The following is a 144179-nucleotide window of genomic DNA, read 5'->3' as shown; positions in this document are numbered from 1 at the left end:
CACTGATTATTAAAACCACCATAGTTTTAACTGCCAGAGACATTTGATAACATCTAGGAGTTTGTCAATGAAAATTGCAAAAATTATCATGAAATGAACAAAATTGCATGATCTTCCCACCCCCGGTGGGTAGGACACTTCAACCCATCAAAGTGGAAATTAGCCAGTAGCTAGACTAGGGTTGGTGTACTGGGATGTTCTCATGCCATTCTCCATTATGGTGTTTGCATCACAGACTCAATTACTTTAACGTTATGATCTCTAACCTCAGGAACCTCACCACCTCTAACCAGGGTTGCCATATAGTATTTCAAAAAATTGAAATTCCTGACACCCGCAAAGTTGTTGAGCTTTTTTTTAGGAAGACCCCCAAAATTGTTGAGCTCCCAAATAGTGATTTTAAGCTTTTGGAGCTGTTCCCACTGCTTTTTCCATCACGTTGCCTGACATTTTGCCAATTCCCCCCACCCTGACACCGGTTTTGCACCCGAAAACCAGAACATGTCAGAAATTTTCTGATGTATGGCAAACCTACATCTAACTTCAGCTGTGCCCCAGCATCCTGGCTCTTAACAATGCCTTCCAAAAGCCCCAAGGTCATATGCAAGAGGCTAGCTCCTTGATACACCTACTTACAGCCTCCAGAATATAAGCTACTCTTTCCTTGACCGCCTTTCAAAATACCATACGGGACAAAAACCCAGAATCTTTTTTCTTATGCACCTTTGTCTTATAACAGCAATCATTTCAAACAACAATAAAGTACTGTACTTGTGTTCGGTCTTCATTTCTAACCCAGCGGGGAAGAAAACTGAATTGGCAGTACAGAGATAAAGCAAAAGTGAAGTACTTTACTGCTGACATTACTGAAGGAATAAACAATTACTGTTTCACAGGATAGATACGAATGAAAAAACAATTGGGGTTTTGAGAGTAGGAAGGAAGGGCCGTAGCCCAATGGTAGAGGACATGCTTTGGATGTTCAGCCCATGGCCTCTCTGGGTAGGGCTGGGACAGAACCAATGCCAGTCAATGTAGACAATACATTGGAAGAAGGTGGCTTCTTATGGTCCTGTGAGATCCTAGAAGTCACTGGAGCTTAATCTGAAGACGTGTTCATAGAGAGACCATAGTGAACATACAGCGGTGGCACCAGAAAAAGAAATTTAGGGGAAGGAGCACAGAAAGAACAAATTGATTTGGGGGGAAAGAACTAGAAGGGGGACAGTGGAGATTATGGGGAAGAGCCCCCATCCGCCTCTCACATTTTGTGCTGCTCATTTCACTATGTCATAGTTGAGGCACCTCCTAGGCTGCACACAGTGCAGAGGAACTGGTTGTGCTGCCCTAAATCTGCCTCTGGCTGACTGGCCAAAGACGGACAACATGCCAGCTTCGATTTCTCAGTTTTCCAGTGTTAAATTCGGTTTTCCACATCAGTTTGTGATTTTTTTAAAAAGAAAAGTCATTGTGAAAATTAATCAGCATTTTAGCATGCATCTCTCCTAAAATGCACTCTTTAAAAGCAATCTAAAGTTCCCAGGAAGACAGGAGTGCCTGGCGTGCTCTGGTCCATGGTGTCACAAAGAGTCGGACACAACTAAACGACTAAACAACAACAACAACGTTCCCAGGTTTAGAACCAAGTTTCCTAAGGAGGTGTATTTTTGTACTTTCCCCCAGAAGTGGGGGACTGGAGGTAGTGTGGGGAGAGGGGCATCACACTCAGTTGCATGCAAACAGGCAGTTGCCAATTGTTTAGAAGCCTCCAGTGTGGGCTGCTGATGTCATAGACTTGTAGACTTTGTAGACTTAAAATGAATGACAGGGATCAAAAGCCTTGATTACCAGCACCTCAAATTCCTCTCCAGGAAACTGAGCAACTGAGAACTCTGGAATCCCATCCCAGGACTTCAATAAAATACCTTGCCATTTTTGTGGGGCGAAAGAGCAGTGTATTTTACTGTTAGCAAAGGCATGTGAACAGTCCACAGGACACTGCCCTGAACAACAGCTGTGGAAGTGCCTCACTTTGTAGAAGTACCTCACCTTATACTGCTTACCTTTGTGAGCGGCCTACAGCTGACTTTGACCCCCTGCCTCCACAACCTCTCCTGACAACAGCCCACAGAGCAGTCCATTTCCCTTCACCCTTCGCACATGTCTTCCGTGTCTCCTGTGCCACCAGCGACGGTGTGTCAGAACAGCTAAAAGAGGAGCCAACATGGTAGCAATCAAGGCTGCAGGTTTGTTTGAATCTATTCATTCATATAAAGCTTCTGCCTTTAAAAAAGAGAGAGAGTAGGAACAAAAGTAACTAAAAAGAGAGAAATGTTAACTTGCATGGCTCGGTATGTATACAGCAGACAATGCACAGCTTGTTCTTCAACAATGGTTCTGAAAAGCAGGTGTCATAGCAGCTGTGCAAGGTTAAATCATAGGGACCATTATGTGCAAAATGGGTATTTATCCTGAGTCTGCTTCAGCTCTTAAGGATGTGCTTTCTTTTGTGCCGCTGTTTGCTGGTAGGCCTCCAACTGTACAATAGAGAAATCGCTCATTCACACTTTTCTCCCAACCTCCGTTCCACCATCCGAATCTATCGTTATGGATATAATACAGACCTCTGACATACAAGGTTCTTGTTGCCCTATACTTCTGAAACAAAAGCTATTGTGCGGCATGTTGAAAACCTTCCTGCTGCAGAATAAAGCAGCCTGGCAGCATGAATCCAGAGGAGGTATTTGTGAGCCTCTCTCTAAAGTTAAAAACCTAGGAGAATAATAATAATAATGGCGGGGGAAAACCCTCACCACAACAAAATGCTTCTAATTAAAAATGTCCCTTTGTGTTTTTGTCTTTTGTCCGTGCGTGTGCGCGCGTGTGTGTATCAGAACATTTCTTCCAAATGCATGTTTAAAAAGGCAAGTGACCTGTCCTTGCTTTCAGTCTTAGAAAGGAGTGTGTGGAGGGGAGAGAAAGAAGAGACATACAGAGAGAGGGCTGGAGGCAGGCGGGTGAGAGAAAGCCTAGGAAGGTTTAGAGAACTGGAGAAAGCAAAATCTCCCTTGTAATAAAAAGCAAGCAAGGGACAATAGTACTTTTTTCTTTTTGGGGGGCGGAAAGGGACAAATTACTAGAAGCTCTGGACTGAAATAAATGGCTGATAGAGAGCATAACCCTTAGTGAGAAGGATTCATGTTTCCGGAACTGTTTTTACTACCAATATTTCAGGTGATTGGTGCAATAGCTTTGGGAAGACTTTTTTTAAAAAAAAAAATGCATCCCATCCTCTAAAGAAATGAGGGGCAGGGAATGATCTTGCACTTTGTACACAATGATGAGGGGCAACTAAATTATTCAGGACTGCATAAAACTGACAAAAACCCCGCAATCCATCTTTTCTGCAATAATTGGAAGGTGCAGCATCTGCATGGCCGTGTTTCCTGACCGAAAACATCCCCATGAATCAACTGGTAAATGAACATCCAAAATTTATTGGAGAGACATTGTGCTGTAGTAGTTGGAACAAGGGTGGGAAACCATTGGCCCCGCTGATGTTGCTCAACTGCTTTCCCCCTCATTTTCAGCCACTGGCCATGCTGGCTGGGACTGATGGGAGTTGTAGTCCAACCGCACCCGGAGGGTCACAGAGCTGGGGAGAACCAGGTTGAAAGCCCCACTTGGTGTTTGAAGCTCATTGGATGACCCTTGGACCTGTTACAATCGCAACACCTAAACTGCAGTAGCACAATATTGTTGTGAGAATAACAAGGTAATTCTGAGGGTGAAACAGCAGCTGTTGATAGGAGGACAGGGCACACTTTGTTTCTTGCGCTGCTTTTACCTACCTTGGGAAGCAGAAAAGCTTGCCCTTGTTACTACTCTCCGCCATTATTGTCCATGCCTTTAAAAAGTTGCCAAATAGTAGGTTGTTGATCTTGAACAACTCCAATACAGCAACACAGAGCTCTGGAAACAATGCAGTGAGTGGCTGACAAGGCTTTGAGGGTAGCCATATAGGACAGAGCAGGAAGATATTTCTTTTTCATCTCCCCTTGTACGCAAGAGCAGCAAGCGCATTATGGGACCTGCCCTGCACTCAAAAACAACAATTGTAATAATATTTTATCACAGCTTATCCTACCAGCTGTAAAAGGACTTCGATCTAATTAAGCTTGTGGTGGGAAGGGGTTCTTAAATGCCAGATTTCATCTAAAGTACAGGTTTCCTCGTCAGCCAAAAACATCTGAAGAATACCTGAGGAAGCCAAAAGGGGTTCAAAGACCCCACGTTTTAAAAAATGGGATTGGATTTGTGTAGTTCTGGGGTGGGGGACCTCACAGCAGTGATGGCTGATAACATTTTGGGTCTGCAATTTGGATCTACAATTTAAACCTTGCCCTTTTCATCACAATAGGACAGGAATGTCCAGTCCGTTTCAGGGGCCTAATCCGGCCTGTCAGTCTTTTTAATCTGGCTCCTGTGGCAGTTCATTTCCTGGGGTAAAATCCTAGAAAAACCTCAACAACTTCAATCCTAAAAAATCCCAATAACTTTGGGGTAAAATCATAAAAAAGCTCAACAACTTACAACTTCTACAATCTTAAAAAAAGGTTAACAACTTTGGTCGGCCCTCACGGCCCTTCACTTCATTAAATCCGGCCCTCTCTGAAAAAAGTTTGGACACCACTGCAATAGGACTTGTACGACACTTCTTTAGGAAAGTCTGCCATTACAGATGTGCAGAGTGCCATTGACTGCTGACTACAAACCCAATTATTCTCTGCATATCTATGAACAGGGGGAGAACTTCCTTCCTTCCTTCCTTCCTTCCTTCCTTCCTTCCTTCCTTCCTTCCTTCAATTTGTATGCCACTTTTCCACACACAAAAATCATGCTCAAAGTCGCTTACACTAGGAAACAGGAAGGCATTTCAAACAAACACGACAAAAACAATTCCATAATAACACAACAGAGCAATAGCATAATAACAATTTCATAATAACATAGCAAAACTATAATATCATAACAATTTCATTATAACACAGCAAAACAATAGCAAACATATTAACATACAAAAAAACACATTTTGGTACTCTAACTATAACAAGATTACTGTACATAAACAACATGGAGCATCTCACTTTGTTCCTAGAAATACCTGTCCCATGATATTGTTCACAGTCCCTCTCCTGTAGTGGATGAGATTAACTCCATACCTGCTACTTAGAAATTAAGTCATATCACATGACTTAAGTTTTTTAATTCATGCATTGATTAGACTTACACATCCATTGCCAAAGAAACTAAACAAATACACAACTTTTTAAATGTGAGAAATGCTTGATTCCTGTTGCATGCAGCTCTCTCAAAAAAGTTTAACTTTTCGTTATTCAAAACACCTTTTCTCTAAATTGAAAGAACAAAGTATTCCAACCAACAGACAAAAATGATTGCTTAATTTGAGCCAGGGTACATCAGAGCACAGCAGAACACATTTGCAATGCATGGCTCAGTCCTGAAAAATCTGAACGAATGATTTCTGCTCATGTGCAGAGTGCATCACACCAGTGAGTAATCATAATCAGCCTGTTATGTCTGAGATTAGGAAGAGTATCTTCCAAGTTTGGGGAAGGATGCAGTGTCAGTCAGTGTGACATCCAGACAGGCACAGAGCCCAGACGTATCATTTTAGAAATTCAATGGCAAACTCACAAAAAAGCAAGGAAGAAACAATAGCAGCAACATCTCCCTCTTTTCAGCGTTCAAGATATTCTGATTGGAAGCTAGGTTGGAAGCAGATCCACACATCTTTTCTGGAAACACTCTGGAGAATACGCTGCTACACTGGGGCCCTTTGGGAGCAAGAGTGGGGCATAAAAATTAAATAAATAACATAAAGTACAGTACTGCAGAATGGCACATGGCTCAAATCAACCTGCCCTGCCCTACCCAGCAGGTATTGCAGATTTTAATGAGTGACTGCAGGGGCATAGTTAATACAAAATTTATTGGAACACATACACAAGCCATTGTTCACTATATACCCCAATCCACTAAGCAAACCAAAATGGTTACTTTTTTTTTTAAAGATACCTTTATTGCAGAAAGAGGATCACACTTTGTGCATTGTTGTGTGCTCTCTCTCTCTCTGTGTGTCTGTCAGGAAACATATACTAAGCAAACCAAAAATGGCAAAGCTACTCAAAAACTTCCTAGAATAACCTAAAAGTTGTAAGGAGATGTGGACTTCAAGGAGACAGCTCTGAGCAGCTCTGAGCCTGACTGGCTATCTATCAGAAGTCTGTGGGGCTGCCACAGGTTGAAGGAATGGGAACTTGCTCAACTGGAGCTAAGTAGCTGGCAGTCCTAGTAACATTCTCAGGGTTTTTTTCCTGTCCAGAGAAACATAAGTGGGAACACTTTGCCATAGCAATATTTTTGGGTTGGGATTGGCTAGTGGTGCATACAGCAAGCTATCTTCTTCTTCTTTTTAAAAAGAGAAAAAAAGTTATTAAAAAAATATTTTTTCAAAAATTAAGAAGTAATATCTTCTCTTCTGTAGTCTCCTCTGTCACCCCAACCTGCTCTCTTGGAGCGCTAGCTGCTGTGGAGTAGGCTCTGGTCAGGCCTGGGCTCGGCCACGTGTCCTTGCCCTCCTGGTGCTCTCCTACCTCTCCTCCTCAGCGGTGGTGGTGGCAGCGCGGCAAGCTTAGGGTTCTCCTCTTTTCTCTCCTTCCTCTTTGTCTCTCTTCCTTCTCCTTCTCCTGTCCTCCTTCTCCCTGTGTTGGCTCCGGGGGTTTTCCTGGCCCCAGAGCAGGCCCCTGGGCAGTCGGCTGGGTGGCTGGGCGCTCTCGCTCCCGGCTCAGTTTGGGTCGCAGGGTGTGTGCGTCAGCCATTCCTCCTGTTGATGCCCCAGGTGTCCCCAGTTCCCCTTCGGTAGTGGAGGTGGCAGCGGCAGACTCAGCAGCCCGAAGCCAGCCTGATAGCTTCAGGAGCTGCTCACTGCTGTGGCATCCTGCATGTTGCTTCGCCGGAAGTCCCCATATGATGGGTCTTGTCCCGTTGAACCAATCACGCAACATTCATTCCCTACTAATAATTCTACAACACTTAAAATATAAATCCGGGGACATTAAATGAAACCTGGGGACATTCTGGGGACGGATTTTGTCTGGGGACAGATTTGTAAATCCAGGGACTGTCCCTGGGAAACGGGGACGTCTGGTAACCATAGCATACAGATGATTGGCCAGAATACAGGAGATTAATAGAAATGTCTCTAGGAGCATCTCTAAGTTCAAATGGAAGTATAAAATGTGTGTGAGACAAGAAATACTGTGGGCTTTGGTATTTTTTGGGGGGCAGACATGTTTTTAAAAATTGCTTGACCTTTTCCTTGGCAGGTCTTTGCCCCAGTAGCCCTAGTGCAAGAGCCTCCAATGCCTCTCTGGCATGCATAAAAGTGTTTAAAAGAAGGGGGAAATAGTTAATAATAATCCAAGTAAATCTAAATAAAAGAGTTTGGGCACAACTAAGTTCAGGAGAGCCCAGGGCAAAGCATATGGTGTCGTGTTTTGAATAAAATGAGTCATTTTTTTGCATGAAAGTGCCACTCTCAGCACAAACTGTGTGAATACAAAAGCAAAATAGGCCATCCTTGTAGTGACACAACAGACAAGGCTGTTGCTGGTGGTGGTGAGGCTGATGCATAAATAAGGGCTCTTTGTTGAGTTGCTTAATATCTTTACACAGTAATATTGCTACTACAACACTTTTGTTTACATTACTGTGGAAGCAAATTTCAAAACAGACAAAAGAGCGAGACAGAAAGGGGAGAGTGTTATCAGTCAAAAGATGCTCTGAGATAAACTTCTCAATGCTGAGACAGAAACCTAAGCTTGTTCATATGGATGTCACAAAGGACCCCTTTTTGTCAAGCTAAAGTGGCATGATGAATATGAGAGATACCTGCATACTCAAATGGCAGAAAACACAATTCTGCATGAGGTCGCTTGAACAGCAATTCAATAGATGCACATAGGGTTGGACATTATTTTGGGCTCTTAAATTGCAGTTGAGCATTGACCAAGCAAGAAAGGAGGTAGAGAAAAGACGTCTGAGAAACTGAAAGATACACCAAAACATTTTGGGGGATGGGGCAAAAACCACTCAAATTTGAATTTATAACTCATAAAATCCTGAAATTCTAAATGCCAAAATTCAAGGCCACAAACTGAATCTATATCATCAAACTGTGAAGTGTATTTACTCTGATGCAAGTGTTTAATACGACTTATACTCAGGTATGTGGGGCTTATGTTTTAGAACATACCACACGGTGTTCTGGCGTCAAAACATGTATGCATCGCAGAGCATTATAAGGACCTCGTCTGGAGATTATATTCTGGCCTACAGAAGTAAATCTTGAAACCAACCCATACAGGCGTCTCCCCACATGCAGGGATTATGCTCTTGGATACCATGCGTATACATGAAATCACATGTAGTGGGGAACACCATCTAAGAAGCCTGTAAGCACCCTCTAAACCGCTGGGAACCCTCAAAAGTTTTTAGGGAAGTTTTTAATGTTTGATGCTGTATTGTTTTTAATATTCGGTTGGAAGCCACCCAAATGGGTGGGGTATAAATTATTATTATTATTATTATTATTATTATTATTATTATTATTATTTTGAAAATCCCTTTAGAAAACCAGCAGCACTTGCCAGACTCGCACGAATGGTGGCAATGGTGGCTCTGAGTCTTCCTCATCACTGGAGGACAATGCGGAAAGAACAAAAAAGGGGTTAGACTGGTACTCCAAAGTGCTTGAGTTTGCTAGCTGTTTTCTTGCTCTTTTCGTGCCATTTTTGCAGTTTTCCTGCTGTTTTGGGGTCATTTTATTGGCCCCTTTTTGCAGTTTAAAATGATTTAATTATTTCCCAGCACTTTGCATGTACAAGGTCACGCATAAGCCACATGTCCATAAGTGGGGAGACGCCTGTATATTTTCAAGACAAGAGAAAGAGCCTCTTCTTGCCAGACAGTGTAAATATGTCAAATATGTTCCGAAGAATTAGAATCCCAAGCTCATCTTGTCTCAATGAGTGTAAGGCTGGGTTCAAGCATGCAGTGTGCATAGGTGTGATCTGGCTTCAGACAGAAGCATTAATGAGTATGCCTGGAATGATCTGAGGTGATACAACATTGTCCAAAGTGTGTAATATGCAAGGGCTCTGTCCTAACTGCCAAATCATCAGCTGTTGCTGTGACTGAATGATGAACATGCTTTTGTGAATTACACTCATTTATCCTGTGGAAATATGGGAGGGAGCTTGCACTTTTTACATAAAAATTATCAAAGCTAGTTCTTGTCATGCATTAAGAAGGTATTTACAGGTGACTAGCATGGCAAAGTGAAAGGGGAAATGCATTTGAATGTGCGCCCCGTTGAATGAAATGCACTGTAGACAGAAGGCATCCATGTTTGGGTGTGCACTTGCCTTTTGAAGAAAGGACAGGATAGAAATTCAATAATAACGTGCATTTCGTTGCTCATTGATTTAGACCCACTGTACGTCATCCAGCAAGGGATATGTGTACGGAAGCTTGCTTCTATATGCATATCTCATTTGCTGAATTATGTAAAATGTGCCTTCCCATGCTGCCCACAGTCCCACCTGATATGGGTTACTGGCATACCTTTTCCTAAGTAAACACTTTAAGAGATGTCTTAATTCAGTAATCTGCATTCCTTATTAAGTAACTAGAATTTGCCAGTGTATTACTGGAACATAAGCTAGTAAAATGGAAGCAGTGTTATGCCAAAAGTGAAATGAGGTGATAAGAAGCTTACGAAATAGTTCAATGCTTAGAAGTTAGAACATGTTATGTTAATTTCCTCCCAGTTAAAAAGTGTATGAATAAAGAAACACATTGAAACCATGAAAATCATAGAAGCCATTAGATGCGCAAAGAAGCAAGTGGCAAAATTGCTTGATATATTGTATTTATTAATTGCAGTAAGCTGCTTTGTGAAGGGTTTATCTTAACAAGGTGGACTATAAATACATTTGTTCATTCCATCAATCAATCAATCAGTCAGTCAGTCAAAACCAGGCTTTGAGACTCCTCCCATCACTTTCCTCTCAATTGGCCACCTTGGAGCTGAGAATCACAGAAAAAGCAGAGTGTCCAATGGATTGCAGAAGGTGCGACTTGTTATTTCGGTTGGGTCATTATTTTCACTCTGGGGCTACAACCAGCCTAGCAGCCTAGCAGCCTCTGTCTGATTTGAACTGGAAAGCCCTCTGGCGTGCGTTTGCAGACCTGAGCATCTCTGTTCAAATAGCCATGCCATATCTGATTTGGCTCTTAATGGATTTCTTTTCCTACTTCCCTGAGAATCAGACACAAGGGTCAGGAATCAAGGGTCAGGACAACCAAGTCTTTATATTGAAACATTTGCTACTGCCAACCTATCTATTAATTACTGGGCTGTTTGGATTTGGATGGACATTTGTCAAAGATTCTCACCTCCATCTGCTTCTTTGGCTGGACCCACAGACATGTGTATTTACATGACGGAGCAGCTTGGGTGAAATGATGATGTGCTGCAAAATAGTAGTATCCATTTTGGAATTTCAGTTGTGGATAAGATAAACAAAGAAACTCTTCAGGGAGAAGTAGGCACGTGGTTTTCATTCTTTGTGCAAAGAATTCAAAATTTATGTTCATTCCAAGGGCACCATTTACCTTTCATACTAGCAGGAGTATAGCTCATTTATTACTATTTTCTATTTTTCCCCCTTCTCTATACGGACTGCATTGCAATTCTTATCACAGCTACCCTCACTATAATCCAGTTAAGTAAGTGTATACACCCACCCACACACCCACACACCAAGTCCAGGCCACTATCCACTGCAGCGCATTGGCTCAGAGGGAAAGTGATGGAGTATGCCACAAGCTTGGAGCAGAAAATTACATTAACAGCATCTACCTAGAATACACGGCAATGGAGAACATCCACCAAGTGATAAATTCAAATCTCACAGTCTTTAAGAGTCTCACTGGCATCCTTTGTAGATAAGCTCGGCAGGTAGCTCGTTGATCTTCTTTAATCCACAGAACACCAAGTTCATGACACAATGCTCTCCCAAAGGAACAATTTTCTGGGCATTCTTTGTACAAACTGCAGCAAACAATTAAAATACTTAAAACCTGACTCAAAACACTTAACTTTAAAATGGTTAGTTTAACTGACCCCTTTTTCTTTCTCCAAAGTATAGCAATGATCCTTCCACCCACTGAGAGCAATGAAGTGTACACAGATTCTGTTCTTTTGTGCTTGTGCATTTGTCAATTTGCCTGCTTGGTTGATTGGCTCTAGGGTTGGAACTAAGTAAAGTTGCTCTGTCCTGCAGAATGGCTTGGAATCCCTTTCTGCACAAGCATGTCCAATAGGTAGCAGTCTTCTTAAGAAACTAGTATCCTTCTTCAGCCTGGAAGGTAAAATATTTATTTGGGTTCTAATTCAACACTCCCTTTGTGTGAGCAGAACAGACTCCCATTTCTGCAAGGGGACTTTCCCTTTCCCTCATCCTTCCTGCAGTTCCTCTCACACTCTCAAAAACTATCCCTGATGGTTAGGAGACCCTCTGGGAGAAATTTTGGGGCCTCACAGTGGCTTCAGGTGGGAGAAGGGGATGTTGAAGTTGTGATGTACAAGCAGAAGTCCTCCTGTACAGCTCTGGATTCTGGCCTTAAATTCTTCAGTTCCCCTTCAGTTTTTAAATTCTACTTAGTTTGAATTACATGGAGAAAAGATATGGAAAGAAACAAATCTTGAAAATAATATAATATAATATAATATAATATAATATAATATAATATAATATAATATAATATAATATATAATATAATAATAATACTGTTTTGTATTCTTAACAGTATATAACTTGTTCCAATAAATAATAAATGGCTGCCTTTGTTCCAAACGTGGCAGGTGTCAATTTCTTACATTTTCCAATAATATATATACTAAATATGTAGTTTTAGGCATTATTATTAGCTTCTCCTTATCTATTCTTCTTCAGACAGAAGCTTTGTCTTTTTCAAGTATCCCCCCCCCTTGCTGTGTTATTAATGTCTTCCAGCCAAAGAAAAGTTTGCTATCTAAAAGAGAGGCCATCACCACATCTTATACCAAATAATTCCATAAGTTTCCAGGAGCTACACATTCAGTATTGCGGATCCAATTTTATGGAACGCCCTGTTGAAGTCAGCCAGATCCTCTCCCTATTGATAATCCAGCACCTACTGAATACCATTATTATTATTATTATTATTATTATTATTATTATTATTATTGGCATTTGAACTGAATTTTGCTTTATTATTTTAACTGGGTTAAAAAATCATTCCATTGAATTTTTTGTATGCTGTTTAGAGACGATTGCAATTAAGCAGTACATTAATTTACAAAACAAAAAACAAATACGTTAATTGTTTGAAGAAGCTCTTTCTTTTATTTCTCTTCCCTAATCAATTTAATTTGATGTTCCTCAGTTCTAATGTTCAGAGATAAAGCGAGAGAGAGAGAGAGATAGGACTTCTCTTTATTTTCATTCTTTACATCATGCATATTTTTATAAATTCTTTATTATATCCCTTTAGCTATCTCTTTTTTTCTAAACTAAAATGTCCCAATGTTACCATTTCCTGACAGGGAAGGTGCTCCAATTTCCTAATCATTTTGGGTGCCATTTTCTGCATGTGGTTTAGCTTTATGACAGTTTTTTTGAGATGCAGTTACTGGAACTGTAACCAGTAGTCCACATATAGATCACCATAAATTAAATTCATTTCACATTTAAAATGAATATACCTACTTCACACTTTCTGAAACCATGTTTGAATTGAAGCATAGCTGCCCTCTGAAATTGGAGCTTCCTCTTTTTGCATTGCAAAAGGTGCATTTTAGGCAGAATTACATACAAAGATGTTTATATTAGAAGAAATCTGCATTAAAGTGCTGCTGAATTTTCACCAAGATTTTTGTTTGTGTGTTTTAAACCGCAAACTGATACAGAAATGTGGAGAACTGAATTTAAGACTGGAAAAACAAGAAACTGCATGGGGGGGGGGAAATGACAGATCTCTAGTTCATTACGGATTTATATAGAGAACTCGCAATTGCTGTATTGGTTGTCTTATTCCTAATCCCTTTCCTAATAAAATCTAGCATGGAATTTGCCTTTTCTCTGCCACTGCAAACTGCACTGGTGTTTGTATTGATCTATCAACCATACTCTCAAGATCTCTTTACTAGTTAATTACTGCCAGTTCAGTATAGCTGAAATTTTTGCTCCAATATTCATTTCAATTGCTGTTAGTCCTTATTTGCCATTTTATTACTTATTCATAGTTTGGAGAGATCCTTCTGGAACTCTTAGTAGTTCACTTGGGTTTTCATAATCTTAAATAATTTGGTGTCATCTACAAATATCGTGACCTCACTACTCAACCTAGCCTGCATCTTTGGAAAGCCCCACTTTTGATGTGCCTCCATTGTGAGAACTGTCCACATACTCAGTCTCCTTTGATTTTTGTTGTTTAACTGGTTTCTCATCCATAACATAACCTGCTCCCTTATCCTGATAAGTTTATTCAGGAGCATTTGGCGAAGGTCTCTGGTGTGAGCTTTTTTGAAGTCCAAACATATAACATCTACTGGATCCATTTCTGCCTATATGCTTCTTCACAGAAGAGACCATGTAGATCCTCTCTCAGCAATGCTTTTCTTCTATGTGTGAAATGATTCTGCCTTCAATAACGATTTCTACCAAACTACCCAGAGCAATTATTACAGATCAGGTAATCTAACACCTATCTGGGGTAAATTAATGTGAAGCATTACAAAAAATTAGAGTGATAAGAGTCCTGGTTCTCCCCTGGATCCCTTAAAAATGGTATTATGTTAACTACTTCCCAGTCTATATTTGCAGACCTAGTTTGGATCACATGGTCAGGCAATCAGCAATTTTGCATACGAGTTCTTTAATAACTCTGGGTAGATGCCCCCTGGATCCAGTGATGTGCTGATTTGTAACTTTGTCATTTAGCTCTAGAACTTGGTTACCTTTATTTGACTCTGTTCTTCAGTTTCCATGCCTAGAAAAAATGGTTTAGGTGTACCTGTTCTGCTAAGGATACTAATGCAAATAATTAATTCATTTCCCCCTAAAATCTTCCAATTCTCTTTTAATAATCCATTTGCTTGTTTGACATCTTACCATCCCAGGGCCATTCCAAAACATTTTGCTGCCTGAGGCAGAAAATGAGTTGTGCCTCTGGCAGCTACTTCTAGACAAATGTTTAGTACTCATGACTGATTTGTACTTAAGCCAGAAAATCGCAGAAGCACTTCTGCCTCTGCTATGATAATAAAAGTGTTAATGTTGTTGTTGTTGTTGTTATAGCAATTAACAATGTTTGATCTTTCAAGACATTAAAAATCTGTTGCCTAATAGTAGGGCCAGGCCAGCAAACCATCTCTGTGACTGGTTTCCTGCCTCTGATGAGTTTCTAGTAATTTTGTTTATATCCGTCAGTTTCTTTAAAAATGATTTCAGTATGTTTGCATGGTAACCAAAATGCTTAAAATCTGCTTCTGCTATGTTATACCTCTAACACCCACCTTTTCAGGTTCCTGGGCACATCTGAAAATGAGAGAAACTGTGATGGGCACCACACACTACAACCAAACACACACAACAGAATACCGGTACCTGTTTCAAACCTAATTTCAGTGTGGGGAGGGGCTGAAGAGTGAACCCTCTCTGCAGGTACATGCAGTGTGTGTGTGTGTGTGTGTGTGTGTGTGTGTGTGTGTGTGTAAACCTGCACAATAGATTACAAACATTATCCTTTGAATTAAAAAATGAAATAATTCTTATAGCACATAGATATACAAGAGACTATTGTTCCTTTGAAAATAAAAATCTATTTCTCATTATTCTTTGTGCTGTTATTTGTAGACCATGACTCTTAAGCAACACCTTCTGATAAATAGGAGATATTTGTAGGGTTTTGTACCCCACTCCCCATCACAAAAAGATGTGCCAGTGAGCAGAAGAAATTAGAGAGTTCCGCATCTCTTTGTAACCGGTTCCTAACTCAAGGATAGTGGGGGTGGGGAAATTGCTTTACACTTTTTTTTTTATCATGCTTGCCTTTGAAAGTAGCAAAACCCTGTGCAGAAGGTCACTTCTATTCTACAAATAGAAAGCAGAGAGGCTTACTCAAGGCCACACAATGAAAAAGCTCAAGAGGATTATTGTAGGGTTCCAATTCAAAACCCATTGGGCGACCTGGATATAAGGATTGGTAGGAATATTTGTAGATTCATAGTCTTTAAGGGCGTGGGGGGGAAAGCCCATTGAGACCATCTCATGAAGCACCTGAAAAATCTGTTTGACAAAAGCTAAGATAAATCTCAGGGTTGTTGACTTGAGCTATTGTTGCTTCTCTTTTTGTTCACCTGCAACCATCCAGGTGTCAATGTTCTAACTATCGGTCATTCTACCTTTTAAGTGGCAGGGGGGGAATGTATTTTTCTTCAAATATACTGTAGTGTAGTAATAGTTGTAAAATTATGGTTCCATTTGTGAGCCTCACAAAAAGATACTTAGAATGGGTTGATATTTGTAAGGTGTGTAGTGTGTGTGCATTGTTGTGTTTGACGTCGTCTCAGGATCATATCTAGGCTCTGGTGCAGAAAAGAATCCTCTCATTTATTCAGCTGCCTATACAAGTTATAGCTACAGTGTCTCTTTTACATTAATACACAATTCTTCTTCAGTCACATCAACCCAGTGAGGTACTGTACATTGTGGGGGGGGGGTGCATCTGTTCCATTGGTGAGCCAAATAACAAGGTCAATTGGGGTTCCCCAGTGGCCTCCCCTCCTCCAATTCAAAATGCAATGTCAATACATGCCCTCCATCAGATCAAGGCCCCCATAAAACCTCATGCCACTCTGGTTCTGGATTTTTCCATACTGATAACATGATATTTCCTATATTATATCTATGTTTATCTAGCTCTGCAAAAAGTGAAATTGTCCATAATGTTGCCTGTGGAGCACTGAAGAGCTCTGGATTATTTTTCGTTAAAGCACAGCAGTGAAAGAGTTTGTTTTTTAAACACTTTATTTAAGTTTTTTTTTTATTTAAAGCCATCTGCTTTAACAAAACAAAAAGCAGAAAACAAAATACAGAGGTCTTCGGCTGTGTTCCAGTTAGCCTCGCACTGCAAATCCTGTTAGACACAATTATAACCTGTTTGGATTTGGAGACCTGCAAAATATATCAAAGGACACAAACAGCCACTAGAAACAAAGCCTGGTGTGAAGCTACAATGTTTTTAAAAACAACAACAAAAGTACAAGCAAGAATGCACACCACTCAGCCATCTCTTAATTATTTTAAGTAAGAAAGAGACAAACCCTCACTATTCCCCTCAAGGGATTAGGGGATCCTTTCTATTTATCCCACAAAAAGCCTCTGGACCCATTTGCCTGCAATTTGGCAGACGTTATCCATTCTGTAGGGACTCCTGTAAATTTCATCTGCCTTAGCCAAAAGAGGATAAAGTTACAGTTCTTTTTTAGAATCTGCATTATAGTGTGTGTGTTGGGAAGGGGCAGAGCAGCCCAGAACCTGAATTACAGATCGAAGCAGGGAGTGCAAAGAGTGACTCAGAAACAGTGCAGAAAATTTAAAACATACAGATACAATTCAAGGAATATCTTGAGGCCTATGCACAGCCCTAGAATGTTATGTTCAAAGACAGTGACTGACTGAAGATCTTCTGGTGCTTCATGGCTGAGTGGGGATCTGAACTTGGGTCCACACACTGCTAACCCAACACTGTAACATATATGATATTTTGACTCTTAACTGCTGGATTAAACATGAGAAATGGTTAAAACAGTCAAGATGCAGACCAGGACATTGACAAGTTAAGCCTTGCCATCTGCTGGTGGCAGGCAGCTGATCCATGGGATGTATTCTGCTTGGCCATTATCAATGGGCAGCATCCACTATGTCAATAAATGGGAGGGAATTCAAGGGAGAGCAACAAAACCTATGAAATGGGCTGGAAAGCTTGAATGCCTTAAGTATGTACAGCTTGACTAACCAGAAGCTAAACCAAGCTACATGTTGATGACTCAGCTATATAGATCCAGATGTTAGTTGCTTGCTGCATTAAAGGGATGAAATACAACATGGGTGTCTGCCTAGGCCCTTCTAATGTCTCCTCAAGCAGAAATTACAGACAGATTTGGGGATTGGCTTTCTTTTCCTAAGAAAACTACAGTATATAGCCCTAAAATTGATTCACAGGAAATTGCTAAATCAGCAGTTGGTTCACAGAGTTAATTCTGTGTCATAGGTGGTAGAGCAATGGCAGGTGTTTCTGGATTAAACTGATCTAGATCCTTTATAATCTGGGTTCAAAACAGGCTTCAGCCCTGAACCAGCATGGTTTCAAATCAAGCTTGAGCACTTTTACAAAAGTGGATGAAATTATTAGGTATAGCAGCCCTTCCGGAATAAAGGTAAAGGTAAAGGACCCCTAGATGATTAAGTCCAGTCAAAGGCGACTATGGCGTATGGCACTCATCTTGCTTTTCAGGCCAAGGGAGCCGGCATTTGTCCACAGACAGCTTTCCAGGTCATGAAGCCAGCAGGACTCAACTGCTTCTGGAACAATCGTGACAGAAGCCAGAGTGCATAGAAATGCTGGAGCAGTACCTATTTATCTACTTGCACTGGTATGCTTCCATACAGCAGCACCCACAGTAGCCCTTCCAGAATAGATTAAGTCTGCAAAACTGTAGGCAGATACATCTAGGGTGGGGTGTCATGTAGGTACCTTTAAAGTTTTATTCTTATAAACAAAGTAAAAAGTCTACAACTTTTTGATTTTCTCCCAGTATTGGATGAAATCTGCAAGCATGGTCCTTTCTGTAAGGGGGCAAGGCCTGCCTAATTTCAAAATGATTGCTGCAGTGGTTCTTCCATAAGCACATGCATTGCTGTTTGGGGGTGGGTACAATTGGAATCATGGGGTGGGCAGTGGTGGACCCCCAGGAAAGACTAGGGTGAGGAAAATGTCATCTGCTCAAGGGTTGTTTACAGAGGTGAGCTACTGCCCTCCACAGATTTTTGGCGATACAATGGAGGTCTTTCCAGTAACTTGCATAGGAGAAGGCATATATTCTCCTTCATTGTTTTAATGGTATTTTATCTCTTTTGCAAATTTTGTTGTACGCTGCCCTGATGTTTTGTATGAGGGGCAATTCATTTTAAAGAAATAAATAAATGTGAAAAACAAACAGCTTTTAATCCTTCCCTCAAGTCACTGTGTCTGGAGGGAAAATAATTTACCGTGATTGAAAACTAGACCTGTTCATCTTAATGAAAATTTTCACACCATAACCAATACAGCTGTTCCACACTCTCTGGGTGGCTTCAGGGTCAGCTAGGTTTTGTTTTCTTAGGAAAAAACAAATGGCTACCTGAGATTTTGGATAGCTGAGGTCACAGAGTGACTCAGAAGCTTATGGAGTTCCTCAACCAACTCAAGGAACAGGTCAGAACCCTGTTCTGACCCAGAAATGTGAGAACTTTCCTTGAATCACCCTGATTCACCTCGTTTGGCAAACTCACACAGCATACTCCTGGCAGTTAGGCAATTTTAGACCTTGGTTTTAGTAGCCTTTGGATGATAATGTGTAACACATGCTATTGGCAGGGTTGGAGTGGATAGATGACTATTCGAGGTCCCTTCAAACTCTGTGAATGTGGCCTGCTGCATTTGAACCCCCCCCCCCGCGCGCTCATTTTGCTGAGTGGGACCCTGGACTTCTGCCCCCAAAGTCCTGCCCTGATGGCACCACTGGCAAAACACAATTCATCATTTGTGAGAGGAACTGTAGGCTAGCGGAGCCACAATGCTCTCCTGCCTTGTGCTGCTGTGAACAATCCTGAATAGAGCAAGCTAGATTCATATAATATGCAGCAACCCAATGAACAAGGTGACCCAGCAGTTCTGCCTTTGCCTTCTGTTTCAGTGCTGCTGCTGGGACATTTCAGTCTCAGCTGAGGGTATTCAACACCTTCCATCAATTAACCCTCCGCCCTTTCACACAGAATCCCAGCGCATACTGCTTCCAAATGATAGGAGAGCGGCACACCACTGGGCACAGGGCAGGATGGTACTATTACACTCCTTTATCTGGGCTTTCTCTCCTTGAAATGTAAGAGATGACTGTTATCGTAAGGCCTCTGCACAGAGAGCTGCAGAAAATACTTCCAGACAATGAAATAGCTCAATTTGATGACTATAATAGAGAAAGTCCTCCCTAGCAGAAGCTGCTGGAAAAAAGGAGAAAGGAAGGATGGAGGCAAACATGGTGATATACTTAAGTTGTTGGTGCCATCTAGTGGGTTCAGTATAAGTTACAGTTCTTTAATCAAGTAAAAGATGCTGGGGGGGGGGGAGAATCCCTTCACAACACACACACACACACACACACATTTAGTTTAAAGTAAAACAATAAGTACTATCATTTCCATAGAACCTTGATGGTAATGTTAATATGCACATCAAATTCCTTTGCTGCCACTTACCTACTCTATACCCCACCTCAGTGCTTAATCTGTGCCCAGAACTTGTTTTCATGGCCAGGTCACAGCCTGAAACATATCTTGTGAAGGCACTTCTGACCATATACTTCTCATCACCACCACTTACTGTATTGACCGGGCATGGAGAACCTGTGGTCCTCTAGTTGTTGTTGGACTTCAGCTCCCAACAGCCCCAGCTAGTATTGCTAGTATGGTCAGGGATGATGCTAATCATACTCTTACAAACCACATGCCCAGTCACTGAGCAAGGGTACCTTCCTCAGTCATAGAATAGTATAATTTTCTTATAGTTATAATTTTCTTATAGTTAATCCTCAACGGAATGCATTTCTGCACAATCAAGCTTTTTTTTCTTTTCAAAATGGAAGTCAACAGCAAGGGAGGCTGGTGGCGTTCCTGCCCGGCTTGTGAGCATCTCGAAAAGGCTTGGGTGGCCACAGTAGGAAGCAGAATGTAGGCTAGATGGTTTGGGCTTTTCTTCTTTTTTTTTCAAAAGTGGCAGCTCAAAAAATGTCCTTTTACTTGTTCAACCTGCAGTCTTTCAATGACAATTCTCCAAAGTTTGAATCATTGGCAGGAACTGATGGATTGCTTTGATCAGGTGTTTCTGACACGCCTTGCAAATAACTGATATCAATATCAAAATGGAATTTTAAGAGATAAGGGAGTGCTGGACAGTTTATGGCCACCAGTGCAAGGCAATACCAAGACACACTTTCTTTTTCAGAGGAGCAGAGGGACCAAAGTAATTGTTCAGTACAAAGGCAACTATTGTAAGATCTCAGGAAAGCTTTCTTATTTGCAAACCCAGTTACTTGGTGCCAAAGCAATGAGTGGAAACAAAAGACTGGTGGCAGTTGAAAGTCTTAAGTAAAATTATGTTTGTGGCAACTGCCTTGACATTTTAGACAAGTTTTTGAGAAATCCTTAAATAGACAATGGTTAAACAGTGGAAATGAAAAATAATCCAAGTTAACACTAACCAGAACAGCACTGCTGTCTTATGGTGGCAATGAATGTGCTTTGACTGAAGCAGTTATGGAAGTGGGAGAAGCTATGGGAAAGGGCTGCAGCTTAGTGGCAGAGCATGTGCCTCACATGCAGAATATCCCAGTTTCAATCCCCAGCATCTCAAGGCAGGGCTGGGAATTCTCTCTGCCTGAAACCTTGGACAACAGCTGTCAGGTCAGGGTAGATACGGAACAAGATGGACCAATGATCTGTCTCTGCACATGACAGTATCCTATGCTCATATGCCCTCCAGCCTGAGCTGGAGAAGAACTTCTGGCTTAACCACTCACTTGCACCCCTGACACCAAATGACCACTGTCTGCCAAGACTTCCCTTGATTGTAGACAGCATTTGCATGGAGTTTTCAAAGCCCTCACTGTGCTCAGATATAAATTGTAGCTTCACGTGGATAGAAGCTCCTGTGACCTCTGCTAGCCTCACAAATCTGCCAAAAACTGGCAGGGAACAAAGGAAGACTGCAAGTTTATGTGATCCCTGGCTACTTCTGATAGGCCTCCTTCTGTATTTTGAGCACTGGGCTGCACCTCTCAAACTACCGAAGTCCCAGAACTCAGCTTTGCTCCTTTATTTAGCCCAACATAATGGAAACTCTCTCAAGAGTATGGAGAAGACACAGAGACGTAAGGTTCTAACACACAGTCCTATGAACATAGAGGGTGGCACAGGTCACAGGACAGAACACATATTCCAGTTTCAGTGAAAGCAAAACAACAAGCCTGTATTGCTTAGAAAACTGCCCCAACTGTGTTTCAACATGATGTTTCTCAACAAGGCAAGCCTTAAGCTCCAATTGGGCAGTGAGCCCTAACATCAATTTCCTGGATTTTGAGTCATGGGAAGTGTTCCTCTGCAATGCTTTATTAGCATATTGCTTGCATCTAATTATTTATTTAAGACATGGGAGGGAATCCAACGAAAGGCAACAAATATGATAAAGGGATTAGGGGGCATGACTCAGAAAGAGAGATTAAGAGATCTTGTCGCATCCAGCCTCAGAGAATAGATAATAAAAGAGTCATATAGAATATTATCCTGTATGGAAACCTTTGAAAGGAAATAGTCCCAAAGTTATCAAGGAATTATATAAAGTGGTACAAGAATAAATAATGACCTGATAATGGAAAAGGGGAAAGCGAACAGTGGGAGATTAAACATGATGTTCTTACAGGTGGATTAGTTGGAGAGCAGTGAATCACAAGGCCAAATCCATTCTGTGAAGCTGTGGCTCATTGAATGAATCAATGGAGTGATGGAATGACAAGACAAACCTTGGACTAGTGATGGGACCCAACTCCAAGCCAAGCACAGCAGATCTTTGCCTTTCCTATATGGCTCTGTTGTACCATGCACTGTGTACTGGGGAGGGGGTGAAGAAAGGGGACAAGCCTAGCAGGCACTCTTTGTCAAGCTGTCCATGTCTGTCTTGGTCATGATCTCCAGCTGGTACAACAGAACCTCTGGTTTCTTATGATCTTGGGAATAGATGCAGTTCAGTGCTAGGGAAACTGTGGCCTTTCAAACCTTGTTGTACTCCAGCTTCTATCACATGCAACCAGCCTGGCCAGTGGCGATGGGAGATGGGAGTTGCCACCCAGGAACATCTGGAGATCTACAGGTCCCTCACCCTTGATGTAGTTATCAACTCAGAATGGGGCTCAAGCTCCTACTCCTATCCCATTCTTTCATGATGCCCTGCCATTCGCTCTGCAAGTCTGTCTCACTTCTTTATTGTCAGTAATGCAATCTAGAGCAACCCTTTCCACCCCAGTGGAGGGAAATATATTATAGCTTTGTCCATTTTACCCATTCTGTATAGGTATCAGATAATAAGGGGCTCCAATGTCCAAGAAGTGCTCCTGATCTACTTTGGAACCCTCATATTTAATAATTACTAGAGAGATGGGACCAGTGGCAGAGCACGTGCTCTTCCTACTGTAGGTCCCATATTCAATCCTTGACAATCTCCAGTTAAAAGGGCTAAATGGTAGCAGATGATGGGAAAGAGATCCCAGAAAGTGGGTACCTCCCAGAGTTGTGGTTGGCTTTCGTCTGTCTCTGGCAACAATGGAAGAGTGTGCCTAGAGTTGTAGATAATACTGGGCTAGATGGACAAATAACCCCTGTGACGTCACTACTTGTTTTGCGCACTGATGCAGTGAATGGATGCACCACTGTCCACAGCTCGTACTTTTTTGAAAATTAGTATCTCAGTCTACATATGGTTGCTTGATTTATTTGCTCTGATTCAAAGCAGGTGGTGAACGAGCCATCGCAGAGCAACAAGCAGAAGGGAATAGTGGAGCTATGTGGAACTGCTGTCTGGTCGGTCAGTTGACATCTCTGATATTTGTATCTCTGAAGTTCTGCTGCACTGCAAGTACTGCAGCTGCTAGTGAAGCTGAGGAATGTAAACAGAAGTACTATTAGCATCCTATTTGGCTCTTAATGGTTAGAGGGGAATCCAAGACTCTTTTGGCAGAGTGGCCCTCTTTTAAAAAGGAGAAAGAAAGAAAAAGAAAGAAGTTTAATTGAAGCCTGCGATGTTGCAAAATAGAATATCTAAGTTTTAATTGAAAAATAATTATAACCACTTAATCATTTTAAATGAGGGCTGTAATTGCAGTCAGTTCATAATAGCCAAATACAGACACTTAGATTCCCGCAATAAAGCAGGGATGGTACAGCTTGATTTGCTAATAGCACTTCCACTTCTCTTTCCTTTTGTCTCAAAGATTAATTCAGGCAAGGGCTATTAGTGCTGTTAATTGGTTCTGCAATTTAGACCTTGTGTCTGTGAATGAGTGACTGATGCAGCCCTATCAGCCAATAATGTGAACACTCTGTCAAAGTGTTCTCCATTGTCCAGTTGGATATTACTCCTCCAGAAGCTCCCCTGTGCCACCCAGCCACACTTGATCCCAGGAGGGATCAGGAAGAAGGCAGTTTCTCTAGGCTAAGCAATTTGCCCAGCTTTAGATAGGTCACCAAGATGTCTTTGAAGTTACAGTTGGTTTGTGAATAATATTGTTACAAAAGCCTGGTGCCTGCCCCCTCTCTCTGCCAAGCAGTGGCCAGAGCGCATGGGGTCACAGGCACACATACAGGGTCTGTGTCCCTTCAGAGAACAGAAGGCACGGCGGAGGCTGCCGTGCTTTAAGAAATAGGGTTTATTTGTCTATTTATACCTTCCACCTGCATGGAGGGGGTCCAAATCTTATAGCATGGCCTAGAGCATTGCAGGCAGTCCTTCCTTCACCCTCACCAAGATGAATATCCCCTTTCTTCCACTTGCCCTCCCCCAGAGCAGTTACCCTGGCAACCTTCCAAATCTCCAGGCTCTGGTCACACCTGGGACAAGGAGTTGTTGAGGACCCTGAAGGATCTCTATTGTAATGCTAACAGCCCTGCTCTTCCCTCAGCCAGCCAGGCTGGTTTGCATAAGGGAGCCCAGGAATCCCCTTGCAGTTTATATTCTCCCTTCATATCACAAATAACCCCAAATCCTAGCATTTATTAATTTCTAGGGTTTAGCAGGATCCCCCCTATTTCTATAACAATAGAGTGGTACCTCAGGTTACAGACGCTTCAGGTTACAGACTCTGCTAACCCAGAAATAGTACCTCAGGTTAAGAACTTTGCTTCAGGATGAGAACAGAAATCGGGTGGCGGCAGTAGGAGGCCCCATTAGCTAAAGTGGTACCTCAGGTTAAGAACAGTTTCAGGTTAAGAACGGACCTCCGGTACGAATTAAGTTCTTAACCCAAGGTACCACTGTATGGCAAATCATTGAAAGGTATCATTGGCAACAGAGACAAACCCTCAACACAGGAGATTCCCCCTGCCCCCATTGTCGGGGAAGAAGGAGAAGTCATGAAAATTGCGATGAAGAAAGAAAAGCAAGATCAAGTAGCACAACAAAACGAAACAAAAATATGGCTATTGAACAGGATCCAGATTCAATTAATTCAGCTTTCCCCACTTGAAATCAATGGGCCTTGAATTATGGCTAACTTTTCCTTTTGATTCCAATGTGAACTTAAGTTCAGCTAACTTTGTCTGGATCAAACCCAAACCTGGTTCCAACAAGGTATAACATTTGTGTCATTTGCTTTAGCAAAGTAGAACACAAAGTTTGTGTCTAATGTTCGAAGATAGTAAATTAGATCTAGACTTGCAGCACAATCTTAACCATCTACTCAGTCCTACTGACTTCAGTGAGGTTTCCAGGTAAATGGAGTTAGAGTTGCAGCCTAAATCGTGCTTAAGAGTTAGCCCATTGAAGTCAATGGAACTTATGTTAGTCATGACTCAACCCAAGTTGGTACATCAAACCCAAGGTGCAGTTATCACAGACTGAAAAGGGAAGCCTTCAAGAGTTGTGTGTTCTCAGAACCAATCGGCAGACTCAGACAGCATGTTTGTAGCTATGATTAAGGCAATACCAGAAAACTATTCAGAGAGAACTTCATCCTGTGTTGACCGATACCAAGAGTGACTTCATCTAGAATACACATGATGCTACAGCTGCTGACTTTAGGCTGAGTTGCACCGTGTGATGTAGTTCTGATTTCAGACCTAGCCAAGTCAACATTGAGCTGCCTATTAACATTACTGAATTTCCCTGCCAGCAATTTCCTGTTATTCCCCCCCCCAAAAAAATCCCTAAGATTCCAGCCAGCAGGACTGATATGTAAGTAAATTCAGAGGCAATTAAAACAAATGTGCACATTTATATTATATTATCAATCCATAAATATGACACTTGGATGACAAGGCCTCTTGTAAGAATACACAACAGAAACACACAATATTGTATTACCTGAAAATCCTCAAAGTTTCAACACTTAATTGCTCTTTTTATGTTAGTAATAATACAAAGAAGCTTTCTTGCCACTACTGTCTAGCAGGTTTCCGTCCATATATCCCAGGGGTGGGGAAGGTCAGGCTCTGTTGTCAAATGCAGGCCTCCAAGTCTCTCTAGGACTTTGCCACACACACATATCTTTGGTCCTGCTCTGCACCCTCCTCTAGTGATTTTACCCAGCTGGGATGGGTCAATGAACTGTGGTAAGGCCTCTTGCTTGCTGGGATGAAAGATGGAGAGTGGTGTGGAGAGCTGTGGAGACACACTTCTTTCATATTCCTTCAAGCAGTGGCACAAGAAGGTAGGACAACCTCCCCTCCTCCACCAATGAACTGCCTTCCAGATGTTTTGGATGATGATGATGATAATTTATTATTTATAGTTCACCCATCTGGCCGGGTTTCCCCAGACACTCTGGACAGCTCCCAACAGAATATAAAACAGAATAAAACTTCAAACATTAAAAACTTCCCTAAACAGGGCTGCCTTCAGATGTCTTCTAAAAGTCAGGTAGTTGTTTATTTGGTATCTGATGGGAGGGTGTTCCACAGGGTGGGCGCCACCAACGAGAAGGCCCTCTGCCTGGTTCCCTGTAGCCTCACCTCTCACAGTGAGGGAACCGGCAGAAGGTCCTTGGTGCTGGACCTCAGTGTCCAGGATGAACGATGAGGGTGGAAATTTTAGCAAGGAGAAATAGTAAAAATGGGTTCAGCACAGAAGCTAACTCCAAAAAGCTAACACAACAGAACCTTTCTTAACTCCCTTTTCACTGTTCTCAAACCTTATTTTAAACTGTAACTTTATCCTTTCTGTTTTATCTCCTGCTTGCTCTACTCAAACTTCTGCCATTGCTTAAAACTGCCTCTTTCCTCTCCACCCTGGCTTTACTGAAGCTTTTGCTGTTGTTTAAAACAGCTACTTTCCTTTCAGTGTTTCTCCCTTCTTGCTATACTCAAACTTCTCTTTCATTCGTCAGCTGCCTCGTTTGAGAGAGATAAAAGACATGGAGCCCTCCAATAGCACTCAGAATACTCAAACCTCTGCTGTTGTTTAAGACCACTATTTCCCCTTCTGTCCCCTCCATCCCTACTTTCCCCAACGTTCTGCTGTTGTTTTAAATTACCACTTTACCACTCTCAGTGTCTCTCACTTTTTGCTCCCATGTCATGGCCACTGCTATTGTGCGACCTGCATCATCACCACCATCATCAATTACCGTATTTTTTGCACCATAACACTCACTTTTTTCCTCCTAAAAAGTAAGGGGAAATGTCTGTGCGTGTTATGGAGGGAATGCCTATGAGTGGCATGCCTACGGATTTTCCTCCTCTAAAAACTACATGCGTGTTATGGTCGCGTGCGTGTTATAGAGCGAAAAATACGGTATATTTCCCCAGCCACTCTGGGTGGCTTCCAACAGAATATAATTTTTTTTTCATTTATTTGGTCTGCTTTAGTTTAAATTTTAGTGATGTTTAGGATTATTGTTTTGTTTTATAGTTCTGCAGTTGACTGCCTTGATAGGAATGTCTTAATAAAAGAAGGATATAAATAAATATGCTTTTAATAAATAAATGTACACCCAGAATCCACACGCAGATAGACAGATGCAACATTACTTGCAGAAGAAAGGAGGTAATTGCTGGAATAATGGGTCAAACCCCATATGTATTGGTACATTTCCCTGATTTCTAATAGGTAGCGAGAGTAGTAAATTATATTCGAAACCTAAAGGGGAGGACATGTCAATGTTTTTATGCTAAATAACAACATTTTAATGACACAGCCAACTTCGCTCCTTGGTGTGTAAGCCCAACATTTCTGTAACAGAAAGGTGCCTGCAAGGCTTAACTAATGCCAACCCTTTTGAATTAGTCATGAAAACTATTCTCGAAAGGTAAATAGAGAGTGAGGCATTTGCAATATGGATAACAAATGGCTCCTGGTACCGACTGAGGCAAATAATCTAACTGAAACAGATAACAGGAGCAGGGCAAGTCTGTATGGCAGAGGCCAAATTTCCCTTCCTGTTAGTGACGTGTGCAGCCTCCTGTCAGTAAAAGCCCCATTTTGCTTGACAGGTACTCAGATGCGATCACAGAACCATCGGTACACCTTGCAGAGTCCTTTTCAAAGCAAGTCGCCATCATGTCTGTGACAATGTGCCAGTCCGTGGGCTTTGTGGTGTCAATGTTGGGGGTCGGTGGAGTTATTGCCTCTACTGTCATGGACCAATGGAGCACCCAAGACCTTTACAACAATCCGGTGACAGCCGTCTTTAATTACCAGGGTCTATGGCGCACTTGTGTCAGGGAGAGCTCTGGTTTCACCGAGTGCCGCTCCTATTTCACCATCCTTGGACTACCAGGTAGGGAATATGCTGTACTCTCAATAGTGTGATTCAAAAGAGCTGGTGGGATGAAGTGACTCAAGACTGCTGTAGGCCCCTGAGAGAACCAGATCCTCTCATTTGCTCTTGCTCCCTTCCTCATAACATTATTCTCATTTCCATAGACTTTGAGAAAGGGACAGGGGAAGAAATTTGGTTTGGTGGGCCTTTTAATGCAAGCCTACTTAATTTGCGCTGCCCAAAGCAGTATGATCTGGCACACACCTATCCTTCAAAATGTGCCCTTCCCTTAGTTTTGTGATGAAATAATGTTGATATGTATGTGTGTATTGAAATTCACATTTTAGTGAAAGTAATGTACAAAATTGCATTGTACTGGGGATAATTGCTTGCGTATGTTGGAGGAAATGCATACAAAAATGTGCATATTAGGAGAAATTTGCATAAATGCACTGACAAATTGCTGTGAGGACTTTTTTGCTTTAAAAAGTTGCAAACCGATGTGGAACTGTGGAGCACTGAACTTAAAGACTGGGAAAATGAGAAATGGAGAGAAGCCAAAATTGACAGATCTGTCTATTCCCTACCTAGAGGACAGCATTTTATATAGTGAAATGTTCTGCTGGAGATAGTCACATTTCCCCCCTCACACTGATGCCCATATCATCACCAACATTTGCCAGGCTGGCTGATGTGGGGGCAGAAGTGCAGAAACCTGGATGCAGAACTATCCAAAGGGATCAGGAGGTAGAAGGCAAATGACAAAAACCCCATATGACCTGAGTATTATTTCTAATGATGTGGGAAGAGGATGGTGGATTATATACGTGTGTGTGTGTGTTTGAAATTCAGAATTCAAAAGTATAATATTGCTTTTGTTCAAACTTTCCCCCACCATCCCAAGTCCACATGACCAATGTCATGTTGATTTTGGGAAAGAGATATTGTCTTCCTTTCTAAAGATACCTCTAAAGGAAGGGTTTTAAAAGTTAAGAATAAAATATATAAGATAGAAGTCATTTACAATCAATTAAATAAAAGCTACTTTCAGGAGACTAGATCTTTACCTCATGTTGTGCAAGGCCTTTAGGTTTTTCTTACCCCCACCACTTTCTTATTAAATAGTGTAACGTTTAGTCTTCAGATGATTTAATATCAGATTAGAATTTCTTTTCTTTTCTTTTTGGAAATATTTCTCTGGAAATATTTGTCCAGAGAAAAGGGGGAAATCAAACCTCATTGGGGTTGAAATAAAGCGCTTGACACCTGTCCCAAAGCGACATTCTGGAAAGTCTTTTGTGTGTGTTTTCTTTTCTTGACTGGAGCCATTGCAAAGGTATCCTCTTTGTTCTTGCTGCTCAGGCGATGCAGGAAACCCTCCACATTTATCATCCTCATGCCCTCCTTATCAACTGCTGAAGAGCAGCCTACAACTTAAGCCCTGTTGTTCTAAATCTTTAATGCCAGAAACAGATTCTTAATAATAATGGCATACATCTCCTGTAACATCAGTATGGTGACTCTTCTAGTATTCTGCTAGAAGTACAAAACTGGTAAACAATTCCAGCATATTTATAATGGGTTTTTAAGATTTATCTGTCCTTAATGACTTAGTTCTATTTGTTTTATATTGTGGTTTAGTTCCTCCAGGGGTAAAATGTTTAGTTAAGACTCTTCTGAACTTACCTATATAATGAGGGATACTGAATAGAAGCATCTGTCAAGTCAGTACCTAGTGTACTCCTCTTTTGCTGCTCTTTGTAGGTCTCTGGATGTGGGTGACCACCTCATAGGAACATATGAAGCAGCCTTATATTGAGTCAGACCTATGGTCAGTCTACAGTGATTGGCAGTGGATCTTCAGGGTTTCAGATCCTTTCCTAGCAGTGCCTAGAGATGGCAGTGCACAGAGCTATGGCCTTACCCTAAGAGTCTTCCTTCCTCTCAGATTCTAGCACGTAGGTATAGGAAGAAGAATGTTGGACAGAGCCTTTCTGGCATCTGCCTTAGATATTAGTGGTGGGGAAGATCCAGAAGTGGAAGACTGGCATCTCTGCCCTTATGCTTTACTGTTATTTTTATTACAATATTTGTAATTCCAACATATGTCTTTTTGCACAAGCAAGTAAACATATCGATATTCGATGGGGAGAGCCGAACAATAAAAAGTGACAAGCAAACTCGACATTCCAATTTCCCTGTATTGAGTTTAGGAAGGGATGCATTTATCAGTGTGTGCAAAGAGCAATGGGAATGAGTTTTCTGTCAAAAGTGTGCTGTGTGGGAGCAACCTAATCTGTGTGCTTGGGGTGTCAAAGGCACCTATGATACACTTACACATCATGGTCAGCTCATGTTTTCCTCTACAGCAATTATATCCATGGAGGAAAATAGCAATGTCTGAAGTGGCCCAAACGATTTCTTTGAAATCAACTGCCGACAGTGCCTCCTACAAATTTATCTGCAGGTAGTGGTGTGCTCACATTACTATTTTAAAACAGTAACACTACATTGTATTCATTATACAATATAGATAGATCTGACTAAAGAGTAAAGTTTGCTCTTGCTTTCACCATGTTAAAAACTGCATGTTATCATCCTACGAGGCAATAAATAAATATCAGCAAAGTAAATGTAAGACTAGCTGTTAGCAGTAGGAATGAGAGAGCTTCCAAACCTTATAAAGCTTGCTTCCTGTCTTGGCCGAAAACGTATCCAAGGTACCCTTTCCTTCAGTCTCTTTCTCTCTTTCTCAATACTGGAATCAACAAGGAACAGGAATCCAGAGAATTAGCCCAGGAAAAATTAATCTCACAGGCTCCCAGGTTTTGAGACATATGGAAGTAAGAATCCCCCCCCCCAATTGTACCTTAAAGCTTTTGGTTTATCTTGGTCTCCACAGATCTTTCTGTGCCATGTGGTGCCCTATAGTTGAGGACCTTTTGAACAGGAAATGCCAACAAATGACTTATTTGATTTATTCTTTAATATATGTCTAGACAGCCCTTCACCACTCAGAAAAAACTCCACAGCAGATTGCAAAGTGTTAAGTTAAAAACATTTACAATAAATCATAATTAGCCTGGAGCTAAACAAGCAAAAAGCAGATCAAAAATGCTAAAATTTGTTTTACACACATATTTTTAAAGCAATCATAACTTCATCTCTGGCCAACACAAGGCATTGGAGCCAATTACTAGGGACTGAGGGGTCTTTGTCGCCCCAATAAAATATTTGAGCCCCCCCCCCAATATGACGGATATTGCCTTTCAAACAGTGTGTGTGCACCATGCCATATGATCAATTATGTGGGGTGGGGTTCTCCTGCCCCCCAAATATTTTATTCCAGTTGGCACCCCTTACACAAGGGTTAATGCTTGACAAAGCATGACTCCTGGTAGCATGACCCCAGTGTGCAAAAGGCAGGGGCGCATTGTGGTGGGTGATGCAAATGGGTGTGTAGTATTCTGCATGTGGTACCGCTAGAAACTACCCTTCGTTGCTTAATAATGAAGAACATGGTTGGAAATGTAGGAAGTGAATCATATCTGATGGGGCAGAGTTGGGCAAGTCACACATCTCAGCCTCAGCCATTCCACTTTATAAGCAAAGAAAAACTATGCGTTGTAACAGTGCTGTTAAGATGGCAGCTTATGAGTCACTCCCCCAAAGAAGACATAGGTTCGCATAAGCTTTGCATGTGCTAATCAATAAGTAAATATGGGAATTTAGAAATAAATGCTGAAATAGAAATGTAATATAGTACATCTCACCTTAGGGGGGAAACTGTGGTCAAGTGACCCACATCCCTGCTCAGTCTGCCTCCCCACATGGTCAAGGGGCAACTGCAAGGCCCCTCCACTTCCTTCTTAGGGTTATTCATCTTTAAAGAAGGCTTGGCCAGGAACAGCCTTCAAACAGAGACCAGGTCCTCTGTAAGGTAAGACGCACATAGGATAAGTGCTGCTGTGAACAAAATGAAATAGCTCTTGTACACCATCTTCCACAGCCATGAGCCATTGTCCTTGAATGTGTGGGGGGTTTGTTTTGTTATTTTGGTAGCTGTTCAGTGGAGGTGGAGGTGGTGTGATTATTATTATTCTTTTAATGGCTCTGGGCACAATTGATCACTTGTCACACGGCGAGAGAAGAAGTCCATTTTCACCTCATGTGAAAAACAAAGCCGGCTGCAAGGCAAAATATGAAATATTCTACCTCACTTCCCCAGGCACTCGAAAGTAGAAAAAGAACCACTTGGGAATAGACCTTGTGCCGAGAGACAGAGGAGACAAAGCTATCGCAGCTCTGCTTGGCCAAAATAATATCAATCTGCAAGCGTGGAGTGGTTTTGTGTGTGATTCAGCACTGTGTACATGTTTTTAATTAACTTGTCATCCTAAAGTGCTAACAGACCAAATCAATTAGCATGTAAATTCCTCAGCCGCGGAGGAGGATTCTGGCACCCCCCCACCAGTATTTATTCTGTGAGTAAATGTAATATAAATGTACATACAAATATGTTTTACTCCAAAGTAGCTGGTAGTTGGTAATCATTATCAGCATAGTCTAATGAAGAAAGAAATGGCATACACCCCCCACCCCCCAACATAAAACTAAAGCAGCATGTCTTTTGTTAAGAAGAATAAAAGTAGAAACACTTTTCTCACTTATTGTATATTTTATGATTGTAATTGCTGGGAATATCCATACAAGAAGAGCCTTGCCAGTGAGGCAGGTCCGTGTTTTACTGGGGCGTTCTGGGTGTGATAGAGCTGTCTTTACACCATTTGCAATGAGTAATGGAGAACAATGTTTCAGGGAAAACAAGTAAATATAAATAATCAAATTGTAGCAATATGTCTTTCTCTAGGATGGAAAACTACGAGATTGAGGGATGAGTTTACTCTAAGCCCGCCCCACCCATTTTTACATTACAGCCACCTCACCCGCTTGGACATAGTTAATGGGGCTGCCAGTATTTCCATTATAAAGCCCTATTTATTATTATGACAATAGCAATTTATATTATGAACAATAGTGTCATAGTGAATAAAAACAGTAAGATTGGAGTGGAGCAGCCAGGCAACCCAAATGTATCACTGACATTTTGGTTTCAGTGTTTCTCCCCAACCCCCAAACCCACCCTGCCTTAATGCTCTCAAGTGCACCAAAAACAAAGAGTCCTTGGGATTTATTTTAGTTAAAGTTATTCTGTCCTTAGAAGTTTACTAAAATGAGAGAGTCTAGTACAAGATATTGCAAAAGGGAAGGTGTAATGACAATTGTGTCAGTCTTCAAGCCATTGGTACTAGAGTAGGCATAATGTCTTACCTAGCACTACTCCAGAGTAGCATCTGTGGCTGGTGAACTATATCCTCAATTTCTGTTTCAACTGATCACTTACAAAAATCTAATCAAGGTTTGATATACCATCAACAGTTATGCCGGCTAGGTCCTATTCTGTCTTCCATCACCTACCCCATTTTACCATCCTGGTCCAGATAGCATAATTTATCAAATTAGAGATGCCACAAAACGATCATATGACCATTTCCTTCCAGATTTGTGATATTTTCATGACTTCCACAATATTTTCCATGAATATATCTCGTATCCATGCTCATAACAGTCACAACTTTCAAAACTTCTCTTCCCTAGTCTGGTACTTCCCAGCGCTGGTGCTGCTTTGAAAGATAGCTAGAAAATGGTGTGGTACCTGCTTTATTTGTAAACCAAATGAAATATCATTGTATCTTGAACTCCAGCCTAGTTCATGCCATTTGTATTGATTGTAAGAAGATGACAATTGGGTGCTGGACAAGAATGGTGAATCATTTCATTTTTTATGGAGTCAACAGATCACCAACACCCCTAGATCCTTTTCTACAGTGTGTTGGCTGCATTTTTTTAATTGAATACACCAGTGAAGATAGAGGACCAATGCAGACTGAAGTCCCTGCCTTTATAACTCTGAGGATCAGATGTATTACATGAACATATCTGATATGCAAATTAATCACTGGGTGGGCCCCGAAAAAGGTGGATTGGCACTTGACATGGTAAATGAACAAAGGCAGCCCCAAGGCCTTCGGACTAAGAGTCTTTGTGTTTGGAGAGAAAACTCTAATTCATCCTGCAAAGCCATTCAGAGACTCCAATTACTGAAGTTTCACTCTTTGGGTTCAAGTCCACAGCATAAGAAGTATTGTACAGAAAAGGGTGGAGTTGCCTTAATTTCCCCCAGTTTTTCCAACTGGATGTCATTCTGTGGGAGTATGCTATATTTACCGAAAAAGAAAGTCAACATGAGTTTCGGGTAGTTTTGTAGGAGCAGCGATGATAACATTGAAATGTTCCAGTGGGTGCAGTGATCAAATACACATTTGTCTGAGGAAAGGGCAGATAAAAGGGGTGGGTGCTGCTGAAACTAGGAGCTAGGGTGTGACTCAGTGGCAAAGAATAAGTTGCATGAATCTGGTTGCCTGTACTATAACACAGCATGAGCCAAACAAGTGCAATACAATTCATGTCTGGGATGAGTAGTTCATAATGGCGACTCCTTGCCCCATCTTCCTGGCATAATCTCTTCACTGGATCATGGGATGAATAGGACTAGTAGATTGATGCTCGCTGGACAATCGAACAGATATTTTAATAGGCTAACATTGTTGTTAGCATGAGAGTAACATGCAGCCCTCTTCATGTTGCTGGACTCCAGTTCCCATCAGACACAGACAGAATGGTCAGTGGTCAGGGAAGATGTGAGATGTAGTCCAGCAGTGGTGGACCTTGGCGTCTAAGATTTCAGTGGCACCCTGTGCAATGCCAAAATCTGCCACCCCCCATATCCAACATTCTCTGTCTGCTAGCTTACACAACAACAACAAAAATCCAATGCAATTGCTGCACTTGTTGTTATTTAGTCATTTAGTCGTGTCCGACTCTTCGTGACCCCATGGACCAGAGCATGCCAGACACTCCTGTCTTCCACTGCCTCCCGCAGTTTGGTCAAACTCATGCTGGTAGCTTCGAGAACACTGTCCAACCCTCTTGTCCTCTGCCGTCCCCTTCTCCTTGTGCCCTCAACCTTTCCCAACATCAGGGTCTTTTCCAGGGAGTCTTCTCTTCTCATGAGGTGGTCAAAGTATTGAAGCCTCAGCTTCAGGATCTGTCCTTCCAGTGAGCACTCAGGGCTGATTTCCTTAGGAATGGATAGGTTTGCAGTCGATGGGACTAGTGCACTAGTGGAAGCTATTTCAGCAACAGCTGGTTCTTGTTGCACAACAGTAGATTCTTAGGCAATCTGCTGCACAACAATCTTTGGTAATGTACTTGTGTTTTGCCTTGTGAAATAACATTCCCCAGCACAATAACTACACTGGATGCAACCCAATGTTTATCTGCTCAGCTAGATGGTGTGGTTCTTTATCATGCATATAGTTAAACATCCAGCCTCTTAAATTTTATATATTACCGGGATGCCCAGCCCACCTAGGCAGTTATTACCGACATGTTTATATAATAGCCTATACATACTAAGCTCCCTGTAAATTATCCCTCCTAATGATAGTTTTCATTCAATTTACAATGAGAATATTGTATTGATTGTGTCTGTCGAAAATAAGAGTAGCATGACTGGGTAAAAGCTGGATTTGTTTCTAGGTCAGAGTTGAAGTAAATCAGTTGCAGGAGTGTATTAGATCAGAATTGATGAGCCCGGAGTCCAGAAGGCCTCTGTAACTCACTGCCGTGCATCTGGCAGAGCAGCTTGGCAAATTTATATCGCTCCCCAGAGCCATTTACCACAGTGGAGAAACGAAATTAATTTCCTAATTCTTACAGCCATTCTGCCTTTCCCAACAACCACCTATAAAACGGCTGTTCTCCCTTAGCTTGTATGAGGGCATTTCTAACCGAAACCACCATTGGTACGTTCATCCACAACTTGATAAACTATGATTCATAAAGCTCTAGAGAAGAGCCATGGCCATTCACTCCTTCCTCGTTTCTTCTCTTTCCTTCACTCCTCCCTATACTCACAGACTTTGGCACAGAGATTCCAGCTTACATTATGCCAGTGTTCTTTGTGATGTCTGAACCAGAGAACTCTGGATTGATGTTGGTTAACAAAACAGGATAATAACCAGGGGGAAGAGAGGGGAGTGCGCTTGATTAGGGCTGAGGTTCTGCTGTTATGGTCATCTGGGAAATAATGGAAGCAGGATTATGGATGGGTGACCTCTTTGTGTATGTCACTATTCCACTTGAACCAATAATTAAGTTGTGCCATCAAGTGTCACTTTAGGCTGATTTCTCAGTGAGCATAAGGATGCTAAAGTCTCCTCTCCTGTGTATTTATATGTTCCCCGCCTGTTAAAGTCATCCCTAGACATTTTTCAAACCCCAAACAGCTTTACCACATGTTCTGAGAGCAGGTCCTGGGTTCTACTGAAATATTGCAAGGTATCCTGGGACATGCTTTTGGACTGCCAGCTGCTTCACAGTGGCTTCTAAAAATGTTGCTGTCCAAAACAGTCACTTGGGTTGTTTGTATAGTCAGGCCATCCTTGTGTCTCTTGTACACAGAGGTTTATTGTGGTATTCTTTCAGTCCTCCTCCCAACTCTTCTAAACCTGAAAGAACCAAAATCAAACATGGCGTCCAGACCTCTACTGCATTTCCTCTTGTGTCAACACAGTACTAGATGAATGTAACAGATAAAGGGGTTGCACATTGGTAAAGATTAGGTTAAGGAAGCAATTTATTATTCTGGGGTGCAGCCCGAGACACCTTCCTCATTGTTAATTCGGTAGAATGATTCATGGTATCGGGTTGTGTAACAGCTTTATAGAAATGTGCAGGGCTTACCACCCCACCCCCAATTAACTTTTGGCGTTAATCACCAGTACAACCTCTCATCTCCTAAAATAGAGCAAAAGAACTGTTTTACCTTAGTCCAGCGGTCCTGTCTTCATCCCTGTTTCGTAATGGATGAACTCAACAGCAAGAGTACAAGAACAACACATAAATCATCAGAGCCATTTTATTCCAGCCCTACCATTAGGTAGCAGATGATGGGGGAAGAGATCAGAGACAAGGAATTACAGGACAGATCTGTGTGAGCCATTGAGTTTGCCTGATACCCTCTCAGCTAGCCTGCTATGTTCAAGCAAAGTAGACGGCCCTTTGAATAGCTTTCCCAAAGGGGGAGCGTTATCGCTTCTCCTATTCTGAAAACAGAGCAATTTAAGAGTGTTTGCAAGGAATGTGTTTTACACCTTTCCTGGTTCAAGAGAGAGATCTAATTCCAAGTAAGCAAGAAGCAAACAGTCACAAAATGCAATGTGATTTTAAAATATATTTTTAAAAAGTCCTACTTCACATAACAATCACTAAAAGTTTACAGTGGAGTACACTTTGATGATGCTGACGAGAGCAGGTCATTTTGGAAAGCACTGAAAATATAGCTTGTAATGCTGGTGTTGTCCTCAGTTCCTTTCGTCTCATTGGAATCAGCAACATGTCAGGTACATGGAATAAGCAAAGCTGAATAACAGGGGTAAGAATGAGGGGGGCTGATCATGTGCATTATGAACAGATTGTTCAATGCAGCTTGCAGGTTGACCTCCATTAGTCCAACAATGACTCTTTGGCCAACAAGGGCTTCTAAGGGACAAAGGCACCAGTCTTCACTCCCGCCAACCCCAAAGCACACACCAACCAACAGAACTGAAACTGTGCTATCTTGCAAAAACACATTGAGTCAACAAAGCCTGTTAATGGAAACCATCTGATAAGGGCAGCCACTGTTGGCTGGTACAGTGAATGGGACTTCGCTGCTTCCTTAAGCTTTGCCAGTGGTGTAGCAGCTTCTGATTGCAAAGGAGGTCTCATGTCCACTACAATTTGCCAAGTGTTGGGCTTTGTGGTTTCAACCCTGGGCTTCGCTGGCTGTATTGCGGCCACAGCGATGGATGCATGGAGTACGCAGGACTTATATGACAACCCGGTGACAGCTGTATTCCAGTACCAAGGCCTCTGGAGGAGCTGCATCAGTCAGAGTTCGGGTCTTACAGAGTGCCGGCCTTATTTCACAATCCTTGGGCTTCCAGGTACGGACCAGGGGCTGGCCAAGCGAGGCTACCCCAGAGATGTGACAAAAGCCAATGATTTTTAATAGGTTAGCAAGAAACAATATTTTAAACAGCTTGCTAATGTAAATGGAGACTAATATTGACTGCAGTGATGTAGTTATAAATGTAGAATCAATTGCTGTGAATAAAACTGTCACGCAGAGGATATTAAAGTGCACACATCATTTTAAAAGATCATATTTTATTGTTATGGGGAAAGGTGCCAGAAATCCAGAGTGAAAACTAACTAAACTTCTTTTCGGAGGAGAAGCAGCAGTTTCTACCCGCCAGACCAAGACTAACTCAGTGTGTATTTGGGCACTGTGTATTTATTTGAATGAACTGATTTGATATCATATCTTGGATATCGGTGTGCACACCCACCAATGAAAGAAACAATTTTCCCACATGACAGTAAATAGGTTTAATCCCTCCTTCCACCGCCCACTGGTAAGTAATATAGATACTTGGCCTGAACATGTTGGGAGGAGAAAATGTTCTTGTTTTTGTGAAGAACTATGCAGAAATTCTGGTTTTAGTATGCTGTTCGGACACAATAATAATAAACATTCAGGTATCATTCTGGCCTTGTACTATTTCTGAAGTTTTAGTGGAACTTTCTGTAGTCAAAGCAATGAGTGTATTTGGCAGGGTGTGTGCCTGTTGGAAAGTAGATAGGGGCAAAGTTCTGTTATCAAGAAAGGACGTGATTTTAACATCTGGGTCAGTGCAAATAGGCTGCAAATACAGTAAGTGCAACCATAAAATGACTTTGGAATAGACAGACATTCAAAAATATTAAATGAAACATATGTGGTATGTCATGAATTATATATATTTCACATTTTGAAAATCACATTTCTAACTTTTGAAATCAAGTTTTCAAGAGAGCAGGCTTTAGATGTCTAGGGTGAAACCATGGTAGTATGATTTTAAGTTGATATAATTTTATATTTTTGAATTGCTGAAACCTGCCCTGGGACCTTATGGTGAAGGTGGTCAAGCTATTTATTTAATTATTTATTTAACCACCTAATTATTCACATCACAAAGCAGTGTACATAAAACAAGGCCCAGGATTTCTTTCTATCATAAAGCCAAACACTACCTTTAAACGCCTGCTGGAGCAAAAAAGTCTTAGCCATATACTTGAAGTTCCACAAAGAGTGTGCATGTCTAATCTCAGTTGCAAGGGAGTTCCATAGGCTTGGGCCCATGATACTGAATGCACAGCAGCTAATAGCTATGTGCTGTACATCTAAGACACAGGGGACCACCAACAGCGACTCCCCCTAATATTGCAGTGATTGGGCTGGGGAATAAGGTGATTTAAGAATACAGAGTGGTCCTTGATATGCATAGGTGTTTTTGTTTTTTTTTAAAAAAGTAAAATTAAATGTAGTTACGGCCAAAATAATACGTTAGAACACCAGTCATTTTATTTTAAAAATAGCATTCAAACTTTCAAAATATGCCAATCTATTCTCATTATGTTTTTGGTTTTCATCTATTGTTCAGATGTGTTTTTAAGTTTCTGATCTTGGTAAAACAGGAGCCAGTGAAATGAATTTTGAGGAACTGAAAGTGGAACATAATACACAGCCAGATCATGCATTGCCTTTCTGTTTGCCTCCTTCTGTTCTGTACACAAAATATGCAGTGATCACCCTTTGGTACTGATAGCACTTGCCCAGGAACTCTTGTTTCCCTGTGTGAAGATCCCTAGTGTAGATCAGGCCTGAGCTGATGAATGGGGGTCTGAAAATGCCTGGATTGTTAATATTTGTGTTCATGCGTTGACTAATTAGACCACATCTCATGACTCATTTACCAGCTGCAGCAGATAGTATGGCAGTCGGTAACCGTTTGCAAAATGGACTTCTCATAACACAGGGTAATAGGGTCTTTAGATGGTATGGCAAATATCTTGTTAATCACTTCCTGTTCAGAAACCTTTGCCATGGAATTACTAAAATAGATTAAACAAAAAAACAAAAACAAAGTAAGTATCAGGTTTAAGGTGCTTGTTTTAACCTTTAAAGCCCTATATGGCCTAGGACCCTCGTACCTATGGGACCGCCTCTCCTGGTATGTCCCATGGAGGACCTTATGGTCTTCAAATATAAACATCTTGGAGATCGCGGGCCTCAGCGAGATTAGGCTGGCCTCAACCAGAGCCAGGGCTTTTTCGGCTGTGGCCCTGATCGGGTGGAACACTCTGTCACAAGAGACTAGGGCCCTGCAGGACTTGACATCTTTCTGCAGGGCCTGCAAGACAGAGCTGTTCCACCAGGCCTTTGGCCAAGGCACAGCCTTCTGTAATCCTCATAGAACTCTAGCCCAATGGTTGCCATTAATTTGACTCTGAATTGATTTTAGAATGTATTTCAATTAATTGATTGTGATTTTATGTAAACTGTGTTATTTTTACTGTTGTTAGCCGCTCTGAGCCTGGCTTTGGCTGGGGAGGGCGGGATATAAATAAATTATTATTATTATTATTATTATTATTATTATTATTATTATTATTATTATTCATATGCTGCCCATCTGACTGGGTTGCCTCAGCCACTAATGATTAAGACACAGTAAGACATCAAACATTAAAAGTGTCCCTAGATGTCTTCTAGAAGACCGATAGTTATTTATTTCCTTGACATCTGATGGGAGGTTGTTCCACAGGGCTGTCTCGACTACCGAGAAGGCCCTCTGCCTGGTTTCCTGTAACCTTCCTTCTTGCAGTATATATGTTTCTTGGAGGGAAAAGGGTTTGAAAGGTTGACTCGAGTCAGAATGGGCTAGCTTTCTACAAGGCAGGTGGGGGGGGAATGACAAAACACATGAGAGAGTAGATGTCACAGGCACATTATCTAAATGTCAAGGGCCATATCCACAGGGAACAAACTGAAGTCCTGTTCTGCTCAAAAAGAACATGTGTGCTTCTTGATGCTTGCTCAACAGACATTAAGCATGGAGAGCAGCTTTGGATGTGGATGTTTCTGAAAGGGACTTTCAATATTTATTTCACAAATCATCAGGCATTTCCCTTCTTTCTTATGAACAGCCTACATTAGCTCGAGCTCAAGAGGTTATGTTTAATTCTGCATTTAGTAACATGTTTTCCCCCCTGCCCTGAACGTTTTGCCAATGGTTCCTTTGTACCACAGCCCTTTGATAAGAGTTGATTTTGGTTGTATTAAGAATAGTGAGATTGCTACTCATTTAAATAATTCCTATTCTCCTTCCATGTGTTTTGCAGCGATGTTCCAGGCTGTGAGAGCTCTGATGATTGTGGGCATCGTGCTGGGTGCTTTTGGCCTCCTAGTGGCTATTTTTTCCCTGAAGTGTTTACGGGTCGGCAATATGGAGGACTCTGCCAAAGCAAACATGACTCTGACTGCTGGAATCATGTGCATTGTAGCTGGTGAGTGATGGTTCTTACTGGGGCTCCACAGTGCATTCTGTTCTGGAAGAGACAATTGAAATAAAGGGGCTGAAAGCATTTAACAAACTTACAACAAGGGACTAATAAAGTTTATAAGCAGGCATTGGAGTGCATTCAGATGGCACTTCATTCCATTTTCCAGACATTTCCTTACCTGTAATTTTTCACATTTTATGTAATATTTCACACAATGTAAAAGCCACTTCTGGAACTCTAGTGGAATCTAGTGGAAATTAAGCACTCATTTCTTGTTAATTGTTTCCAGAAAAAATAAATCAATGTGCAAATCTATTAACACAGAGAACCACACAAGTTTTGCATTGTAATTTTCCACAGTTTTCACATGACAATATCTGGGGCTGTATCTCAACATACAGCTCTTTCCTGCTGTTTAAAATTTAGTATGATGTGGTATATCAATTAAAAAACCCATATTTCAATAATGAAATGGGAAGTTGGGAAGGGGTAGTACCTCTCGTGGGGGGCATATCATGCCCCTTTGGGGTAGCTTGTCCACCTTTGTTCCCACCCTGCGCTCAGCTCTATCTGTGGCTCCTAGAAACTGTCAGGATGTGACAGCAGCCGCACCCAAGGAATGGTTTCGACTGGCCAGCTAAACCAGATGAGGGTAGTCAATGGGTCCTAAACCTTCCGTGAGTTAGGGATTTCCCTTGCATGTGGAGACAGGCTCCTGCAAATTGAGCAAATGAGGCCAATAGGGGATCCAGGGAAGTCACTTCAGAACTGCAAGCACAGCGGTTTGACTTCACCCCCGGAGGCGCACTCCATTGTCTCTTGAGATAGATGGATGCCAACAATTTCCACAATGCAGTAGGTGCAGTATGTAGTATAATGAGAATGTTAGAAACTGGAACAGAAGCACTAGCATCACAACCAGCAAAACAAACGTTATGTCTTGGACTCTCCTGAATTATAGTAGTGCAATAAACTGGGTGTTCTGTTGCTTAGGTGCAACACCAGCTTAATATTACCACTTTGATTCAAGGACACTTGCACCTGATCCTACTTTCTCTGGGTAACATAGTTTAAGATATTTAACTTGGTATAGATACACACCTGCAGTGAAAGGTAGCAGCATTCACACACCTGGGCATTGATGATATTATTCTATGGATTCCTGTTTCGTAAGTAAAATTAAGTTTAAAAATCTGGCCTTGACCACCTTGAATTCCATTCTGACAGCAAGTAATGATCTCTTCTCTCTGACAGGTCTCTGTGCTATCTGTGGGGTATCTGTTTTTGCCAACATGCTTGTTACAAACTTTTGGATGGCAACAGCTAATATGTATCAACCAGGAATGATGCAGACACTCCAGACAAGGTAATTCTGGGTCATGCACAGCATTCAGTGTTGGGGTGTGTGTGTGTGTGTGTGTGTGTGTGCAGCCACTTGTACGCTTCATTCATGACATGCCTAGCCATAATGATGAGACTTAAGGCATAACTACACAAGAGGAATGAACTCTTCACTCCTGGAAATTGTATTCATTGGGAGGGGCTATTTTCAACATCTTCACCAAGCTACAGTTTTCAGGATTCTATGGTTCAACACTATTAAACTGATACAAAACTGATGTGCTTTGTAGTCTAGACTGGCTTTATAAGTTAGTGTCATCTTCTTTGCCAAGCATTAACTAGATTCATTGGTAATATATTCAATGTATGCATGCCAAGTCAAGTGTATAAAAGAATGTCATGGATCACACAGTAACAGAGGGAACTACTTTATCCTGGGTCTCTAGCCCAGTTTTGTTCATATAGCCCAATATTATATATTCTGATTGGCCACAGTTTTATGAGGTGCTAGACAGAGGTGTTTTTCATCACCTGTTACCTTATCTTTTTTAAAAAATAATAATAATAATAATCTGGAGATACTGAAAACTAAAGGCAGATCTGTACCATACATTCAAAGCATACTAAATCCACATTTAAAGCATATGACCCCCCCCAATAATAATCATGAGAAGTGTAGTTTCCCCTTTACAGAGCTACAATCCACAGCTTCATCAACAAACAGCATTTCCCAGGATTCTCTGGAGGACGTCATGAGCTTTAAATGAGAATTGGATGTGTTGAAAAAGTCTGGTGTGAATATGCACTGAATTAGGGACCTCCTCCATATGCTCTATCACAGAGCGATATCCTCCCAGTAATGTGGGATAGCTAGGTCCACATCGTGTGGGTGTAAGGCACAGAATGAGTAGGCTGGGATTACAAAACATGGTGCAAAAGAAGCCAGTACATTGGTCAGATAGATCAGGAGAACAGGCAAGGGGGATAGAGGCAGGGCGATGACAGAGACATACTCTACTATAGACCATGGCTGCAATATGCCCCTCCCACTCCTTTTGAGCAAATGTATTTGCCAACCCTTGCACAAAACCCTTGTTTTAATTTAAATACCAGAGGTGATGCATTCCTTAATTGGAGGGATACAGGTTTCCCATACATGGCTTATCCCTTAACAAAACTTCATTTTAAATATCCTTTCTAAGAAGCAACATATTGACTTGAATAAGACACGTGGACTTGAGTAAACTAAGTACCATCACTCACTTTGTTTTCCAGATACACTTTTGGGGCTGCCCTGTTTGTGGGATGGGTTGCTGGAGGCTTGGCCTTGGTTGGAGGCATTATGATGTGCATCGCTTGCAGAGGACTGGTACCCGAAGAGACCCAGTGAGTGCCTATACATATTCATGGAACTGTTGTGATATGGAAGGGCAAGACAGATCCTTTTCTTCATTCTCCAACTTAAAAGGTGGCAGAGTGGCCACACTAAATCATAGGGATGGAGGAGACAATTGACTCAGTTTGCTTTTGAAAGTGAACTTACATAAACTGAACTTTCCAAAGCAATACATGAACTGGAACACAGTTCTCTAGCCAAGTAATGTATAGAAGAAACATGTGTATATTAGGAAAATGCACATAAATAACATAAAAATGCATTAATTTGGCAAAATTGCATTGAAAAATGTGTATACCAGGAGAACTTTGTACTAAAATGCTGGTAATTTTTCATGAGAACTTTTTATTCCCCCCCCCCCACGAATGTGGACAACTGTACATTAGACTGGAGAAATGAGAAAATAATAGAATAATAAAACTGTAGAATTGGAAGGGACCCTGAGGGTCATCTTGTCCAATCCCCTGCAATACAGGAATTTCAACTAAAGCATCCAAGACAGATGGCCATTCAACCACTGCTTAAAAACTTCCAATGAAGGAGAGCAGACCACCTTCTCAGAGAGTCTGTTCCACTGTTGAACAGCTCTTACCATCATACTTCCTGAGAGAACCTGAGAGAAACCAAATTTGTCAGATTCACCCATCCCTACCTACATGCATGATGAGAAAACCACTAAGCATTTCATAAAATGGTTTCTTTCATAATGATTGAGTCTGTTCTACATGTTACTGTAGTGAAATAGAAAATGGATATTTATGGAGCTTACCTAATTGTATTATATTCTTCACTAAGTAACAAGGAATAGAACAGATGATTCTGAGTAGTCAGTTACCTTAGACAGTTCCACAAAGTGACACCACTTTGTGTTTTATTTCTGTTTCAGTTACAAGGCCGTGTCCTACAAGAGCGCTGGATATAAGTCTGGAACTGGGTATGAAGCCAAGAAGGTCCCAGTAGTTGAAACCAATACTATCAAAAGTGATGACGGGAGACGTTCCTATCCTTCAAAATATGACTATGTATAATCCCTTCCTAAACCTATGGTTTTAGACCAAAGCAACAGCAAAGTCCTAACTTGAAGCCTTTCTCAAGTCTGTTTTCTTATTTTCTTTGGTTTGGCTTGCTGTTTATAAATGTTCTTTTAATATGACTGTGTATAGTTCCTGACATTATAAAGACTTCCATAAGAACTGTTCCCTTCCGCTACATTTGTTATAATAGAAGTTAAAGACAGCTGAAGAATTGGTTTACTAATGTACCTTTTGTTGTTTCTTTTAATAGAGGTAAGTAGATGTTTAAGACCAGAACATTACTGCAACGTACAGTGTTGAGTTCATGTAAAGTTCATGCATTGAGACTTCATTCAGTGTTTGGTTGCCCTTGATGACACAAAATGAAATACAAGGCTAAAACAACACCATTACACAGAGGCCAATTAAAAATTTTAAAATGTTAAAAACTTAATTTCATACAGTACGTAAAACTGATCTAATATAAATTTCTGAAATAACCACCACCTGCTTACAGAATTCCAGAGGAAACATAGTTACAATTTGCTTTCTTCCCCTTTCATTAAATTCATCCTCTCTTGAACAGCCATAGGAGCTTATACAGAAAATCCTCATATAGAATAGAAATATGTCAAATATTTCTTAGAGCAAACACTTCTTTTATATATTTGAATACACTATCTGTCATAAGAAAACCAGCGATATCCTTTCTGACTTTGTGGCAAAGCACAGAATTTACTGCCACTCTTACATTTCAGTCCTGATAATTTGTGCTGGCAAAACTGGCTTGTCACAATGGCACCATACCATATTTTTCATGAGATCACACTGCTATGCAATGCCTTAAGATAGTAACCAACAACCAGAGGAATCTGGGCCACATGACCTTGAGCAGAATCATGTCATGTCACCCAGAGATGAGGAACCTCCGGCTGTTGTTGGACTCCCAACTCCCATCAGTCTCAGCCAGCGTGACCAGTGATCAGGGATGATGGCCCACAGTCCAGAGTCTTACTGAAGAGTCACATTGCGCCCTGCTGTCATTCATTACTGCCAGGGTTAAAGAAAAGAAAATTGGCCTAAGAAACTTTTGTTTCTGTATTCTAATAAATATAATACACTGTTGCCCAACTCTCATTCTGTCATTGTTATTTCTAACAACATCCAAAGATGCACTGCTCTAATTCCAATATAATGGTTTCTTAATCCATTGAATAGTCATTACAAGTGATCCAGAACCCCAGTAGGATTACTGTGCAGGTGTCACTTGCCAGCCAGGTGAGTTTTCACCTTGGCATCCATTTAGCAGGTCAAGGTGCAAGAACTGAGAAAGTTTGATCACCACAGAAGTGGTACATAAATGACAGAATGGCAGCTACTACCAGCATCTGTGTTAAAATACTCGATTGGATGGAAGAAGCTATCTTGCACATCTCATGGGTAACCAAAATACAAGTTACGTTATAGCAGAAGTCTCATTAAGCATAGAAACATGTAATGTATACTGATCACCATTTAATATTCTTTTAGCCCAGCAATGCTAATAAATACTGGAAGGATTTATGTTAGTACCATTTGACATTTAGTTTTTAGGCATTTATGGCTTGTTGCATAGTCCTTAAGACTTTTTGCATGTATTTTTTCTTTTTTTTTTTTAAAAAAAACCCTGACGTGTGTATTTTTAATTTAATTAACTAGCTTTTCACAAAGCTGACCTATTGGTTGTATGCCTGTTTCACTTGTTTATAACACTGATTTATTTCTCATTAAAATAAAATACTTTAAGGGTTGCCATTCTTCTTCTTGTTGCTTGCTTGTCACTTGGGTCTTCAGTAATCTCTAGACTCGGTACAGTGGTGCTACCAAGGCAAGGCATTGGGGCAGAGGTCCAGGTCTGTACTCAGCAAAATGAGCCTGAGCTCCCCCCCCCCCCCGCCAAATGCAGGGCTGGTTTATCACATTTTGAAGTAGAATCAAAGAACGAGAGGGCACCTTTTTAGAGGAAGGGGTCATAGCTGAGTAGTACAGCATCTGCTTTGCATGCAGATGCTCACATTTCCTTGGCATCTTCAAGAAGGGCTGGGAGAGAACCCTGCCTAAAACTCTGGATAACCACCACCAGTCAGTATGGACAATACTGACATGGATGGACCAATGGTCTGACTTTCTATAAAGTAAGGCCCACTGTAAGACCATTAAGTCCAGAGTCTAAAATTATCCAACTGAGCTGCTGCTGCTGCTGCTGCTGCAGTACTGCACTGTAAGAGTTGCACAGTCATTTCAGGACAAAAGAAAGAAAATGGGGTTTTGCTCTTCACGTCGTTTGTGAAAGCACATTATTTTCCTCTTGGGAAAGTTCTTTACAGGTGCAGAGAATGGCACTCCAAATATTGGCACCCATTGCTTATGCAAAAAACACCCCTGGAAATATCAGTCAACAAACCAAGTGACCTTGATCCTACACAATACTAAGACAAATGTGATGATCCCAGCGGAAATGTAATTTTTGGAGGCCTTTGTTATCCCTTAGTATATTTGAAGAGGCTGGCACATGTTTGGGCTGAGCTTATATTGACATCTAAGAAAACAGAAAGAGCCGGTTGGGTCAGGCCAGTGGCCCATGTAGACCAACACACGGGAATGTAGAGGCACATGGGAAACCACAACGCAGGACCTGAGCATACCATGTCATACGTGTGGAGGAAAACCTTAAACATGTAGCAGAGTCCCCCCAAAATAGACCAGAGGCAATAGTACTTCATCCAGCAGAGCTTTATTTGTGCTGAAGGCAAATGAGTGTAATGGTCACTAATCCAAAACATTCAGTATTGACACAGTCCATAAAAATCCAGTTGCAGCACTCAAAATAAAATTTATAAACTTAACTCATAAGACTAAACCTTAGCACTAAGCATACTATGCACAGAACACCACACCAGAAGGAAGAGAGATAGAAAGAGAAAGTAAATCCCAGGCTCCCTCTGGTCTATATTTATAGTCAGCAAGACCTTAATTTGAAGAGATAAGAGAACCAGTTTAAGCCAGCTTCCCAGAAGGTGTAACCCAAACAATCATGACCTTTCTGCCTGCTTCTCTCACACAGAGAAACTTCTAGTAGCTTCTAGAATCCTCTTGTATTAATCAGAATAAGAAAGATCTCCATACATCAGATCAATACTTTGTGCACTAAGAAATACCCTCTGCCCATCTGGCTGGGTTTCTCCAGCCACTCTGGGTGGCTTCTAACAAAAATTAAAAATACATCAAAATGTCACACATTAAAAACTTTCCTGAACATACCACCATCCTACCCACTTGTGATTCCCAGCAGTGGAGACTGAACACCTAAGGACACCTGCTCTATCTTGACACAGAATGATATCCTGAACATATAACTGTTGCTAGGTTGTTTGCACATAACATGACAGTAAAACCAATAAAAATTTCCTGGCATTGGGAATCTCCCCATAGGGCAACTGGGGATAGATTCCTGGCTGTGTATGTGGGGGTGGGGGACAACCTTCGAGCCGAAGAAGATGCTGGGGTGATCTTTGCCTGCCTGTCTCTCCCCTGCAATCCTTCCCAGAGGGCAGCTGCTGATAGATGGTGGAAGAGGCTCCAAGGAGTCATTTGCTTGTCTGCCTGTCACAGAACTGCTGGACGCAGAGGAGTGGTGGGAGGCACCAGCTGGGAAACCCCCAGGGGAAGAAGGCTCAGAGCCAGGGGATTGGTGGTGGGATGATGATGCGTGGTCAAAGGGAAAAGAGGGAGTGGACTGGGAGGAGAGGTGTGTCAGAAGTTGTAGAGGCAACAGGGTTTGGTGAGCAGGGAGAGGCTGTGGCAGAGAGTAGTCCAGAATCAGAGGCAGAAGGGGGGGGGGAGACAGGAGACAGAGATGAGGCAGGTTGCTGAAGAATTCAGGGATCCTCCTCCCCCTCCTGCTGCAACCAGTTCTCCTCCCCCCGTTCTCCCATAACATGCAGGAGGTCAAAGGAATGAGAGAATAGCTGGAGCTTTAGGCTGCTGGGGAAGGAACAGGTGGGGGAGCCTTAGAGAGCAGTGGGAGGGCAGGGACTTTCAGTCCTCACAAATGCCTCATTGGGGCAAGACCTACTGGGAAGAGTTACTGGGATCACTAAGGTAAAGGTAAAGGTACCCCTGACCATTAGGTCCAGTTGTGGAGTTCCACCTCTGGAGTTCCACGCTCATCTTGCTCTATAGGACGAGGGAGCCAGCATTTGTCCGCAGACAGCTTCCGGGTCATGTGGCCAGCAGGACTAAGCCGCTTCTGGCGAAGCAGAGCAGAACACAGAAACACTGGGATCGCTAGTCTTACACTATTTTGGTTTCATTTGGTTTCATTGAATAGAGAGTTAACTTCTCTGACACTAGTGAAGTTAGTTTATTGCTGACCTACTCCTGACTCTGGCTCCTAACCAGAGCCGTAGCTTGCAGAACCACCCAGATTGCACCACCTAGCCATAGACAAATTAGCTCTTCGTTCTACCTCTCCTCCAACCCCACCCCCATTCAATTCACCCTCTATTTAAAACCATTTCTTTCGAGGCAATAATCAGTATTTATATTTATGAACATATTTTAGCCAATTTTGTGCCCCCCCCCATTATCTGGAACCCCTGGCGGGGGCCCACCTCACCACCCCCTAGCTACGGCCCTGTTCTAACACTGTTGCTCTCTCCTGCCCCACTTTTGGTGTATTTAACTCGCAGTGGTTGTGTCAAGGAGAAATATTGGTGGGGGAAGTCCAGGTTCACATTCGGTGCCTCCTCATGCAATCAGAATCAGAAAAGGAGGGGGACACCTGAATTACACCCTGAAAGTTCCAGTAGGAAATGTGGGATGTTTTGGTGGACTTACCCCTCTTATCATGGAAATGTGGTGATGCAGCTACTTCAGCAGCACGACCACAGGGCATCTCTTAGCACCAGGTTCTACAAAGAGACCTTAATGCAGCAGTCTTTTCTGTAGGGGACACAAACTTTTGAAGTATTTATTAAGTACGGGGCACTATAGACTGGCACTGACTTTGAGCAAAGAATTGTATCTGGAGTTACAAATTGGACTATAAGATAAGAGCTTTCCTGTAATCTCAGTGCAATTAAAAGCCTCTATCTCCCTTCCTGTAGTGACAAGGTTATTGCTCTTCTATAGCTGAGCAGAGATGAATGAGACACTGGGTTAATAGCCCTAAGATTTATGACATGGTTCTGGCCCAAATATTATGGGAGCAGAGCTCTCTTGGTGAGATATTCCAGCTGAACAAACTTGATAGCATTTCTCTTTTCCTTTATTTTTCATGGAGTGCATTATTTTGGCGAATTTTGTTCTGTTTCCAAGGGTAGGTGCTGGTGCCATTTGATTATTTAATTTCAGCTATCATTTATATTCTCTGCAAGGTTTTCATTGGTAGACCCAGCCTTTTCAAAAAGAGAGAGGTGCCAAGTGGGAAAACGAAATGCTCACACAAATATTTTTAAACAGTCAGGCGGATTCACACACTGACTGCAAATCAGCACAGCCTAATTAGCGTTGAATATCAACCAGTGCCAGTTCACAGAACTGTAGAACACACATGCAGAAGCCGGGCTCACAATATTTACAAACTAGGTCTGCCTAAATATACGGTGATGATTTAGCAGCGGCCATTTGGGACACTCCGTTGAACGGATTCATAAGTTGTTGCTAGGAGCGGTTCAAAATATTTTGCCAAAGGGGAAAATGGTACTCTCCATTTCACATTCAGAAATTGACCAGGGTGGCATTTGAATCTTATTTCAACAGCAGTGATAGGACAGCCTCCTCCATTACAAACAAGATTAGTGGATGAATGGCAGGCTGCACAGAACACACCATTCTATCCTCCCAGCTCCCCAACTCTGCCCCTCCACCATCTGCAGACTGAGGCAGCTGTCTCACTCTAGCTAATGGCTGGGTTGGCCCTAAGAACATAAGAAGAGCCTGCTGGGTTAAGCCAATGGCTCAATCCAGAAGCAGGATTTGGGCACAAGAGCACTCTTCTCTCTTGTGGTTTCCAGCAACTGGTATTCAGAAGCATTACTGCAGGCTTCCCCAGCCTCAGCCCTCCAGATGTTTTTGGCCTACAACTCCCATGATCCCTAGCTAGCAGGACCAGTGGTCAGGGATGATGGGAATTGTAGTTTCAAAACATCTGGAGGGCTGAGGTTGAGGAAGCCTGCATTACTGCCTCCAACTGTAAAAGCATAGCATAGCCACCATGACTAATAGCCTGCAGTGGCCTCCTCCTCCAGGAATTTGTTATTATTTTTTTTTTAAAAAAGCTATCTATGTTATTATTATTATTATTTATTGAATTTGTATGCTGCCCTATACCCGCAGGTCTCAGGGCGATTCACAACATAAATTCACAATACAGTAGTACCTCGGGTTAAGAACTTAATTCGTTCCGGAGGTCCATTCTTAACCTGAAACTGTTCTTAACCTGAGGCACCACTTTAGCTAATGGAGCCTCCTGCTGCCGCCACACGATTTCTGTTCTCAACCTGAAGCAAAGTTCTTAACCCGAGGTACTATTTCTGGGTTAGCGGAGTCTGTAACCTGAAGTGTCTGTACCCTGAAGCGTCTGTAACCGGAGGTACCACTGTATAAAAGCACAAAATGAAAACAGGAACATTCCAATAATCCCCACCATCCACAATATATTTTAAAAGGGTATTGGATGTCAATCAGCCAAAGGACTGGATAAAGTTGTAGTCAGTGTTGGAGTTACAGGTTTTTTTTTTCATACTGTAATAAGCTGCCTTGAGCATGTTTTAAACTGTGGAAAGGTGGCATATAAGTATAATGATGTATGTATGTCTTTCGTGAGGGGCTATGTCAAAAGCTTTTTGAAAATCCAAGCAAACAATGTTTACTACATTCCCCATGTCCACAGGGCTCTAGAAGGTGAGTGGGAGGGGACTTACTTTGCAGAAGTTGTGTTGATCCTGTGGCAGTCTTAGTGTGTTGCTCAGAGAAACATGACTGCCCCATATTTGAGTTTTCCATCTACCATTTGCATTTAGCCTTCCTCCCCCTGCTCCCCTCATCTTCTGGTCAGAAAGAGGAACAATGGACTAGGGGTGTGTGTGTGTGTGTGTGTGTGTGTTTTATTTTCATCATTTATGATTTTTGGGAGCTCTGCCAGATTACACCAGCTGTGGATCAGACCCAAAGATTTCAAAAGGCAGTTTCCTGCATTCTTGTTTTTGTTTTGGTGTGTTATTGAATGGAGAATATGCTACAAGTCACACCACATATTAACATCTTCAATTTGCATGAAATGCGTTTTCACACCGAGTGCTGGCCTACCCCAGTCCCAGTGGCATGTGCCGGTAATAGGATTTCATTGTCTTGTGGCTGTTTTGGAATCTCATCTTTGCAGAAAGAAGGAAATTCATTTTGGATTAAGCTTTTGTTCCTTTCTATTTCTCTTGTGGGAAAGCTAAATTTGTTTTCTAATGCCATTACAAACAAATCTTTGTGTAAAGGAATTATCAGGGCACCTGTTTCTCCATTTAAACTCGATTAAAAGTAAGTTCCCTCCCTTCAGTGTGCACTTTTTTGACATTGTCTTCTATGGATTTACACATTTCTTTTTCAGTTATTCTCTTGAATTCTGTAATCTCTTTGCTTCCCTTCCTTTTCTCTGATGTGTTATAAATGCAGAGTACATGAAGAACATGGAATAATTGTACAGTGTATTAATTCTAGCTTTTCATACAAGCAGTGGATCATAGGTAGTGTGCATTGAACTCAAATCCCAATTTTGCAACAAGGCAATTCAACTCATAAGAAAAACCAGATTCAGACACCAGAAGATATATAATACCAGGAGTAATCTTTTTACTGGGTGCTTCCAGACTGTTGCTATTTTCAGGTGAGATTCAGTCATATACTGGGAAATTCAGGTTGTGCAACTAAAGTAGATTTGGAGGTTTTGCATAAAAAAACTACTTCCCCCAAATATTGGACTTTTCAAGATAAGGAAAGTGACAGGATAATGCACAGGTAAGTGTGGAATGAACACTTGCTTGGTGGCCATTGTCTAACTTCCCTGTAAACAAATCTGAATTAATACTCAGTAAGGGACGCGGGTGGCACTGTGGGTAAAAGCCTCAGCGCCTAGGACTTGCCGATCGAAAGGTCGGCGGTTCGAATCCCCGCGGCGGGGTGCGCTCCCGTTGTTCGGTCCCAGCGCCTGCCAACCTAGCAGTTCGAAAGCACCCCCGGGTGCAAGTAGATAAATAGGTACCGCTTTATAGCGGGAAGGTAAACGGTGTTTCCGTGTGCTGCGCTGGTGCAGGCTTGCCAGAGCAGCGATGTCACGCTGGCCACGTGACCCGGAAGTGTCTCCGGACAGCGCTGGCCCCCGGCCTCTTGAGTGAGATGGGCGCAAAACCCCAGAGTCTGTCAAGACTGGCCCGTACGGGCAGGGGTACCTTTACCTTTACCTTACTAAGTAGAGAATATCAGCCAACAAGTCAGGATGACTTTTTAATAAACAGGACATTTGAAAGGGATCATAGTCTAGGGCTGCTGAATTGCAACCTGGAGATTCCTAGGATTCCCTGATGCAGTAGGAAATAAGGAACATAGATTTCATCCCAGAACTTCCCTTTCCTGTTTCTGTCGCCTTCTCCCTCTCTCACCTTAAATTTTTTATTCTTTATTGAAAGATAAAAAGTACATAATTACAAGTGGACAGAGTAAGATAAGGCACAAAAAAGAAGAAAAGAAACAATACTCATGTAGAAAACAAAACAGAACAACAAGAATTTTTTTTTGACAGAAATTGGGATCTAGGCATGCCATGCCTCAAAAAGGAAGAGTAGACAACTGGACTGAGGAAAGTACCAGTGGAAGGAGCCACGGATGCCCTGTTTTCCAGTTCATTGGGAAACCTTGAGGTACAACATAGTATTCTGGGTTGCAATGTGGTGATCTTATAGCCACTCTTTCCTCTTGTGCAAAGCCTTCTCTTTAGGTTTGCCAGCCATGACCATGATCATCTCTCAGGGTTTGCTAGCACCCCTAAAAGAGGCCCCCTGTGAGGGCAGGGGAGAGTTTGGGGAGCTGTGAGTTTGGAGAGCTGGCTGATGAGAAGCAGCCTTCGGAACCTGCAAGAGTTTCCTCTTGCTTTGGAGCAGGGGTGGGTGGGAGCATCTATACCACCTCCCTGCTTCCAGCTGCTCTGCTTCTACATCTGCAAATCAAGAGTATGATATAAAAGAAGCGTCAGTCGTCAGCACTCTCCTGTCACAAAGAAACTGATGTTGTCTGTCTTCACCTGGAACTTGGAACTCTGGGAAGTGAGGAGTGACAAACAATACACATCTTTAGGCTTGAGTGGACTCTTGTCTTGCAGACAAGCACATGGTGAAGAGATTTCAGGTAGCTTGCCTTAGTGCTCTTCAGCATTTGATGAGGTAACGGAGGAATTGACTTCAATCGTCATGAGCTGAAAAGCACTGTGGGGTAAAGGCTTCTCCTTGTGGAGCTTTGCAGAGGCAAAGGGTAGGAAGGGAAATAAGGAATGTAGGGTTAGAGCAGCCATCAGCGACGAAACTGGGTCGCGGAGCACTTTACAGAATAGCGCAGTGGCAAGAGATCTAATTGCTTCAGCACTGCTGCATGTGTGTTTTTTGCCTTGGCCCTCAGCATGTATGCTGCAGGAGGGTGAAAGGCTCAGACAGGCATGTTGCTGCCTTTATGTGAGAAAGGGAAGAAGCAGACAGGAAATACATGAGCAGTTGGCGGAGGGAAATCCTTTGGATTCCAGGAAGGTTCCCTTCCCTCTTGGAACCTGCTTCAGAAGGCTTGCTTGAAGATAGGTCGAAGAATGACACCATCTGGGTACTACTCATGGGGTGGTGGTGGTGAGGGTAGGAATTCAGTTTGATTTGGAATTTAAAGCAAATTTACTTAATTCACATTTCCCCAAACAATCTGCGAACCGAAACAAAGCTATTCTTCAAAATCTGCACTTGCCCGAATTTTGAGATGCTGTTCTCCAACCAAATGATCTGTTCAAAAACCCGCGTATTGGAGGAAAGTATGCATTCAAATGCTTATATCAGTGAAAACACCATAAAATAATGCATTTTATTAGGGGCAATGGCTTGCAAAAATGTGTATGTATCAGACACATTTCCAAACCACAATGTGTGCATTAGGAGAAAATTTGCACTAAAAGGCCTGCAAATTCCCCCTTTTAAAAAACAAGTTCATAAACTGATGTGAAAATGTTCAGAGTAGGTTAAGACTGGTGAAATATACTCGGAGTCGAGAGTGGATTTCAAGCTCTTTATTCAGCTCATAGTGGTGAGGAGGAATGAAAGTTCCCTCAAGATATCTGCTTTATATACATTTTTTACACAATGGGTTGCATGTGATTGGCTAATTCCAGGATTCTCCTGTAGGCCAATTAGGTTGTGGATTCACTTCCACCTGGAGCTGGATTGGGTGGTTCCTGTGGACCAATCATACTGTTGCATTGTTCTAGGACCAATCAGACTGGTGCATTCTGAATCCTATTGTTCTAGGACCAATCAGGCTGCTGCATTTTGGATCCTATTCAACTCAGTACATAACAACTGGAAAAATGAGGTGACAAGAGAAACGGAAGCTGACAGATTCACCAACGGCTAGGAGCTATAATGGCTATGTTCTCCCTCCACTGTCAGAGGCATTGTGCCTCAAATACCAGTTGCTGGGAATCTCTGGTGGACAGTGTGCTTGTCAGGAGTGCATGCAGGAGCCAGGCCCTGTGATCAACAGGACTTTGCAGGACTGGGGCCTTCCTAAGTTTGTTCTGAAGAGGCAAGGCCCAGGTGAGGCCGATTGGTAACTCACAACACCTGGTGGCAAGAGCTGGGAAGGGATATAAGGTCAGCATTTGCCTTCGGCTCTTTGCCACAGCAACACGCTTCCTGCCTTTGGTTTATTGCTTCCTTATCCTTGAACCTTGGCTTCTTGACGCCCTGCTTCTTGATCCTCGGACCCTTGACTTCTTGACTCCTTGCTTCTTGATCCTCGGACCCTTGACTTTGTGACCCCTTGCTTTCTGACCCTTGGCTTCTTGACTCCCAGCTCTCTGTCCCTCAGACTCTTGGCTTCCTGACTCTTGGCTTCTAGACCCCCGTTCCTGCTCCCACCCCACCATCTTGCCCCCGGTCCTGATGTTCCCTGCCAGGACTTTGATCACCCGTGAACTGGACCGTGACAGTGCTGTGGTGCTCATGACCAGCTCGCAGGTTTCCCACAGGCATCTGGTTGGCCACTGTGAAAACATGATGTTGAACTAGATGGGCCACCGGCCTGATCCATTAGGCTCCTCTTAGGTTCTTATATGAGTTGGACTGGGTCACATAACAGACTCAAGTGAGTTAAGCGAAAGTTTAGAGGAACATGGCACTTCTGAGGTAAATAGCATAGGAGCCTAGCAGGGAATGCCTGGTGATGCCTGGGATTTTTTTAGAAACCCAAAAGAAAAAAAGGAAAAGATTGTTAATTATACTGAAAGTGTAATTTGTTAGTTTGGACCCATTATGCCCAAAATTGGGTGAAGTCATGTTTCAGTCCACCATTTTGATTCAATAGGTTGCCTGGTGTTGAAGACTGCCACTCCCTCCCTCGGGAACACTCATGCTGAGTTTGGTGATGATCTCTCAAGCCAAATCTATGTAAAAAAATGTGCAAAGTCATGCCAAAGTGATGTTTTGGTCTGCCATACTGATTAAAAATGGCGCCTAGCATTGACACATCAACATAGACCCACTTCCCCACCTCAGGAATCTTTATGCCTAGTTTGGTGACAATATCTCAAGAGGCATCTGAACAAACAGAAAAACAGCCAGACAAACCACTTTCCAATATATATAGTAGATACAATTTTGCAGCTGTATTTTGATGCTGCACTTCAATAAACGTGTCAGTCTGACTATTTGCATTCATGCCTGTATTGTAGCTAACTATGAAACCCAGAAAGATTGATGCTTATTGAGTTGCATTCTTAGTCAAAACATATCTTGTTCATCAGCTGGCAGCAGAGATAGCCAGTGATAATATCTGGCTTTTTGCTCTAATCAACCATAGTGTAGCACGATCTCTTTAACATCTGTTATGTATTGTTTTCTGGCTTGGAAATTAGTGTTCGGAGGTGTCACGCTTATTTGTTTTGAGCTGAAGGGATGGATATTGCAACCCTTAGTGATGCTTAATTAATGCAGTACCACATTCCTTGGGAAATCTATACACCAAAGAGTGGCTTCTGGATGTAAAGGCAGCATCACTAACATTTGGGAGGTACATGCTATTTGTTGTATCAGATTCTCCCATTCGTGCCCTGGAAAATGGGCACATTATGCTTAAATATGGACTTTATTGTCTTCTGCTGTTTATCTAGGAACACAGTAGAAGCTGAGCTAATGGCTAATTAAACTTTATTCTTGATTAGGCCTGGGAGGCTGCACAGAGTAGAAACTATCTCCTCCAACCTGGCCACATCTTTGAGTCAGTTCTCCAAGAGCTAGCTGTTTCTCTGAAAGGGGCAACATGGCAGATATTTAGCTGATAATGCATATATTACAATGATGATTATGACCTCTACATTTATTTGTGAATCCCAGGTCATCCTGGTAAGGTACTAAACCTATCTGAAGAGAGATAAGTGATGCATCGAAGCAAAGAACAGAACATAAACAGATTTGTAGAAAAAGAGTGGCTTTGCCAATTCAAGCTTGTGGGCACGTTTAAAATACAGCTAGGTCATTTTTTTCTCAATTCTGACTGAAGCTGATTTCAGGAAAAAACCATATCAAAATGCAATATCCCATAAGAAATGAAAATATAGATACAGGGGGGATATGGCTTGTGCCTGACATTGTATGTGCACTGCTTTCCAAACCAGTGGTGGAAGAGCATTGAATGCATAGCAAACAGGGGTGTGTACACAGCCTTACTCTGAAACCAGATACAGTGGTACCTCAGGTTAAGAACTTAATTCATTCCGGAGGTCCGTTCTTAACCTGAAACTGTTCTTAACCTGAAGCACCACTTTAGCTAATGGGGTCTCCTGCTGCTGCTGCGCCGCTGGAGCAAGATTTCTGTTCTCATCCTGAAGCAAAGTTTTTAACCTGAGGTACTATTTCTGGGTTAGCGGAGTCTGTAACCTGAAGCATCTGTAACCTGAAGTGTCTGGTACCCGAGGTACCACTGTACATCCAAGAAATGAAGTAACTCAAGTAAAGGCAGGATGCAGACTTTGGGCTTTTAAATTTCAGTGGCACCCTTTGCGATGCCAAAATTTGACACGCACCCCCCCCTTCTCTCCTTCTGTCATTTGTCCTTGTTGCAACACCCGCTGTGGTCCCCTGGCAGCTCAGTGCAGGTGGACCGGTCGTGCTCTCCTACATCCACTTCTGGATTGACGTGAATGCTTCCTAGCCACTGGCTAAGCTACAGAGCTGTTTTGGAATATTAGGGCTTATCCACACTTCCTCTTGTACCACACTGCTTTCCCCTGGAGTGAACCACTCTTTAGCTCTCATTCGGAGCACATAGCAGCTCAGGTTTTCTCTTTAGTTTGCTCCTATTTAGCACTAAAGAGCAGGTTTTCCCTGGGAAAAGTGTGGGGCAAGGGGAAATCGACTCAGACGTGTGTTATCTAGGCACGGGACAAGCAGAAGTGTGAATGAGCCCTTAAAGAATGTTCAACCTGTTCAGAACTGGAAGTTTATAAATCCTGCTGACACACCAGTCCTTGGTATTGATGAGGCTCTGTTCTGTTGCTGGGAAAAAGATCAGCAGCACTGTTAACTTAATAATAATAATAATAATAATAATAATAATAATAATAATAATAATAATAAATTTTATTTATATCCCGCCCTCCCCAGCCGAAGCTGGGCTCAGGGCGGTTAACAACAATCAAAATAGTCCAACATTCTAAAACATTCATTATAAAATTAATTAAATCAAATTAAAATCAAATTAATGGCAACCATCAAGCAAAATTTTGTGCAGATTGCCAGAGGAGGGGGTCAGGCTGCGCCCTGACAAAAGGCCTGGTGGAACAGCTCTGTCTTGCAGGCCCTGTGGAAGGATGACAGGTCCTGCAGGGCCCTAGTCTCTTGTGACAGAGTGTTCCACTCTGTTAGACCGATTCTGACTGTGTATGACAATGGCATGCTTGAGTACTGTTGCTGTGAGTATTGCTCCCCCTCCTTTTTGTAAAAAATGAGGTGCCAGCACTCATACTTGATTAAGTGCCATGGATGCCAGCACAAAATGGCTGCCATGGACAGCAAAATAACAATAACAATAGCAATAATAATAATGTGAGGTGGCAGTATTCTGCACCACTGAGTACCACTACAAAAAGCACTGTTTGTAAGTAAATGTAAATGGGTGTGTATATATGGAAAGGGAAGTTTGGGAGATAGTGAAGGGAAAATGGACCCATGAGGCAATACACATAAATAAGGTATCTGTGTGCTGTATTTGGGTACAGATTTTTACATTAGGAACATAGGATGCTGCCGTATACTGAGCCAGACCATTTGTCCATCTGGTTCATTGTTGTTCACACTGATGGGCAGCAGATGCCAGGGACTGAACCTGAAACCTTCTTCATAGAAAGCACTGAACAATGTGGTCTATACCACTGAACAATGTGGTCCTTCCTTCCAGATTATTTTCTATTGCTTACCGTGTAGCACCTCCTCCATTGCCTCATCCACAGCTTCTCTTCAAGCCATATGTATCTTATTAACATGCTCCTCTTATTAACTGTGGGTCTTTCTGTTCACTGAAATAGCTATAAGCTCACACACATCCCTGGTGCGAAAGTTCTGCTAGAATGATATTGGAAATGGCCAAATACTTGTTACAGTTTCCTCCTGCATATATAAACTACACAGCCACATGGGCACATTGGACATGTTATATTACATTTTCTGTTGCACATCAAAATAGTTAAAAAGCACCACCATGTGGCTAAAGTTGAAAATGATGCCTTGTTTTTAATCCTGATAATATGTGGCAGTGTCACGAAGCCACCTTAGAAATACATATAGTGTAATACTATATAAAACTGTATAAAAGCCAGTCAGTTTGCATAGATGGATGGTATAAAATAGATCCAATGTTCTATATGGTGGGGTTTTTAGTATTCCTGTAAAGCTTTGTCACAGTTTTGATCTAAAGATGCTACAAATCAGGGATGTGGAACTTCAGGTTTGAAGAAGTGTGATAATGCCTATTCCATGTCTTGGAGGGAGGATTGAAATGGCTGTGTGGGATGGGTGTCGAAACCTAACCTACTGTATAGTGGTTTTTTATATTTGTTTCATTTGTTCACTTTTATTTATTTTATTTTTATTTACTTCATAAAATTTATAGAACGCTTGATTGTAAAAATACACGTACACAATCTGGCTCCACCCACCTCTGACCTGTGGCCCCTGTAAAGTTCTACAGAAGGGGATGTGGCCCTCAGCTTGTTGTTGTTTTAAAAAAGCTTCCAATGCCCAGCCATAAATGTGATTTTCAACTTTTAAAAAATGATCCTGTGCACAATCCTGACTGCCTCATAAAGGGATCTACTGGACTGCATAGTCTGAAGTGGACTATTGATCTGATCCAGATCATGATATGCCTAGATCAAGTCAGGCGAGTCCACTTTTGACTCTGAACAGGGCGACTCTTCCTCCATTCTAGAGCAGACCAGTTAAAATGAACAGACTTCGATTTCTTTGGGAGTACTTTGAGTATGACTTAGTTGGGTATCTCTCACAGTTGCACTTTCTTCTAGATAATATTAATTAATATACTATTTGTAATAGTGCTCCATATTCTGATATGATTCCGTATAGAATGGTAATTAAACATGACCTTGGGCTTGATCAGATTCACATTTAATTCATCTTAGTCTTTTCCATGCCACATCCATAATTAACTGTGTTTTTGGCACAGTACTCTTTCTGCAGTTGTGGCTGTGCTCACTGTACACCAGAAGGAAGAAAGAGTTTAAAACCTACGTGCATGCTTCCCCTGCCCATAGATTTAGCATCATACTAAAGAGGGCAAACCTTCTTGCAGTAACTAAACCTTCAGAAGGAGTGTATAATTGCCGAGGTTTCTCTGTTGTAGGTGATCAGTTATGAGACACACACCTTCTGCATATTTTCCAGTTCTTTGTTTAACCATTTGTTGAAAAATTCAAAATAGAGGTGAGCCTTTGTTTTACAAGAAATACTTGTATACTTTTCATTGCTCACATACACATTCATTCAGGGACTGACCTTCCTCTTTGCGTGGATTTGCAAAGATTTGGAATGTTTTTAAACAGCATTGTACATACATTCTGTAATACAGAAGAAAATAAATAAATATATTCATCCAGAGACTATTTCACCATGAAAACTGTAGAGATCATACCTTACTTTAGGATGCGTTCAGAATAAGAACATACCATACATGCAGTTGACTTCTGATTTTTCTTTAACTTTGCCATTTCCCTCTACTAAAAAATATTTCAAATTCAAATATTAAGCACACAAACATGCAACCAGAGTTTACATAACAAACACACAAATGTTGCATGAGAAACTTTTATTTCTGGAGATGCCCCTCCTTTTCTAAAATGAGAAAACCCAACCCTTAACATCCGAACTTATGAACATTCATATCTGTACTTCGAAGCTAAACATTTGTTGTTTAGGAGTCACTCACAAATCATGATTATTGTGCTGTTATACTTGTGCAAATATTATAGTTATACATACAGGCGATTCATTCATTCATGTAGAGTCAAATCACTTTGAGTGCTATGGCTGGTGGGACTGCCAAAGTATTTTTTCCACGGATGCCCACCTCCTTTCCACCCCTCCCTTTCTTTCTTTTTCTTTTAAATTGACAAATGCATAAAGCTGAATGTGCACAAGTTAAATGTACAGTATGTAAGTTGCAAGCTACCTCTATCTTAATGGTAAATTACTTTTACATTTTTAAAAAGTGTGGGGTCAGATGGATCCCACATACGATTTCTGTAGGTTTTGTACTTTACATTGAGGATTATTGCCAACCGCGATCATTTTTATGTAACTGCATTGTCTTACTGGAAAAAGGAAGATCTCAATAAATACTATCTTCAAGCTTGCAAATGTCGTCATGATGCTTAATAACTTTTGCCAGGTATTTTACACATCTGCCTTCTTGAGATACACACAGGGTGGTAACTTGCAAAGACAGCACATATGGTCACATATATCCTGAGAAATCTGGGAATGAGCAGATGGGACTTCTATAAAGCAAATGCTTCAAAATTATTTTTTTAATGAAAGGGTTTTTTAATATAAAAAGAAAGGGCAGAAGGGGATATGGACCCCTTATGATGACCCCTTATGATCACCCCCAGTTTTGCTCTTGTGTAATTTCTTTTGGGGCAGGTTCATAGCATGCCTCATTTTTACCTACTCCACTTGTTCTCCTGAATACTCTTTTTTATATATATATATAAAAATCATAAATCTACTCTCGTAACAAGTGCCATTTGCAGCATCTCAAAAAACAAAGCAAAAAACGTATGTTTCTTGAGTTGTGGTGCCATCAAGTGGTCAGCTCTATCCAGCAACTTTTTATTTAACGGTGTTTCTAGAACTCAACTATGTTAACTATGAGCCACACCAGATGAGGTACCTCACATCTCTTTAAATTCATATTAAAAACAGCTATTGGGAAAGGAGGGCAAATGAGATGGGAGGTGCCTTTACTCTTTCTCCAACATTGTCATCCCAATCTAAATTGCCATCCATAACTGTTATTTTCCTGTGCGGGGGGGGGGGGACATGTCTTTCCATTGGATCATGTTATCTCCGACAACTAGTCTAATCGGAACAAGTTTCTATAGAAAAATACCCCAAATAGAAAAATAGTCTTTAAAATTATGAAAGCGTTTTTAGTGTGAAAAGCATTCAATATAGATTTTAAAAAAAACTTATTTACACTCATATATTTTGTGCAAAAACACATGGGGTAAAGAGCAAGGAGAAATGTTGCTATGCATTTAGTGGACGTGTGGCCCTGGATGCCTTAGGTCTAGCTATACTTGAAGCGATAATGAAGCTCCTGTGCTGGGGTTATTGCACTTTAGAGACTACAGCTGGGGGCTCATATGACTGAATAGGAAAAAAGAGCAGGGAGCTTCCTCTTGTTGGTTCAGCTTCAAGTGGAGATGTGCTTCCTTCATCAGAAGGTGAACTTCACTGCTACCTGAGACTTCCAGTGAAAGAGTACTTTATCTCTCTCTCTCTCTCTTTTTTTTTACTAAGGAGGAAAACATTCAAGCAAAACAACTTCACACTTGAGTCCAAAGATATGATCCTGAGCATGGTAGTTATTCACATTCTCTCTCTCTGAAAGTTCAGAATCTTTTTCGTTGGCTTGCCCCAGGAACTGTTCCATCTCAAATGGAGCCTGTTGTCTCACACAGCTCAGCTCAATGCAAAGATTACCAGGCGCCAGCCCTTGTGCTGCCAGAACCCCAGAGGCTGGTGCCCCGAGAATCAGCTGAGTCCCCGCTGCTCCTTGTGGCTGGTGGCTTCTTCAGCTTGCTGTTGGTCTCCAGGTGTGGGGTGACTTCCTCTAAGGAAGAAATCTCCAAGTCACTGTCCTCCTCCTCAACGAACTGCAGCAAGGGAGAAGAGAAAACAGATAGGAGAGCAGGCAGCAGATGGCAAAGACCAGCCACACTCTCTTATTTTTGCAATGGCTCACATCCTCCTCCTTCAAAATCACCCTAAATCAGTGAAGAAGAAGATACTTCTCGGGGAATGCACACCGCACCTGGCCAAAGCAGGGCTCAGGGTGGCTAACACCAATAAATTCACAGTAAACAACATAATGGGGAAAAAAAACCCAATTTAAAATACTGGTTAAAATGCAATTTAAAGTGCAGCCTCATTTTAAAAGTAGCCTATAAATCAAGACCATAAGGGGAGGGAAACATAAGGGTCAGACTGAGTCCAAACCAAAGGCCAGGCAGAATACCTCTGCCTTGCAGGCCCTGCAGAAAGATGTCAAGTCGAGGGCCCTAGTCTCTTGTGACAGAGTGTTCCACCAAGTTGGGGCCAGTTCTGAAAAGGCCCTGGCCCTAAGTTGAGACCAATCTAGCCACCTTGCGACCTGGGACCTCCAAAATGTTGTCATTTGTGGACCTTAAGGTCCTCTGCAGGGCATACCAGGAGAGGCGGTCCTGTAGGTACATGGGTCCTAGGCCATGTAGTGGTTCCAGTGCTGGGAGACCAGGATTCAAGTCTCTGCTTGGCCATGACACTCCCTGGGTGGCCTAGGGCCAATCACAGTCTCTCAGCCTAACCTATTTCATGTACATCACCTTGAACTCATTGAAGGAAAGGTAGGATATAAATACAACAAATAAGTAAATAATTCTTAATTCAGAGCTGTAGATTCAAGTTTCCCATTCTATACCCAGTACCAGTTTTGCCACCTACTACCCATGAGTCAGTATACAACTGGTGGGTTTTCAAGTGGTTGGGTGCTTTGCACTGTCACAGTTAATGGGTGCTGCTCAAGAGCACCTCTTTCCATGTGTCTTGCGCAGGAGAACCACCTGATGGATCGCACCCTGTTAGTTGAATCCCTGACAGCTGCAATCCTAAACACGCTCATGAGCAAGACTCATAGAACACCGAGACATTTATGTTTGAGTAAATATGCATAGTATAATGTTATTGAGAAAGAACTGATGAATGAAAAGCAAAGGTAGCTGTGTTGGCCCAAAAGGAGGGGGAAATCTAAAATCCACAGTAGGACAATACAGAGGTACCTCGGGTTAAGTACTTAATTTGTTCCGGAGGTCTGTTCTTAACCTGAAACTGTTCTTAACCTGAAGCACCACTTTAGCTAATGGGGCCTCCCACTGCCGCCGTGCCGCAGAAGCTCGATTTCCGTTCTCATCCTGAAGCAAAGTTCTTAACCCGAGATACTATTTCTGGGTTAGCAGAGTCTGTAACCTGAAGCGTATGTAACCCAAGGTACCACTGTATTTTTATTAGGTCGTCAAGCATAAAATGATGTAAGGGTGAGCAAGCTTTCAAGCTCTCCAGATTTCTTCATCATGCTGAATTAATAGTCCGGAGCAAAAACTGGAATGATGTTTCTTATGGGTTAGAATTAGGCAGAGAAAGGGAGATACCACCTGTCTGATTTCCTAAACTAATGTGTATTGTATAGTACCTGGATTTTTTTAGTAGTTGGGCCAGGTTTAGGAGCTTCTTTGGTAGGGATGGGAAAGAGTTTAACTCCACCAGCAGGCTTTTTCCCAGATGCACTCAGTGTCCTCTCCAGATTTTTAGCCATTGACTGCACCACTGTTTCTACAAGAAGCAAAGAATTGTTGTTATTCATTAAACTTGCTAGTCATTCATTACTCAAGTTGTGCATTACTCAGAGGTCTCCAAGTGACTTGCAACACATCTAAAACATAAAGGGTGGTATTATACTAACAAGTTCCATCAGTGCAAGAATTTTCACTTGTGTAATGGGAGTATCCCCCTCTCCTCCCTTGCATGTGTCCTGCACCCTCCCCAAATCTATTCCAGGGGAAACCCTGATAACAGATTTAGTGGGTGCAAAGAAAGAGAAGGAGACGATGTTCTGATGAGCAAGCAAAACTCCCTGGGATGGTGGAATAGTTACCTTAGTGCTGTGCTGGATTCCACCCAAATATATTGCACCATTAACAAATTCAAACAAAAACCTACAATTCATATACATATTAAGAGTTAGGATCCGAGTCTAGACATCAGATTTAAAAAGCAAAGTTGTTCATAATAATAAATAGCTTCTTAGAAGGTTATGACTGACCTGAGAAATTGTATAATTCTAATGAAAGCTGTCAGAATGACAAAACTAAGAAATGAGCTGACGTGTGTCTGACTGGAGAGCTGGTCCAGGAAAACCTATGGCAATAAGTATCTAGCACACGAAGTCTTGCCACTGCATAACAAGAGCATTTGTGCACAGTGATAGCACAGCAGTTGTGCATCCTCTCAGGTCACAGATTGTTGGCATACAAATACTGCCCTTGAATGGGCTGCAGCACATAGAAAACGTTTTTTAAATGCTATGCCAGCCATGTGGAACAACTACATAGGTAAGAGCTTTCTAGCCTACCCTGTTGCATTATAACTAGAGAAGCCTGAAGAATTTGAGCCTCACAAATTCTTGTATGAAATGTCCTGATCTGCACTTATCAGATCAAACTGCATATCAAAACGACATAGCCAACACATTTTGCACTTCTTTCAATACTGCAACAAAATCCTGGTAGTTGAAAAGCACCAAATATGGATTTAAATGCACATTTTCTGAGAACATATGCATTTAAATAAGCATTAAAATACACAGTTCAATGCATATTAAGATGTGCATTAATATATATTAAAACATGCATGCACACACACCTGAACGAGTCTCTGCTGTTGTTGCAAGGACCCTTCCCATACTGCTTTTCCCCTCCGACAACTCTATGTCAGATGAATCCCAGTCACTCTCTTCATTCTGCGCTGCTCTGGGAGGGTCTGGTTCTGTCTTGCGGGGTGTAAACTTTGGAGATGTAAAGTTTGATTCCTCTTCAGACTCTTCTTCAGAGCTGAAAGGCGAAGTGCTGGAGAATGGAAACAGAGCAGAGTGGGAAACAGAAACAAAGGATGGAGGAGAATTTCATTTGGTGCATTTTTTAAGCATACTGATCTCATTCAGTACACTTCCAGGCTAATATATTTATCAGAATGTAATTCTGGACTTCTCCAAATTTTGGGATGCATTTCTCAGCTCAATGCACGCACGCACGGACACACACACACACAACCTCACCAAAATGTGTGTAAGAGTATGTATGTATTCTAGGATGAAATAAGGTTAGAAAAGCACACATTGAGGAAAAATGTATATTTTGTGATAAAAATACATACTGATGTACATATTTATACATGAATTTAAAATATGAATTTATTTATTTTTAAAAAAACATCTACACTACAGATTAATGCAGAATCGAGACAGGACAGGACAGATCTATGAACAAACACATGTGAAACTGACATGGGTAAGAAATGAAAATCCCCAACTCTGCCTACAGAGTTTTGGAGCAACATCCAACTGAGACACTTTTGAGAGATTCCCAGGGTATTTTGCAAATCTTAGCCAATTAACAAAGTCTGCTGGAAATAGCTGTTTTAGGACGAGTAACACTCTCCCACACAAAATTAAGATTAAAAGTTAAGCCGCACTTTTCTTCATGAAATTAAAAGCTTGAAAAAATGTTTGTAAAATGCCTAAAACATAATCACAACAGTTCAAATCACATCATCAGTTTTCATACACAGTAACCAAGACAATTCAGCATAAAAACAGGGAAATGGAAGTTTAACCCAGAACTATAACCCACCTGGGATGATGGGCAGCAGAGTATTGAAGAGATGGTGTGCTGCTCCTCACTTGCTTTGGAGAAGGCATCCTGGGGGTCTCCACTGAACTGGCCTTGGAGTTCACTTTGCTCCGAGGGGCTGGTTTGGGCATCTCTGAGGCATAAGGCTTGAATTCAACTTGTTGCATTCTGGGCTTAGAAGACACAACCTGAATTGGAGACTGTGGGCTCCTTTGGCTTTTACCTGAAAGAGATGATTGGAAACATCTGGAGGAAAACAAATTGACCAGTATCTGATCCAGGTAAATAATACACACACCCCAAATAAAATAAAAGCAATGCGCTGAAAATCACTATCCTAAATTAAGAATATCATAGGGAAACTTTAAGTAACGTTGCCTTCCAGATGTTTGGACTATGATTTTGGGCTGATAGGAGTTGTAGTCTGGAGGGCTTCAGGTTGACAAAGGCTGTCACAAAGCCTCTTACCTGAGGTTTCCGAGAGTGGCAGCGAGAGATCACTTTCATCCCTCTGACCCCTTCTGACTTTCCTTTTCACTTCTTGCTCAATTTTGTCTCTTAAGGCGAGGAGCTGTGGAAATTTTTTGGCCTTCTGCTGTTGTTGGGTTTTTATCACGTCTCTCAAATGTTTATAGGTTTGAGCAGGGATACCTTTTGAACCCTGAAAGAAAAACAATTATGAATAAGGCAGATTGCATCACTGCGTAATTCTGTTCTTGGGTGGTAGACGACAGCCCTTTTCATTCATAACTGATACATAGAACAAATACGTTTTGAGGGAGGGGTGGAGAGCCCTCCAGGTGTTGTTGGACTCTAAATCCCATCAGCACTGCCAGGCAACCTGGCCAGCAGTTGGGATTAATGGGAGTTAGAGTTCAACAACATCTGCAGGATCACAGATTTTCCATCTTTAGTTTACCAGCTATCGGGTAGGGATGGAGGAGAAATTCCATTAAGTTTGCACTCTATCAAATTCACACCTTACAAAGTCAAGTGAGAAACATCTTTGAAAACTGCGCTTTTCTGAATTGAAGTGTAGTTGCTCCAGCCAATGTTTACAAAAATGCATGTATTAGGTTAAAGGGTGCATTAAAATGACTATATCAGTGAAAATAATGCACTATATTAGGATAAATTGCTTGCAAAAATCTGTTCATTTGTCAAAACTACTTTAACATGTTTGCTTGGGAAAATGCATTCTAAAAAGCTGAAGTATCTTCATGAGAGTTTTTCTTCCTTCATTTTCGGTAGCCGCATTTCTAGAGCAATTTGTAAATTCTCATTTTTTCCAGTCTTAGAGAACTGAAACTCATAGATCCTTCTATCCCTATTGCCACATAAGCTTGCCAAGAGCTGCTAATAGAGAAACGGGCCGACCAGAGGACACAGAGGCCTAGACCTCCCTCAAACCTGGAGTGAGTCCTGACAGGCAAACACATTACGGTGCTGTCATAAAAATAACTGCAGGTGAACTGTGGGAAAGTATTTTTTGGACCCAAGATGGGAAATTTACAGAATTTCCATTAATAAGCTGATTATGAAAAGGAACACTTCCCCTGATATGGTCCCTTCTGCATGCCATTTTCCTCAGATGAAGATTCCTAGTGTTGATGAGCACCAGGGTGTCTATTTTCCTGACCAGGTATGAATGTCCACACATGCTGAGGCTGTGTTGGAGGAATTGCAATCCTCAGTTGGATATGGAAAAGGAATTCAACGTTGGGCAATTGACCACAAGGGGAAAAGCTCTCTGTATCTACTTTCCCTCTCTCATGGAACTTACCCGCTTCACTCCCATGCTCTCCAGTTTCTCTTCAAGGGTCTCTTCCAGTATCGGCCGGAACTGTTTCAGCAAGTTTGGATTCCTCCTCAGTGCTTCCAGAACCCTCTTCTTTCTGTCCAGAGTATCTTCCAGTTCTGTAGTGAAACCAATGGCAAGAACCAGAAAAAATCTTAAGAAATGGTGGCAAATCACCACCCCATCGGTCAGCTCTGGTCCCCAAGCAATCTTTCTTTGGGAAGGGGGACCAGTGGGCAGCATCACGGTGCTTTGCTGAATGGAGAGGAACTTCTCCACACACCTTGACAGAGAGGAAAACTATGTTCAGAGTGATCATCAGAACTGCTTATAGGATTCTGGCACCTTAGTATGCTTGTTGAATGGTTTTTCTTTAAATGTAAAGGTTCATCATTGTTCCACTCCATGTGTATGTCTTTAAGGGGCCGGAGCAAGGGCCAGAGCAAGATAACGAGACCCAGCTTTACAGCTGTGAAACATAGCAGGTGCTGCTGAGTTGTATTTGATTAAGGCGTGTCAGCATTTGGGTAGAGTATATAAGGAGCAGCACCTAGCTCTCCCATTACCCTGGGGGATGGGTTGGTGGTTGGGTCTGGTTTGGTTTGGTTTGTTAATGTATTTAGTGTAAATGGAGTTTTTGTTTTTCTTATTAAAACCTTTAAGTACTTTTTGAGTCCTTTCTTTTTAATGCATGATCTCCCCAGCAAGCTCTCTGCAGCGTTACCATACTGCAAAAAGCCAACATCTTTGGTTATGGGCCCAGCTGCTGAGTGGATGACTGCATATTTTTGGACTCTGAGAAAGGTTTGAAAACTCCTTCTCCTGTTAGCGTAGTTTTGTGGGTCTGGAAGAGTTCCAGAATGGTTGACCGGGTTCCTGAAGCTGAGAAGGCTCTGGTCTTCCCACAGCTAACAGATGAGAACTATAGTTTATGGTCTTTTCGGGTGGAGGCACTTTTGACCTCTAGAGAAGTATGGACCTATGTAACTGATGACCCTCCTGACCCTGTAACTAATGCTTGGTCGAAAGGAGATGCAAAAGCCAGGGCGATAATTAATTTGGCAGTCAGCGACCAGCAAGTAGTCTATATAAGAAATAAGAAAACTGCCAAAGAAATGTGGGACAGTCTTGCAGCAGTGCATGTTAGAAAAGAGTCAGCGTCTGCATTGACGTTTTTCAAGCAGTTGTACCAGTTGCAGCCTGGTGGTGATTTGGCAGCACACTTGAGACGTCTGGAGGCAATACGCGGCGAATTAATTCGAAGGGACATGGAGATACCTGATATTCAGTATGTTTTTATCATCCTTTGTTCCCTTAATGAGGACTTTGATGGTATAGCTAGCCAGATATCTGCCGTTCCACCAGCACAATTAACTGTGGAAGGGGTAACGGCAAGATTAATGGGCGAGTTGGATAGAAGGGAGGCTTGTGCCATAAGCACTCCTGTTTCCAGAAAGAATGAGGAACGCCATATGCAAACCTGTGGTGATACAACTGCATTTAAAGCTGCAAAGCGTTGTTGGTTCTGCAATAAGCAAGGACATTTTGCAAGGGACTGCAGATCCAAAGGAAAGCAAAGTACTCCCAAGTCTGTTTCTTTTCGTCAATCACGGTCGTCAGCCCAGCAGCCGACATCGTACCGTAAAGACAGAAACGAGCCGCGAGCTTTTCACGCTCGGACTAAAGATCGTAAAAGACCTAAAGGTGCCAAGTGGAAGTCTTTTGTTATCGACTCAGGTGCATCTCAGCACGTCTGCAATGATTGAAGCTTGTTTATTTCTTTCGAAGAGGAAATTGGTAATGTACATTTAGCCAATTCACAAGTCCTGCAGTCGCTTGGCAGGGGTACTGTTAAACTTGACTCTTTAAACATTACAATAGCGAACTGCATTTACTGCCCATCAGTGGACAATTTATTATCAGTAAGGTGTTTTGCTCGTCAAGGCATAACTGTGCGTTTCTTAAAGTCTATGTGTGAGTTTTTAGATGGGAACAAACGTCTGTTGTATGCCCGGGAATCTGATGGTTTATATAGACTGTATTTTCGCACCTACTCCCAATCGCCTATAAATTGCAGAGCAGCACAGTCAAGCCAGGGGTTGAGGAATGTAAGACCACATTCTGGGTGTGTCCACATGGCGCACAGAATTCTGGGACACCTGAATTTTGCTGATGTAATTAAGACAAAGAGTATTGTCAATGGCCTCAACTTAAAACCATGCAAATTCTTTATGCAATGTCTATCCTGTTGCAAGAATAAGATTAAGGTTGCACGCAAGGGTAGGTGCTCAGATAGGAAAGTAACTGAGCCATTTGAGCGTGTACATTGTGATTTAGTTGGGCCACTCCCACCATCATTAGGAGGTTCGAAGTACTGGCTTACCCTGATAGACCAGTATAGTAGATATTGTTGGACTTATGCAATAGCTGAGAAGTCCCAAGCATTTGAGAAGTACAAGGTTTTTTGCAACTGGGTAAAAACGCACTTTAACAAACCTATTAAGAACCTGTTTTCTGACCGGGGTGGGGAATTTGTTTCTGAGGATTTTGAGAAATTCCTGGAAGCGCAGGGGACCACTCATGAGTTATCTTGCCCCCGAAGTCCCTGGCAAAATGGGCTTGTTGAAGTTGTGCAGCGTGACTTGCAGGCAGGGGTTAAAACTTATCTGCACGATGCTAATCTGCCCAAAGCGTTTTGGGCTGAAGCACTCAATGCGTTTTGTTATGTGAGAAATCGCAGTTATCATTCTGGTTTAGATGTCACCCCCTATGAGAAGCTGTTTAAAAAACGCCCTAATCTGAAATACCTACGTATTTGGGGTTCAGATGTAATTATGCATTATCCTGCTAAGCAGAAATTGGGTGAGCGTAGTGTCCAGGGAAAATTAATGGGCTACCAGCAGGGGGCGTACAGAATTTACATACCAGCAACTGGCAAATTTCATATTACCAGAAGCATGATACAAACTGTAAATTGGAATGGAGTTGCTGTTTTCCAAGATACTGATGGTATAAATGATACTGAGGAAGAAGAGGAAGCAGCAGCAGCAGGAGAAAATGGTGCTTCTGAATTAATGGAAGAAGACAAAAAGCCTGTTGAATCTGATAATTTGTTTGATGATTTAAAGTCACAGGCACCTGAGGGGAGGTTAGATTCTCTTGAGTTTTCTGACCGTGAGCTTAGCCTACAGGCATCTCTTCAGTCTGACAATGATGATTTACAACCTGAAACTAGTAGTTCACTTAGTCCCATTAAGTCTGAGGAGTCTCACTCTCCTTCCGGACTGAGACGTTCAGATAGAAAGAGGCAGAAGCCACAACGATTTGCAGATGAACATTTTAATACTGTGTATGCCAATAAGGCGGTTTTTGAGCCAAAAAGCTACAATGACGTTCAGAATTTACCTAAGCACCAAGCTGTAAATTGGTATAAAGCTATGAACTCTGAGATAGCTTCTTTAAAAGAGCACAACACTTGGTCTCTTGTACCACAAACCCCAGATATGAGACTTATTGATTCAAAATGGGTTTATAGAGTTAAAATGAATGACAAAAATGAAGTTGTAAGGTACAAGGGAAGACTAGTTGCTAAGGGTTTTCAACAAATTCCAGGCGAAGATTATGATTTGTGCTATTCACCAAGTGTAAAATATGAAACAGTTAAGCTTTTGTTAAAAGATGCATCACAACGTGGACATTCTGTTTATCACCTAGACATAAAAACTGCATATTTGTTTGCAGATTTAAAAGAACAAATTTTTATGCGTGTCCCTGAAGGCATAGACGCTGCTGAAGGTTTGGTATGCAAATTAAATAAATCCCTTTATGGTCTGCACCAAAGTGGAAGGAATTGGCACCAAACTTTAGCAAAAGAATTGCTAGATATTGGTTTTTCACAAGGAAAGGCAGACAATTGTGTGTTTATAAAGGAAAGGGCAAACTCTGTAACAAAAATATGTGTGTATGTAGATGACGTGTTAATTTCTACAAAAACTAAACCGGAATATGAACAGGTAGTTTCACAGTTACAGAAGAAATTTGATGTGGTGGAATTAGGCATAGCTAAAAATTACTTATCCATGCAAATTGAGAAAGGCAAAAATGGATCTTTTCTGGTTCATCAAACTGCAAAAATTGATGATCTAGTTGAAATGCTATGTTTAGAAAATGCAAATGGGAAGGAAACGCCTATGGTGTGTGGTTTCACCTTTACAGGTGAAGATAAGCCATTTCCTAACAAAACTTTGTATCGTTCTGCTATAGGCAAGCTAAATTTCATTCAAAGAATCTCAAGACCAGATATAACTTATGCTTTTCACTTTCTGGCAAAATTTGTGGAAAAGCCCACTACACATTGTTTCTCTGCTCTTAAGAGAGTGGTGATGTACCTTAAACATACCAAACATTATAGGTTGCAGTTTACATCAAGTATTGACAAAGGTTTTGAAATTTTCTGTGATGCATCTCATGCAGTGGAGCAAAATAATTGCAGGGGTGTGTCTGGTATGGTGTTTTGTTACAACGGTTGTCCATTTGAATGGAAGTCCCAGACACAAACCATTATTTGTCTCTCCACAACAGAGAGTGAATTATGTGCATGCGTTCAGGCCACTCGTGATGTAGAATGGTATCTGCAGGTATTTGCAGACCTACAGATGCAAGTAACACTACCAGTAAAAGTTTACCTTGATTCCCAGAGTGGACTTGCTATCCTGTGTTCAGAGACCAATACGCAGCGCACTAGAGTCTTAAGATTACGTTTAGAATTTGTAAAGAAACTTATTGCTGATGAAATGGTTGTATTTAAATATGTTCCAGGTGACAATCAAATTGCGGACATTTTTACTAAAGCACTTCCAAAGGTTACACATGAAAAACATGTACAAAGTATGCTTTATGTTTTTGTTCCACAATGATGAACCGCAGGGGAAATGTTGAATGGTTTTTCTTTAAATGTAAAGGTTCATCATTGTTCCACTCCATGTGTATGTCTTTAAGGGGCCGGAGCAAGGGCCAGAGCAAGATAACGAGACCCAGCTTTACAGCTGTGAAACATAGCAGGTGCTGCTGAGTTGTATTTGATTAAGGCGTGTCAGCATTTGGGTAGAGTATATAAGGAGCAGCACCTAGCTCTCCCATTACCCTGGGGGATGGGTTGGTGGTTGGGTCTGGTTTGGTTTGGTTTGTTAATGTATTTAGTGTAAATGGAGTTTTTGTTTTTCTTATTAAAACCTTTAAGTACTTTTTGAGTCCTTTCTTTTTAATGCATGATCTCCCCAGCAAGCTCTCTGCAGCGTTACCATACTGCAAAAAGCCAACAATGCTGCCATTATTTTCATATCCCAGCATAAGGCTGACACCTAAACATTTGTTTTGGGCGATCAGAAATATGTAATAATTTTGTGAGCACAGGCAATAACATTGGGACCAGCGTCAGTCTTTGCTATACTGCCTGAATTAAAGGTAAAGGCAAAGGTACCCCTGCCCGTACGGTCCAGTCGTGACCGACTCTAGGGTTATGCGCTCATCTCACTTAAGAGGCCGGGAGCCGGCGCCGTCCGAGGACACTTCCGGGTCACGTGGCCAGCGTGACGAAGCTGCTCTGGCGAGCCTGCACCAGCGCAGCACACGGAAACACCGTTTACCTTCCCGCTATAAAGCGGTACCTATTTATCTACTTGCACTTAAGGGTGTTTTCGAACTGCTAGGTGGGCAGGAGCTGGGACCGAACGATGGGAGCTCACCCCACTGCGGGGATTCGAACCGCCGACCATACGATCGGCAAGTCCTAGGCACTGCGGTTTTACCCACAGCGCCACTCACGTCCCCACTGCCTGAATTATCAACTTCTAATTACAGTCGTACGTCAGAAGTCGAACGGAATCCGTTCCGGAAGTCCATTCAACTTCCAGATCATTCGGAAACCAAGGCCGACTTCCAACTGGTTACAGGAAGCTCCTGCAGCCAATCGGAAGCTGTGGAAGCAACGTTGGATGTTTGGGTTCCAGAGAATGTTTGCAAATTGGAACACCCACTTCTGGGTTTGCAGCATTCGGGAGCCAAAATGTTCGACTCGCAAGGCGTTCGGGATCCAAGGTACAACTGTATTCTGCCACTGAATGAGAGCTTCCAATACTTTATTCTTTTGCTATTTGAAGGGGGGGGGAATAGAGTTCTAAATATATAAAGTAGGCCTAAAACCCACCTGCATCCTATGGCAGCTTGACAGAATCCAATTAATAATTATTATAATCAGTAATATGATGCTTATCTGGAGGTGGCAAACTAAAGTTAAGAAACCGTCCATCAGTGAAGTGCAGTCCTGTGTAATTAGCCAGGGTGGGGTGGGCTATGGGGGGGGAGGTTGTTCCCTGTGCGAAGGGGTGTCTTGGTTTCCAGAGGTAATGGGCCAGTCATTGGCTTCTGGAGACCTATAAAGGTCCTCTGGTCAGGTTGGACTTTGGACAACAACGGTATCTAGCAGAAAATTGGAGAAGAGCAACTGAAAGGGATGAAAAATACCTTCTTCAGTAGATTCTTCTGATGTTTCTGCCTTAGGAACAGTTATTTCTGGAAATTAAAAACAGTAACTTGGGAAAAGGCACATTATTCAAATTCCAGTTGGTGGAACTCACAGTTCTTACACATTAGTATGGAACTTAAACTGTAGAGTTTCATTTATCCCAGAAAAAAAATGATTTGTAGTTTTGTCCTTATGGAATTTGGGAGCAAAGCACTCTTCTGGAGCTCTCAAGGATCAGCCAGAATCTCTCAGATTAGTTACTCTGCATGCCTATTTCACATCTCAAGATCGCACAAGTGCTTAAATCTACCGTATGCTTGCAGTACTGAAGTATACAAAATACACTGGGGGTTTTTTTGTACATGTGAATTTGTGTGCGTACATGTATGATCTAAATTGTATTTATAGTGCTCAGGATGATAAAACCACTCAGTTGTTATGGAGCACATTAAACATTTCAAAAGACCTCTAGGCATGAAATCACTGAAAAGTTGCTGGATGAGCATGGAATAGCTTTGATGAAAGTACTGGATTGCATATTTTGGTTAGAGGGTTAGAATTTTGAGAGTAATTTTTATTATTTGCAGTAATAAATCAGATTTTTCTGCTACTGTTGGACTGCATATTTCAGCACAAAGGAAAACCCTTCAATGCCGAGTTCCAAGCAACTTAATGATCATTCCAGAATCTTCTCATACTTCAGTTAAGTCCCATTAATTTTAACCAATTCAATTATGAACCGGGGAGGTTTAAATGTGATTATAAATCCTTCCTTCTCCAGGCCTATCAACTGATTTAAAGACCTGATGCAAGTGTACAGTACTTGAACACGTTCTCAAGTTCTACAGCAACTACATGTTACCAGTTCTAAGAATGTGTAAATGAAAAAAAATGCATTCTTTCTCTGTTAACCACTGCCTCCCCTCCCCTCCTATGTATCAAAGTTTAGACTAGAAGCTCCTTGGGGCACGAACCTGACCTCTTGTACTCTGCCAGATATCATGCACACTGAATCAACAACAATAACTGCAATTATTGTTCACTCTTCCTTTGTGGCTCTACAATTCAGTGATTAATTTGACTGCAGTATCTGTCACTCAGTGACAGTATACTGGACTCTTCCAACAAGTAGAAGAAAAGAGAGGTTGCTCTCATTCCAAAAACAAGAATTCTTATTGTCTGCTAAATCGCTAGAGACAAAGACTTCGGTCCCCTTAGCAGCATAATGGGGAAAAATTGACTGTAGTAACTCTCCCTCACAGATGTGCTCTAAGAAAAAATATTCTTTTAACTCTGCAAGTAGACTGCAACCTTAGAGCCACTATTAATCACTAATCCTTGATGTGCAGTTTGTACTGGGGCTGCAAGAAATCTTAGTTTCCAGAAAGCAATCTGTGGTTGTCACTATCTATAACAGCAAATAACTATGGAATCAATTGGGGCTTCCTTTGCTTCTGGGCCTCAGTTCCAATTTTAATTCCCACGGACACCAAAATCAGAGGTGAAATGTTCAGAATGACCTTAGAGAAAGAGCTGGATAATTAACTTCACTGTGAGCTTTTGAATCAATAGATATGGCTATTACAGAGTTTCCTTATCTGCCTGCCTAAACCTGCCCAGTTTCATACAGTTTGTCAAAAGAGAAAAAGAAGCATCTAGTGTTATCTATGGAAATTCATTCAGTCTAAATTTTGACCATTACCTTTAGGTTTGCTAGAAGACAAGAGCTTAATCTGCAAAACAAAAAACGTTATTAAAAGATCGGTTTTATTTACAGATTTAGGAACTGCTTACTTACTGTGATTGTCCACATAATCAGGAAAAAAGCAAAACAACAGAAAAAGGAGCCCCAAAGATGCACTGTATTCTTTAGGCAGGGCAGACATGGGGAACCATTGGTCATGCTGGGCTGGATGGGAGTTAGAGACTAACAGCTTTTGGAGGGGCACAGCTTCCCCATCCCTGTACCAGGATCTCATTCAAAGTGGTCCTCTGGTATAAGCCCTGCTATCATATGAAAGGTTCTCTTCATCAAAAGAACTTGAATAGAAGAATCACAGTGTAGAACAAGGGAGTTTAATATCAGGGGAACATTCAAACATGCAGATTGCCACCTGTTATTTGGCAAGAGCAGCAGCATGTAATTCTGCTTATTGTGCAGATTGAGTCTTAGAGCAGAAGCAACAGTCTGCTTCAGAACAGGACTCAAAACTCTTGTTGAACCTGAGCCCCAAGAGGTGAACAGAGTGCTTCTTACAGGACTGAAGGCAGGAGGCCATATTCAACTTACCGTTTTCTCCTGTGACTGGATGATCTTGACCTGTTCCCTGAGTTGTGCGCTGAGTGATGCTATTTGCTGCTTGCTGTGCTCGGCCATTTTCCATTGGTCAGAAGACAAGGAGGCCCGTAGTCTCTCATTCTCACCCTTCAGCTGAGGAGATAAGAACAAATTGTTTAGAGATTTGGGCATGAGGACCCACTGCATGAAGGTAGTGTTATTGTGTGTGCAGGCTCTGCCCTCAGCATCCAGCACAATGTATACACAGAGTCTAGGCATGTAATAGTTTGTTGCATTGTATATGCATAATCTCTGTTTGTGTATCAAACAGGTGTGGGCAGATTCTGTTCCTATTTGGACACTGACTTTACACCAGTACAATGTTTGAACTCTTAATGAGAGCGAAACATACATTCTTCAGCACACTCACCTCTTCCTTCTCTATCTGGTGTTCCTTCTGAAGATCCCTCAGTTTCCACTTCCATTCTGTTTTCTGATAAATTAAAAACAACAACAACCTCAGTCTTAGCCAAACTTATTTGTACTTGCCCAGCCCTATAAAAGAGGCTCCTCATGTTGGTTTCTGCTCTCTTCACTGTGCAGCAGAGTGCTTGTCACAAGACAATGTTTACATTCCACAGTCAGAGTACTGTTGGGTTTTCCCACGGGAATGGGAAGCTGGATGTGACGTACACTGGTTTCCTGTTTTTCACTGTTTCTCTCGGTGTTCGTTATTCCGAGGAGAAGAACGGTTTTGCTTCTCTGCTCCCGCAGAGGCAAGATGCATGTTTGTAATTTCTCAATACTGAACTGAGAATAAAGCAACTTTAAGCATGTGGCACGTACTATTCATCATTCCGTTGTGCACAGGACTCTGCAATATCAACATTTTGGTTATCGGGCCCAGAAAGACGTAAATCAAACTGAGAAGCTGAGTCGGAATGCCGGCAGAGGTACAGAGGAACGGATCGCGTTATCTGCTCTGCGCGTCAAGTTTGATTGATGAAGGTATGTGCTCATGCTGCCCGGAGCAGCCTGGCAGCCTGCCAGTTTCTAGTTTATGGTTTTATGGCTGGACTTTGAACTTTTAAAGCCGTTTTGCCGCGATACAGGCACAAGCTCACAGGCTTGGATGGCTGAGAAAGCGAAAGTACTTTTTAAAAGTGCTTTTGGAAGAAGGCTGCAGTACACAGACGCAGCTTGAATAAAGCAGCGATGATGGCTAATGCAAAGCTGGTTGATGCTTTTGGGATTCCTAAGCTCAATAAGAAAAATTACACGGAGTGGGTGCAGTATGCAGAGGCAATTCTGCGGAGAGAGGGTCTGTTTAATGTTATTACAGACAACCCCCCAGCTCCAATTACAGCTGAATGGACTGCTAAGGATTCCAAAGCACGGGGAACGCTAACGTTGATAGTATCCCCAGAAGAGCTCTGTTTGTTGCGTGGCAAGACCACAGCCAAAGAAATTTGGAACTCTTTAAGAGAGGCTCACTTGAGGACAGAAGCTGGTTCCTCAATGTACTACTATGCCAAGCTGCATGGTATGGCTCTTGCTGAAGGTGGAGATGTGCGTAAACATCTGATGGAGATGCAGAATCTGAGACACGAGCTGCAACAGAGAGGACTCAACTTTCCAGAGGCTGTGTATTCCTTTATGATACTACATTCTTTGGGTCCAAGTTGGGAGTCCGTTGCCACTCAGATTGCTGTTCAGCCAACTGCTCAGCTCACAGTAGCCTATGTTACTGCCGTGATCCAGAATGAAGCAGATCGCCGGGGTGCTAGCTGCATGGATATGGGGGAGTCTTCACAGACGTCATCCCAGAGTGCAGTGGAACCACCAGAGGGCGCCAAAGCTTTGAAGGCAGTGAAATGCTACTCGTGTGGACGTCTAGGCCATATGAAGAGGGAATGCAGATATCCCAAGGCCAAGACAGAGCAGCGCAGCGGAAGTTCATCGTGTGGAAAAGGCCAAAGCAAAGGCAAAGGTCCGGTGTCCAGGACAACGCAGCACAAGGCAATGGTCTCACGCTTCACTCCAAAGGTCGCAAAGGTCCAGAAGACGTCTAGATCTTTCTTCGTTGTTGATTCAGCAGCTACCCACCACATGTGCAACGACAAGAGACTGTTCGTGTCTTTTACACCGCAGGAAGGTGCGATTCACCAGGCGGATGACCACACGATCCCCAGTCAAGGCTACGGAACTGTTGTTCTTCACAGTTTGGACTTATCGATACAGGATGTACTTTATGTTCCAGATGCCACACACAATCTTCTAAGTGTGATGCAGCTGAATGAACGGAACATTGACGTTTCCTTCAAGAACAAGAAATGCACCATCACAAAGAAAGACGATTATGTATTGCATGCTGAATGTGTTGATCGTTTGTTTGTTTTGTATTATGATGATGTTGTGCAGAATGATACTTGTTGCATTGCAGGTTCTAACAAAAGTTTGCATGCAGGATGTATTCATGATTTTCACAGGAAATTTGGTCATTTGCATTTTGAGGCAGTATCTAAGATGCCTACCTTGGTTGAAGGTATGACTATTAAACCCTGCAGGTACCACATGAAGTGCAAGGCATGCGCAGCAAACAAGGTGAAAATGGCTGTGAAAGGTAAGGTGTCTAGTAGGCAAGCTACAGAACCATACCAGATTGTTCATGCTGATTTAGTTGGTCCACTATCGCCCTCTTTAGGTGACAATAGGTTCTTCATGGTTCTCATTGATGCATTTTCCAGGTATATTTATGTGTACAATCTCAAGCAGAAATCAGAGGCTTTTCCAAGGTTCAAGGAATTCTGTGCTTGGTTGGAAAATGTGCATGGTAAGAAGATAAAAATTCTTTTCACAGATCGCGGGGGAGAATTCACTTCTCAGCAGTTTGAAGCTTTTCTGACTGAGAAAGGAATTCAACACGATTTGTCCAGTCCTCGCTCGCCATGGCAGAATGGACTTTGCGAAAGGGCAAATCAAACATTGCTTCAAGGGTTAAAAACCTTGCTGCATGATGCTAATCTTCCAGAGAGTTATTGGGCCGAAGCTCTCTCGTGTTTTGTTTACAGTTACAATCGCAGGTTATCTTCAGCGATTGGTTGTACCCCCTATGAAAAGATGTTTGGCAAGAAACCATACATCAAACACATGAAAATTTTTGGTTCTGATATGTGGATTCACTCACCACAAAGCTCCAAATTAGGCAAGCGTGGATTGCATGGTATCTTTCTAGGTTATCAGAAAGGTTCTTACAGAATAATGATGACTGACTCTAAGACAATTAAGCTCACAAGAAGTGTTGAGTACAATGCCAAGTGGGGGGAGAATGTGGGAATTTTCCAATGTTATCCTGATGACAGTGATGAGACTGAGGATAAGAAACAGCAACCCACACCCACTGATGAAGGTTCTGATTCTGAGTCTGAAACTGAATCGGATAATTCAGAGGATTTCAAGAGTGCGAAAGCCTCTATGCGACCCTCTGAAAGCTCTGATCAGGAATTGGAAGAACCATTGTTTACAATAGGTCATTTTTCTCCTAAGAAGGAAGAGGAGAGTGTTGAAGACCAAAGGCTGATTCGCAGGTCACAAAGAGCCACAAAAGGCAGACCTCCAAAGAGATTTGCTGATGAATTTGCTAAGACAGCAGTAGCAGCTGTTAAAAGCTCCAAGAAGGTATTTGAACCTTCAAGTTTCCAAGAAATCCAGCATTTGGATTCTAAGGAAGCTGAGCCATGGTTAAATGCCATGAAGGCTGAGCTTGATTCCTTAGAAAGGAACAAAACTTGGGAGCTAGTTCCAGTAGTTCCAGGAATGAAACTGCTTGGAAGCAAATGGGTCTTCAAAGCGAAGACTGATCAGAATGGCAAGATAGTCAGACACAAAGCCAGATTGGTAGCCAGAGGTTTTGCACAGGTACCAGGTGAAGACTATCACGAGACCTACTCACCCACTGTGAGATATGAGAGCATTAGGCTTATGCTCAAGCTAGCTGCAGAGGAAAATCTACACATTAGTCACCATGATGTGAATACAGCATTTTTGTACGGATCTCTAGGTGAATCACTTTATATGCTTCCACCTGATGGCGTACAGGTAAAACAGGGATTTGTTTGTGCTCTGAAGAAGTCCCTTTATGGTCTCAAACAAAGTGCACGGTGTTGGCACACAAAACTCACTGAAGCATTGTTTTCTCTAGGTTTTCAGCAAGGGAAAGCTGATCCATGTGTGTTTGTCAAAGAGGAGGGGCAAAAGAAACTGTATTGTTTGTTTTATGTTGATGATATTTTATTCTTTTGGAAAGATGTCACAATGTACAATAACGCCCTAGCTCAACTGAAAGAGCACTTTGACATGAAAGATCTTGGTGAGGTAAACAACTACCTATCTCTGGAAATAGAGAGAGATCAAAGTGGTAACATTCTAGTACACCAGTCACGGAAAATTGCTGATGTGTTAAGCAAACTGAACCTGATGGATGCTAACCCTGTAGACACACCGATGACAACAGGTTATCAGGTAGAAGACACTGAAGAAGCATTTTCTGACACTACACTGTACAGAAGTGTGCTAGGCAAGCTAAACTTCATTGCCAGATGTTCAAGACCTGACATTGCTGTTAGCTGTAATTTGCTAAGCAGACAAGTTAACAATCCTACTGTTAAGGATTGGAAAGCTCTGAAACGCATAGCACGCTATTTGAAAGGCACTATGCATTACAGACTGAGATTTAACAATCAGAAGTCTGGTGGTCTTGAGATTTTTGCAGATGCAAGTTTTGGAAGTGACACTACAGACAGGAAAAGTACGTCTGGAGTTTGCTACATGTACAATCAGGGTCTATTTGATTGGTCATGCAAGAAGCAAACAACAATTAGCTTAAGTACTTGTGAAGCTGAACTGAATGCACTGTCTTATTCACTTAAGGATTGTGAGTGGTTGTTACAATTGTGCAAAGACATGAAAATTCCTGTCAAATGTCCAATCCAGGTTTACCAGGACAACAAAGCATGTTTGGCTTTGCTGAATTCGGAAGGTTGTAAGCAAAGCACGAAGCACTTGCAGTTGAAGGTGCAACATGCTAGGGAACATATTCAGAAGGGACTCGTAACGGTGTCCTATATGCCAGGTAATGAAATTCCTGCTGATGTATTGTCCAAGATTGTATCAAGGGATCAACACTGTACCTATGTACAGAAGTTGGGTTTGTACTGATATTGTACGAACACGCTGCCCAGTGATGTTCACGGAAAGGGGGAGGATGTTGGTTTCTGCTCTCTTCACTGTGCAGCAGAGTGCTTGTCACAAGACAATGTTTACATTCCACAGTCAGAGTACTGTTGGGTTTTCCCACGGGAATGGGAAGCTGGATGTGACGTACACTGGTTTCCTGTTTTTCACTGTTTCTCTCGGTGTTCGTTATTCCGAGGAGAAGAACGGTTTTGCTTCTCTGCTCCCGCAGAGGCAAGATGCATGTTTGTAATTTCTCAATACTGAACTGAGAATAAAGCAACTTTAAGCATGTGGCACGTACTATTCATCATTCCGTTGTGCACAGGACTCTGCAATATCAACACGGAGGACCATCACCCAGCTGTGGGGCGTGAAGGCTGCTCAACGGCCCCATCTTTTTGTGCCTGCCAAACAGCTGTGTCATGATTATGATGATATTTTAAATGTGCTTTTTATATTTGACTTCACCTACCAATGTCTTCTTTTGAAATGTTTTGCCTCCTATTGTTAAACCATGTTGTATTACTGTCACAGCACAATCTGCTGCCATCATTTCCCACTCCCCACAATAGTTATATAGCTTAGGTTTAATGGTTTGGCTCCTGGGGTGGGGCTTAGAATGTAATGGACTGCAAAAATAAGATTGTATTCTCAAGTGTCTTCCTCCTACCCTGTTATATTCTACAAGCAAGAGATGATATCTTGCAGAGCTCACAAGCACCACATCTATGCTCACGCACCTGTTGCTCAATCTTTGCCTTCATCCCCTGTAGTTCCCTCTGAGTCTTCTTCCATTGCTGCTGGTCAGGTGACTCATCATCCTGTAATGTCCCCAGATTAGAGACCACTGCACTCTTGCCTTGTAGTTCCTGCAGCTTCTGGAGGAGGAATAAGTGGTACATGTAAACACTTTGCTGGCAAAGAGCAGCAGCCAGAGCTATTAAGGCATCACTCAGGTACAGTAGGTTAGGTTTCTGTGCCATATCTGATGGAATATAAAAAGCAGAGTTGTCATGTAAGTTGGGACTTCCCTATGTAGGTATGAATACCTGTTGGGAGGAACACCAGCTTCACGCTTTGTGTTTTACTATCTTGATTGGGCAAGGACGACTAGCTAGAGTGTGGATATTCCCCACAAACAGGAGCATAACCAATCGCATGGCTCTCCACTTTCTGCATGGTGATGGAAATTCAGCTAAGTGAACAAGACCTTGCAAAATTATCCAGGCTATTTATAACCAGAAAAGTGCATTCTACTGAATAATCTCCAGAGAAGGATGGAAATTTTGGCAACACACAGGGCAACACATTACCAAGGTCCATCCATGCTCAAACAAAGTGATTTATCCTTCTCTAACATAGGGAATTTTATCAATCCTTGAAGAAAAGGCCCTGCTGTTCTTTTGTGGTAATATTTAAAAGCAGCATGCCAGTTTATTGAAGGCTGTGACTGCCCTGAATGTTCAAGGAAAGGAGAAAGTTGTGCATTCGCCTTACCCCCTCCAAGGCGGAATTCTTGCTGGCAATGTCCTTGAATTCAGTGAGGAACAGGTGCCGGAGGTCATCCATCTCCCTTTGAAACTTTACCCTCTCCTCCTCCTTCCATCTCTCAAATTTTCTTCTGCTTTCCTCTTCTCTTTGCCTCATGTGCTCTGCTTCCTATCAACAAAACAACAAGATCTGAAGTTGGAAATAAGCTGGTTAGAAAAGACAAAGAGTTGTGGCTATGGAATGATTTGACAGCAGTTTCCAGAAATCCCACTCGTTCAAACGGAAGTGGAAATACTCCAAGCAAAGGGCAGGGCGGTCCAATTCTTGCCCAGCTAGTTTAAGCTGGATATTCAACATGGCAACAACCAAAAGCTTGCAACAGTGGGAGGGGGATGAATGGAGTGGCAATGACCTGCGCAGACAAGTTGCCCTATCAAATATATTAAAAGTACAGTCTTATTATGTCTAGTCAAAGCTAAGTCCCACTGAGTTCAAGGTGTATGATTGTCGCACACAGGAACATAGGAAGCTATCTTATACTGAGGCAGATGGTCCATCTAGCTCAATAGACTCTGACTGGCCATGGTTTCAGGTAGAATATTTCCCTACCTGGAGACACTAGGGATCGGACCTGGGGTCTTCTGCTTGCAAGGCATATGCTCTGCCATTGACCTACAGCCATTCCCTGATATACGTGAGGCTCACAAGGAATTCCTTTACACTGGTTTATTGGCCACCCCACTGAACAGCAGATACCCAGGCCAAGAGATTATCTGAGATGACTGGCATTGTTCTGAAGGACTTCCATGTGCCTGCAAATGTTTGCCCTTCAGGGTCCCCTCACACCTTCATAGCGTGCATGTTTCTGCAATGGAGGCAACTCACCTTTGGATTTATTTTTACTGGAGCAGAAGAAATATTGTTGGATGGGTATTTTTTTAAAAAAAGGTTTTGTTCATTGGTGTTTTTAATATGATTTGAATGTCTTTGTTATTTTACTTTTTACTGTGTAAATCACTTTACTACTTTCAAAATGCAAAAATGGGACTCAAATATAACAAACAAACAAACAAACAAACAAACAAACAAACAACAAGCCTCTTCCCTTCCAGCTGCCGTGGTGCAAAAGTGCATTATCAAGAGTTTCGCATGCACTGCTTTCACTTTGGCTACAAACAGATTGTTGTAATTCAGCAAGCTATGAGGGCTTTGGCTTTTGTGAGTTCATACCTGAGCCCTGCTTTGGCTCTCAGCCTCCAGTTGGGCATGGGTTTCCTTCAGTTTGACCTTCAGTTCTTCAATCTCACTTTCCATTTGTACCACTTGTTTCTTCTTTTCCTGCTCTATAAAATTCATTCAGAAAAAGGCACAGTTAGTTATGGCGTCAATTGCAAACATTTTTAACTGTGGTACCCAGGAATGTAAGATGATGATGATGATCAGTGCTTTATTTTAAAAAAAAAAATGTTTAGAGGTACACTCATTTTCCTACTCATATTGAAATACTGCCCCTCAATGAGGCCAAACTTAGATTCACAAAATGTTTAGGGGTATGCGTACCCCCGCATTCCCCCAGAAAAAAAGCACTTATGATGATGGTAATGATAATAATAATAATAATAGTATTAGTAGTAGTAGTAGTAAGAATAATACTCTGCCCATCTGGCTTGGTTTTCCCAGCCTGAAACTCTATTTTTCTTTTATTTTTTACTTAAAACATTGCTTTGTATGTCAGGAAAATAATATTTGACACAAGTGCATTAACATGGGCCACATTTCAATCCAGTAGTAAATGTGTTTAGGCCTGTTGATTTCAAAGCACACCAGCACAGCTAGCGCTATAATGGATTGTCATCATAAATTATAGCAGGACCGCTGCCCTCTGCTGGACAAAACCATGCCCAGAGCTGAATTTCCTCTAGGTTTGTGGATTTTGTTTTCCTCTCATTTTGTGAACTTCCTTTGCCACCTCAATAGTATGTGTGTGGTATATTTTGCAGTTTTCTTAGGCTTCCTAGAAGAATTTTGTTCCCAGTCATAAATCCAAAGCTATACCTCAGAGAATCTCATGCATATTATTTGGTGAGGTAAATCAATTTGAACAAAATGTATTTGTCATGTTTTAATCTATATGCTTTATGGCTAACCTTATAATTATGTGAGTATGAAGTATACCCTTCTGAGGTGGGGCAGTTATAGTTGCATGATTGTATCCAGATTTGCAGAATGACATCTTAACATTTTTCAAAATGCTGGATGTAAGTACATTAATTTATGGTGTTGCCAGTATGGCTCAGAATCAGTTTATATGTGAAATCATTCAGAAAAAAAATGATAGCTACTGAGCCCCTGATTTGTAGATAATGGGCAAGCTAAACAGTTTGTTTCATTATAATGATCTTTTAATGTAAAAGGAAATCTCTCCAGATTTTCTACCCGTTGAGTTAAGGGAAAGAAAATGCCTGAATGCTTAATTAGTAACAAACTACTGGGTATCAACCTGTATATGGAGAGAGGCACTCAAAAATGAAATGTTTTTACAATTTGATTGATCCAATGGGCCCCTGATGGTCTCAAATAACACTTCAGATCAGGGGCAGTAACTGTGCTGTCCTGCAGATGAACTGTAACATCCATCACCCTTGATTACTGGCCATGCTAAATGGAGCTGATGTGTGTTTGAGCCCAGCAAAATAAATTTGGGCAGGGGCACTGCATTCACTACCCCTGCTCTAGGCAATCTGGAAAACAAAGGGTCTCTATGTGTTAGTTAGTTAGTTAGTTAATTAGTTATTAAATTTAACAAGGACAAGGAAAAGAGAATGGGAAAAAAATACTTGTTTCATCAGTGCAAAGATTTCTGTTTGTGCAACACAACTTTCCCCCCTTCTCTGTCAGTTTGCATTTCTTAGTACAGAAACTATTGATCTGATGTGTAGAGATCTTTCTTATTCTAATTAATTCAAGTGGTCTCTGGAAGCTTCTCTGTGTGAAAGAAACAAGCAGAAGGTTCATGATGTTTCGGTTATTCCTTCAGACGGTGCTTTTTTCGGGGGGGCAGGGGTACGAATACCCTTAAACATTTTGTGAATCTAAGTTTGGCCTCATTGAGGGGCAGTATTTCAATATGAGTAGGAAAATGAGAGTACCCCTAAACATTTAAAGAAAAAAAGTGCTGCCTTCAGAGAAACTGAGAACAGCTGGCTTAAATTGGTTCTGTTATCTCTTTTGTCAAGGTCATGAGGACTATAAAAATAAGGCCAGAAGGAGCCTGGGTCTCGCTTTCTCTTTCTATCTCTCTTTCTTCTGGTGTGGTGTTCTGTATATAGTATTAAGGTTTAGACTTATTACAGTGGTACCTCTAGTTGTGGACACGATCCGTTCCGGGCTGCCATTCACACCCCAAAAAGTCAGCAACTAGAGCGGCGCTTCTGCGCAAGCGCGGAGCATGATTGAGTGCTTCTGTGCATGTGTGAAGCACGCAAAACGCTTCTGCGCACACATGCACGGTGAAACCTGGAAGTATACACTTCTGGGTTTGCTGTGTTCGCAAGCCGAAAAGACGCAACATGAACCTAACGCAACATGAGGTATGACTGTATAAGTTATTGTAAGTTTAATTTAAGTCTGCTGCAACTGGATTTCTTATGGACGGTGCCAATCCTGAATGTGTTGGATTTGCAACCGTTATGCTCTTTTGTCTTCAGTAGCAGTAAAGCTCTGCTGCATGAACTATTAATTGCCTCTGGTTTATTTTTGGAGAATCCTGCAATGTGTTTAAGTTTTCACTCTGCTAACTATATGTTGGAATTCTGCTCTGGATCAATATTGAGTAGATTTTCTATGACATTCTCTTCATGTGTGTGCTCTGCACATTCCCCAAATGTGCTCTGGAGCATTGGGGAACTCCCAGAACAGATTTAGAGGGCACACAGGCCATCCTGTGGGGAGGGGAAGGGGGAAGTTCCACTGCACAGCTGAAAGTCCTTGTGCTGAAGGAACAAGCACACCGAATAACAATGCCCTCTGTATTTCGGATCGGCTATTAGTTATTATGGTCCCCATATGTTAATGCTTGTTTATACTGATGTTTTAAGACATATATACAGTGGTGCCCCGCAAGACGAATGCCTCGCAAGACGGAAAACTCGCTAGACGAAAGAGTTTTCTGTTTTGGAAGTGCTTCGCAAAACGAATCTCCTATGGGCTTGCTTCGCAAGACGACAATGTCTTGCGAGTTCCTGCTGGTTTTTTTTCCTTCCCCCCTTTTTTCTAAGCCACTAAACCGCTTATCAACTGATCCGATCAGCAGATAAGCCGCTAAAAGCCGCTAAAAGCCACTAATAGCGCTAATAGCGCTAATCCGTCAATGGGCTTGCTTCGCAAGACAAAAAAACCGCTAGACGAAGAGAATCACAGAACGGATTCTTTTTGTCTTGCGAGGCACCACTGTAATTCTTTTTTTCTAGGCTGCTAAAAAGGGGGGGGGGTATTGCTGGTTTCTTTTTGTATTTGTGATATTTTTAAGACACTGTAAACCAATTAGCAATTATTATTAGTCTTGAAATACGAAGCAGTACATAATGAAATAACCCTCTATGCTCACCTGCTGCAGTGACCTCTGGGTGTCTGCGCAGCATGTGGGCTTGAAGAAAGGAGTAGTTCATGAAGGTCTTGTCACAGAATTGGCACTGGAGAAAGACAAAGAAAAGGATAGATAGGTCACACGCTGGCCTGGTTGACACATCAAGGTAAGCCAGAAGGTGGCTCAACATGTCCGCATGAATGTGTTGGCTCCCAGCTAGGAACTCACACTGCTTTCCCTCTCCCCCGGGCTTTTAAGTTAGCCTGGGAGGACACCTAAGCCAGAGGTTTGCTTAGCCTGTCACTCAGACCAGGGATCAGGGTGAAGATGCCTCCTTCACGACCATGACCTGCAACTGCAGGACAAACTTTGGCAATAGGTCAAGGAGAAGAAAGCTGAATCACGATTCTGGATTTAGACCACATGCTAAGCCAAACAAACCAGGACCACATTCATACCACACATTGAAAGCACTATGACACCACTTTAAACATTCATGGCTTCCCCCAAAGAATTCAAGATGCTGTGGTTTACTAGGGGTGCTGAGAGTTGTTAGGAGATCCCTATTCCCCACACAATTCCCAGAGAGCCTTGGGAAGAGGGATTGACTGTAAAATCACCCTGAGAAACAGAAAACCACAGAGGTGAAATAGGGGTTCCCCAATAACTCTCAGCACCTTAACAAACGACAGCTCTCAGAATTCTTTGGGGGAAGCCATGCCTGTTTAAAGTCGTATCATGGTGCTTTAAAAGCATGGTGTGAGTTTGGCCTATGTGTCCATGAGTGTCCTTCTTTACAACCTTGGCAGCTATCACATAGATGAGGGTTAGGCAACCTAAGGCCTGGGGGCCAGATGTGGCCCAATCGCCTTCTCAAACCGGCCTGCGGACGGTCCAGGAATCAGCGTGTTTTTACATGAGTAGAATGTGTCCTTTTATTTAAAATGCATCTCTGGGTTATTTGTGGGACATAGGAATTGGTTCACTTTTCCCCTTCAAAATATAGTCCCCCCCCCAAGGTCTGAGGGATGGTGGACCAGCCCACGGCTGAAAAAGGTTGCTGACCCCTGACATAGACCTAAAAATCAGAGGAGGAGCAAAGCATTCCACTAGGCCAACTCCAAGCTTAATGCAGGACCAGATGCTCAAACTAAATCTGAATCATGGGCTGTTTGTGAATGGCTGCTGAAGTACTAACACCCAGACAGCTGTAACCTCCCCCCCCCAATGTTTGCTAATCTATGTTTGCTTCTGCAACCACAATCAGGCAGATGAGCTGGAAGAAAAACAAAGATCATTCACATTTCCTTGACAGGCTGCTGACTGAAAATCCACAGTGCATAATGCAGCTCCGTATGCTCCAGCTGTCCCTATTTACCAAGGACAGTCCTCAGAAAACAGAAGGTATTTAAGCAGGAACTGTCAGGGAAGCTGTAGTTGCATCCTGCATTGTAAATCCTGCACTGAACAGAGGGGTTGGATGAGATGACCTGTGGTACAACAGTGCTCAGGCGATCTCCAAATCCTCCACTGTGTTTGCGGGCACAGAAACTTGCAGGCTCATTTCACCAAATTTCTCCAGTATCTCCAGTACCTTATCTCCACCCACCATCTACAAAGTTTCCCCTTCTCCTTTTGATGCCACTGCAAATGTTAGCAGCAGCAGCAGCATTGGCAGAATGGGCACCATTTTACATCCTCATCAGTCCCCTGGATCTAACATCATCCTGGAGCATTGTGGGGCTAAGGGTGGCTACCAGAACAAAACAGAGGAGAATATCTGGAGAAAATTCTGCTGGGGAAAATTTTTTAATTAAAACTAAATCAGGCTGAGGGGATGGCAAAAAGAAAGATCTCAGGCATTTTTTCCTCAGGGAAATGTCATCTGAGAAGTTTGGGCTCAGCTCCACCTTCAAGGTCCTTTCCTACTTTCCACTCAATAAACCCACCCAAACAGCAAATAGGTGGAAGCTACCACCGGCAGTATCCCTGCTGGGAGCAGTCTGTGCATCCTCATGTAGGAGCACATTCTGGGAGAGAGGAGGGGGTAGAGGTGACCCTGTTGCTGTCAACTGATGGAAATTGGCCCAATCTGGGCCTGTCTGCTGCCCTAGTCTGGGAGCTGGTATAGCAAAAGTGCATTTTTGCCCCACCATCCACCCTTGCTGGCATGAGCAGCAGTGTTGCTGATGCAGCGGTGGCTGTGCCACTGTTATAATCAGCCACTGCTGGTGTGACACATGGCTTGTTCTGCCCATGTGCATATATAGGCACACAGAAAAGTCCACTAGCTTCCCTTCCATCCCACCTATAGCTGTCTATCCCAATAGTACACATATGCTCAAATACTTCCTACAGCATGCCATTGTGGTTAGGATGTGGTGGGGGGCAGGGGCGGGGGAGGCATACTCCAGCAATGATCCTTACTGAGAGAGCAAGGCTGTCCTAAGTACCCATGTGTGTCCCTATTTACAACTAGGGCTGGGTGATATACTGGTAAATTGTATGAAACTGGTATGGCGTTCTGATTGCATTACCGGTTTCAGACATTTTGAGCGGGTGATACATTGTGCTGGCCAGGGAGCCATGATGTATTCCCAGCTCAATTTGCCTGCAGACAGCAAAGGCACAGACAGGCAGACAGAGCCCAAAAGGGTTCTGGGCAAGCACTTTCTCCACCTCCATCTGCCTGTGCCTTTGAGGAAGCCCGCTTCTCCGGCTCACATGAGCCAGAGCAGTATGGGGGCTAGTTCAGCTGGAGGCAGGAGGCTTCCTGCCCCCAGCTGAACAGTTTAATGAAGCCCCTGCCCTTCTGGCTAACATAAGCCACAGAGGTATTGGGGCTTGCTCCCATCGTTCAGCCGGGACGCTGAGGTCCAGCTCCGAGGGCCTTCTGGAGGTTCCCTCACTAAGAGAAGTGAAGCTACAGGGAACCAGGCAGAGGGCCTTCTCGGTAGTGGTGCCCGCCCTGTGGAACAGCCTCCCATTGGATACCAAGGAAATAAACAACTATCTGACTTTTAGAAGACATCTGAAGGTCTCCCTGTTTAGGGAAGTTTTTAATGTTTGATGTTTTATTGTGTTTTTAATATTCCGTTGGGAGCTGCCCAGAGTGGCTGGGGAAACCCAGTCAGATGGGCAGGGTATAAATAAATTGTTGTTGTTGTTATTGTTGTTGTTGTTGTTAGGACTGGGTGATAGGAGGAAGAAGCATCCGAGTTACATTCCAGACATCATGATATATCAACATATCATGGTATTTAGCTGCTGATATACCACAATGTTGAATACTAGATATCAGCTAGCCCTGCTTACAATTATGAAAGCTGCACAGAAAGCATGCAGCCATATCACTCACCTTGTGGTAGTTATTGGCCCCAGCTTGCAAGAGCAATTGCTGCGTGGCAATCATCTTTTTACGCCTCCTGCTCTCTTCCTTGACACCCTTCAGCTCTTCTGCTTGCTTATCCCAGTCCTGCTTGACGCGTTTGAGGTCTTCCAGGGTCGCTTGGTGTTGCTCTTCCTGAAGGGCCAGGCTCATGCTTAAGTACTCCTGAGAGTGCAGCAGGTACTCGATGGTCAGCTGGGCCATCTTGAAGACTTTCAAGAGCACAGGGTCAACTGGCTGCTGACAGTAGGGGCATTTTTCTGCATCGAGGTTGCAAAAGGTGATGCTGTTGATGTTCTCCTGCAGAGTGGCAAGGTCCAGCTCGCGAGCCACCCGCTCCACATCGATGGCACTGAACCGCCTCCAGTCGATCGTGTCTCGCCGCAACTGGAATTTAAAGGCGGGGACCATGCTCGGACTGGCGAGCATGCTGCCCAAGAGATGGCTGCTGCTTGGGAAGTTCACAGGAAATGTGGAGCCTGGCATACCTGTCCAATAATGACGGTGTGCAGACAGTTGTGGTGGGTAGTAAATATTAGCAGCAAAAGGCTGGGCAATGAAAAGGATACAAGATGAATTAAGGCTGGAACAAAATGGGAGCTGTACTTGTGTACTTGAAGCAGACCCAAAACATATACGTAAGAGCCTGCTGAATCCGGCTAATGGCCCACCTAGTTCACATCCTATTCTCAGTGGCCAAACCGATCCCCATGGGAATGTCTCAAGCAGGACCTGAACACAAGAACCCTCTTCACTCCTGTGGTTCCCAGCAATAGCTATCCAGAAGCATTACTGCTTCTGACCCTGGAGGCAGAGCACAGCCATCATGGCTGATAGCAACTGCTAGTCTATGTCTAATGCTCTTTTAAAGCCATTCTAGTTGGTCGCCATCACTGCCTCCTGATGGAGGGACTTCCATAGTTTAACTATGTTCCGCATAAATAAGTTCTTCCTTTTATCCATCCCGAATTATCCAACATTCTGATTCATTAGATGTTTGTGAGTTCTAGCGTTATGATAGAAGAGGAAACGACCTTTTCTCTATCCACTTTCTCCATGCCATTGATTTCTATCATGTCACCTCTTCCCTGCCCTTCATCTAGACCAGTGGTTCTCAACCTGTGGGTCCCCAGATGTTGTTGGACTACAACTCCCTAGGAATGATGGGAGTTGTAGTCCAATAACATCTGGGGACCCACAGGTTGAGAACCGGTGGTCTAGACTAAAAAGTCCCAAAATAGGGCAACCTTTCCTGATAGGAAAGTTGCTCCATTCTCTTGATCATTTTGGCTGCCCTTTTCTGCGTAGCCTGCAAAACTGATTTCCTTTTATATTATTCTACTCGGTCCTCGGGCACATGGGAGAACTCAGTCAGTGGAGCAAGAGACCCTGAATCTCAGGGTCATGGATTCAAGCTCCATGTTGGACAAAAGATTCCTGCATTGGGGGTTGGACTAGATGACCCTCATGGTGCCCTCCAACTCTACAATTCTATGTTTCTATATCACTTTACTTATTACCATACTAGATCATTAAACAACCACAGATTAGAAACAACTACTAAGGTTTCAAATAAGTGAAGAAAATAGCAAGATGAATAGGTGAGCAAATCAAGGTGACTGCTGTTTCTAGCTGAAATGTTTGATTCATTCGCTATTAAATTCAAAGTTGGCTCTCAATATAGGCTTATCAAAAATACAGGCGAGGGTTCCAGCTTCCATATAAAAAACACTCCTGTACTCATGTACTCAAACAACTATAATTTGAGTTGTGTTGATTCCTACTCAAATAGAAAATGCACGAGAGTCACTGAGCTTTCAGCTCTGAGGACTGAAAAAATGAGGACATCTGATATGGTACTCTTATTATAACAATTTGCTTTCAACATTTAATTGCCACAATTACAAAACCGCTTACAATGTAATCCTAGACATGCTTATTCAAAAGAAAGTTCTATTATGCTCAATGGGATTTACTTCCAGGAATGTGTGCATAGGATAGTAGCCTCTAGGGGAAAGTACTGTAAAATGATACATACCATTTTTTCCAGTATAGAAATGCTGTTCTGATCTATCTGGACCCCTTGCTTATTCACAACAGAGAATTGTGTTGTGCAACGGTGTGTTACTAGGTGTGTCCTGGCATGATGGTAACAGGACTCCAAAGTTTCCCTCACAGTAGCACAAATATACCATAGCTAAGCAGCACGCTCCAAGTGGTTAAATATTCATTCTTGGCTTTGTATGTATTTGTTTGCAGCTCCAGTATGAGCAAACAAGGATCACAATGAACAACTAGGTGATAACATGTGTTCTCATCTGCCAGCAAAGCTGCTCTGCATTCTGCACAGGACAAACAGGCCAGTCTAAATATGAAAGACTAAATGGACACCAGTCTGACATTTGAAGTGGCAATATTAAAAAACCAGTGGTGGGACAGTTCAACCTACCAGAATACTCTGTAAATTACCTTAAAGTAGCCATCCTGCAGCAAGGGAAATTCAAAGGGAGATTGCAATATGAAACCACTGAATTGTATGAAAGGGTTCAGTGCTATCACTTGTGGGCTGAACCGAGACAAAGGACTTTAGCATATTAGAGATGTTAACTGCTTTACAAAGCATGGTGCCTGTGCCCTCAATAACTATTTGTGAAGTCCCACGGTTAAATATGGAATTATTACTCTCTGCACTTTTCCGCTTTTCATTTCCCTCTGACTTCACTTTTAACAGTTTCCCTCTACCTGCCCCACCCCCCATACCAAAACCTCAGGATAACACTTCATGCATCTGATGAAGTGGACTGTAGTTCACAAAAAGCAAGTGGCATAATAAATGTGTTAGTCTTTTAGGTGCCATAGGACTCCTGGGGTGTGTACAGCCTGCATAATAATGTGCATTCAGTGCTGGATGCAAGTGCCTTTTAGGGGTGCTGTACACACAATGTCCTCCCCATGCTGTCCCAGTGTCCCACACTATTTGCCCACCTGAAGCACATTCTGCTGCAATGGTTATAATCTGCTTTGTGCTGGGAGTGCACTTCTCAAGCACTTGCTGTTTACCTGCGCACAGAGAGAGCGCTTTCTCCTGTTGGGGCAGACCTACTGATGTTGCAGGGCTGTTATCACTCCCCTCACCATGTTTAACTTGCCTATGAATGAAAGGGGCAAAATGTACAGGTTGATGTAATTTTCAACCAGGCCCTTGGCTGATTAACATTCTAAAGCCTTTTAAATGTGTGTGGGGGAGGAGGGGGTTGTTGTTTTGTTGTTTCTGTTTCAACTATTTATTTGTGCTTTTATCTTGTATTTCTATGTTGTGAACAACCTTGAGATCTTTTGAGTGGTATAAAAATCTAATAAATATTAATAGACAAATAAATTTTCTTGCAGCTGCTGAAGTCCCAGGGGCCCTGTCAGAAGCAAGGCGGCAAGCCACATTGTAAAGCATCATTGGTGGTGCTTAAACAGAATTACAGGAAGCTGCTTAAACAGAATTACAGGAAGCTGCCTTATGCTGTCAGACTATCAGTCCATCTCACTCAGTATTGTCCGCATGAGTGTTTCTCAATCTTCAGTTCCCCATAAGTTGTGGGGTTACGGCTCCCATCGTCCCTGATTAAAAGGGTTGAGGGTCTCCAGTTGTTCTTGGACTACAACTCCCATCTTCCCTAGCTAGCAGGACCAGTGGTCGGGGATGATGGGAATTGTCGTTCAAAAACAGCTGGAGATCCAAGTTTGGGAAACACTGGTCTACACAGATTGGCGTGGGTTTCAGACAAGGGTCTTTTTTCAGCCCTTCCTGGAGATGGCAAAGATTGAACCTTCGGCTTTCTGCATGCAGTGCAGATGCCCTAACACTGAGTTTCTTCCCTCCCCCTACCTTTTCTCTCACACCATAGAAGAGAATGGCCTTAGTAACATGCCTCTCTTGACAACCCTCGACAACCTCTCTGGAAAACTGCCCCTGGATTTCCAAGTGCTAAGAAGCCCCAATGCCTCCGAAGAGAATGATCCACCGGGCCTTGCTGGCCGCGGAATGTCGAACTCCCCTCTCCCCCCCCCCGCAAATTTTGGCTAGCAATTTCTACTCAGGCAGTTTCAAAACTGAACAAGGAGCGATGCCTTTTCTCCTCCTCCTCCTCCTCTCCTTTTTTTTTTTTTTTGGTGGCAGGCTACTTTATAACCAGCATGCCCCAACTCAGCGCCCCTGCTTCCCTTCCCAGTAAACCAACTTCCCTTCCTGCCACGCAGCCCCCAAGTCCTCCCCTTAGCTGCTTCAGATTCTCCAGTAAAGTTTGCAAGGAATCGGCTTTTGGAGAAAAGTTTCCTAGGCAGGCTGCAGGCAGGAGTAGCTTGGTGGACAGCGAGGGAGGAGCTACTATGTAGATTTAGTTCGCTTGGTCAGCTCAGCTCCTTAAGTTTCCACTCTGGAGGTTCCTGCGAGTGTTTGCAATTTAACAAGCCACTTCATCCGCTGATGTTTTCCGGAGCGGTGGGAACATGCAAGAGGGAAAGAAGGCGAGCAGTGGCTTGAACAAAGCAGAGCTAGTTAGTCCCACCTCTCTGCATTCCTCCTCCTCCCCCTCTTCCCTCCCTCCTTCCCTCCTCCAACTCTTTTGCCACAGAGCTTCACGATGCAACGTTTCAGTTCTTTAGACTACCAAACAAAGCAAATCCTTACCTGTCCCCAGGGCGCATGTTTTGTGGCGTGGGGTTGGGAACTGGGCGCGTGCGAGAGAGAAAGAAAGAGAGAGATCTAAAGCAGCCTGGATTTGGAGGCGCAACTCTCTCCGAGCTGGAATCTTCCTTCTCTCCTCCCACCCAGGAAATTCAACACCATCCAGCAAAGCGCTGGTTCCCCACAGCGACGAATCGCCTCGGCCTAAATGCACAACATCAGGCTGAAGCGGGAGAAAGCAGCTCCAGGGCTTTGAGCGCAGAGAGCTGATCCCTCGAGGATGGGGGGGGGGGGATCGCTGCGAGGCCGTCCCCAAAGCCAAGCCGTTGCTGTAGTAACTTCTAATAACACCCTACCTGATTTCCCTTTCCCTTCTTGTTTGGTTTTGCTAACGCGGAAAGAGGGAGGATCAGGTAATAAAAGTGCATTAGAGCATCGATGCTCAGGGGGTTATTAAGCTGCTGTATGTTTGATAACAAAGCTGCCTCCCCGTGGCTATAATTGTACCCGAACATGTAACTGCAGGTGAAGAGGCTGGGCTCACGGTTGCAATTAAGGACGGGCAAATCTGTCAACATGGGTTTCTCTTAGTTACTCGTTTTTCCAGTCTTCAGTTCAGTTTGCCACTTTCCCACATCAGTTTGCAATGATTATTATTTTTAAAAGTCCTCAAGGTAATTGATCAGCATTTGGGCATGGATTTCTCCTGATAAGACACACTTTTCTATATGATTTTGCCTAATACAGTGGTACCTTGGGTTACATACGCTTCAGGTAACATACACTTCAGATTACAGACTCCGCTAACCCAGAAATAGTACCTCTGGTTAAGAACTTTGCTTCAGGATGAGAACAGAAATCGTGCTCTGGTGATGCAGCAGCAGGGGGAGGCCCCATTAGCTAAAGTGGTACCTCAGGTTAAGAACAGTTCCAAGTTAAGAACGGACCTGCAGAATGAATTAAGTACGTAACCAGAGGTACCACTGTATATAGATTTTTGCAAGCTAGTTTCCTCTAATGTAAAGCATTTTTCTATGTTATTTTCACTAATATGCGCATAAAAATGCAAGACTACAGCTACAGTTCTATCTCTGGGAGTAAGCCCCATTGATCTCAGTCATGGGACTGACCTTGGAATAGATATGTATTGGATTGTGCTGTAAGTTTTGGTGACATGAAATCAACCAACTTACTTGCATACGTAATACATTTTATCTGGGTTTCTTTTGCTCGGTTCCTCTGGCCATGTCATTTACCCTTGCCCAAACTGCAGTTTGCAAAACCAAACAGAACTTTGCATCTGATCCTTGATGAATTGGGGGCATTCTAGTCTGCTCAATTACTATAAATTGTCTCAAGAGGCAGTAGCTTAAATAGCAACTTGTTTTGTAGTAGGTAAAGCAGAATCATATGCCTGACAAGCAATGGCTTATCCACCTCCCCATCCTGTCCTTAAATGAGGCCAGCACAGGGTTTCATGATTCTCCATGAATCTTATGGACAAAACGAAATGGCTTTGTCCTTGTCCTTTCAGTGCCCCTTAATAAGTGGTGTATTGAGTACCTGTCAAAGCAAGGAAAGGCCTCTCCCCCCACAAAAAAAGTTACTAGTAAAGTTGAAGAGGATAATATATGTAGTTAAGTTCAGAAGTTAGTAGACACCTATTTCTGCATGCAATCAAATTGTCATATAAATATGGTATATAAATAAGTTACACCATACCAGACAGTTGACTGTAGCTTATCTATTAAAAAGGAGGCAGGAGGGTCAAATGAAGAACAATATATAAAAGAATAGCAGGACAAAGACCATCATTCATTATGTCAAGACCCAATATTCCTGCATACATACCGAAGGTTGAAATCCTGTATTATTTGGACATAAGCTCCATTGAATTCAACGGGGCTTACTTCTAAATCAGATATGTACAGGATTGCACTGGAAATCAGTCTTCTTTATTTGTTACAGCTTTATTTATTATATCAACCACAGCATAATGAAAAGCAGATGCAAACAGATGCACAACATAGTATCCATCACCACGACAAACACATAGCATTTTAGCATGATGTGTATCAACAGGGATGTAGACATTGTTTTTAACAAAAATCTGCCTGACTTCAGTGGCAGTAGCAAAAGATAGAATTATGTAGGAAATGGCAATTATTATTCCATCTATAGCCATTTATTTTATTATTTATTCAGCTATTATGGAGTTTCCCCCAGGTAGCATTGCTGCCAAACCATGGCATTCTAATCTCTCTCAAGTTATTTTCCCATTATGAGGAATGGATGAAGGAGTTGGGTATGCTTTGCTTGGATAAGAGGAGACTGAGAGGAAATATGATAGCCTTCTTCATACATCTTAAGGCCTATGACATGGAAGATGGAGCAAGTCCCCCCTCCCACCCGCTTTGGAGGGTAGGATTCAAACCAATGGGTTCAAGTTACAAGAAAGAAGATTCTACCTCAACTTGAAAAAGAACTTGTTGATGGTAAGAACTGTTCAACAGTGGAATGGACTCCCTCAGAGCAGTGGCAGAAGAACCCACTCTGGCACCTGGGGCGGGACGCCGAGGAGCGGGGCGAACTGCCCGGTGACACACGCACGATGTCCGTACAGAGTATGCATGTGCGGCATCCCGTATGGAGTGCGCACGTGCGGTGACCGTATGGGTTGCCGCACATGTGCACTCCATATGGGCTGCCACGTGCGTGCGGTGGCTGTACGGAGTGCCACGTGAGTGGAATCCTGTACTGAGTGCGCATGTGGGGCATCCCGTACAGACTGCACATGTGTGGCATTCTGTACAGAGTGCACATGCACAGCAGCCTGTACGGACGCCGCACGAGCGGAGTCCATACTGACTGCACACGCCCTCGGCCACTCTACAGCTGGGGGGAGGCAGGGGCCATCTTGTCACCCCCTCCAGAGTAGCATCCGGGGCGGTCCGCCCCCTCCACCCCCTACTTTGTACTCCCCTGCCTCAGAGAGTGGTGAACGCTACTTCTTTGGAGGTTTTTAAGCAGAGGTTGGATGGTCATTTGTCAGGGATGCTTTAGATGAAATTCTTTGAGATGCTTTTCATTCAGGGCCCTTTCCAAGTCTGCAATTCTCTGATTTCCATCCCCCCTGAGAATATTAAAAATCATCTTGCAGTGGAAGGTGATCTGCTTGGGAGTCCGAGGTTCCTAAATTATATGCCTAATAGGATAAGTATTGCATATGGTAACATATCCTCCTTTTGCTTTACCACAATGGGCTAGTTTTATTTTGAGACATCTGTTTGCTTCTTTGTGCAGCTTGAATAAGACTCTGGTAAGTAGTAGGGCAATGTGTTCTGAACAGGTTTTCCACCAGGAAATTGCTCCCAATGGTCACATTTCTCTTCTCTTTCCTGTTCATGAAGTTCCACAGGTGCAAAGCGTAGGACTCATTGAAGTCTGGCTTTGAATCCCACACTTCATAGTACTTATGCCACAGTGTGTAGGGGATGGGATAGAAGCGCTGGGGGTGCAAGAAGGAAATGTTGTGACATGTCTGATCCTCCACATTATTGAAATCTGTGAGGTTGCACAGCTTCTTTAGCATCCTTGTGATTAAGTGAGGTCCCTGATGTCCCCAGATGGCTCCATTGTAGTGCTGAACAAAATCTACCATGCAGTCCCAGAGGAACCAGTGATGACGCCGAAAACCAAGGATCCCATTGCTGGAGAACTGGGAAGACTGGGCTGCCAAGAAGTTGGCCACTGGGATGGGTCGGATGGAAATGACATCTGTGTCCATATAAGTCCCACCGTATTTCCACACCATTGCAAGCCTGATTGCATCAGAGATAATATAGACCCAGTTCTTCTCCTGTGTTGCATTCACCTGCAGGGTTAAAAATGGACACAGAATCAAGGGACAGCTCCTAGCTCCTAAGACATACTCCTTACTTCTTCCTTTCAATGCCTGCAATATTCCCACTACTGGAAGTTCAGGAATGCTTAGCCTTGTGGAGCAGCTCAGGTGTCACATGTATGTGATCCTAGGTTCAAATTCTGGATGTGACTTCCCACCAGAAAAGACCTCACCTCTATGCAGGCATCTCTGAGAAAGTGTAGGGCCTGAACGTATCAGTGGGTTCACTGCATCAATCAGTATCTCAGCTCCTACAGAGGCCGCTTAACCTGTGGGTGGGAGCAGAGCCCAGTGGTAGACCACAGACATCATGTTTTGCCTGTTGAACACCCCAGGTTTAATTCCCACTATCTCCAGTTCAAATGATCAGGTAGGTGATGAGCAAAACTTCTGACTGAGACCCTGGAGAACTGCTGCCAGTCAAACAATACTGAGCTGCACTGGCATATATTTAGTGTAAAAGGAAAACATCAGTTTTTAACATGCTGAATAGTACTACACTGGTACCTCTGGTTGCAAACTTAATTTGTTCCGGAGGTCTGTTCTTAACCTGAAACTGTTCTTAACCTGAGGTACCACTTTAGCTAATGGGGCCTCCCACTGCCGCTGCACCGCCACCACGCGATTTCTGTTCTCATCCTGAAGCAAAGTTCTTAACCTGAGGTACTATTTCTGGGTTAGCGAAGTCTGTAACCTGAAGCATCTGTAACCCGAAGTACCACTGTAGCCAGTTTATTCAGAATTTCTGGAAAATTGTGAATTTGAAACTCTGAAGCCCAATGCAAGTGTAACATATGATGGTGTGTTCTTTTTCATCATATTGACTCTCTCTTCTGAATTCTCCCCACTACCTGGGCTGATTGCCATGCATGGTGATTACTAATACTGTGCTGTATATGGTAAAATGATACCAAAGGATATAATAAAACATGCTTTGAAGTTGCATCTTCGCCAAACATTACTAAATTTAAGCATACAATGACATTTCAGTGTCTTGGTAGGAAAAGGCAGTTAACAATTTCTTTTCCTTTGCACTGATAAAGTCACCAGTAAACAGTCTGCATTTTTAAAAGGGGCATTGATATTTGTCACCAAAAATATTTTACAACTAACTTTGCAATTAATGCATCCCACCAGAAAACGATACCTCTTTCTCTCTCACCTGATGGTACCACCGGAACAGAGGTGTGTCCTGGAACAAAATGTCCATCTCCAGGGGGAAAAGGAAAACATTCTTCATAGCCGATAAGAAAGACAGCGAAGGGGAAGTCAACTTGAAATCTATCATTGTGCTATTGTTCAGCCCTTGCATAAAAAAAATGATGGGTCTGTCCGAATAGATTCTAGCAGCAGATTCCACAGAGCATAAAACCAGTGGTGGAGGCTGCAGATGATCAGTTGTCTCCAGAAAGATGATACTTCTCCCCTGGGAGAGGACATCTTGGGGTATCACAAGTTGTTTAGCAACAGGTTTGCAGGAAAAGAAGCAACCAGGTTCTAGGGAGAACTCATACAATATCCCAAATGCAAGCAAAAAGAAGATACATAGGTACATCTGGCTCTCCTTCAGCATGTTGACTGATTCTCCAACTTTTGATCTTAATAAAAACATAATAAATATTAGTCATACTCTTCTTTACACACACACACACACACACACACACACACACACTTGTTGCACTCTTGCTTTTCAAAACCTTAACAATAGGTGATCACCATCCTTCTTAGCAGAAGGTTGTGCCATATTAACAGATTCTGTAGGGTTGCAATGCAGATGTGGGATGAGGAGCCTTGTTTACAGCATGAATGAATTATTTCAGTCTCCTGGAAAAATATATGGTTAAAAAGAATGGTTCAAGCAGGGGTGTGAAAGCTGTGGCCCTCCAAATGTTGTTGGACTCTTGCCAGCCTCAGTCAAACATGGCCAATGGCCAGGAATGTTGGATGTTGTAATCCAGCAGCATCTGGATCAACCCTGGGTTAGTGGTTGACAATACAATCCTATATGTCTCATTATTTTCAGTGGAGCTTACTCCCAAGTAAGTGTATATAAGACTGCAGCTTGCATTTGGGGGGATTTTCGTTTCCTTTCCTTTCCCATCCCATCCCCTCCAATTTCTAAGGGTGCAAAGCCACTCACTATACATGCAGACCATGGCAAAAGATCTGAAATCCAGCAAAAATCCCGGAAAAGACCTGCAAATTCTTGGGAGATAATTAGCAGGATGCAGCAGCGTTATTCATGGTAAAATTCAAAAAATAAATATAGATGTCCTCTTACCACCATTTCCTAGATTCCCTTACCTGCCTAAGGGGATTCTTTTCCTGGGCCACTTAAAGAACCCTCCTCATGTTGCTGAGTAGACTCCATTGCTACTGCTGAATTCAGTGTTCCCAGTGGGGCTGCATTCAGAAAATGAACCAAAGTCTGAATTGATTCCCCTCCCAAGCACCAGGCTTTCTCTTCTGTTGCAGACAGGATGCTGATGGGATAAAATTATTTACGGGAGCTCTTTCTTCTCTATCGGTGATTAGTGTCTCTGTCCTAATATGGAAGCAGAAATGAGGTGAATAGGAAGCCCATGTCAGGTCTCTGCTGCAGCAATATCAGAGATGGATGGCAGGTGAATGAAATTATTTCATAATTGTTCAAAGTTAGAAAGAAAAACAAAATGCCGTCCTCCAATTTTGGGGAGGTAATACAGTTTTCAGGAGAAAATGAATGTCCCTTCTTCCCAAACTCTGATGTGCTGAGATTGTGTCAGCCAGCTTGCTTGTGCAGCTATTTTGAGACTGTCCTGAACGAGCCATAGATCATCATAAGCCCAATGTCTTCAACAGATGCCCTACAGTACTTTAGGCCAGCTGTGTCTGCAGGAGACTTCAGGAAAGCTGGGATTCATATAGGTTAGCATCTTGGGTGTTGCTCCATGTCTTCAGCCTCAGTTCCACAGAAACTCGAGACTTTATTGAATTCAGTTGCAATCTCTCCAAACATGTCTGACTGATTAAAAAAAATAAAATTCAAAAGGTAGCACTCTCTCTATGTTGGTACCTTGGAACACCCTCTAGTTTGCAAAAGACAAGGAATGGCTGTTCTGTCTTTCCCACAACATCCATCTTTTCCATCCAGAAGATCATTTTTGCCGTCAAAGGGGTTGGAACTGATTAAGCACTGCTCCTTCTGCAGAGAAGATCTATTTATCATTGCAAGACTAGTGGCTGAGTGGAGTTTGCAAAGCTCTCCTCAGCCAAGATGCTGATCTCAGTGCTGGCTGCTTAATAAATGTTATCCACTCCTTCTCGGCTTTGCCTTTCACAGTCGAAACTTTCAGCTGCAATGCTTCAGCCAACAACACTGGAGTCGTTTCAAGCGATGAGCTGTCGGAAGAAGGCTGCAGACTCTAAACAGCATGAATAATTTAATATTCGCGGAAGCATCTGATTGTCATTAAAGCATCATTTTGGGGAAGGAAAGGCCTGTTCAAAAGGTGTGTCAGGGTAATTTTGCAGATTAATCCCTTTTCAGTGAATATTCACTACTCTGCTATACTCAAAATCAGGATGCTAAAGAGAAGTGAGATAAATTATCATTTTCTTCCAGTGCATATTTGCATGTGCTTCTTTTACTCTCTTTTAGGGCGTGTGGAAAGTTGTCTTCAGGAAAACATGCTTGGAACCATCATTGCCAGCTTTTAGGTGCCTGGGTTTTTGCCCAGACTTTTGGTCATTCACTTGGAATGTAGTGTCATAAGGCTTTTGATCTGTTTCGTGGAGTTCATTATTATTATTATAATTATTGTTGATGGAGAGGATTTTGAAATATTGTTCTGTTATATTTCTTCTGTAGGTATGGTTTTTAAATGATTGCCAAACTGTGTGGTATTTTATGGATTCGTAAATCACTTTGAGACATTTTCTTGTGGAATATGATGCAGAAATGTAATATCAGGGATGTGAAACCTATGGTTTTCCAGATGTTGCTGGACTCAGACATTGACATGGATGCGACAGAAAAGGAACTTATTTTCATTTATGGTGGGAGTGCTCACACTTATAAGCATTTTGGATAGCGAGACATACAGAAATGGGGGAAGAATACTGCAAAAATCAAATCATTGTACTCCAGAACTTTTTTGGGGGGGGGGAAGGGGAAATCAAGGATTAAACAAGGATATTTTATCTGTTAACATTTTTATTAATTGCCACTAGTCCTTCTAATTGGAAGGAATTAGAAAATCTGTCTATACAATCTTCGTATAAGAACGTCTTGTTTATTGAAATCTCTGCAAAGATAACATTCAACTTAAAGCTGCAACAGGGTAAAGCAAAACCATTTCAGTATCCCTTTATTATAGACCAAAATATGTGCATCTCTCTGTCAGAAACAGCCAAATCTATTTGGACTTCATAATCATGCACACATGGTGATTGTCCAACTTCCTTTTTGTTATCGGTGCAGTTGAGTCATAACCATACCATTTTTAAAATAATGAAAAATAATAACTGAGAGGACATTTATAATGATACTGCATTACGTGCTCACCTACACCAATGTTTCAGTCGATAAGCTTGGTTATATGTTTACTCTTTTCCTTATATTTGTATTCTTATCTTGAAAATCAATGTGTGTGTGTGTGTAATTCAAGCCAATTACTTTTTTCTTCAATTTGCTTTATGAAAGCCAGATATGGAAGTACATGTTGCAACATCCTGCCAAACTCTCAAATTTCTCCAACGTGTTCTGTGAAAAAGGATTTCCATTTTTTCTGCCTCATTTTTGGGGCATTTCTTATTTTCTTTCGCGGGGGTGGGGTCTTGTTCTTCCCTTATCACTGCTAGGTGGCCAAGGGTTCTCTTTCTTATAAGCATGGCTTATAAGCTCTGCAGTCCGCAGGGTCCTTTTATGATACTCAAAGCCATGCCTCTTCACACTCACATGCATCTTTCTAAGATTATACAATGATCTTACCATTTTACAATAATAATAATAATTAGGACTGTATTGCAACAATTAATGCAGACCTCCATGTGTTGCCTTTGAAGTAGATAATTTCTGAGAACATGCATGGACACATTATTTGGAGTGCTCAACTACCTTCTTTTGAGCTGACTTGTGTTTTCCACGATGTTCCATTGTACACAACTGAACTTGCATACCATTCTCTTGAAACTGAAGCACATTGTAAAAGAATAGAATCATAACCACCCAGCCACACCCTACTTACCATTTCCCCCTCTTTCCCCCTCTTTTCTTCCTAACCAAATAATGATAATAATAAAGATAGGAAGCTTTAAACAGAACAGAGCTGAGTAGTTCTATCCTGTTTCCATTTGCTGTTTTTATTTAATCCATCCAATCCACTTGGTTTATTTAAACCAAGGACTTGTAAATTGACCACTAATAATGAATCCTAGGTTGTAGATATTATTGCAAATTTATTATACTGTTTTTGCAATGTACAAAAAGACTTGGTCTTTTTAATTATACCATTTATTATTTCTATGATCCTTGTTTATAAAATCTAATAAAAAGAAAAAACAAAACTGAGGCACATTGTGTTTCAAGTGCTTCTGAATGCTTAGCTTTGGAGCATACCATGGCTGAAAAGCTTCTCTTTGGTGTTGATTGGGCAGATCTAGGATCTAGAATAGGGACCCTATTGCAGAAACAGCAACAGGTCTTCAACCCCCTGCGACACTGGACCACTACACCACTGCACAGGATGTCTTCCCCCAGGGCTTAACTGAAGCATGGGAAGCCTGCAGAGTGCAGAACACTGATGAGATTATAGAATGAAAGAAAAGACAAAGACACACACACACACACACACACACACACACACACACACACACACACACAACCTTTGACCACCTTGGAAGTGAAGTAAGCATGGAAGAAACCATGAGAATGTAACTGATTCCCCACCCCATCCTCTTTGATCATTTTTGAATGCAATTTCTCTTCTCATTAGTTAATGAAGAATGGTTGAAAAGATGCAATAAATTTTCAGCACAACACTAATTTAATGTTATTGGGAAGCTGATCACCACTCCCAAGGTTTAGGTAATTGCATGTGCATATCCAAATGTGTACTGTTACACTACGATACGATACGTCAATCTTTATTGTCATTGTCCCATACAGAACAATGAAATTGAAAAAATCTACATCAGACATTCAGAAGTCAACAAGCCAGCTATCCCAGCCAGGTTAAGCCCCTAAAAGCTCTGATACCCCATAATTAAATACAATATACTCCTACAGAGACTACCTTACACTGCATTTAAAACCAAAATCGCATTTGGATAAAAACTTTCTCAGGCAGCTAGTCCTAGTCTTTATAACCCTAAACCTTCCAGAAGGCAGAAGCTGAAAGAGATCATTTCTGGGGTGCGTACTATCCTGCACTATCTTCAGCTTTCTTAGGACACCTGGAAGCATAGACTAGCTTACAGCTCCAAAATCTGAACACCTTTTTCTTGGAACATGGCACATATTAACTATAGACCTTGTAGTGCTTAACACCCCTTTGTGGTAGGCATATTTCATGTCTTTGATTATACTGTCTTTTTATGCAACATCAATGTATTACACTAAAGCTGCAATCTGATGCACACTTTCTCATTGGGAGTGAGTCTCAATGAACTCAGTGGGACTTCTCTGTAAGCATAAATAGGATGTTGCTATTTATATATTTGTTTATTCCTACAAGTATTATTTAAGAAAATAAAATGGTTCCTTCCTTCCATTTTCTGTTGAAAGAGATCAAAACATTTCTGCTTTTGTCACAGCATGCTCAGACCTTTATGCACCCTCTTGAAATGGCCACATTAATTGTCAGAGAATAATGTACTTGCCCTGAGACTCAAACCACTCAACAGAAAGACCATATTTCTCTCTCTAAAAAATTAAAAAATATTATGTGATGGGTAATCAAAATCCATCTTTTTCCATATTAATAAATATAAACCAAAGTAATTAATCTCCCATCTATATTACTCATTGTTCTTGTTGTTTAATTTTCGTATGATGCATTTCAAAATAAACGAGAACTTACCAGCAAAACATGGAAAAGCAGAAGATTCTTCAGCAAGCAATGGTTAGACTTGGGTGCACATATATGGTGAAGAAGTTGCAGGAGAACCTTTCATATCCAGGACATGCACCACTGTTTCTGACTTCTAATGCAGCAACCCTAGAGGTGATATTTGCACATTACTTGCCCTGAGATAGGCAGAGGAAACAAGTGCTTTTTTAAAGAAGGAAAAAATTGTACAGGTAGGGAAGAAATAAAACTGCCAAGACATGTACAGTGTAGAGCTTGCCAGCAGAAAGCAGCAGACAAACACTTTGGAATGATAATAAGAACATAATAAAGTAGCAATGTACTGGGAATAGCATAAAGGCTCAGGTGGAACAATACAATCTGCAAGATTAGCATATAACAGATAGCTCATTTTCTTCAGTGTTCTGGAGTGGGTGCTTAGATACAGTAGGTTGAATCCAGACCAAGCAGGTGGTGTTTTGTTACCACTAAAATCAATGGGACTTAAGTTATTCATGAATAACTCTTTATATTGATTTCAATGGGACCTGTGCACTTTACAGTGCAATCTAACAATATTTGCTCAGGTCCTATTGAATCCAATGGGTCTAATTTCCAGGTAAGTGGGGTTAGGATTGCAGCCTTAGTGTGGATCCAACCCAGTATACACATGTTATCTCCTCATCACCAATCCTCTGCTGAATGCATTGTGAAGGAGAGATTCTTTAATGTAACTCCTTTCTCAGCCTCCTTGGAGGATGATGCTGTGGTGCTCAGAAAAGGATATATTATATACAGTGATACATCGGGTTACATACGCTTCAGGTTACATACGCTTCTGGTTACAGACTCCGCTAACCCAGAAATATTACCTCGGGTTAAGAACTTTGCTTCAGGATGAGAACAGAAATTGTGCAGTGGCGGGGCCCGGCAGCAGGAGGCCCCATTAGCTAAAGTGGTGCTTCAGGTTAAGAACAGTTCCAGGTTAAGAACAGACCTCCGGAATGAATTAAGTTCTTAACCCGAGGTACCACTGTACTGAACTCGCCATTTCTTTCACTGGATGCTGTCAATGGGGGTGGGGATGAGAGGAAAATATTTCAATGGGAGGGGGGAGGACATAACCCAACTGCACTAGAAACAATAGGTATCTGTGGCATGTCTCTTGGAATGATTCCACCAGGTGCCTCCATGTCAAGAGATCTCACAATTATATATGCAGCTTTCTTATAGACCATCTTTTGAACCAAAGTTAAACTGCTGGATAGTTGCTGGTCACAGGGAGGATCTACTAGCAAGATTCATGGAGTGGACGACCCATTCTTCTGAAACATATTCACTGTGGACGTCTATGTGCAACACACATGGCTACTGGAGTCATAACTTATGAAGGGGGCTAGAGTGTATCAATGATCTTGTGGGTTTCCCTAGTTAGATTGCTGGAATGAGAGGCCTAGTTTCAAATCCCTCGTCAGGCATGAACTCCTTGGGTGATATTGGGCAAGTCACTGCCTTAATTGCTTTGATAATTTTCAAAAGCAATTTCTTTCCTCATTAATTGTCGGAGAACACTTTACAAAAAGGTGGGAGGATTTTTAATTTTTTTGACACAGAATTAATTATATCAAATAATGGCAAGCTTGCTGTGGTGTCAAGCAAGCCAAATGCAGCATAATACAACTCTCATCTTCCTGTGTGTAAGAGAGGCTCAGATACCAATTTACGTGGCCTGTTGAGACATCATTACCAGCCCACAAGCTTGCCATGTGATAAGATTTCTTCCATTCACAGGTAATCCATTCATATTGCAACAAAGCACTTTCCATTAAATCTTATCTTTGCTGTGATAACCAATTAAATAACCAAGCATGTGCACTTAATGGTTATGTTATTTACAAGCATTAGATGGCAAACATAACAGTAAGAAATGGTGTCTAGCCTTCTAAGAAGTGAGACCCGTAACCCAATTTTGCCTTACAGACTCTGCATGTTCAGGAGCCAGGCAGCTCCCACTTCCCACTTCTCCCTTCATCCTCATTTTCTCTCTGTCCTCACTGGGTTGTTTTGGCTCCCCCGAGCTTTCTGATACCTCTGTCTTGTGCACAGATGGTGCCATTTTGGCTACATAAGATTTGGCACTTGGAGAATGAGTTATTTGTACATAGTGGTAGTTATTGCTCTTTAGGACTCACAGGGCAGAAGGCAGGTAGACCAATTGTAGGTGAAGCCAGAGCCAACGAGAGCCAGAGCCAACTCACTATAGTTTTGTCTCCATCTTACTTGTTCCTCTTCTTCTGCAAGAGCAAAACTGAGGCTGAAGAGGAGGAAGGTGACCTGTAGTGCCACTCCCTGAACTGGTGGTAAGAAGGAAAGGAGGTACGAGGCAACCCTGTGCTAGAATAGGTAGCGGTGGTTTTCTAGGAGTGAGCAGGCTCTCACATCCTGATAATTCAGCCTGTTTATCCCACATTCTTCCACCCTGATACCTACAAAGCTCTATTTCAAAGCATATTTTGGTCAAAATTTCACAGTAGTGAGAAGGTACCTGTGGCATGTGGTCAGTGGCCTAGGGGGACTAGGCTAGTTCCCAAAATGTTCCTGGTAAATTAGAGTATTAAAGTATGGGGGCACCTCCTTCCCAAAGCCAAGGAAGCTTCTGTCCAGCTTAGGGAGGGAGGTGCAATGCTCACACATGCAATGTCAACAGACTGCCCCTATTGCCTTGGTGCCCCTGGCCCTAACTGTTCCTCTATTTAAAAATACTACTGCACACCACTGAGGAGCAGAGCCATTTTAGGAGCAGAGCCAAGATGAATGGGGTGGATCGGGGCTAGAGCCAGAGCTTGGTGACATGACTTATGGGTGAAATCTGATAGAAGTTGCTGGATCATGTGTGCTGCCTGTCAGAATCTGAAGTTTACTCGCTTCTCAGAACCCAGTGCTGTTTATCTGACAGAACAGTTTACTGGCCAGACTAGTAAAGTTGGCAACCTTGCACTATCCAGGATGCTCCAGTATCGGGACCTGACTGAAGCTAAATAAACCTGGTTTTATTCAGATGTTGGCCACTGTATAGGTAGGTAGTGGGTGTTTTCTGGAAGAGAGCTGGCTGAAACATCATGTGTTGTAGAATATTTCCATGTTTGCTTTCAACATGAGAGAGATCCTGTTGCAAAAAAACACCTAAAGGATGTAGGACTTCTTAATGCAGCCAAGCATAACAGGGCAAACATATACTATGATATGATATCTAGAAGTTTTATGCCTAATGGATAAATAATAATGGCACAGGGGTTATGCAACAATAGTTCAGTTAATATTATATGTTACAAATATTGTATTAAGAGGTGCGGCATAGATGGGGCATCATTATTCCCCATAACATGTTTGTAATGTGAACCTCTCTACATAATCAAGAAAAGAAGCAGATTGATTCTTCCCAACTCTGGCTAAGAAAAAGGGAGAAGAATAAATTGAAACCAAGCACATTATTGTCCTATACACAGAGATAAATAGAAGGGCAGGAGGAAACATGGGACAGCATATTGGTACATGCATGCTAAGATCTCCAGTGAAGTTCGTATGCAGTTCGTTAATGCAAACCTATACAATTTATAACATTGCATGTGCTGTGCTTAATCTGCCTCTGTTTTTATACTGCAGACAGGAAGTAAAACCAGGATGTTTATAGCGCCCAGGACAGCCTGCCCATACATGGGTATTGTGCTGTATTTGGCTTGGCATATCACAAACTGAGCAGGCCTCCAGTGATGGGTAAGGTACAGTGTGTGTGTGTGGGGGGGGGGGAATTACACTCCCAAATCATTACACACCAGAAGACCTTGATAGGTTATGAGCTTTATCCACACTCTGAGATACATTATAATGACAGGCTCTCTCTAGTCGGCAGCTTCTTCCAATCCTGAGATCACTTTGGTAAGATGCCGGTGCTGTAGAGTTGCATATATGGTTGGATGTAATAGTCCAGGAACTGCCACACAGGCCGCTGATATGCCTCTGTCACTGTGTGATTGGAAAGGCAGGCAGTGAGGATGAAGACAGTGACTAGCAGGACGGTCAAGACAATCACCAGCAGGACACCAGCAAAGTGCCACAAGCCTATCAAGACCCAGGTGATCTTTGTCCTGTGAAATAAGAAAAGAGAGGCCTGCAGTTTATAAAGACAAGGCAGGGTGACATTGTCCTCCCTTGGTCCCAAGTAACAATCTGTTGATGGGGCAAAATGAGCACATAAGCAGCTTCCGAAAGGTTGTCACTCAGACCAGAGAGAACTTTGGGCTTTTAATGAAGGAGAATTGACTCCAAGGGTTTTTAGGAAGTGACACTAAAAGCACCACTGTGGGGCCCTTTCGTATTATCTGAGCACATTATGATTGCTGGTTTTGTAATGCGTTTAACTGGAAGAAATCCATTTTGGCTGAAAATGAAAATACATTCAAGCCAATCAAGGTTGACATTGCATTCCAATTACAGATGAGGAAAATGCAACACAAACACCATTATTTAAACATCTAATACCACAATAGCCTAAGAGGCAATGGACCATTCAATTCCTTCCTATCTGTATGGTTCCATGGCTAGTATGTTTGACTTGAATGTGACAGAATCATGTTCAAATCCCTGAAACAATAAAGCTCTTTGAAAGGGTTTAGACCAGGTCAGTATTCTGTACCCAAGCCTTCTTCACTGGAAGCTGGAAATGATAATGATAATTGTTAAGTACTTCAGAATACGCGTCAGAGATTATGAACAATATGCTTTGCTGCTTCACCCATCCCTGTACCTTCCATGCCCAGTTACATGCCTGCTTGTACACATCTCCTTTTAGTTTGACAGTGTCTTCCTTTTTACCTTGAATGGGCCTGATTTGTAGAAGATGCTAAATAGCATGCCTGGGAAAACCAGGTGGACAGGGCTGGTCACACCTAATAATACCTTCCATGTACCTTGCTCATTTGTTGTACCTATTAATTGTCAGGAGCTCATCCTACACTTGAGTAGGACCCTGGTAGAGACACATGCCTGACTGGCATGTTCTCTCCCTCCTGGTCTTTCATTCAGGAGCTTCAAAAGCTTTATTCAGCCCGAACATCACAGTGACCGATGCCAACAAACACCAGCACACTTAGGGATCCACAGAGTCTTTGCAGCTTGCGTAACAGACCTCAGCAACTCAGCATTTTGGCTAATCTACTTTATTTACATATAAACACACACATGGAGCACTGCAACATGCTCCCTCTCTCTCTCTCTCACATCAGACAACAAAGAGAAAAAGCACAAAGGACAATAGTCCCGCTTCACAGAACACAGTAACACAAACATCCTGTCTCCGTCACTTCCCACTCTGTGGAGTCAAAACATACACCATCATGTGATAGACAACAATCCCATGACTGCAATCATGGAGCAGGAATTCTAACATTAATTACTCCACATCAGAAAATGGACAGTTTCAATATTAGACAACCATTGGGAAAAACACACATCAGTACTTCTTCCACATATCTTGATGGGTGGAAGGAAGTCATTGTTATTTATTTGCATTGTCTGCATTCATATGTACTTTTCAATGCCCTCTGTTTAGCACCTGGAGTTTCTTCTTCTCTTATTCCTTTTTGCCAGTGGTATTTTCACAGTTTTGTGGTTAATGAAGGTTTCCAAACCTGTATCAGAATCTTGCTGGGTTTGTTAAGTCCTAGCATTGTTTGGAACAGGCAATACTTCCATGGATCAAAGGTAAAACCCACCTCTGGATTCTGGTTATTTTATGGAATTTGGTACCATAAGCAGTTAATCATAGAGTTATGAAAATCCAAGCAGAAGTCTCACACAGTCTCACCATAAATAATGGGGACCAACTCCCACTTCCCAAAGTAATATGACTATATGAAATATAAGCCAGAGGTTATTGCTGCAAATGTCTGCATTGTTATACATTTATGGGTGCATGTTTTTAAAAAGTGAGAAGGCGGTAACAAATAGTAAACATTTTCTTCACTAACCTACCACCACAAAGCTGTTTCTTCACAAATTTCTCTTCTCTTCGCATTTTTTCTTCCTGTAGTTAAAAAGAAAGTTGGAAAAAGTTACCCCTCCAACACATATACGCTTGTACAGGTAGTAGTAAATGAACAAGGAACTCAAAGCAGTTCATTACTGGGAGTTTTCAAGTTCTAAATTGTGTGACTCTCCAAAGTGAAGTGAGGAAAATGGAACTGGCTAGCCATGCAATTTCTCTGTCGCTAGAATACCCATGCTGCCAAATTAAAACCACAAACTTTTCCCACCATGCCAGCTGTTGTGAGGCAAGCCCAAGTTTGCACTACAGCAGTTAGAACATCACCTATGGCTATTTTAACCGCTTGTGATGAGCAATATATAATAAGAACCGCCCTTTCTGAATCAACCCAAAGGCCTATTTAGTCCAGCACTGTGTTTCCTAAAGTGGCCAGTGAGATTCCTTACCACTGTTATTTCTCAGCCACTGGCATTCAGAGACATGCTGCCTCAAATGCTGCAGGTAGCATATAACCAGTATGCTAGTAAAACAGCAAAAGTGCCACACCTATGCCAAACCAACAGCACAATGACAAAACATTCCCTTGGAGTAGTGCTAAGCTCTTGTACCAGATTCAGCGCTTTGCTGCCACTGCAGAGGAGATCATAAGATCAGGCTGATAAGCCAGAACTTGTAGGACAGTGCATTCCTCTTGGCTTTCTAAGAAGGGAACTGCTACAAACCATCAGTGATGTAGAATGTGAGCTTATGATGCATTCATTGGCCACATAGCAGGCAACACATGTCTCCTCCCTTTCAGAAGCTGTTAAATAGCATTCCCTCTACCTTCACATCCAAACACAAGGGGCAACCAAGCCACCAACGCTGCTGGCCTGACCCTGCGGGGTTCAGCTGCAATAACTGTGTCAACTTTATGTATAGCATAAAATCAAAACCTTCCTGTTTATTGACCGATGAACTAAAATTCATGCTCACAAGACTGACCAGATAGCTTTCTCTTTATTGGGTAAATCAAGATTACTGACCAGTTCAGCCCTGGCCAATTCATACATCAAGCTCTTTGGGTGAAGGTTCAAAAACTTGCCTGGCAACTTGCTCTGATGTCTGAAATAATTGAAAAAGGTTGGATCATTAGCAGATTTTGTAGCAGCTATTCTGTCTCTCTAAATTACAGGAATGTCCTCTTTGCAGTCCCAAACAGGGCAATGCACAAATTCCTCTGGTTCCTTGAAGAAGAAAATGTTGTAAGGCACGTTGATAAGCCAGGTTCTGGCTCTCCCTGAGGGAGCTGGCAGCCTTCTAACCAACATTTCATGATAGAACCATGTAATATATGACATATGGATGTAGGAGATTTTCAATTCATCCACAATTTTAAGTGAAGTGACCTCCTTTGCTCCTCAGGGACTAATGCAGAGATCAGAACATAATTATATTTCAGATTTCACCAAATTTTACTATAGTTATTCACTCCAATAATGTACCAATATGTATATGTTAGGATAAAATAGGTTTGGAAATACATATTTTACATTGAAATAAAATACTGTACGTGCTTGAATATTGTTTTGTGATAAAATATGAATTTAGGTACACTTCTGTATTTGCCGTCAGTATGGCTTTTATTTTGAAAGGAATTAGGAGATTAATGTGGAAACATTGATGGAATGGGTTTATGAATAAACATGTGTGAAACTGACTAGAAATGGATTGATCCTGAAGTTATTTTGACATAGCATACTATATATGATACATGCAGAGCCAGGATGTACCAAAAGCCAAGAATGACTGAAGATCACATTGTAAGCATAACAAGTCCACATTAAGAGGGTGGTTTGGTTATAATGGTTAAAATGTGGCAAAGGATAGATTGGCCCACCTTTTTTTACAAATGTACATGATGATAAAACTCCGTTTAATGACTATGAATTAGAACTAAAAGATAGTTCCCCTCCTCCCAATTATTTAACAAGGCAGACAAATATATGGTGTTTGTGGTATTGGAGTTCAAGCTCAATATCTGGCCTAACATCAAATCACTGAAGGAAAAAGAAGATTAAAAAGGTTTCTCTTGCAATGCTGGTGGCTAAGTGCATGCATAATAGTTTAGGATGCAAAGTAAAACACTTTCAATTTAATTCCTAGTAAGTTAATGTTCTTTCAGATACAATGTAGATTCTCTGTGGGTTCTTTATGAAACAGTTCTCTTTGACTATGAGGACCAATGTGGAAGTGCATAATAAATGCTTCTGAAAATGAGGAATCCCTTTAATTTATGAATTTATTTCTCAGATCATGGTTGACAGTGAATCAAACTTTTAAGCAGCCATTTCATCATACATAAAATCAATTACTGACTGCTCTGAACTGAACTGAACTCTGAAAAGCCAGCTGGCTAAAAGGTAGCCAGGATGTCTGGAGAATAAGAAAGAGGAAATTGGGAATAGTTTTGAGAGCACTTGTATTACCACAAAGATGGCCTATAAGCAGTTGGTCTGTGGAGCCATATAGTTTCCTTTTACAAAAGGAGGAGCATTCTCTTCTAATTAGTTCTATGATGTCATTCTGTTTCATCAGCACAAAGCAAACTGCTGGCATTTTCCTGAGACGTATAGTGGTACCTCGAGTTACAAACGCCTCAGGTTACAAATGCTTCAGGTTACAAACTCCGCTAACCTGGAAGAGTTACCTCGAGTTGAGAACTTTGCCCCAGGATGAGAATGGAAATCGTGTGCCAGCAGCGCAGCGGCAGCAAGAGGCCCCATTAGTGAAAGCATGCCTCTAGTTAAGAACAGTTTCAGGTTAAGAATGGACCTCTGGAACGAATTAAGTTCATAACCAGAGATACCACTGTACACCATTGCATGTGGAAAAAGTAGTGTGATAGAGGGACAGTCTTGAGGAGCACTTGTGGTAATTCTGCTGTCTTTTGATGGACATCAGAGATACATAAAATAAAGATTCCATGGCCAGGGAAAAGCAGGGTTACATCATAACAGAGTACCTGGCCAGAGATAATTACTTTGAGGTCATGGCCTAGCCCAATGCAGTTTAAGTCCAGACTGTGTGATGTGTATGTGTGAAATTACATAGGTGAGATAAGCAATTCATGAATGAGCAGGCCAACCGGAGGGTTTAAAACTTGAAAGGTTGGGTTTGAAACATATTTGGTGAAGAATGAACTATGGATCCAGATAAAAACAGAGTGATGAGTTTACTGGCCTTTGGTCCAGTAAATTGGTTTTGCATTTTGCAAAGGTTCACTTCCATCAGTATCTATACCTTGGATAGTAGACTGCACCTTCTGGGTCAACCCCTGGCACAGCCTCATCAAATATAGCTCAGGAAAATGATATGAATCTGCTGTTTCCTTGACCGCTTGCAGTCATAAAATAACCTCAGCTATTCCTTGCTGTCTCTCTGGCTCAGTAGTATTACATATGTTACAGCTGAAAGCTGTGCTCTTCACTAGAAGAATTACCATGACTTTGATTCATCTGACATGCTTCAAGGACTGACACTGGTTGCAGAAAGGATTGGACTCATAGAGGAGTCTTACCGAACCTTGTCTTTCGCAACAGCTGACAGCTCATCCTGCAGGCTTTTCTCTCTGTCCTGAAGAACCTGAAAACAAAATAATCAGCAAGTCCTCTTCAAGTTTCTGTTTCTTTTTCCTCCCCCCAGAGATCTCTGATAATCCCCACAGATCAAGACCTAGAGCAATTTTGTATACATTCCATGGGTAGCTGGTGTGCTGCCCTCCAGATGTTATGCACTCCTTGCTTTGACATTTTATGGCCTCTCCTCCTCAACAACCAATGGGGAAATACCAAATCCAAATATTCAGAATTACCAAACAAAGCAGTACTTTCCGATGCATGTTTACTCATAAGTAGGGGTGAATGTGTCCATTTCAGTTCTCTCAGTTGCTCATTTTTCAACTATAAAATTCAGTTCTACACAATTTACAGTAATTGCAATTTTTTAAAGAAAAGAAAATTCTCATGAAAAATGATCAGCATTTTAGTGTGAATTTCTCCTAACAAACATATTGTTGCATGTAGCTTTCACTAGTGTACACATTATTGCAAGCAATATTCCGGAATATGATGCATTTTTGTATGCTATTTTCAGTAATATATTTTATTCACACTTACCCTAAATATATGCATTTTTGTAAACATTTGCTGGAGAATTGTATTGCAAAATTTGAATAAGTGTGAATTTCAAAAGATAATTGTATTTTGGTTTGCGTGCTGTTTTGGAAAGTGTGAGTGAGATAGATTCAGCTTTATATACACACTAAATCAATTTTTTCCTGCACTCCTACTCAAAAGTAAGTTCCACCATGCTCAGTTGTGGTAACTCCCTGCGAAGTGTGTTTAGTGCTGCAACCTAAATTAGGCAGCTGTTGCTTTCCTTATTCAGTTCATCAATGGTTAAGCATTTCACACAGATACCTGTATTTTCACTTTGTATTCTTGTATATACTCTTCCAGTTCCCAGATTTGGTGTTTCATCTGGAAAAGAAGAACATGCCTTTTTTCTTTTGCCCCATCCTTGTAATCCTTCTTGCCTTGGGTTTTTAGTCAGAACACTTACAATTTTTGCCTAGTATGATCATACCAATTCCAGGTGTTTCATCAATATTTAAGGGATAGATCAGACACCACTAGGCACGGCCAAGCAGCCAGGTGCTCACCTTGAAAATCAGTCTGGCCCTCTTATCTTTTAGTTTGAAAGCCTTGGGATTTGGGATTGAGCATTGAACAAGAAAGAGGGCCTGATTAATGTCAACCTTCCATTGCCTACTACCCATCCACCCCCGCCCCAGGAAGCTCCCAACAGAAAATTGAAAGCAAAATAAAACATCAAACATTGAAAACTTCCCTAAACAGGGCCGCCTTCAGATGTCTTCTAAAAGTCAAATAGTTTTTTATCAGCTGAAGATAGGAGAAGGAAGTGGTGGGTATTTCTTCTTTGGGATGATGCGGCTTCAGCCAGTTTAGTGCAGTGGTTAGAGAGTGCTGGACTAGGACCTGAGAGATGAGGGGTCAAATCCCAATCCAGCCATCAAGCTTACTGGGTGTAATTGGGACACTCGCCGTCTCTCAACCTAACCTACACCACAGGATTGTTATCGCTAAAGATAAGTTTAATTTGCATAAAAAGTAATGTTGGTATGCACTGAAGTTTGAAAAACTAATTTAAAATTTGCATTTGCAAAGTAGAGAAGTCTGCATTAGGGAGAAAGTTTCACTCTGGCAAATGTGCCAGAAAAGGCTGGATGTTTTCCGTTCAGCCTTTATGCTAACTGATGACTCATCACTGGAAAGCCAAGCAGAGAGCTCTCACAGCAGGAAGATGGAACATAAGAACTCAGTGCCTTAGTCCATTGATGGAGACAGCAGCCACAGCAGCGGCTAAGCTCTGCAATGATGAAGAAGCAAGTTGCTGTGGATCTCGCTCTGGGACCAGATACAGGAAAGTAAGGGCTAAAAAGAAGACGGGATTGCATTGCTTGCTGTTAAACAGCAACGTTTTACTTATTTTATTATTTACTTATTTAATTTGTTTACCGCCCCTCATCCAAAAATCTCAGGGTGCTTCACAACATAAAAATACAAAATGAGAGCACAAAATACACAATAAAAACAAAAACACACACCAAATAACTCCCCTCCCATAAACACATTTAAAAGGACATAGAATGTTAATCAGATGATAATCACAGGGTTCAGGTCAGTTCATATGGGGAAAAGCGGTCCTTGAGGTATTGTTTTGTATCTTATATTGTTTATCTGTAACCATTTTAAAACTGTTTCCAGTGAAGCTTTGAAACATTTTTCTACTTTGCACATGGGTTCAGGTCAGGGATTCCATTTGTAGCAACTGTAACAGTTATGCAGATATTATGGGGAGGGGAAAACCCACCTTGGACTTCTTGGAGGAGAGGTGGAATGTAGGGAAATAAATAATAAATAAACCCACGGGCAAAATTGTGTATGTTACAGCCTAATTGATTTCAACGGGAGGGTTAGCCCAAAGCAACGGAACCCATAACTGTTTAACTTTGGCTCAGTTGTCTCCTATGTATATGATAATTAAGTTTACCTTTGTAAAAACTTCATCCTCCTCACCGCAGGTCAGTTTGCATTCCTGGAGCTCTCTCTAATTAAAATAAATAAATAAATTTTCAGTTGGCAACATCTCTGAAGCAAACACATGTAAGACTTTTATTTTCCACTCTGGCCAAGAGATTCAATCCTCAGTGAAAGGAAATGGTCGCTTTCCAAGAGAACATGTCAACACCACTTGTACTGGAGACCTTCTCAACAGATTGTGCCTCTCATTGGAAATCCATGTGAGTGCCAATATATAGCAAAGTATACACATTTATATATCTTTACTTTAGATGAAGTCATTTTAAAGTATTCACGTTGAACTAAAAAGCTGATGGACACTAATAGAGCAATCCAAACCCTCTTAATGTCCTACTGACGTTGGGTAGGGTAGAGGTGTCTCTGTGCCCAGCTCTGCAGGCTAAGCTGGACTTCCACCAGCCGATGATGACGGAGTGACCCAAGAGTCACTCCACTGGTGCAGCACTTCCACCTGCTAGTTAGCAGTGAAGTCAATGGAATTCTCATTAGTAGTAACCAGCAAAAGCCCCAAAGTGGGGTGGAGAGGGGCTGTTCAGGTATGGGATCTTTTGGATTCGATGCCAGTCTCGCTACCATCACACAATGGCATTGGACCCAATCTGGGTTTCATCTTTGTGACAGCTCTAGGCTGGCCCAGTGATCTTCTACACATACACACCACCTTCCAACTTGGCGACTATGAACCTCAGAGGTGCATATGTGGCTGTGGTCGCACAGCCCTGTGGCCGAGGGGAGAGGTTTGGATTGCATCCTAAAAATCTACAAATCTCCAATGGCACAAAGTGAAAATGACCTGATGATATTTTGGACTGCCATCTTTTTCAACTGGCCCCCCTGTATCTGTCATACCCAGGTGCTAGCGTGCAGAGCCAGAAGACTTTAGCATAGTGCAGCAAAAGAACTTCCTCTATTTGGCGTTCCACATAAACAGGAAATGCAGAGGTGACCAAAACAGGGATGTGTGAAATCTTCTCGTTTCCCCCGTATATATGCCACCTTCATAAATATTGCTATCTCCTTTTCTCAGTTGCCCATGTATTGTCCCCCACGTATTTTGTATTAATTCCAATGGACACTTCTTTTAACCTTCCTCCTCCAACCTTACTTTATTATTGTGGTTCTATAATCTTACTCACTTTTAGCTTGTTGACATGGCAGCAGAGCTGCAGGTAACTCTGCTGGTTGATCTTCATTGATGCAGTCAATGCTGAGCTCTGGTTTGGGGCACAAAACACACAAATATTCAGATTCAGTCTCACCAATATGCGCTGGCCAGCCTGAACCTTCTTTGCTATTCTGTTACAACCTCATTGTTTAGAGGGCAAATCAGAGATGACCCTGGTGATCCTAATAAAGGACCTCCCTCCCTCCCTCCCTTTCATTAATTAGTGGTATTTTCTCTCAGTTGAGTTAATAGGAGCTTCAAGGTGGGGAGGAAGGAGTTTCAATGGGGCAATGTCATGGGAGGAACAGGTAAAACCCCCTCACATTCATCAACTTCCAGGAAGTCAGGTAAGGGCAGTTGCTCAATGGAGGAGTCTGGTTTGCATGCGGAATGGCCCATGTTCAATCCTTGGCATCACCAGGTAAGGCTGGGAGAGGCCTCTGCCTGGAATCCTGGAGAGCTGTGGACATCAGTGAAGGCAATACTCAGTTAGGTTGTCCATAGATCTGATTTGTTGCAAGGGAGTGTCCTGTGTCCCTAAGTCCCAGTGGGGGTGCTTGTAAGCAAAACAAAAGCAATGGGAAATCACCATCACGTATATCTGCTTTGTCATTTTTGGCTTTGCTTTAGACATTCATTTCAGAACAACTGAGTGGAACAATGTCTATCAAATAACACTAATATTTATTCCAATAGAAATTAAAGAGTAACTGCAAAGCTATGCAGTGAAAAGGACTGCGGTCTGTCAAAGGCTAGAGCTTCAAGCATAACATTGACTTCTACAACAAGTGAGCATACAGGGGAGATATTCAGATATGCATGCTGTTTCATGCCTACTTTAAAAAGGCTTTGGTGCTGCCAACACAGGCATACAACAAAGAAAGATGAGCACCAGGGAGATAATAGATGTATTACATTATTATTTTTTAAAAAAGCGATTCTTTTGACATGACTGAACGAACACTAATGCAACAATGTCAATTTCCATTTCCATTTCATTTCAGAGTGGAAATCTAATGCAGTTATTCAGGACCAGCATATCACGAAGACTGGTTCATGCACCCAAACTGGCATGTTGAGAATGTGGATTGGGTGGGCCCATGCAGAGCTGACAATAGCAATTGTGCAAATCAGTAGTGGTCAGTGGGGAGAAGCAGCATCATTTAGCTGACCTTCTGCCACCAATTTCACTGTGCTTACCGGGCTGGTGTGGGGCAGAAAGGCAGTATCGTGTAAACACACTAGCATGGCACAAACACACCCAGTGTTCCTTCTGGTGCATTTGCACCATGCCAGCCTCTGCACTGCCTTGCCCATCTCCCTCCCAGGAAGCTCAGCGATACTAGTGACAGATCAGGTGAGCATCACTGCCCCTACCCAACCACTACAGGTGAGAATACTTCATCAGAAATCCAGCCCACTACTCAACCTGCGTTTATTTTTTCCATCTCTCGACTTACTTTCAGTGGCTTGACGTTGATGAGGTGATTGTGAATTATACACTTGCAGCACATTCACAAACATGGGGAAAGATAGGACATGGTGCACATATGGAATTCAGAGGAAACCTATCTGATTATTGGTGTACCTTCTCAGAAAGCATGAAGATCCTCAAGTGTAAATTTTCATTATCCTTCTCCTGTGAGGGTAAGAAATTGCCAGTTAGTTGCAAAGATTGATATATACCCGACTCTTTGGGCTGCAGCTGAAGGGATGCAACAATTCATTACAAATTAAAGAAAACACTCAGGAAAGTGTCACACACAACTCAAAGTCCTAACCCTCCAATTCTAAGTTCTAGGACTGCTGAATTTGATTGGGCTGATGCAAAATGAGCTTTCTGTGCTGTGCTAGCCCAGGCAGATGCCATAACAACAGCAAGTGTTGTTTGCTGCAGTCCTCCCTCTTTCCTGTTTTGTAGTGGTGTGGGGAAACACCAGAGGATCCACATGATAAATAGCTGTTCACAGATGGCAATATGGAAAGCCTCCAGGTGATTGCTTTTACAGTCTCCTTATTTGTAGGAAATGAGCCTCCCATTCACAAGGCTCTCCCTCAGATTTGTGTAAGTTATTCTTTGCACAGCAGATAAAACAGGATGAATACAAATAGGTCTATACCTGGTGAGGCCTATAGAATGGAATCTATATTAAGTGAAGTATTCATGCTATAGAAATACACAAGCTTTGGGTTTACCACCTACATGGTAGGACAGCCTTGACCAAGGTGGTGCCTTACAGATGTTTTGGACTATAACACCCCGAAGCCACACGGAAGTATGAGTTGTAGTCTATAACATCTGAAAGTCATCAGCTTGGTGAAGGCTGTTGATGGAGGCTATTGACTCCACGGAAAATACCATACTAGTAAATGTCCAAAACTAATACAGTTTTTCTTTTAAAAAATGATTATGGAATAATATCACCAGACAGTGTTCACCTAGCCAACAAATCTTTGCGTTTTGTTGTTTTAATGATGACATGCAGTGTGTGTGTGTGTGTGTGTGTGTGTGTGCGCACACGCTCTTTAAACTCTGATCAGGAAGATTTCTTTTGCCTACCAGCTTTTTAAGATACTGCTCCTCTAAAGATGCTGTTACAGCCTCTTCTTCCTGATTTTTCTTTGTGGCTTCAATCTCAGTTTCCAAATAGGTTATTTTCTCTTCAGCTTGCTTTATCCTGTATATGGTTGAGGTAATGATGATGATAGTGTTGATAATAATAATAATAATAATAATAATAATAATAATAATTCAAAGACTTGTACCCCCATTCTGCCCCAAACAAGACCATCAAGGCAGCTAACTATCACAGTAAACCACTGATGAATAAAAAAGTATACAAATTTACTTAAATAAGAATAACATTTAAAATAGCAACAATGTTACACCATCCAAAAAATTTAAGTACAGGGGAAACTAAGAGTTAAGCTTATTCTAGAGAGTGCTTTAATCAATTGCTCATCTGAGCAACGGCAGCAGTTTTGCTTCTCCATGAAAGGCAGAAATGGGGAGGGACATCATTCAACTCTCCCAGGTCAGGGGGCTCCAAAGCCCAGGTGCCACCACTGAGAAGGCCCTCTCTCACCTGCCATATTGCCATCAGCTCAGGGTAGGGCATAGATCAGCTCTTCACTAGACAGTCAGACCATGAGGGTTGGGTCACATGGGGGAAAGCCATGGGGGGGGGGAAAGTATTATCCTTCAGATAATACTAGTGCAAAATCCCACCTCACATTCTTTTGAGTGTAATTTGTTTGAAATGGATTTTCCTATTGTATTTTAAAATTAATATAATCCACCGTAGGACCTTACAGTGAAAGGTAGGTAAGGCATCAAATAAATAACAAGAACAACAAGAACATTTAGGGCTTTTATGGTCAAAGCCAACCTTTTGAATTGTCCCTGGAAACAAATCCAGAGCCAATGAAGTGGTATAGGGCAGATAAGAATATGAGGCAGATGACCCATCTAGTCCAGCATCCAGTGGCCAACCAGATGCCTGTGGGAAACCTGCAAGTAGGACATGAGCAAAAGAGCCCTTTCCCCTCCCGCAGTTTCTAGCAATTGGTATTCAGAAGCCTAACTACCTCCAACCATCAGCATGAACTGAGAACTGGAATCGTGACAACATTCTAGCTCCTGCAGCTGTATTTGCACCAAATGAAGCTTCCAGACACTTTTCAAAGGCAGGCAGTGTTGGGCGAGAACCAGAATGCTTGCCCTCCAAAGCATGTGTCCCCCTTGAGTCTTTAGTACCTGCTATCTTGGTCCCCTCCTCCAAGGAAAATAAAAAAGCCTCATACAGGGAAAGGGGAAGTACATAGAGGCCACCAGAGAAGGGTTGCTCCTGCAACCTGCATCAAGAAATGATGCAAGAGCATCTTTTCCCAATGGGGATGATGGGGCAAGATGCTCAAGTGTGTCATTTCCCACTGGAGTGGACCATTGGGCTCTCTCACCATTACTGGGACCCATATAACTATGCTACAATGATATTAGTGTTGGGAGGGCAGCTCTTTCCCACCACAGAGGCCACTGCTGGATGCAATCCAGATGTGTGTGACAGGACCTGACTTTTCCAGAGGAGCGTCCACCACCTGGTTAACCAGGAGAAAACACCACCAACCATCAGAATTGCCCTCATCACATCACTGCAGTTTTATAGCATGCAACTGATTTTTGTGAAGTTTCCAGGGAAAACTTGGTAAGGTTCAAACTTTCTGAAAAATAATTGTTCCCAAGCTGGAATCAGACATTCACTCAACACTCCATTGATTATTGATACATGCCTTTTGAGCTCAGCTTTCATGGTCTTCATAGCTCCTTGTAAATCCAAAATATTTGCCTTGATGTTGTTCCCTTCCGTAATGAGGCAGTTAATTTGTTCTCTCAACCATATATTTGTATGCCTGGACTGGAAGATGGAGGCTCCTTTTGCTGCTATCCAACTGTCCCTAGTTGGGAGATTAAAAAATAATATACAGTACCTTACTTATTGCAAACCTGGGATGTAAGAAGAAAATGTGTTCAAGTTAAAGCGGAAGACCTGCAGAAGGATTTCCATTTGTGCAACAGGGCTTCTCTCTCACCTTGCACACCCTTGAAATTGGCTCAGCATGGGTCAGTGTGTCTGGAAAATCTCCAGATGTTGAATTCTGACCATTAACTTAACACATGCAGATGTATCCCCTTCATGGATCACTGCCTTGCCGTGGTGAAGGGGCTTGAATAACTCAGAGAAGCTATGAGCTATGCCGTGCAGGGCCACCCAAGATGGACAGGTCATAGTGGAGAGTTTTGACCAAACGTGATTCACCTGGAGCAGGAACCGGCAAGCCACTCCAGTATCCCTGCCAAGAAAACTCCATGGACAAAGGCAACAGGCATATAAAAGTTATGACACTGGAAGATGAGCCTCTCAGGTCGGAAGGCGTCCAACATGCTACTGAGGAAGAGCAGAGGACAAGTACAAGTAGATTCAGAGCTGATGAAGCGGCTGGGCCAAAGCCAAAAGGACTCTCAGTTGCGGATATGCCTGGAAGTGAAAGGAAAGTCCAATGCTGTAAAGAAAAATGTTGCATAGGAACCTGGAATGTAAGAACCATGAACCTTGGCAAGTTGGATGTGGTCAAAAATGAGGTGGCAAGAATAAATATTGACATCCTGGGCATCAGTGAACTAAAATGGACGGGAATGGGCGAATTCAGTTTGGATGACCATCATATCTACTACTGTGGGCAAGAATCCCATAAAAGAAATGGAGTGGCCCTCATAGTCAACAAAAGAGTGGCGAAAGCTGTACTGGGATGCAATCTCAAAAATGATAGAATGATCTCGATACGAATCCAAGGCAGACCTTTTAACATCACAGTAATCCAAGTTTATGCACCAACCACTGGTGCTGAAGAAACTGGAATTGACCAATTCTATGAAGACTTACAACATCTTATAGAAATGACACCAAAGAGGGATGTTCTTCTCATTATAGGGGATTGGAATGCTAAAGTAGGGAGTCAAGAGATTAAAGGAACAACTGGCAAGTTTGGCCTTGGAGTTCAAAACAAAGCAGGGCAAAGGCTAATAGAGGGCAAAGGCTAATAGAGTTCTGCCAAGAGAACAAGTTGATCATCACAAACATGCTTTTCCAACAACACAAGAGACGACTCTACACATGGACATCACCAGATGGGCAGCATCGAAATCAGATTGATTATATTCTCTGCAGCCAAAGATGGAGAAGCTCAATACAGTCAGCAAAAACAAGACCTGGAGCTGACTGTGGCTCAGATCATCAGCTTCTTATAGAAAAATTCAAGCTTAAGCTGAAGAAAGTAGGAAAAACCGCTGGGCCGGGTAAGATACAATCTAAGTCAAATCCCTTATGAATACACAGTGGAAGTGAGGAACAGGTTTAAGGATTTAGATTTGGTGGACAGAGTGCCTGAAGAACTATGGATGGAGGCTCGCAACATTATACAGGAGGTAGCAACTAGAAGAAGAAGAAGAAGAGTTTGGATTTGATATCCCGCCTTTCACTCCCCTTCAGGAGTCTCAAAGCGGCTAACATTCTCCTTTCCCTTCCTCCCCCACAACAATCACTCTGTGAGGTGAGTGGGGCTGAGAGACTTCAGAGAAGTGTGACTGGCCCAAGGTCACCCAGCAGCTGCATGTGGAGGAGCGGAGACATGAACCCGGTTTCCCAGATTATGTGACTACCGCTCTTAACCACTACACCACACTGGCTAAAGCCATCCCACTGAAAAGGAAATGCAAGAAAGCAAAGTGGCTGTCCAACAAGGCCTTACAAATAGCGGGGGAGAGAAGGCAAGCAAAATGCGAGGGAGATAGTGAAAGATACAGGAAATTGAATGCAGATTTCCAAAAAATAGCAAGGAGAGACAAGAAGGCCTTCTTAAACGAGCAATGCAAAGAAATAGAGGAAAACAATAGAATGGGAAAAACCAGAGATCTGTTCAAGAAAATTGGAGATATGAAAGGAACATTTCGTACAAAGATTACCATAATAAAAGACAAAAGTCGAAAGGATCTAACAGAAGCAGAAGACATCAAGAAGAGGTGGCAAGAATACACAGAGGAATTATACCAGAAAGATATGGATGTCTCGTACACCCCAGGTAGTGTGGTTGCTGACCTTGAGCCAGACATCCTGGAGAGTGAAGTCAAATGGGCCTTAGAAAGCACTGCTAATAACAAGGCCAGTGGAAGTGATGATATTCCAGCTGAACTATTTAAATTTTTTAATGATGATGCTGTTAAGGTGCTACACTCAATATGCCAGCAAATTTGGAAAACTCAGTAGTGGCCAGAGGATTGGAGAAGATCAGTCTACATCCCAATCCCAAAGAAGGGCAGTGCCAAAGAATGCTCCAGCTACTGCACAATTGCACTCATTTCACACGCTAGCAAGGTTATGCTTAAAATTCTATACGGCAGGCTTAAGCAGTATGTGGACTGAGAACTCCCAGAAGTGCAAGCTGGAGTTCGAAGGGGCAGAGGAACCAGAGACCAAATTGCAAACATGCGCTGGATTATGGAGAAAGCTAGAGAGTTCCAGAAACACATCTACTTCTGCTTCATTGACTATGCAAAAGCCTTTGACTGTGTCGACCACAGCAAACTATGGCAAGTTCTTAAAGAAATGGGAGTGCCTGATCACCTCATCTGTCTCCTGAGAAATCTCTATGTGGGACAAGAAGCTACAGGCAGAACTGGATATGGAACAACTGATTGGTTCAAAATTGGGAAAGGAGTATGGCGAGGCTGTATATTGTCTCCATGCTTATTTAACTTATATGCAGAATTCATCATGCGAAAGGCTGGGCTGGATGAATCCCAAGCTGGAATTAAGATTGCTGGAAGAAATATCAACAACCTCAGATATGCAGATGACACAACCTTGATGGCAGAAAGTGAGGAGGAATTAAAGAACCTTTTAATGAGGGTGAAAGAGGAGAGTGCAAAATATGGTTTGAAGCTCAACATCAAAAAAATGAAGATCATGGCCACTGGGCCCATCACCTCCTGGCAAAAAGAAGGGGAAGAAATGGAGGCAGTGAGAGATTTTACTTTCTTGGGCTCCATGATCACTGCAGATGGTGACAGCAGTCACGAAATTAAAAGATGCCTACTCCTTGGGAGAAAGGCGATAGCAAACCTAGACAACATCTTAAAAAGCAGAGACATCACCTTGCCAACAAGGGTCCGTATAGTTAAAGCCATGGTTTTCCCAGTAGTGATGTATGGAAGTGAGAGTTGGACCATAAAGAAGGCTGATCGCCGAAGAATTGATGCTTTTGAATTATGGTGCTGGAGGAGACTCTTGAGAGTCCCATGGACTGCAAGATCAAACGCATCCATTCTGAAGGAAATCAGCCCTGAGTGCTCACTGGAAGGACAGATCGTGAAGCTGAGGCTCCAATACTTTGGTCACCTCGTGAGAAGAAGACTCCCTGGAAAAGACCCTGATGTTGGGAAAGATGGAGGGCACAAGGAGAAGGGGACGACAGAGGACGAGATGGTTGGACAGTGTTCTCGAAGCTACGAACATGAGTCTGACCAAACTGTGGGAGGCAGTGGAAGACAGAAGTGCCTGGCGTGCTCTGGTCCATGGGGTCACGAAGAGTCGGATACGACTAAACGACTAAACAACAACAAAATGCAGATGTATACAAATACTCCTCTTTTTTGGGTAATGTGTAAGTTGCCACCCTGTTTCATGGTCCCCTCCCCGTTGACCCCACTTCCCTTAATTTAAGAACACTTACCTGGCATTTTTGGTTCCTATGTTGACAGCTGTAAAGGCTTCAGAAATCTGCTGGCAGAAATGACATTCTTTTAGAATTTTTGTTTAACTTCCAGAAGCAAAATAATTGCACATAATGCTTAGTGCAGACAGTTTGTCTTGTAGCATTGTTGTCCAGAGTTCACTACCTCAGTAGTTGAGCCTCCAAAAGAGCCACAATATGCCTTCCACATTATTTTTGTCATTAACAGAATGATAATGTCAGTTCTAGAGTCTTGTTTTTCTCGTGGTACCTCGTGGTACCTCGTGTTACATACTGTCCCCCTTACAAATGCTGCTGGTTACGTGCTCTGCTAACCTGGAAGTAGATGCCCCTTGCTGCGACCTTTGTCTCAGGATGCGAACCGAAATCACTCTCCAGCGGCACGACAGCAGTGGAAGGCGCCATTAGAGAAAGCGCGCCTCGTGTTACAAGCGGTTTCCTGTTACAAACTGACCTCTGGAACGGATTAAGTACGTAACACGAGGTACCACTGTATTTTGTAAATCTGAAATTCAGTTGTTTTCATTTAGAGGCTCATCTTAATCCGAGGCCCTAAATGGTAGCATACTTAGCTTAGAGGTCTACCTACAGGGACTGCTATCATAGCTTCAACGAAAGCTATAAGGAGGACACATGTCTCATTTCTCAGCCAGGTGAGTTTTCCTGTTACTTTACACAAAAGTGGCACACAGCAGCAGTTGAAGAAGCAGAAACTTCCCTGATCACAACAACTATCACCATCACCCAGTTCTTGGAGGGGTCCTGTTTAGCCTACTTTGAGAAAGGAAAGCAGTATTTCACAATCCACCAACATGGAACCTTCTGCATGCAAATCAGATGTCCACCACTGAGCTGTGACGCTTCCCCAAAGGGCTCACTTGCAACAATGCCTGTGAGTTACACACAATGCCATGCTCCATCACAACGAGTTATTTTGGAGCTTCAGAACTATAAGCAGCCATGCAGAGACCCACCCTTGCTCATTAGCATCAACATTACCTTTGCTCCACTCATGTCATTCTCTGCCAAGAAATATATTCAGATATGTCTAATTTGATTTGCCCTGTAGCCTAGCCGAGTCCATGCATAGCCTATCTGTGTTGTGTGCTCTGTGTGTCTGTGTGACTCTCTCTGGGTAGTGTCCCTGCAGCCTCTGATGTCACAAAGGGCTTAGCAGTCACCTAAGAGAAAGCACTCTGTGTTGGATGCAGACTTACATGCAAGGAATTGTTTGATGAATTAAAATTTATGTTCACATCCTAGCTATGTTGCAGTCTCATTGGACAAATGACTTTTCCTTAGCTCCAGGGTCAATCGATATGCAATGGATTATTTCATAGGATTGCTCTGAGAAGTAACTGATAATATGGATTCACATATTGAATAGTTTCAAAACCATATAAAAGGGGAAACTGTCCAAATACAGCTTCTCCCTTTTTTTGGGGGGCCGTGCTTTGATGGTCAAAATTGCACAAGGTCAAATGCCGCAGTGTTTACAATTTTTGAAAGTACAAGAGCTCTCTGAGGTCCTGGGCCCAGCTAATTCACAAGGTGAAAATACATTTCATGGGGTCCCATTGTGACTTTTTAAACCACTAGATGGCAACACAGTTCCACTTCAGTTTGTATAAATACATTCTTAATTTTGCATAAAAAAGCTTCATTTTTCTCTTTGCTCCAATACAGCAGAATTTCCAGAAAATTATTTCCCCCCCTCAGGTTCATTGTTGCATTGGAAACATTCTGGATGTCTGGCCTCTAGAATTTCTGGAGAAACTGAGGTGGAGTAGAGAGGGAAATCGGCAATAGCTAAGAAAGTGAATGAGAAAATCTGCAGTGTATTTTAGGAATAAATAATGTAACAGTTATTTTGAACACAGTATAGCCCAGTTCAGATAAGGCTTGTACCACTTCAGCTTGAAGATGGGGGCTCATTTAATTGAATTGGGGCTGTGCTGATTGTCTGACCAAGATGAACTTTGGAGTTTGGAGAGCGAAGGTGACTATTAAAGTGGTGTGGTGGAACATTTGAGTAAGGGTATTGCCTAATATTTGTAGCAGGTGTGGGAAACAGTGTGTCCTACATACTTATAGCTCTTGGCCTAATTTCTTGTGGATGGCAAGGTTGGGGAAAATGGGAATAGGAGAGAGAGAGAGAGAGAGAGAGAGAGAGAGAGAGAGAGAGATGCACTGCTCACTTTTGACTGTGGTCCCAGTGCATCATTCATATGGAGCCTCTGAGAAATTAGCCTGAGGGAATATGGACCTCACCAGAAAAAGGGCTGCCTACTTCTGACTTCACAGTTTACAACATATCCAAGGGTTGGGTTTTTCTTCTCCCCTTTTCTTAAAAAAAAAGCCCATTGTGTGTGCTGTCTCAAGTAATGATGAAGTGCACCTGGTAGCCTCACTGCCACTGAGACATACTTTGGAAATTTGGCCCAGAAATGTCCCTGGGAAAGATGCTACCAAGACATTTCCAGTTCCCATTTTCAAATAATGCCTCTGCAGTAGGGGGACTGCTAAGAGGATGGGGGGGGGAATCAATCCTCAGCCAGCTTGTAAACTATAGCTATTAGTTACCACCTCATCCGACAGTCTCCAGGATTCTCCTCCCATCCTTCTTAGTGGTGGTTGGAGAGGTCTGGCAAAGGTGGAGGTGGACTTTGGCCCAGCCCCACACTGAATGCTCCTTAATACAAAACAGTCCCTCTGCATTGGGAAGCAAATATCAGGGAGAAAGGACAGGGAGATCAGGTCACATGGGGTTTCTGATCACAGAGGAGTCTTGTCAACCTGTCAAAGTGAACCTGCTTGCATGCCCCCCTCAGACCCTGCTGGTCAATGTGGCACGGTCTGTCGCTAATTCTTCATGGCGCTTTAGCAGAAATGCTCAGAGTTCCAGGTTCTTCAGTGCAGTATATTTATTGTGAGCTATATATACAAATATCTGCAGGCTATAATACACGAGCAGTTCATACAGTCAAACAGATACCTGGCTGCACCTTAAGGCAAATTGGAAGACCTCTCACTCTTTCTCTCTGCCCACACTCCTCTACACCACCACCCTTACTGCTAGACAGGTTTCCCTTTTAAACCGATGACAACCAATCAACTGACAGCACATTACTGCTGAGTCATTCTGACCCAGCACTTCCAGAGAAAGTATTGTAGGCTGATTGCACCAGCCGGTTGCATCAGCTAGCAAACTCCAGCCTGCAGACTTACTGTCTCACACAGCATTCTGTGAATCCCAACACAGTCATGGATAGAGGAGTTTGCAGTGGTACACATGACCCTGCACCTTCCAACATAGTTATGCTTCCATGATGGTTAGAGATGGTTTGTAGCTTCAGGGTTATGATGGCAACAAATTATGATGGGGTGAAGGATGTGTGCCCTGGTCTAAGCTCCTTTTACATTTTGAAAGATTCTTTGTTCTAAAGGCACTTGATGCAGCAATATTGCTGAAGTCAAGCAGATCTAGGTCTGGTCATGGATGGATAGCAGAACTCCCCAGAGAGAAGCTAAATGTAATAAATAAATAAATTCCAAACTAAGCTGACATTAATTGCATGAGTGCACTTAACTTGCATGGTTGAGTTATTTAAATAATAGCCATGGGGGAATCTGAATAGTCTGAAGACTGTGAAATGGGTGGGTGAGGAGAGGGAGTTCAACCCTTGCTCTCCATGCCAATAAAGCACCTCTCCAAAGCTACTGTTTGCACTTCAAGGGAAATTGGAGCTTTCCCTGAAGTACAAATGGCAGCTTCAGAGAGGCAGTTTTTATCAGGGCTGTTGCAGGGAGAGAAAGGGTTAAACTTCCTGACCAACCCATACACCATGGGTAGGCAAACTAAGGCCCTGGGGCAGGATCTGGCCCAATCGCCTTCCGGTCCATGGACGGCCCGGGAATCAGAATGCTTTTACATGTATAGAATGTGTCCTTTTATTTAAAATGCATCTCTGGGTTATTTGTGGGGCATAGGAATACATTAATTCCCCCCCCCCCAAAAATATAGTCTGGCCCCCCACAAGGTCTGCGGGACAGTGGACCAGCCCCCTGCTGAAAAAGTTTGCTGACCCCTGTCATACACAGCCCTGAAGCTGCTCAGATTGCCCTGTGGCTGCTATTTACAGATCAAAAAGCAGGCATGTAAATTGTATGAATGCCACTGATACTATGTCTAGCTTAGCCTTCACACTACAGTATTCTAGAGCACCTGCCTGATCCTGGTATTTTGAACGAGACACCCAAAGAGAGCCCTTTCCACTTGCTTTTCCTTCTTCAGATCTCCAAATGTTTGATTCCTCCTGAAAATAGTACATTGTATCATGGCAATAGCAAGGAGCAGTCCTCAGTGCAGAAGTACTGGAAGCTGTTGTAGCTCACAAGGGGTGGTACTTAGGTTGGGCCCTAGCACAGAAGAGCCCAAAATACTAAAAACTAAGAGCTGTTCTCCTGCATCAACAGTACCACCCTGAAGCAGGTTGAAGCATTTGGCCATGATGCCCAGTCCTTGCTGCAGGAAGGGCAGGCATTGTTAATTCACACTGCATTCTTTAGCTGACAGTATGTGAAGCTTTTTTTCCGTGTATAACATACAGAGGAAAGCACACTTTATTAACTCCTCCTTGCTGGCTTATTAAACCTGGCTAATGGTTGTTTCATACCGAAGGAGCAGTACAAAATTGCTGGAGCATGCCTATGAATTATGGGCTGTGTCTGCAGAGAGAAAGTATTAAGTCCAACTAGTTTGGGCAGGAGTTTAACCAATGCTTTCAAATCAAGAGCACCGTAGATTATCAACAGAAGGTGTTTCTCTGCCAGTGGCAGTTGAGTTGGGAGATGCATTTATTCTTGGCTCAGGGACTGCCAGGCAATCCATGAGAGAAATGTATGTATAGGCTGCTACTGAGATACAGCTGTACAGCTGGGGACGTGCAGGATAGGTGCACAGCATTGCAGCCTTGTCACGAACACAGAGCACCACACCTTCTCCCCCTCCTATGGAGATAACCAATTTTCTGGAGTTGCCTGACTGTTTTATTTCATATCGGAAATAATTACAGATGCCGCAGGAGGAAGGCTAATTTGTAAAATGGGAGGAATCATTGGATTATAATTTGATATCTGTAGCTAATGTTGGTAGGGAGGCTGGACATGATGTCAATTATTCATCGAGTGAAGAAGGGCTTGCTTTTGTCTGTCCTGAACATACCGCCAATCAATCAACAAATTACTAGGCAAAATCTGGCTTGGGTCCATGTTTGCAAATGATCGCTACATCATTGCTTAAACATACTGTCCAGCTAATAATTAAAAGAGGCCGAAGACCCAAAGGTTCATAGTATTTCAGGAATGAGATTTGGGTTACGTAATTAAATCAGTGTTTGAAAGAGGGTTAACAGACTGGAGATGGCTTGAGGGAAGTCAGAGGTGACACTAGTAGGAAGTGGAGAGGCTGGTTTTTCTGAGATCCAATGCATGTTCATCATTGGAACAGGTTCTGAGTGGCTTTTGATCCAGACACTATAGGACAGGGATGTTCAACAGGTTGATCACGATCTACTGGTTGATCCCCGGGAGGTTTTTTTTTTAAAAAAAGATATTTATTAAAGTTTCAACATATTACAAAAATAAGCAAAAAAGAAAGAAGAAATAAAGAAAAAAATAAAAAATGAAAATACAAGATAAAAACAATTAAAAAACAGATTAGTCTTTCATTAAAAAACAGATGTCTTATCTTTCATTTGCTTGTTTCCCCGACCTCCTCACACCTCCATTTTTGTATTCCAGTTCAAGTTAGTTAGTTCAGCAAATCCTTTCCCTCTTTGATTTTATCTTAATCTCTTATCTTAAAATATAATAACTTTAAATTATCACCTGTTAACAATCCATTTTTACATATTCCTTTTAACATTGCTGCTAAGAACCATTTAACTTCAATCCAACATCATTCTAACATTCATTAATTTTGCAGTATTTCTGTAAATAGTCTTTAAATTTCTTCCAATCTTCTTCCACCGACTCTTCTCCCTGGTCTCGGATTCTGCCAGTCATTTCCGCCAGTTCCATATAGTCCATCACCTTCATCTGCCATTCTTCCAGAGTGGGTAAATCTTGTGTCTTCCAATACTTTGCAATATGTATTCTTGCTGCTGTTGTAGCATACATAAAGAAAGTTCTATCCTTCTTTAGCACCAATTGGCCAACCATGCCCAGGAGAAAGGCCTCTGGTTTCTTCAGAAAGGTATATTTAAATACCCTTTTCATTTCATTATAAATCATCTCCCAGAAAGCCTTAATCCCTGGGCACGTCCACCAAAGGTGAAAGAATGTACCTTCAGTTTCTTTACATTTCCAACATTTATTATCGGGCAAATGATAGATTTTTGCTAGCTTGACTGGTGTCATGTACCACCTGTAAATCATTTTCATAATATTCTCTCTTAAGGCATTACATGCCGTAAACTTCATACCTGTGGTCCATAACTGTTCCCAGTCAGCCATCATTATGTTATGTCCAACATCTTGTGCCCATTTAATCATAGCAGATTTCACCGTTTCATCCTGAGTATTCCATTTCAACAGCAAGTTATACATCTTTGACAAAATCTTGGTTTTGGGTTCTAACAGTTCTGTTTCCAATTTTGATTTTTCCACCTGGAAGCCAATTTTCTTGTCCAAATTATATGCCTCCATTATCTGATAATAATGAAGCCAATCTCGCACTTTATTTTTTAGTTTTTCAAAACTCTGCAATTTCAATCTGTCTCCCTCTTGTTCCAAAATTTCCCAATATTTTGGCCGATCCCCGGGAGGTTTTGGTAGATTGCAGTCGATCGCTGGCTCCTCCATCTGGCCCCGCCCCCTCACCCCGCCTTCTAGATCAGTAGAACAAAAGACGGAGCTCTCGCTGCGAGGCTGACTGTTTCAGAAAAACGGAGTAGATCACTGCCAGTTTTTAATTGTGTGAGTAGATCCAAGTCTCTTGGAAATTGGCCGTCCCTGCTATAGGAGATTGTTACAGTGGCCAAAAGTGCTTTCTGCTCCATTTGTTGCACAAGCTCCACCCCTTCTTGGACAGAGGATCTTGCAACACTAATCTGTGCTTTCAAAGCCCTTCGGCTATCTCCTGTTTGTATGTACAGAGCCTAGGCATGCACAAGTTGTGGTATGCACACAGGCTCTGATCTCAGGTTCAGGTGAAAGCATTAACTAGAGTGGGGGTGCAATCCTATTTCTCCCACCCACACATTCACATCCCCTTATATGCTGTATGAATAGGGCTAATGACTATAAGCTGCCCAGTGTGGCTGGGGAAACCCAGCCAGATGGGTGGGGTGGTAGAACAACAACAACAACAACAACAACAACAACAACAACAACAATTCACAAGCAGAAGGTGGGATTGCTGCATGTGCACACTCCTGAAAAAACATGGTTTCCTGTGTTGGGAATTCAAGTATATGCAGAGGTAGATTTGTGTACTTGAGGAAGCCCTACTTCTGCAAGAAGGAAGCAGACCACCTTAAGAATCTCCAAACAATGTGGAAAGATAGGAACTGAGGGGGAAAGAGGAATGAAAAACTAATGATGATGAAATTAAGCTATATGTTACTGAGCAATATATATAAAAATGATAGCTGTTTTTCAGCTATAAGGGGAGGGAAAGAATCTCCAAACTTAAGCAAGGATCAGCTGAAACTGGCCCTTAGCATATGTCTCAACTGTCCTAATTTAAGCAGGACATCCCATTTTGGGGGGCCCTGCTGTTGTGCGAGTCACATGACTTGTGGGGCAGTTCAGCCCAGAAAGACGCATGTCCCAGATTTCTCCTGGGCCATGTTGGAGGGTATGCCTTAGTAGAGCTGAAGCCATTCTTGGATCATAAAGGTGATGCCACTGACCCTTCTGTGCCAGCCAGAATTTCCAGGTCAGAATTAATTCAAAAGCCTGGGCCAAGACTAGCCAGCCCAATGCCATTCAAATGTTGTTGGATTGCAACTGACATAACGTCTGACCAGCTGGCCAGACTGGCTGGTGCTGATGGGAGTTGGAGTCCAACCAGAAGGCACTGAATTGGCTCCTCCTGACCTAGGCTACTTCCCTGCAATGGGAACAAGAATGCCAAAGGCTGCTTGAAGCATTCCCTTCATTGTCTTTGATTTCCACTTCCCACTCTCTTAATGCTTAGCACATTCCTTTGCTGGGATTCTATCCTGAGGGCTTCTTGTGGATTTTGTAGTACAGCACTTTGCTGTCATGAGAGTGAAACGCCGACCATCCTTCTCTGCAAAGTCCTCTTTTTGAAGCGAAAAGAGGAGGGGGGGGGCGCACGCGAATGTGCTTTGCTTCTCTCAATCAATATTATCCATTAAGATCTGTGTCTAACAGTACTGAGTCCAAATGAATAACTGAATGAGCTGCCTCTTGCTCTCTTAAAGACTTTGAAACCGTAAATGCACTCCTAAAAGGAGCCATTTGATATCTCCGCTCTATCTGGTTGTACAAAGGGTGGCTTGTTCAGATGAAATATGGGAACAAAATTGCATGCTATTTTGATAGGGGCAGAAAGCAAAGAGAAACACATCTTCATTTTTCAGTTGGATTAATGATACAAGGCTCATGGGTGTCAAATGCAATAGATCGGATTAAATCTGTAGAGCTGTGTCAAACAGATGAATTCAAGCTAATCTTCACATAAAGAGAGCTGCAGCCCAGAGCACAATCCAGTTAAATCTTGGTACTTGGATTCAAGCCACTTTAGGGCTATAAGCCACCCAGTCAGTGAGTGGTTCACTGAACACTCTGCGCTGGACCAAAGGTCCATTTAGTACAGCAGTTTGCCTCTGAGTGTAACCAGCGGTGGAAGATGCTGGTGAAATTCAATGGGTTGAAGAGTACTTACAAATTCAGCACAGAAATAGGGATGCAGTCGGGGGAAGACTTGGGAGCAGAAGTCTAGCATCCAACTCAGCACAATGAGCAAGAGAGCCCCCAAGTGCAGCAGAGTTGGCTTACCGGCTTTTGAAGTAAGTGGAACAATACACAAGGGTAGTCAATGTTTTGCTCCCCTAGAGATGTTTCTGGACTATGGCTGCCAGCCCTCCCAGTAACTGTCATTGATGTTGCTGCCAGGAAGCTAGCACTGTGTGCTGGGCCTGGGGGTAACCCGTGAAACGCGGTCCAGGACTGGTCCAGAATCCGAAGTTCCACTAGGAGTAGGTCTGACAGGGAAACCAGGCAAGGACAGGTGCAAGATCTGGCTTACAGCAATGTTACTCCCACAACCTGGGGCAGGGTCTGACAGTCTTTTATCTTTGTCGGGGTAACAGCTAGTCCTGATCTCCTGGTGACTCACCTCCCTGTTTCACCCACAGGTGAGCACTCCTCCTGCGAGTACTCAGGTCTCTCCTTCTCTCAGACCTTAGTCTCTGCAGCTCGGGAGACGTTGGTGGGTTACTAGACCCAGAGGCCGCCTCAGCCTCCCCTGACCCAAGTGGAGCAGCTGTAAGTGATGGCCCAGCTGAAGGCAACGAGGTAATCTGCACATCTGGAGCCAGGGCAGGCTCAGGCCCCTGACTCAGCCCAGCTGGTGTTTGTTGCAGGAGAACCTGTGCAGACTGGAACTCTTCAGGGTCAGGCCCCAAACTTGGTTCAGATGATGCCTGAGGCAAAGGTTCTGGTGCAGACTGAGACTCCTCTGGTTCTGAGTCCCAGCCCGAGTCCCTGGCCATCACACACTGCAGTTCTGCCTCACCAGGCAAGTCTTCTCTGAAGCCCAGAGTATAACATGATCTAAACTGCATTGCTGCATAACGGTACACGTATAACATGGGTCAGCATGGTGGGAAAAGGCAGTTTCACAATTCTCGGCCACATTCTCCTTTAAGGAATAACTGCACCATCACCACAATGAAAGGGCTGTCTTATCAACAATGCAGCCAGAGAGAAAACATTCCTCCTGTTTTACCGCAACAAAGATACCTCTCCAACTCCCTTCAGTGTGTGCAGCTTCCAAAGGTGCCTGAGGTAAACATAGTCACTCGGTCGATCACAGCCCAAGATGATGTTTTATATAACAATGAATGGAGTTTCAATTTCTCTAACCGGGAGAATTACTTTACTGCCTGGAAGGGCATTCTGGCATATTTGCATGCATTTGAGCTTCTGCAGAGTCCGAAACTTCTTTGTTTAGGCTAGCTCGTAAGTGTGCACCGCAGGAGTCTGCACAGCGCACAGCAATCTGAAGTGCCTTTGCTTTTCTCTTTCGCCAACCCGAGAGTTTGCATCGGCTTTTAACAGCAATTGAATGTTCTCCCTGATTGTGATTTGTGTTCTGTATCAGCAGCACCATTTGGCATTTGCTTGGTCAATACTGTATTTTTCTAAGAATCAATTCCTTTTTTTTTTGTCTGTGAAAGTTACCCACGTTTTTCACATTGATCGTTTTAACCGAGTTTCTAGAAGTTAAAAGGGTACATGAGAAGAGCCTGTTCAATCAGGCCAATGGCCCATCTGGTCCAGGATCCTATTCTCACAGTGGCCAACCAGATGTCTGTGGGAAACCCAGAAGCAGGGCCTGAGCACAAGAGCAGCACTCTCCCAGACCCTCCAAGTGTCTCTGTTTTCCAGGGATGTCCATGATTTAGAGAAGCCGTCCCGGTTTCTGATTTGATCCCAGAATATCCCACTTTCCCTTAGGATGTCACTATTTTCATTGGCGAAATGTTGACGGGTATGGAGTTATCCAACCCCCGAGCCATCTGAAGGCAATCCTGTATAGGGAAGGTTTTTTTAAAAAAATGTTTAATGTTTTATTATATGTTGGAAGCTGTCCAGAGCAGTTGGGGCAACCCAGTAAGATGTGTGGGGCATAAATAGTAAAATTACCATTATGGAGTGGGATGTCCCTATTTTCATCAGACAAATGTTGGAGGGTATGCTCTCCCCTCCTGCAGTTCCCAGCAATGGCTATTCAGAAGAATTACCACCTCTGATTACAGGGCAGTGTGCAATATCAAAACACAAAAAGACACAACAAACAGGGCATTCTTCAGGCAGAACTCACAGGAACCAAGTTCTGGCGCCTCTCAAGTGGGCGCCATTACCATTACAGTCATACCTTGGTAGTTGAACGCCTTGGTACTCGTCCCTTTTGGCTCCCAAATGCCATAAACCCAGAAGTGAGTGTTCCGATTTGTGAACTTTCTTTGGAAGCCGAACGTCCGATGGGGCTTCCGCGGCTTCCAAATGTTTTGGAAGTTGAATGGACTTCTGGAATGGATTCCGTTTGACTTCCGAGGTACCACTGTATAAGGGAACAAGGGAGGCGTTCATTGTGAATTCTGGCACCTCTGTTTCTAGAAAAATAGCACTGGTAACAAACAATAGTAATAAACGTCTCCCTCCGCTGCCCAGTATAAAAGGCCATAGATTAATTAGCCAAAGGCCTGGGAAACTAGAAATGTTTTTGCCTGGTGCCTAAAGATACACAACTTTATACTGTATACTTCTTTAGCATTGCTGTTCTCACCCCACAGATCACAGCTTAATCCCTCCTCCCCATTAGACAGCTGAAGGCTCTCCTCCACCTGATATATGTTGTATTCACTTGCAATGACATAGCCTGTCCTGCACTGAATTCTGAAGCAGGGTGTCTTGGCAAACCGGTGATAACACTTTTACCTTTTTAAAAAAGAAAAGAAAACTTTAATAGAATTTTAATCTCACAGTGATCTTCTTGTAGTTATTACAGAATAGCTGCAGCCAAGACCCATTCGGCAGCATTTATTCTCTGCATAGGCAGGGATGGAAGGGAAGCAACGTGCCAGAATTGTATGTCAGTGTGCTTTGATATGCAGCAAAAGCAAAGTCACTACGGACCTGCTTCTCACTCAGAGATTTAACTTCTAGAAACCCTGAGAGGGCTACTAGCATGGGGGGGGGGGGGGAGAGAGGAGAGACAGAAAACCAGGGGGAGTGAGAATGGTTGAGTGTCCTAGAAAAGGCCCCTCTTTTTTTCCTAACATAATATTGCATGCAACACTAATGTCTCACAACAAATGAAACAAATGAAAACACAACTTGAATAGTGTGTGTGTGTGTGTGTGTGTGGGGCATAGCTAGCTAGTTGGGATACTGAAGAAGAGAACTCCATGCTGCAACATTTTGTTGCCAGTCCCAGTTGTAAGGTATATTTCTTAAAACTTCACAACATGAAATGTTAAGTAACAAACGGCATAGTATTCCCCCTCCCCAATATTTAGGGGAAATGTTTTCAGTGTTCATTATGGGAAACTCCAATATCTAAAGCATCTATTATGGGGGCCTCAGTATCTGTCTATCATCTATAACTCTCTCTCTCTCTCTCTCTCTCTCTCTCTAGCATCATCATCATCTATCTATCATCTATCTATCTATCTATCTATCTATCTATCTATCTATCTATCTATATCTATCTATCTATCTATCTATCTATCTATCTATCTATCTATCTGTCTATCATCTATCTATCTATCCATCTATCTGAAAATCACAGCCCCTATTGACACACACACACACACACACACACACACACAGCACTCTCTAAATAGGGAGAAGTTTCAGGAGTCCCAGCACATGTCTTGGGTTTAATTTCCCTGGAATGAAGGTTACTGGAGACTTACTGTGCTTGTATAATATAAGGTTTGTTTATGCACATACACACAAGGTGAGCATAAGATGGAAGGCTCAAAGTATCAGCACTCCAACAGATCCTCCCCCTCCCCCTTATGTTTTTACTTCTTGGAGGTGGGCATAGCTTTGATTTCAGCATAGAGAGCAAGTCAGGCCTCAGTGTCTCTTTTCCAATTCCAGTCCCAAAGCTGCCTGACTGTTCTTTCTCTCATACGCACTTATTAAACTTGCACTTCATACTAAAAAGTCCCAAAGTGATTTACAACAGAAATAACATGTCATCTCCAGGCAGGAGTGGGCGGGGGAAGGCATGCCCCCTTCAGCTCACCTTCCATAAGTGTCTCCTTCTTTTTAGTTTCTATGGCAACACTTTGGCCCAAGCTCACATAAAAAGCAGAAACTTAAGAGATCCTGGCAAGGTTACTGACTTAACAAAGAAACTGGTTTGGCCATTTTTTTTGTCTGGCCATTTCTTACAGCTATACAATCACAGGGCTGGAAGGTAACATGAGAAGGCATTCATCTCAATCCCAATCCTATACAGTGGTACCTCAGGTTAAGAACTTAATTCATTCTGGAGGTCTGTTCTTAACCTGAAACTGTTCTTAACCTGAGGTACCACTTTAGCTAATGGGGCCTCCCGCCGCCGCACAATTTCTGTTCTCTTCCTGAAGCAAAGTTCTTAACCCGAGGTACTATTTCTGGGTTAGTGGAGTCTGTAACATGAAGTGTTGTCTGTAACCTGAGGTACCACCGTACAAATATTTCAGAAAGGAATCCAGTTTTTACAGCTGATCAGCCACATTGCTAAGTGCAAGCGCTTTCATTCAATACATCTCTCTCTGCCCCAAAGTTGATGGTACTAAATGGTACAGCTTAGGTACAGCTTAGGCCTAATGCCTTTTAGCTTAATTTGCCTGGGTTGTACTGCTTTCTTGTTCCTCAGTGATATATATGTGTTGAAGAAGAACTGTAACTCAATGGGTAGAGCACGTTTTGCTTTGAATGCAAAAGGTCTCTGGGTCAGTCCCTGGCATCTTCAGATAGGCTGGGAAATGTTATTGAACTACAGTACCCATCATCCCTTTCTACTG

General features: G+C 42.4%; 4 protein-coding genes across 10 annotated transcripts; 1 reads left to right on the top strand and 3 right to left on the bottom strand.

Moving 5' to 3' along the window:
• Positions 1-27713: 27713 nt before the first annotated feature.
• Positions 27714-46929, top strand: CLDN18 (claudin 18). 2 transcript variants are annotated; one of them, XM_082223717.1, is made up of 5 exons: positions 27714-27991; positions 41366-41530; positions 42782-42893; positions 44144-44254; positions 45151-46929. In XM_082223717.1, exons 1-5 carry the CDS (start codon positions 27772-27774, stop codon positions 45290-45292), a joined length of 750 nt encoding a protein of 249 aa, XP_082079843.1. In that variant the 5' UTR covers positions 27714-27771; the 3' UTR covers positions 45293-46929. The 2 variants fall into 2 exon arrangements, with proteins under 2 accessions (XP_082079843.1, XP_082079844.1); XM_082223718.1 differs by lacking the exon at positions 27714-27991 and adding an exon at positions 37807-38085.
• Positions 46930-61915: 14986 nt separating this feature from the next.
• Positions 61916-98051, bottom strand: DZIP1L (DAZ interacting zinc finger protein 1 like). Of its 3 annotated transcripts, XR_014219514.1 has the most exons (17): positions 95127-95781; positions 93059-93637; positions 89722-89806; positions 86346-86458; positions 85122-85283; positions 84365-84502; positions 78820-78882; positions 78402-78542; positions 77814-77844; positions 76111-76158; positions 69574-69707; positions 68259-68451; positions 67791-68013; positions 66805-67007; positions 65576-65715; positions 63236-64004; positions 61916-63190 (listed from the first exon to the last, which is right to left on the bottom strand). XR_014219514.1 is itself a non-coding variant. In XM_082221775.1 (16 exons), the coding sequence occupies exons 2-16, from the start codon at positions 93572-93574 to the stop codon at positions 63828-63830; spliced, it is 2367 nt and encodes a 788-aa protein (XP_082077901.1). In that variant the 5' UTR covers positions 93575-93637; positions 97770-98051; the 3' UTR covers positions 61916-63827. The 3 variants fall into 3 exon arrangements, 2 of the variants coding, with proteins under 2 accessions (XP_082077901.1, XP_082077900.1); XM_082221775.1 differs by lacking the exon at positions 95127-95781 and adding an exon at positions 97770-98051 and having other exon boundaries at positions 61916-64004; XM_082221774.1 differs by having other exon boundaries at positions 61916-64004.
• Positions 98052-101009: 2958 nt separating this feature from the next.
• On the bottom strand, positions 101010-108862 carry A4GNT (alpha-1,4-N-acetylglucosaminyltransferase). Of its 2 annotated transcripts, XM_082225290.1 has the most exons (4): positions 108732-108862; positions 103952-104674; positions 102833-103268; positions 101010-101640 (listed from the first exon to the last, which is right to left on the bottom strand). In XM_082225290.1, exons 3-4 carry the CDS (start codon positions 103241-103243, stop codon positions 101017-101019), a joined length of 1035 nt encoding a protein of 344 aa, XP_082081416.1. In that variant the 5' UTR covers positions 103244-103268; positions 103952-104674; positions 108732-108862; the 3' UTR covers positions 101010-101016. The 2 variants fall into 2 exon arrangements, with proteins under 2 accessions (XP_082081416.1, XP_082081415.1); XM_082225289.1 differs by lacking the exon at positions 103952-104674.
• A 3699-nt stretch (positions 108863-112561) lies between these two features.
• LOC309531989 (uncharacterized protein) lies at positions 112562-131537 on the bottom strand. 3 transcript variants are annotated; one of them, XM_082221922.1, is made up of 12 exons: positions 131398-131537; positions 130378-130424; positions 126382-126546; positions 124652-124769; positions 123680-123730; positions 122063-122140; positions 120877-120933; positions 119223-119282; positions 118322-118386; positions 115788-115866; positions 114746-114801; positions 112562-112864 (listed from the first exon to the last, which is right to left on the bottom strand). In XM_082221922.1, the coding sequence occupies exons 1-12, from the start codon at positions 131410-131412 to the stop codon at positions 112648-112650; spliced, it is 1008 nt and encodes a 335-aa protein (XP_082078048.1). In that variant the 5' UTR covers positions 131413-131537; the 3' UTR covers positions 112562-112647. The 3 variants fall into 3 exon arrangements, with proteins under 3 accessions (XP_082078048.1, XP_082078049.1, XP_082078050.1); XM_082221923.1 differs by having other exon boundaries at positions 114750-114797; positions 115843-115866; XM_082221924.1 differs by having other exon boundaries at positions 112708-112864; positions 114750-114801.
• Between the last annotated feature and the right edge of the window lie 12642 nt (positions 131538-144179).

This window comes from Podarcis vaucheri, assembly GCF_965113315.1.
Source record: "Podarcis vaucheri genome assembly, chromosome: 5".
Lineage (NCBI taxonomy): Eukaryota > Metazoa > Chordata > Lepidosauria > Squamata > Lacertidae > Podarcis > Podarcis vaucheri.
This window is presented reverse-complemented; position numbering and strand designations above follow the sequence as displayed.

Coding starts and splice junctions, on each gene's coding strand:
- CLDN18 (XM_082223717.1), top strand. CDS start 27,772: ATGTCTGTGACAATGTGCCAGTCCGTGGGCTTTGTGGTGTCAATGTTG. Junction 42,894..44,143: donor ATGCAGACACTCCAGACAAG/GTAATTCTGGGT, acceptor TTTGTTTTCCAG/ATACACTTTTGGGGCTGCCC. Junction 44,255..45,150: donor CTGGTACCCGAAGAGACCCA/GTGAGTGCCTAT, acceptor TTTCTGTTTCAG/TTACAAGGCCGTGTCCTACA.
- DZIP1L (XM_082221774.1), bottom strand. Junction 89,807..93,058: donor GGGCCAATAACTACCACAAG/GTGAGTGATATG, acceptor GTCTTTCTCCAG/TGCCAATTCTGTGACAAGAC. Junction 67,008..67,790: donor TCTGCTGCCCATCATCCCAG/GTGGGTTATAGT, acceptor TCCATTCTCCAG/CACTTCGCCTTTCAGCTCTG.
- A4GNT (XM_082225290.1), bottom strand. CDS start 103,243: ATGCTGAAGGAGAGCCAGATGTACCTATGTATCTTCTTTTTGCTTGCA. Junction 101,641..102,832: donor TGTTCCGGTGGTACCATCAG/GTGAGAGAGAAA, acceptor TTAACCCTGCAG/GTGAATGCAACACAGGAGAA.
- LOC309531989 (XM_082221922.1), bottom strand. Junction 122,141..123,679: donor TCTTCATGCTTTCTGAGAAG/GTACACCAATAA, acceptor GCCCCAAACCAG/AGCTCAGCATTGACTGCATC. Junction 115,867..118,321: donor GTTGCGAAAGACAAGGTTCG/GTAAGACTCCTC, acceptor CAATTATTTCAG/ACATCAGAGCAAGTTGCCAG.